We start from the raw sequence: 144,179 nt of genomic DNA, 5'->3' as shown, positions 1-144,179 counted from the left end.
GCCCTATAAAAATAGGCTTTGTGACTTTCAGAGTCCCTCCATCATAAATGAAACAGGATGTATCTGATGATGTGTCACATACCACATTGCCAGATAAGGTTGTAAAATGTTAAAATGACATTTCCCGGTAAATGCACTTGTCTTAAAAAATAACGTATTAAAAAAAAACAAAAAACAGTAGGTTCTTTCTTTAGTATAAAAAACAGAGTCGCCAATGTAACCTCAATGTAATCACATTGTTCAGCTCCTGCACCTCCTCCTCCATCTCTGAAATGACCACATCAGTCACAAGCTGAAAGCACTGCCGCACTGCCTTGGCCAAGCGGCAACAGGCTGTCCTGAAGATAACATGTTTAATGCTTATGTGACAAACCGCCCAGCGCTGCAGAGTTGTTGAAAGCTGTAACACAGCAGCCTGATCTGTGGCTCTCACCGCTGAACATACAGCCAGGCATGGTCGTGTGTGACAATAGGCGGAACCTGGTGACGGAGAAATGACAGCCGGAGTATATACGGTTACTCTCTATGCTAGTCTTTTCACCGAGCTAAAGAATATGCCTGTGGTGAAATACAACTCCCACTGAGAAGCTGTTTCAGATTGAAAAACATTGTGCCCACCAGAGAATTTGATTCTGAGGGCTCACCTTTCTCCCCCCCTCAAGAGCCCCATAGCAGCTGCAAAGTTAGCGCTATCATGAACTCTCCTGATGTAAAAGCCAGGGCACACCAGAGGATTCTCTGGTGGGACCGTCCAACCCTGCCGAAAAGCAGTCCTGGCTAAGAAAAGTGTGTGGGAAGGTTCCCGGACACTCTATGGCTGCTTTTTTACTGAGGTGGAAACCCACGCAAACATGGGGAGAACATACAAAGTCCTTGCAGATGTTGTCCTTGCTGGGATTTGAACCCAGGATCCCAGTGCTGCAAGGATTCAGTGCTAACCACTGATTCAATGTGCTGTCGTTCACCCTCCAATATCTAACAGACTGGAGAAACTTGCACATACTGCCACTCTATCTTCAGCTCCTTTGTGAGAAACTAATGTATTTGGGCAGCCACTCAGTCTACCAAATAAGATTCCTGAGAAGGAAATTGGGGATGGCTTCGCTACTGGTATGGGGGGCAGTGATAATACCCTGGCGTTGTACCATAGTTTACTGGAAATATTCCAGGGTGGTAGGAGGCAAGCAAATTCCCACAGAAAAGTACCAGCAGTAATGTTCAGGGACCCGCGCTTGTAGAAGGCAGAGACAACACCGGGAGAAATAGTGACGGCTGGGGACTGAGTATGGACACGAAGCATGAGGCATGAGGTTGTGAAAAGCTTCCTCCTCCATGAGCCTAAAAGGCCACATTTCAAGCGCAAGCAGCTGCCCAGAAATCTGGCAGTTTAGTATTGCGGCCTGTGTGTGGGTGGGTGGGTGAGTGGCTGGCTGCATACTTACGCTTGCATTCCAAGTAACAGAAAACTAAGCAGATGGTGGCCTCTATCATCATCATGGCCTCACCTCGGCACTATAAACTCTCCTGAAGGAGAAGCCAGGGCCCACCGTACGAGTCTCCGGTTTTCTGGTGGGTCCGTCCAACCCTGCCGAGAAGCAGCCCTGGAAAAGTGTGGGGGAAGGTTCCCGGACACTCTATGGCTGTTTTTTTTAATGTAGATCGGACATGCTTATGCATGTTATTTCTCAAACCGCATTGCAGATCAGGCCATTGCCCAACTCTATAGTCATGAAATTAAATGCGCAAAGAAAGATGTTTGTGTGTCAAAGCCCCACCGACAAGTGTGAGTTGATGTTGGATGGGCTGCCATTGCTTCTGCAACAAGCTGCATTAGAGGACTTCCTGGGAGAAATGACACCCAGAGTAGATACGGTTTTCCCTCTATGCCAGTCCTTTCACCGTGCTAAAGAATATGGCTGTGGTGAAATAAAACTCTCAGCAAAAAAAGCTGTGGACTGGCTCCGTACTGTCCCTGGCCACATTCACCTGTCCACGTGTTTATGGTTAGGCGGTCCTTTTCAGTAATTGCACTGGAGAGGGCACGGGTAATATTGTGGGACCCGTGCTTGTGGAAGGCGGAGGCGATACCAGGAGAAATAGTGTCGGCTGGGGACAGAGTATGGACACCCGGCCGCCGCTGGCATGAGGTTATGAAAAGCTTCAGCCTTCACGAGCCTAAAAGGCCACATTTCAAGTGAAAGCAGCTTTAGAGGACTTCCTGGGAGAAATGACTCATGTCCAATGAACTCAGCTCACTTCATGCACGTCACTGACAGCGTGGGAAAATTCTCCTGCACTCAGCGCTTCAGCGTGAGAATTTTTCCACGCTGTCAGTGACGTGCATGAGGAGAGTTCATGTCCAATGATCTCAGCTCACCTCATGCACGTCACTGACAGCGTGGGAGAATTCTCACGCTGACACGCTGAGCGCAGGAGAATTCTCCCACGCTGTCAGTGACGTGCATGAGGTGAGCCGAGTTCATTGGACATGACCTCGGCTCATCTTTATGCCGTCACAGCGAGACACTGAGGAGCGCAAGCATGCCTGCACTTCTCAGTGTGTGCGGCATGGCAAGCTGGATGGCAGCGTTCTGCTGCGATCCAGCCTTTTATGTGAATGTAGCAGAGCTGAAGCCGTCGTGGGAGCCATGGAAAGGTAAGGATGATGTTGCTTTATTATTTTATTTTTATTGCAGAAGACATTGGCTTCAGCTGGAATGGGCGTGATGGTAGGTATGGTTTAATTTAGAACAATAAAGAATTGTGTCTTTATTTCAATTAAAGGACTTTATTCTGGGTGTTTGTGTTTTTTTTTAACTTTGACTATGGGGTTAGTAATGGGGGTGTCTTATAGACGCCTCTCCATTACTAACCTGGGCTTGATGTCAGCTGGCATTATAAGATGACATCAATCCCAGCCCTATTACCCCACTGCCACCGCTACAGGGCAGTGGGAAGAGCGAGGCTAAGTGCCAGAATTGGTGCATCCTATGGATGCGCCATTTCTGGGGCAGCTGACGGCTGGTGTTTCTAGCCTGGCAGGGGGCCAATATTCATGGCACCCTTCCTGGGCTATTAATATCAGCCCCCAGCTGTCTGCCTAGCCTTTGCTAGCTATTAAAATAGGGGGGACCCCACGTCATTTTTTTGGTGGGGTCCCCCATTTTAATAGCTAGTAAAGGCTAGGTATTCAGCTGGGGGCTGATATTAGTAGCCTGGGAAGCTCCGTGGGTATTACCCCCTTCCCAGGCTTCAAACATCTGCCCCAGCCGTCTGCTTAACCTCCGCTAAAGCCTAAAATTATGGGGAACGCCATGCCAATTTTTTTTTAAATAAATCCTTTATTTTAACACTAAATGACAAGTACAGTAATCAACACTGTCACTGTACTTCTTATATATGTGACTGAAATATTTCTATCTATCTAATCTGTGTGTGATTCTCTATTCCTTCTATTCTAAATTGTCGGGTACCGATGCTGAATTGCCGGCCGGCTTTTTTAAAGAGACGGTGCATGAAAACACTATTATTTTTTTTAATAAATCCTTTACACTAAATGACAAGTACAGTAAGCAACACTGTCACTGTACTTCATATATATGTGACTGACATGTTTCTATCTATCTAATCTATGTGTGATTCTCTATTCTTTCTGTTCTAAATTGTCGGGTACCGGTGTATGCCGCTGCTGAATTGCCGGCTTTCCATGTTTCACTGTGAGCACTGTTCCCATCGATTTGGGCAATCACTGTAATGCCACAACCACCATGGCTGTGGCATTACAGTGAGTGGCAGACAATCCCTGCATGATTGGTGCTCTAAATAGGCCCAGACATGCAGGACACGCTTTTGGTGCACGAACAGTTATCGAGCATAACCTCGAACAGCCGAATTTTTTGCAAATCGTTCGGGTTCGTCGAACAACTCGAACACCGCCCAAAACAGCTCGAATTTGAGATTGGCAAACAGTTCTAGTCGAACACCGCTCATCTCTAATGGGCAGTACTTAATATGGACAATTTTGGTCAAATTCTTATACGGTATTTACTGCTTCTCTCTGTATATTTCCTCCCATTGCCCCCATAAAGTATGATGCCAATAAAAGTGCCCCCCAAACACAATATGATACCCCCATGGTGCATTCCTCCACATTAGCCTCCACATGCACAGTAAAATGACCCTATTGTACCCTACTTCAACTCTCAAGGCAAAGTATGGTGACCCTAACACAGTATGATCCCCCAACTGTGACTCGTAGACAGCCCTCCATATAGTATAATGGGCCTGCATGGCCACCTCAATCGCAATCCTGGTATGAATGGCCCCCTCATCCCCCAATCCTGGTATGTGTTGCCCCCTCATCCCCCAATCCTGGTATATGTGGCCCCCTCATCCCCCAATCCTGGTATGCATGGCCCCCTCATCCCCCAATCCTGGTATGCACAACCCCCTCATCCCCCAATCCTGGTATATGTGGCCCCCTCATCCCCTAATCCTGGTATGCATGGCCCCCTCATCCCCCAATCCTGGTATGCACAACCCCCTCATCCCCCAATCCTGGTATGTGTGGCTCCCCTCCTCCCTCAATCCTGGTATGCATGGCACCCCTCATCCCCAATCCAGGTATGCATAGCCCCCTCATCCCCCAATCCTGGTATGCATGGCCCCCCCTCATCCCAATCCTGGTATGTATGGCCTCCTCATCCCTCAATCATGATATGTATGGCCCCCCATCCCCAGTCCTGGTATGTATGGCCTCCTCATCCCCCAATCCTAGTATGCGTGGCCTCCTTCATCCCCCAATCCTGGTATGCATGGCCCTCTCATCCCCCAATCCTGGTATGTATGGCCTCCTCATCCCCCAATCCTGGTATCTGTGGCCTCCTCATCCCCAAATCCTGGTATGTGTGGCCCCATCATTCCCCAATCCTGGTATGCATTGCCTCCTCATCCCCCAATCCTGGTATGCATGGCACATCTCATCCCCAATCCTGGTATGCATGGCCCCCTCATCCCCTAATCCTGGTATGTGTGGCCTCCTCACCCCCCAATCCTGGTATGTGTGGCCTCCTCACCCCCAATCCTAGTATGTGTGGCCCCCTCATCCAGAAATCCTGGTATGTGTTGCCCCATCACTGCACACACAAAAAATAAACACTTATACTCACCCTCCTTCCTCACCTCTGCTCCAGCGCTGCTGTGTCCTGTCTGCCAGCAGCTCATGTCAGAGTCTGAGCAGCGTGCGCTCTCAGATGCCGAGGTGAGCTGCTGCTGCCGGCATGTTCACTCCTCTCCACGCTGGGACTATGGGTGTGGAGAATAGTGAATATGCATTCTCTTTAGTAACGGGCACTGTCAGCAGGAGCCGCGACTCAGCGCTCCTCCGTGCCCGCCACTAAAGAGAATGAATATTCCCTTTTCTCCACGCCCATGGCAGTGGAGAAGAGGGAATATTCATGTCCCTTTAGCAGCGGGCACACGTGGTAGCTGCAGCAGCGGCTATTGCGTGTGCGCCGCTCCTCCGCCACCGCAACCTCCCTTCCCCCCAATACTCACCTATCCTCATCATTCACCCGCTGCTTCGGGGCCCTCCAGGCTCACGGGCCCCATAGCAGTGGCGTGGCCTGCTGCCATTGCCGTACACCACTGCTCCTTGGATCTCAGTGGGAAAAAGAAACTGATCCTTTTCTAATATCACAAAAATTAAGATGACATACATCAATCTATAAAAAGTGGTTGCAGTAAGCACTTATTGACTAACATAACTTACTCAGTTACTAGCCAATATATATAGAACTTTTGATTGAAGATATGTCATCAACCTCACACTGGTTGAAATAAGAGAATAACGGTTTGCGCAACTCCAAAGGCATATTAATAACAATAAAAAAACAATCTCGGAACCTGTGAAATTCTTAACATTTAGTTGATATATCCCATTTCTATTGATTTTATTAGTTTATCTAGAAATGAACTGGGATTTAAGTTGGTATGCATGCAGTATGTAAGCGCATGTTCATACTGGCCACTAAACAGACAAAACCCAAGATAAAAACACAATAAGCAAATACCCTACATTAAATAAATTAACAGCAATAGTGCATGAAAATAATATAGGATGTGTAGTTAACATAATTTTGATCCAAAAAATTTAAAATCCATCACACCACATAACGGTGACCCTATTTGGGAAAGTCTTAACCTCCAATATTAAAATTTTACCATTTGTCAAGTGATATGCATGTGGAAAAGGGCTGAGAAGGCCTGAACCCGGCTAGTAGACACGCAGACATGGGGAATTATATGAATATAATGACCAGCTCAAAGAAAAGGCAGGCCTCACTTCTATATGTACTGAGTGCATATAGATTGCAGACAATCATTCTCTGTGAGGAACATGGAACATAATGATCATGGATTTTTAGCATACTAATGCTTAGCATTGTTATCGCAATTTGTGGCTAGCTTGTCGCCAGATTAAGAGCTTCATGGGTATAAAAGTACAAGATGGTTTTATATGTATATATATATATATATATATATATATATATATATATATATATATATATATATATAGAAAAAATATAAAGAGGCAGCACTCCAAGAAATTTTTGAAAAAAAAATGGACTTCAATGAACCCAAAGGCGACGTTTCGGTTCACAGAACCTTTCTCAAGGCTTGAGAAAGGTTCTGTGAACCGAAACGTCGCCTTTGGGCTCATTAAAGTCCATTTTTTTTCAAAAATTTCTTGGAGTGCTGCCTCTTTATATTTTTTCTATTGACATGCAGCAGTTTGGACAGACTGTTTGGAGGCTTGGCACCCACTAGTGAGTAATATGAAATGGTGCTGTCTTTAATTTATATAATTTTTTTATATATATGTATATATATATATATATATATATATATATATATATATATATATGTTGTTAGAAACATAGAGAATGGAAATGTCAAACAATTAACAATTGTAAACCTATTTTAGATGCAAAGCCTATATTTCATGTCTTAGCACCCGTGTCTATGTTTTTTTATAGCCTATGAGGATAGGTACATACAGTGTGTATCATGGTACATGTAACAAATCCTTACCCTTAATTTAGTGACCAATGGTTCTTTCTCAACCTTCTTATCATGAGGAAACCTCTCAAAAATATTTTTCCGTTGTTGCGAACTCCTACTATCATTCACGAATTGAACCTAATTGCATGGACAATACACATCTCTCAAACCTCTCATGTACTGCTGTATCATACCATTGGGCTTCATTTACCACAATTAGTCAAAAGCAATGTTGGGGTAAAGAATGCCTTAAATGACTCACTTGTAAAATGTTATGTTCACCAACTTCAATTGCTCATTAAATGAATCAGGAAATCAACTCTATTTTCTCTACATCCAATGTGGACTTCTTCCAGTGAATCCAAGATTTCTACAGAAGTTGTGGTTGTAAAATACTAAAAAAAATTAAGATTGTTAATGTTAGAATAAATAAAGAAGGGTTAACATTACTAAATCATTTAAAAAAAATAGATAATTTGTAGTTTACTAAAAAATACCATAATAAGATACTTGATCAAAAATGACAACTGATTCACAATGACAACTCACCTGTAAACTGAATTCCACTTTTAGAAAATTTCCAGTTCTTCTGTTACATGAAATTGTTCTGTAATCAAAAGAGGAACCTGTTCGACGTCTGGTGCCCAGCTTTGTACTGCTCCTTTCTAAGGCTATTTTTGTCATGTAAACTCACAATCTGATTAACACCTTTAATCCAGAGTAGAAGAACCATGGTGTCCTACCTTTAATCAGCCTAGCCATATCATGTTTCACTGATAGCTAGTTAAAGGAAATTTACAAGACACGTGTGTAGTTTACGAGTTGATTTTAACCTAACACAAAGGAATATTTTCATCTATTCTAGTTCTTTTATGGTACACAGATATGAAACCCAATCATTATTAAATTGATTCAAATACTAGATAAATCCAGTGGTTAATTCACTCTCATGAATATAGAGATATATAAAGATACAGATGTATAATTACAAAGGAATCCACCAGGAACAGTTTAAAATTCATAGAAGTAATACCATTGTCATGCATCAAATGAATAAATTCTGGGATGCCATTCGAAAATGAGGCACAAAATTGATGCAATATATAACTTTTACAATTTTTTTGTGAAAATATTGGTGTACTTGTATGACAGAGGAAGAATGCGATGTGTGTTTAAATGTACTGGAAATTGTCTTTCCTAGGACTATAATGATAAATTTCCCCCAATATGTTGACATACTGTGTTGTAATTCTATTATAGCTAATCCCAAATTCATAGATTTTAGAACCAATTCATGACTTTCTGACACCTGTTATAGATACTGTGTGTCTGTGATATGCACAGTGTACCTTCTTTTTTATCGGGTCCTCTATGTGAAAATGCCGGAAGCTGAAGATGACTTGAAGACTATCGATATATTCACAGTGCTGAATGCTCAGCACTTGTGAAATTACAGTCTATGATTACTGAGAACGTCAGAAATCCGTTAGCAGTGAAGATGCCGTTGAGGTGTATCAAGAAACATGATGTCTACCTCCCAGGGTACTTATACCACAGGTTGAGAATCTAGGTATGAATGATTAATGTTAGACTTGTGGAAGTCCTACTCCATAACCCTCACCAATCACTGGTACAAGGAATTCATTGTCCTAATGGCTAATTACTTGCATGAAGTGGGTTGGCCAGCATTTCATGTATGTCATGTCCCATTAGTTGCCAACCAAATTAGAAAGACAATACATTAGTTACAATGTTTATCAGCAATGTTTGGTACATGTGCCCTACAATGTGCCATCTATTATACTAGTATTTTTTCCTCCAGAATTCCCTTGGGCATGCTTGACACCAGGACCTGGAATGCTACTGCTATCTCTGGATGAAAAACCAAAGCAAAAATATCAAATGAGTAGTGTTGAGCGAGCATGCTCGACACTGCTCGGTACTCGCCCGAGCATCACGCTACTCGGGATGTTCGGCGAGCACCGAGCATTTCCGGGTTATTCGGGCGGGAGCTCGGGTCTCCGCCCTGCATGTTTGGCGCTCTTTACAGAGCCAATGAACATGCTGGGATTGCCAGCCAGTCACTGTAATGCCGCAGCCATGTTGTTTGTGGGCATTACAGTGATTGGCTGGCCATGTTGTTTGTGGGCATTACAGTGATTGGCTGGCCGCACAGCGTCACCTCGAGTATTTAAAACCGGGCGCCGCCATCTTGGACACAGACGCTCCGGATCAGACAGTGTAGGGACAGCGCTGCTGAGCTAGGGAGAGATTTTTGCTGCAAAATAGTTAGTGTAGGGTCTGTAAAGGCTGCCAGAACAAACAAACAGTCCTTCTCAGGACTAATATCCATCCCAGATATCAGGCAGGCAGGCAGGCTGTATAGGAGACGCAGTGGGGTTATACCAGCAAACGCTGCATTACAGTCCTGTGTGCTCCTGTTTCTGAAATTTCTGGACTTAGCTGCAGGTCTCGGGGGCCAGTAAAAATCCTTTTTTTTCATCTAAATCCTCTTTTCTTTTTCCTCCTACACACTGTACAAATACCCGTCTTACTAACCTATTGGTGCCCTCCCCCCCAAAAAAAAGTGTGTCTTTGATTTCTCAGACACAAATATATCTGTTGAAAAGAGTCTGGTATAGGCCACAGAAACAGAAGTGTGGTTTTGCAGTTCAATGGTAAAATCTGTGTAGTATCCAGTTTTGGGCCTTTGGTATCTAAAAAAAAAAACAGTTTGAGTGTGTCGCTCACTGTTCAGCCGCAAATCTATATATTTTAAAAAGTCTGGTATACACCAGTAAATTAAAGCTGTGGTTTTGCTGTTCCACGGTAAAAAATCTCTATTATCCTGCTTTTTGCATTTTTTGCAGTAAAAAAAAACAGTAGTGTCTCCTGAGTGTTCTGACACAAAAATATATCTGTTGAAAATAGTCTGGTGTATGCCTGACAAATCCCAGTGTGGTTTTGCAGTTCAACGGGTAAAATCTGTGTAGTATCCAGTTTTGGGCCTTTGGTATCTAAAAAAAAAAACAGTTTGAGTGTGTCGCTCACTGTTCAGCCGCAAATCTATATATGTTAAAAAGTCTGGTATACACCAGTAAATTTTAAACTGTGGTTTTGCTGTTCCCCGGTAAAAAATCTCTATTATCCTGCTTTTTGCATTTTTTGCAGTAAAAAAACAGTAGTGTCTCCTGAGTGTTCTGACACAAAAATATATCTGTTGAAAATAGTCTGGTGTATGCCTGACAAATCCCAGTGTGGTTTTGCAGTTCAACGGGTAAAATCTGTGTAGTATCCAGTTTTGGGCCTTTGGTATCTAAAAAAAAAAACAGTTTGAGTGTGTCGCTCACTGTTCAGCCGCAAATCTATATATGTTAAAAAGTCTGGTATACACCAGTAAATTTTAAACTGTGGTTTTGCTGTTCCCCGGTAAAAAATCTCTATTATCCTGCTTTTTGCATTTTTTGCAGTAAAAAAACAGTAGTGTCTCCTGAGTGTTCTGACACAAAAATATATCTGTTGAAAATAGTCTGGTGTATGCCTGACAAATCCCAGTGTGGTTTTGCAGTTCAACGGGTAAAATCTGTGTAGTATCCAGTTTTGGACCTTTGGTATCTAAAAAAAAAAACAGTTTGAGTGTGTCGCTCACTGTTCAGCGCAAATCTATATATCTTAAAAAGTCTGGTATACACCAGTAAATTAAAACTGTGGTTTTGCCATTCCACGGTTTTGGTATTTTTTCCGTAAGGAAAAACAGTAATAGTTTCTCCCTGATAGTTCTGATTGTTTAAAAGAGTCGGGTGTAGGCCAGAAAAATAGAACTGTGGTTTTCCTCTTCCACGGTTCTAATCTACTTTTTATTACCCTTTTTCCATTGATAGTGTGAGTGTAAGCTATTTTACTTCCTTTACAATGGGCAAGGCGCGTGGCAAGGGACGTGGAACTGGACGTTCTGGTGATGGTGCGTGCAGAGGACGGGGCCGTGGCCAAGGTGAAAATGTGCCACAACCAACAGCCACATCTTCTCGCTCCCACTTCTTGACTGAATTACTAGGAAGCACAGAACAACACCTGTATTGTGAACTGATCAGTGTGAACAGGTTATTAATTGGATAGCAGATAATACTTCCAGTTACCTGGGCACCACCACCTCCGGTCTGTCTTCCACACGGTCAACTCTTAGTAGCCGTGAATCTCAACCGCATACTCCTCCTCACCCTGTTGCTCCTTCCTCCCACCATGCCGAGTGTCGTCAGACAGCAATTGATCCCACACTTGGACACTCTGAAGAGCTGTTCACTGGTCCATTTCCATATTTGTGCCCCTCGCCTGCTACGCTTGAAGTGGTGGAAGAGGAGATCCCATGTAGCGATGCCCAAATATTTGAACAGCCACGGCCACAGGAAGTCGACACTGGAAATTTGTCACAAGAGGTGGACGATGACGAGACACAATTGCCAGGAAGCGAGGAGGAGCATCGTGGTGCACAAGTGGAAGTGGAGGAGGTGGTGGATGATCTAGTAACTGACCCAACGTGGCAGGAGGACATGCAGAGTGAGGCCAGCAGCACACAGGGGGAGGGAGGCAGAGTACCCCAACAGGCAGGAAGAAGCAGTGTGGTGGCCGCAGACAGAAGGCGGGCAACTGTTCCCTGTAACACCAACACGAGTGACATTGCCAGTACAAGCGGTAGGTCTTCCAGAGTCTGGAATTTTTTTAAAGACTCTGCTGATAACCCCAAAAAGGCCATTTGTACCACCTGCCATGCCAGCATCAGCAGGGGTGACAAAACTACCAGCCTGACCACCACCAGCATGATCAGGCACATGGCAGCAAAGCACCCGACTTTGTGGGGCGAACCCCAGGGTCCACGACCAGTGTCAGCGGGTGTCACCACTGCTTCTTGTGCATGCAATAGAACTGCCTGTTGTGTGTGCAAGGCAATCTTCTGTCCATACTGCATGTAAAGATGCCCCCTCCTCTCAGTCTTCACTTGTTATGGCAGTTTCTCAAGAAACAGCATCAACGTCCACGTCCACGTCTCACCGCAGCGTTCAATTGTCCATATCCCAGACCTTTGAACGAAAGCAGAAATTCGCAGCTAACACCCCACAGGCCACAGTACTAAATTCGCACATTTCACGACTGCTTGCGTTGGAAATGCTGCCTTTTAGGCTGGTGGAGACAGAATCCTTCCGCAACCTTATGGCGGTGGCCATCCCTCGGTACTCGGTCCTCAGCCGACACTATTTTGCCCGGTGTGCCATCCCCGCACTACACAAGCACGTGTCCCAAAACATCTGCCGTGCCCTCAACAACGCAGTTACCAGGAGAGTCCACCTGACAACGGACACGTGGACAAGTGCTTGTGGCCAGGGACGGCACATCTTCCTGATGGCACACTAGGTAAACATAGTGGAAGCCGGGACCCAATCGGACCTTGGGACGGAACACATCCTCCCGACACCGAGGATTGCGGGCCTTATGTCAGTCAGGGTTGCCCCCACAGTGTACAGCTCCTGTGCATCATCCTCCTCCTCCTCCTCCTCATGTTCAGCCACCATCTCAGATATCACCACATCAGTTACAAGCTGGATGCACTGCAGTACTGCCTGCGCCAAGTGGCAACAGGCTGTGCTGAAACTCATAAGCTTAGGTGATAAACCTCACACTGCTTGTGAGTTGTGGACAGCTGTGAAAGAGCAGGCAGATCTGTGGCTGAGACCGCTGAACCTACATCCAGGCATGGTCGTGTGTGACAATGGCCGTAACCTGGTGGCGGCTCTGAGGCGAGGCAAGATCACACACGTACCATGCCTGGCTCATGTGGTTAACCTCGTGGTTCAGCGGTTTCTTAAATCGTACCCCGAGTTGCCAGATCTGCTCGTGAAAGTACGCCGCCTGTCAGCTCATTTTCGCAAGTCGGCTACAGCTTCCGCCGCCCTTGCTGTGTTGCAGCAGCGTTTGCAGCTTCCGGCACACAGACTGGTGTGTTATGTCCCCACACGTTGGAACTCTACCCTCCACATGTTGCAAAGGATTTGTGAGCAGAAGAGAGCAGTTGTGGAGTACCAGCTGCAACAAGGCCGTCGATATTCAGGTCAGACTCCACACATAAGACCTCATGAGTGGACCTGGATGTCTGACATATGTACCATCCTGACAAACTTTGAGGAGGCCACCAAGATGGTGAGCGGCGATGACACCATCATTAGTGTCAGCAGCCCACTTGTATGTCTTTTGCAACGCTCTCTGCAGAGAATTAAAGAGGAGGCTTTGCAGTCAGAGTATGATGAGATGGATCAAGAAGCCGTAGTGGGCAATTATACACAGCCCAGCCTCATCTCATCCCAACGTGCATTGGGGGACAATGAGGGAGAGGAGGAGGAGGAGGAAGAACAGGAGCTGTTATCATGCGCTGTACACGGTAGTACCTGTACAACTGTCATACCGTCGGTTCAGCGTGGGTGGCCTGAGGACAGGGGGGGGGGGGAGGAGGAGAGCACAGTCAGTCGTCATCTTGGTGAGGAGACGGAAATCTTGCCCGTTACCAGTCTAGCACGCATGGCTGACTTTATGTTATGCTGCCTTAACCGTGACCCTCGCGTTGTCAAATGTTGGGTGACAGTCATTACTGGTTGGTGACACTTGTAGACCCCCGCTACAAGGAGAACTTTCACTCTCTTATTCCTGAGGTGGAGAGGTCTACAAAAATGGGCCAGTACCAGAAGGCCCTTGCTGCAGAACTGTTAAAAAATTCCCATCTGAACACGCTAGCGGCAGAGGTCACAGTTCGTTGACCAACCAAAGCATACAAGAAAGAGGGAGGCAACTCCAATCCAGCAGAGGCAGGGGAACACTGTCAACATTCTGGGACAGTTTTCTCAGACCCTCCCTTCGGACAGACCCTGAGACGCGGGGTACTCTCACAAGTAGTGGAAAGTTTCAAAAGATGGTGAGGGAGCACCTTGCCGACCGTACCAGCGTCCTCCGTGATTCCTCTGTGCCTTTTAATTATTGGGTATCCAAGCTGGACACTAGGAATGAACTCGCTCTGTACGCCTTGGAGGTCCTGGCCTGACCTGCCGCTAGCGTGTTATCGGAGCGTGGTTTTAGTGCCGCTGGGGGAATTATAACTGATAAGCGCACTCGCCTGTCAACTGACAATGCTGACAAGCTGACCCTTATCAAAATGAACAAGGGCTGGATTGGGCCAGACTTCTCATCACCACCAAATGACAGCAGAGTAACATAAAGTCAAATCCACTGTGTTATTTCGGGAGGTGTATTCCCATGCACCGCTTCACACCCACACATGGGTATACGCTTCCTCATTTCGGCTGTTTTATGCTCTTCTCATTATCCTCAGCCTCCACCACCACTATACCACCAGGGTGACCGTGGTCCGTGTTGCCATTATTGAAAGTTCCTCCATCCTTATTTTTGTCAGCTTTTGCTTGGAAAGCATAAGCAAAGACTGTGGGAGACCCACTCCCCAATAATGGGAATAATATTTTTAAGATGCTGTACTGTATGGCTCTTGTAAGGGGCATTAAAAGCGTCTTGTTATACCACTCTGACCTCCGCGTCTCTGGTAAGGGGCATTAAAAGCGTAATTTTATACCACTCTGACCTCCACGTCTCTTCTGAGAGGCATTAAATGCGTCTTGTTATACCACTCTGACCTCCACGTCTCTTCTGAGAGGCATTAAAAGCGTCTTGTTATACCACTCTGACCTCCACATCTCTTGTAAGGGGCATTAAAAGCGTCTTGTTATACCACGCAGACCTCCACGTCTCTTCTGAGGGGCATTAAAAGCATCTTGCTATACCTCTCTGACCTCCACGTCTCTTGTAAGGGGCATTAAAACCGTCATGTTAAGCTACTAGGACCTCCACGAGTTTTCGAACGGGCACTGCATTTCCTCTTAATTTTTTGAAGCTTTTGCTTGGAAGGCATAAGCAAAGACTGTGGAAGACCAACTTCCCAATAATGGGAATAATATTTTTAAGATGCTGTACTGTATGGCTCTTGTAAGGGGCATTAATTGCATCTTGTTATACCACTCTGACCTCCACGTCTCTTGTAAGGGGCATTAAAAGCGTCGCTATACCACTCTGACCTCCACGTCTCTTCTGAGGGGCATTAAAAGCATCTTGTTATACCACTCTGACCTCCACGTCTCTTGTAAGGGGCATTAAAAGCGTCTTGTTATACCAATCTGACCTCCACGTCTCTTCTGAGGGGCATTAAAAGCGTCTTGTTATACCACTCTGACCTCCACGTCTCTTCTGAGGGGCATTAAAAGCATCTTGTTATACCACTCTGACCTCCACGTCTCTTGTAAGGGGCATTAAAACCGTCTTGTTAAGCTACTGGGACCTCCACGAGTCTTCGAACGGGCACTGCATTTCCTCCTAATTTTTGAAGCTTTTGCTTGGAAGGCATAACAAAGACTGTCGGAGACCCACTCCCCAATAATGGGAAAAATATTTTAAGATGCTGTACTGTATGGCTTTTGTAAGGGGCATTAAAAGCGTCTTGTTATACCACTCTGACCTCCACGTCTCTTTTGAGGGGCATTAAAAGCGTCTTGTCATACCACTCTGACCTCCATGTCTCTTCTTAGGGGCATTAAAAGCATATTGTTATACCACTCTGACCTCCACGTCTCTTCTGAGGGGCATTAAAAGCGTCTTGCTATACCACTCTGACCTCCACGTCTCTTCTGAGGGGCATTAAAAGCATCTTGCTATACCACTCTGACCTCCACGTCTCTTGTAGGGGGCATTAAAAGCGTCTTGTTATACCACTCTGACCTCCACGTCTCTTCTGAGGGGGATTAAAAGAGTCTTGTTATACCACTTTGACCTCCACGTCTCTTCTGAGGGGCATTAAAACAGTCTTGTTATACCACTCTGACCTCCACGTCTCTTGTAAGGGGCATTAAAAGCATCTTGTTATACAACTCTGACCTCCATGTCTCTTCTGAGGCGCATTAAAAGCGTCTTGTTATACCACTCTGACCTCCACGTCTCTTCTGAGGGGCATTAAAAGTGTCTTGTTATACCACTCTGACCTCCACGTCTCTTGTAAGGGGCATTAAAACCGTCTTGTTAAGCTACTGGGACCTCCACGAGTCTTCGAATGGGCACTGCATTTCCTCCTAATTTTTGGAAGCTTTTGCTTGGCAGGCATAAGCAAATACTATGGGAGACCCACTCCTCAATAATGGGACTTATGTTTGTAATATGCTGTACTTCATGACTCTTGTAAGGGGCATTGCAAGTTGGTCCGTCCTAATTTTTGGAAGCTTTTGCTTGGAAGGCATAAGCAAATATTATGGGAGACCCACTCCCCAATAATGGGACTTATGTTTGTAATATGCTGCACTGCATGGCTCTTGTAAGGGGCATTGCAAGTTCCTCATAATTTTTGGAAAGCCTTCCATTCACTGCTTAGGCTAACAGTGTACAGGAGACCCAGTTGGTATAAATGGAAAAAACGGTTTAGTTAAGGCCCTCTGACCTCCATGTCATTTCCAACGGGCATTGGAGTGCCTCAAAATTTTTGGTAGGCATTGCACTCACTGTATGCCCTATAATTGTGTAGCTGAACCGCTCCTTTTGTTACAGAAACATATCCTACAAGACATATGTGGTTGACTGGCCTGATATTGATGTGAATGGTCCCTGTTCCTCCTGCTCTTTCTCCTTTGCCACTACATCCTCCATCATTTATCACCTGAAGCTTTGTTTTAATGGGAGTCATAGAACTGGGATAGTAGCAGGAAAACATCCAGCAATCCTCGGAGGAGGTAGGATATGCGGCAAAACGCTGACCACCTCAGGCCTAGCCGCTACTACATACATGTGCGTGCATTCCAAGAAAACAAAGCAGATGCTAACTTGTATCATCATCATCATGGTCCTCACCTTGGCACTCTCAACTCCCCTGATGGAGAAGCCAGGGCCTACCAGAGGAGTCTGGTTCTCTGGTGGTCTCATCCAATGCTGCCCTAAAGCAGGCCGGGCTAAGAAAAGTGTGTGGGGGGAACTTGACAGGAGAAATAGGGGCAGCTGGGGACCGTTTATGGACACCCGGCTGCCCCCAGGCGGCTGGGGATCGTGTGTGGACACCCGGCCGTGGGGCGGCTGGGGACCGAGTGTGGACACCCGGCCGCTGGGCGGCTGGAGACTGAGTATGGATTCCAGGCCGCCAACACAGCGATGACGTGGTGGCCAGATTCCGCCTCCAGATGCCTAAAATGCCCAATTTCAAGTGCAAGCAAGCAAGCAAGCAGTATGGTATTGCAGCCTGGGGGTGGGTGGGTGGCAGGCTGCATACTTGCGCTTGCATTGCAAGGAATGGGAGAGGTACAATTGAACACTGCCCTGGGACAAGGACTTGAACGGGGATACTTGCAAGTCTGCAACGACAGGTACAGGGTGGGAGGCATCTTCGCATGTACCATGAACAGGGGTTTGGCATGCACACAATACAGCGGAATAGTCTGTCCTTCCCACTAAATGCACTGGGGATGGCACAGGTAATGTTTTGGTATACGCGCTTAATCTTATGTATAAGGCACACCGGGACAAATAGGGGTGGCTGGGGACTGAGTATGGATACCTCGCTGACGAAGCAGCCATGAGGTAGTGGCCAGCTTCGGCCTCCTCCAAAGTAAAAGGCCCCATTTCAAGTGCAAGCTAGCAGTATGGCATTGCAGCCTGGGGGTGGGTGGGTGGCAGGCTGCACACTTATGCTTGCATTAAAAGAAAACAAAGCAGATGCTAACTTCTATCATCATCATCATGCTCCTCACCCTGGCACTCTCAACTCCCCTGATGGAGAAGCCAGGGCCCACCAGAGGAGTCTGGTTCTCTGGTGGTCTCGTCCAATGCTGCCCTAAAGCACGCCGGGCTAAGAAAAGTGTGTGGGGGGAAGTTGACAGGAGAAATAGGGGCGGCTGGGGACCGTTTATGAATACTCGGCTGCCCCCAGGCGGCTGGGGACCGTGTGTGGACACCCGGCCGCGATGCAGCTGGGGACCGAGTATGGACACCCGGCCGCCCCCTGGCGGCTGGGGCCCGAGTGTGGACACCCGGCCGCCAGGCGGCTGGGGACTGAGAATGGATTCCAGGCCGCCAAAACAGCCATGACGTGGTGGCCAGATTCCGCCTCCACATGCCTAAAAGGCCCAATTTCAAGTGCAAGCTAGCACACAGTATGGTATTGCAGCCTGGGGGTGGGTGGCAGGCTGCATACTTGCACTTGCATTGCAGGGAATGGGGGAGATACAATTGAACAGTTCCCTGGGACAAGAACTTGCATGGGGATAGTTGCAAGTCTGCATCTTCTGATGCGGCAAGGATCACTTCTGATGGGCACACTTTTAGGCAGTGACCTAGGAGTCAGAGATGCTTCCAGGGGTCTTCCCCATGCTGTCCCCATGTCTTTTCAGCACTGTATGCATGTGTCACACAGCACATGGCCAGATAAGGTTGTAAAATGTTAAAATGACATTGCCCGGTGAATGCATTTGTCACGGTTGAAAGCAATACAAAAGTGCAAAAACGCATAAAAAATGCTACTTGTTATCATAGCCCAAGGTGTGGAGGAGTATTTTTTGGGGGGGGTTATTTATTTTACCTTATACACAAGTCTTTACCCTGGAAAGGAAGTTCCTTAACATATTTCACAGGAAAGCAATTTCAGTTTCATTTTTGAACGTTTTATTGTGAGCCCTTAAAAGTGGCTTAATACCTCTGACCACGTTGTTGACAGCAGTGACCTGGGCGCCAGAAATGCTTCCTGGGGCGATCCCCATGCTGTCACCATGTCATTTGAGCACTGTCACTATCGTTTTGGGCACTTGTTAGGATTTTAAAAGACTGCCGGGGTGCCGCGCCAAAAATGCTCGGGTCTCCCATAGACTAACATTGGGCTCGTTGCTCGGGTCGAGCACCCGAGTTTCACGGCGAGCTCGGCCCGAGCTTCGAGCACCTGAGCATTTTAGTGCTCGATCAACACTACAAATGAGGCATCAATCTACTAAAGTACAACCGTAAAGAAAAAGAGAGACCCCTAAAATATAACTTTTAATGATTAAGTTAAAAACACTAAAGCTCCCCAAAACATACTACTCTACTAGGTATGTACCAAAATACACCTTGCAACTGATCATAATATCCAAAATTAATTCATATGTATTAGATCCAGGTACAAGAATTCACAAATACCTGATCATGATATCAAAAATTCATTCATATATGTATTATTAGATCCAGGTACAAGAATTTAGAAAAAGGAATTAGTAATTCACAAAAAAAATCAAAAAATATAAAAGATTGATCACCAAGGGAAACCAATAACTATGTTAAAGTATATTGGAACTGAATCACCCTAGTTTTCTCTAAAAAGTACCTTGCCTGTCAGCGGAGGCTTTAACACCCTAATGTGATCTGGTGCCCCCACCCCTCGGCGGCTATCCCTTGAAACCCTAATTCACCCCTAACATTAAGTGTAGTATGTAGCACAAGTGATATCAAATATATGCCTCCTGGTGCATGGAGCCTACATATATCATAAACAAATTAGCATATAGCTATACGCAATAAAGTCAAAGATCTAGAATTTATATTGAAAATCTCTCTCAAGAAATACGGGTGAAGGCAGTTCATGGACCATCAAACTTTACCAATGAATTTCAGAGAGTGTAGCACCCATAGTACAGGACTATTCTCAAGAGCCCCAATCAGCTCAAAAATATAAGCATATCCCACGTTGGTCCATATCAATCATTGACCATGGTAGTTGATAAAGTACAGCACAGGTAGTTAGTGATGAGCGAACATGCTCACCACTGCTCGGTACTCGCCCGAACATCACTGTGCTGGACAAGCTCGGCGAGTATTTCCGGGTTGCTCAGGCAGGAACTCAGGTCTCCTCCCTGCATGTTTGGTGCTCTTTAGAGAGCCAATGAACATGCAGGTAATGCCGTAGCCATGTTGGTTGTGGGCATTACAGTGATTGGCTGGCCGCACAGCATCATCGGGTCTATATAAGATGTGGCGCCACCATGCTCGTCACAGTCACTCTGGAATCAGGCAGAGTAGGAAGAGCTTTGCTTGTTTAGAGCTAGTATAGGTATTCCACAACATATATCTATATATCCATCTGAACTAACAGTCCTTCTGACGACTAATCAAGCAGCATATATTCAGTGGTGATAGCAGGAGTTAGGCAGGAAGTCCGGGTATGTGGCAGACTGCAGTGCATGATAAAGCATAAGAGGGTCCATAGAACAACCTGTTAGTATAGGTATTCTACAACATATAAATATATATCCATCTGAACTAACAGTCCTTCTGAGGACTAATCCAGCTGTATATCATCAGTGCTATGCAGGCAGGCAGGCAGTGTATGTGGCAGACTGCAGTGTATGATACAGCACAAGAGGGTCCATTGAACGTACTGTCTGCTGCTGTGATAATTACAGATATTTATAGACAAAGCGCCAGATATCAGGGGCCAGGACAATTTTTTTTATCTTAATCCTGGTTATTTGCTTAAAAAGCAATCCAGAGTACACAATTTTTCTGCACCATTTGCTCGTTTTCACTGCAGAATAAAGCCAGATCTGTTCCATATTGCAGCAAAAAAATTCAAAAATTTTAACTGAACGTGGAAAATATTGGCCTCCTTTTCCATTCTGTTACAGTGTGTCAGTCAAGCTATTCACACTAGGTCTCTGTGTAGAATAATATTAGTAAATTACAGGCCTGCTATTTAAAACCGTGGCTCTCTGTCAGACGTATCACATATAACTGTGGTTCAATTCCAGTCATTTGTAGTGAACGTGGAAAATATTGTCCTCCATTTATAGATTGTAGTAGTGTGTCAGTGTACACCATTTTACAGCTCCATTTGCTTGTTTGCAGAATACAGCCAGATTTTTTTAGTTTTATTCATATTACTGTATTGTGGAAGCAGAGGAACTTTTTTCAATGATCAGACGCATGTGATCCATATGACTGCCATAATAATACAGAAATTTTGTGGAGCGTGCCAAATATTCCACTCCTTTTAAAGTCAGCCACCTGTGTTCTGTTGAAGCAATTGACACTTGGTCGCTGACAAATACCATACTATTAGGTGACTGTCTGAAACCGTGGCCATCAGACGTTATCCCATATGACTGCCCTAATAATCCAGCAATTATTGTGAGCGTGTCAAATATTAAAGTATTGCAGTTGAGGGTTCAAACCTATTCTCAGTTGGCTGCTGACAAATAGCATATCTGTGAACTATGTTGTCAGAGTATTACGCCACTTTTGCGGACTGACTAAAAAAAAACATACAAAATACAAGCTAAAATGGAAAAAATGTTAAGAAACATTCTTTCCAGGGTAATGACTTGTATATAAGGCAAAAGAAATAAAAAAAAATAAAGTTATGGACTGTGGAAGACATTTATGTGACCAGAATGAACACTCATCTGTAGCTGGTGATGATACCACCTAGCAGCAGCACCTGTTCCTATTGCAAATGCATCTAACAGCATTTTCAATAGGGAATAGAATAGATTTTACTTTTTTTGGGCAGCACACAGTATAAGGCAATAATAATATCTGGCTGGATCGGTGTAATACGATATCCATACTGCAATACCTCACCCGTAAAATAATTTCAGATAAGACAGTTAATATTCTAGAATATAGAATCTATTTGAATTATCCTTTCCATTATTAAGGAGTGTGTCTCCTATACTGTTATTACATATGCAACAATTTCAAGGGCTGCCAAAAATTAGGACGCACTTCAATACACATTTGAGACATAAAAAAAATAATAAAAACACAGTAGAATCTTTCTTTAGTATAAAAACCAGACTCGCCAATGTAACCTCAATGTAATCACATTGTTCAGCTCCTGCACCTCCTCCTCCAGTTCAACCTCCATCTCCGAAATGACCACATCAGTCACAAGCTGAAAGCACTGCAGCACTGCCTTGGCCAAGCAGCAACAGGCTGTGCTGAAGATAGCATGTTTAATGCTTAGGTGACAAACTGCCCACCGCTGCAGAGTTGTTGAAAGCTGTAACACAGCAGCCTGATCTGTGGCTCTCACCGCTGAACATACAGCCAGGCATGGTCATGTGTGACAATGGGCGGAACCTGGCGGCGGAGGAATGACAGCCGGAGTAGATACGGTTTCCCTCTATGCCAGTCCTTTCACTGAGTTAAAGAATATGGCTGTGGTGAAATACAACTCCCACTGAGAAGCAGTGTCAGACTGAAAAACATTGGGCCCACCAGAGGATTTGATTCTAAGGGACCACCTTTCTTCCCCGCTCAAGAGCCCCATAGCAGCTGCAAAGTTAGCGCTATCATGAACTCTCCTGATGGAGAAGCCAGGTCCCACCCGTCCAACCCTGCCGAGAAGCATCCATTGCTAAGAAAAGTGTGTAGGAAGGTTCCCAGACACTCTATGGCTGTTTTTTTTTTTACTGTGGTCTGGCTTCGTACCTTCCCTGGCCATATTCACTTGTCCACGTGTTTGTGGTTAGGCGGTCCTTCCCAGTAAGTGCACTGGGGAGGGCACGGGTAATGTTCTGGGACCCGCGCTTGTGGAAGGCGGAGACGATAATGGGAGAAATAGTGGTGGCTGAGGACTGAGTATGGACACCCGGCTGCTGCTGGCATGAGGTTGTGAAAAGCTTTCACCTCCACAAGCCTAAAAGGCAACATTTCAAGTACAAGCAGTCCAGAAATGTGGCAGTTTAGTATTGCGGCCTGTGGAGGGGTGGGTGGCTGGCTGTATACTTGCGCTTGCATTCCAAGGACTGTGGTAGGACAACTAAACGCTACTAAGGGACAAGGACGTGGACCATGATGGTTGAAAGTCTGCAATGACATTGGCATGCACGCACAACAGTGGAAGAGGCAGTGAAGTCACCCGCAAACACTTTCTGGACCTTAGTGTTCGGCCCAGCTAGTCAGGTGCTTTGCTGTCATGTGCCTGAGCATGCTGGTGGTGGTCAGGCTGATAGTTTTGGTGCTCATGCTGATGCTGGCCTGGCGGATGTTGCAAATGGCTTTTTTGGGGTTATCTAAACAATCTTTAAAAAAGAACCAGACTCGGGAAGACCTAACAGTTGTACTGACAACTTCTGTTGTGTTGGTGTTCCGGGGAGCACTTGCCCGCCTTGTATCTGTGGCCACCACACTGCTTGTTCCTGCTTGTTGTGGTGCTATGCCTCCCTCCCCCTGTGTGCTGCTGTCCTTGCTCTACATTTCCCCTTGCCAGGTTAAGTTAGTGACTTCATCGTCCACCGCTTCGTTTTCCACCTCCGCACCCTGGTCCTCCTCCTGACTTTCTGTCCATTGTGTCTCATCATTATCTACCTCTTGTGACAGTATTTGCACTTTCCCACCGTCACCTTTGGATGACCATGGCTGCTCAAATCGCTACATGCGATTTTCTGCTGCCCTACTCGAAGCTGACCGTTTGAGAGGCCCAAATTTATCGATGGAAAAGTGAACAGCTCTTGGGGTAACCCTGGACTCTAATCTCTCCTTCAAACCAAATATCCAAGCTCTTTCCACTTCCTAGTGGACCGAGCAAGAGGCCAGAATCTATAAATGGAAAGATGAACAAAACAGCTCTTCGGATTGTCCAAGTGTGGGATCAGTCGTCTCAGGGCACTCGGAATGGTGTGTGTGGGGGGGGGGAGATCAGGGTGAGGAGGATGCCGATGGCAAGGAAAAAAAATCTCCCTGATCTGCACATTCCTCAACCATGAATCTACAAAAACACTAGTGCCCGCACTCATCATCTCCCTTCTCGATGACTGCAACCTCCGACTCTGTGGCCTCCCTTCTAACACTCTCGCATTCCTCCAATCTATCCTAAACTCTGTTGCCCGACTAATCCACCTGTCCCCTCGCTATTTCCTGGCCTCTCCTCTCTGTCAATCCCTTCACTGGCTCCAGTTCAAAACCCTAACCTTGACATGCAAAGCTATCCACAACCTATCTCCTCCATACATCTGTGACCTAGTCTCCCGGTACTTACCTGCACGCAACCTCCGATCCTCACAAGATCTCTTTCTCTACTCCCCTCTTATCTCCTCTTCCCACAATCGCATACAAGATTTCCCCCGTACATCCCCCCTTTTCTGGAACTCTCTACCCCACCATTTCTAACTCTCGCCTACTGTTGAAACCTTTAAAAGGAAGCGGAAGACCCACCTCTTGCGATGTGCATGCAACCTGCAGTAAACCCCGCTCCACCATACCACTGCAAGACCAGCTCTATCCTCACCTACTGTATCCTCACCCATGCCTTGTAGACTGTGAGCCCTCACGAGCAGGGTCCTCTCTTCTCCTGTACCAGTCGCTGTCAAATTTTTGTTCAAGATTATTGTATTTGTTTTTGCGATGTATACCCCTTTTTCACATGTAAAGTGCCATGGAATAAATGGTGATAAAGTAATAATAATAATCTGATCCAGACTCATATCTACGGAGACTGGACCATGTGGAAGACAGGGTGGTGGTGGTTGCAAACTGACTGGAAACTTTATCTGCTTTCCAACCAACCTTTTCACACTGCTCTGGCTTCAATAGTGGTGTTCCGTGGCCCCCTAGAAATTGGAACAGGAAGGTAGTTCGACATGATGTGCGTATTTGTTGTGCTCCCTCAGCAGGCACAGTTTCATCTTGCCAACAGCCTCTGTGTGCACTATCACCATCACCATAACGTCCAATTCCCCATCCCTTGATACACACCTTGCACATTTTAAATGGAGTTTAAGATTTGTCACGTTGCCAAAAATGTCTATTATTACGGCAGTAATATAGGATCACGTCTGATGAGATGACCACAGTTGTAGGCGGTGCCCTGGGAGTCAGAGATGCTTCCAGGGGTCTTTCCCATGCTGTTCCCATGTCACACACCACATAGCCAGATAAGGTTGTAAAGTGTTAAAATCACATTTCCCGGTGAATGAGTTTGTCTTGGTTGAAAGCAATGCAAAAGTGCAAAAAAGCATCAAAAACGTTACGTGTGAACATAGCCCAAGGTGTGGAGGAGCATTTTTGTTTTTGGTTATTTATTTTGCCTTATATAAAAGTCATTACCCTGGAAAGGATGTTAGAATCATAGAATCATAGAATGGTAGAGTTGGAAGGGACCTCCTGGGTCATCTGGTCCAACCCCCTGCTCAAAGCAGGATTCACTAGATCATCTCAGACAGATGTCTGTCCAGCCTCTGTTTGAAGACGTCCATTGAAGGGGAACTCACCACCTCTCGTGGCAGCCTGTTCCACTCATTAATCACCATAACTGTCAAAAAGTTTTTTCTAATATCTAATCTGTGTCTCCTCCCATTTAGTTTCATCCCATTGCTTCTAGTCTTTCCTTGTGCAAATGAGAATAAAGATGATCCTTCTACAATGTGACAGCCCTTGACATATTTGTAGACAGCTATTAAGTCTCCTCTCAGTCTTCTTTTTTGCAAGCTAAACATTCCCAAATCCTGTAACCGTTCCTCATAGGACATGGTTTGCAGACCAGTCACCATTCTGGTCGCTCTTCTCTGAACTTGCTCCAGTTTGTCTATGTCTTTTTTAAAATGTGGTGCCCAAAACTGTACACAGTATTCCAGATGAGGTCTGACCAAAGAGGAGTAAAGACCGATAATGACTTCACGTGATCTAGACTGTATGCTTCTGTTAATACATCCCAGAATTGTATTTGCCTTTTTTGCTGCTGCATCACACTGTTGACTCATGTTCAGTCTATGATCTATTAGTATACCTAAGTCTTTTTCACATGTACTGTTGCTTAGCTCTATTCCTCCCATTCTGTATATGCTTTTTTCATTTTTATTGCCCAGATGTAGTACTTTGCATTTTTCCCTGTTAAAAACCATTCTGTTGGTTGCTGCCCACTGCTCCAGTTTATTTAGGTCTTTTTGAATCCTCTCTCTCTCTTCTCTAGTATTAGCTATCCCTCCTAGCTTTATGTCATCAGCAAATTTAATCAGTTTACCCTCAATTCCTTCATCTAAATCATTGATAAAGATGTTGAACAATACAGGTCCCAGGACGGAGCCCTGTGGTACCCCACTTGAGACATTCATCCAGCTGGATGTGAAGCCATTTACAACCACCCTTTGAGTCCGATCACTAAGCCAGTTATGAATCCACCTAACAGTTGCCTGGTCCATTGCATACTTGGTCATTTTTTCAATAAGGATGGTGTGAGATACTTTGTCAAATGCTTTGCTGAAGTCAAGATATACTATATCTACAGCATTTCCCTGATCCACCCAGTCAGTGATTCTGTCATAGAAGGAAATTAAGTTAGTCTGACATGACTTGTTAGTTACAAACCCATGCTGACTCTGGTTAATCACTTCATTATTATCCATGTACTTACATACATGTTGTTTAATAATTTGTTCAAAGATCTTTCCTGGTATAGAAGTCAGACTCACCGGCCTATAGTTCCCTGGGTCCACCTTCTTCCCCTTTTTGAAGATAGGAACAACATTTGCTCTTCTCCAGTCTTCTGGGACTTCTCCTGTTCTCCAAGAATTTTCAAAGATTATGGTTCTAAAATTTCTTCTACGATCTCCTTCAGTACTCTGGGGTGTAATTCATCTGGACCTGTTTACAGATAACTTGGATTCCTCTATTCCTTTAAAAGGACAGTGAAGATCAGTTGATGTTACATTTTCTTTCTGAGAGAAAACAGATGCAAAATAGGAATTAAAAAGTTCGGCCTTCTCAACATCCTCTCTTACCATTTCTCCATTTTCATCCTGTAAAAATCCTATAGCATCTTTGACTTTTCTTTTACTTTTGACATACCCCCAAAATCCTTTTTTATTGCTTTTGACATCTCTTGCAAGCCTTAATTCATTGTCAGCTTTAGCTAACCTGATACGTGCCCTGCAGGATCTGCAGACTGCATTATAATCTTCTTTAGATATGCCTCCCTCTTTCCATTTAATAAACATTTCTTTCTTTCTTTTTAGCATGTGTTTAAGTTCTGTGTTCATCCATCCTGGTTTCCTTAAATGCTTCCCATTCTTCCTACTTTTCGGGATTGTTAACGATTGTGCTTTGAGAATCTCATTTTTAAAAATTTCCCATCCTTCCTGGACATTTTTGTCCTTAAGGACATCCAGCCATTGGATCCCTCCTATTCTCTTTCTGAGTCTCTTAAAATCTGCCTTTCTAAAATCTAACCTTGAAGTTTGAGTCTTCACATGTCTTCCTCCTCTAGTTATCCAAAATTCTATAATAGCATGATCTCTGCCTCCTAGGGTCCCAGCCACCTTTACCTCCTCAACCATTTCCTCCCTGTTTATAAGGATTAGATCCAAAGTAGCAGATCCCCTTGTTTTCTCCCCTACCGTTTGGAAGATAAAGTTGTCAGCAAGAGAGGATAAGAATTTGCTTGACCTGTTAGTTTTACTTGAGAGAGATTCCCAACAAATGTCTGGATAGTTGAAATCTCCCATGACCACTATGTCATATTTTTTGGAGAACTTGGTCATTTGATACATAAAGAGTTCATCCATATCTTCAGCTTGCCCAGGTGGCCTGTAATAAATGCCTACAATGGTGTCCTTTCCGTTGTTCTCTCCTTGTATTCTTACCCAAACAGTTTCCACAGAACTCCCAGTCTCTTAAGCTTCAATCTCTGTGCAGATATACGCTTTTCTAACATACAATGCAACACCTCCTCCTCGTTTATCAAGTCTGTTTCTTGCAAATAAGTTGTATCCTTTTAGCCTTTTATTCCAATCATGTGTATCGTCCCACCAAGTTTCAGTGATTCCAATGACATCATATTCCCTTTCCTGCATTAGTAGTTCCAATTCTCCTTGTTTGTTGCCCATGCTTTGTGCATTTGTATAAAAACATTTTAGTTTGTGATTGGTTTCTCTTCCTCCCATATTTTTATTATTTAGATTTTTTTGTCTTTGTTCTTCTTTTCCACTTCCAGTAGCAGAGATCTCAATAGTATTTGTCAGCTGTATGGCTTTTTCTGGCCTTTTGCTTCCCTTCCCACATTAGTTACATAGTTAGTAAAGCCGAATAAAGACTTGCGTCCATCAAGTTCGACCTGTTAGTTCTGTAATTGCTAAAGTTGATCCAGAGGAGGGCAAAAACCCCAAATGATTTGGCCAATCTTCACCTGAGGAAAAATTCCCTCCCGACTCTGAAACCAGCAGTCAGAATAAATCCCTGTATCAACCTACTATTTTATTTTATTTTTAAGTATACGCTGAAATCTGCCTGGTATCTAGAAATGCATCCAGTCCCTGCTTGAACTGGTGTAGTGAATCCGACATTACCGTCTCCTCACTCAGTGAATTCCATATTCTCACTGCTCTTACCGTAAAGAACCCCTTCCTATGCTGGTGCTGAAACCTTTTCTCTTCCAGTCTTAGTGAATGCCCTCTTGTTACCGTAATATCCCTCCTTTTGAACAAATCCCGGGCAAGGTCTCTATACTGTCCCCTAACATATTTGTACACATTTATTATGTCCCCCCTCAACCTTCTCTTTTCCAGGCTGAATAGTCCTAGTTTTGCCAACCTCTCTGGGTATTGCAGTCCCTCCATTCCCCTTATTAATTTTGTTGCCCTCCTTTGTACCTTTTCAAGCTCATTTATATCCTTTCTATATATTGGGGCCCATAACTGAGCACAGTATTCCAAGTGTGGTCTGACCAGAGCTTTGTACAGTGGAAGAACAATGTTCTCATCCTTTGCAGCTATACCTCTTCTGATACATCCCATTACCCTGTTGGCCCTTACAGCAGCCGTCTGACTTTGGGCACTCCAATTTTGTTTGCTATCAATCAAGATGCCCAAGTCCTTCTCCATCTCTGAATTCCCCAATGATTTCCCATTCAGTGAGTACTGGTGACTTCCATTTTTCCTTCCCATATGTATGACCTTACATTTCTCCTCGTTAAACCTCATTTGCCATTTAATGCTCCACCTACCCAGCTTATCCAAATCCCTCTGTAGGTCTTCACTGTCCTCTTTTGTATTAATTGTTTTACATAACTTTGTGTCATCTGCAAATATTGATATTTTACTATTTATCCCGTTGACTATGTCGTTAATAAAGATATTAAATAACATTGGGCCTAGTACAGACCCCTGTGGTACCCCACTAGTGACGCTTACCCAATCTGAGTATATTCCATTTATAACCACCCTCTGCCTTCTATCCTTTAGCCAGTTAGCTACCCACTTGCAAACATTTTCCCCCAGCCCCATCATTCTCATTTTGTATACCAACCTATTATGTGGCACGCTATCGAACGCTTTTGAGAAGTCGAGATACACGACATCCACTGGTTCCCCCTGATCTACTCGAGAGCTAACCTCCTCGTAGAAGTCAATCAGGTTAGTTTGGCAGGAGCGATTCCTCATGAATCCATGTTGGTTCGGGGTTAATAGATTATTAGCATCAAGATGCTCCATGATTGCCTCATTAATAAAGCCTTCAAAAATTTTGCCCACAACGGACGTCAGACTCACCGGCCGATAGTTTCCGGCGTCACTTTTTGCTCCCTTTTTGAATATTGGCACTACATTCGCCTGTCGCCAATCAAGTGGCACAGACCCAGTCTCAACAGAGTCCTTAAATATAAGATATAACGGTCTGTCTATTACATTACTTAGTTCCCTTAGTACCCGTGGGTGTATGCCATCAGGTCCTGGTGATTTGTTTATTTTAATGTTACTGAGGCGTTTCTGTACCCCAGCTTGGGTTAGATTAGTCATACTTAGTGGAGGATTAAGCTTGTCACTTCTCATTTCTCCTGTTAGTTCTATTTCCTTTGTGAAAGTTGACGATAAAAATGTATTTAATAGATTAGCTTTATCCTCATCTTTCTCTATGATTTTGCCTTCATCACTTTTTATCGGTCCAATATTATTCGATTTAATCCTTTTACTATTTATATACGTAAAGAACAGTTTGGGATTTGATCTACTTTCCCTAGCAATACGTCTCTCTGTTTCCTCCTTTGCTATTTTTATTTGTTTTTTGCAGGTTCTCGTTTTTTCCTTGTAACACATTAGTGCCTCCTTACTGTTTTCCTGTTTTAATCTCTTGAATGCCTCTTTTTTGCTATTTAACGCCCCTTTTAAGTTCTTATTCAACCATATTGGTTTCCTCTTATTTCTGGCCCTTTTATTCCCATACGGTATATACCTCTCGCACTGAGTATTCAGAATTCTTTTGAAGGTTTCCCATTTACTATTCGTATTTCCTTGATTAAGAACTTTGTCCCAGTCTATAAGTTGAAGGTTTTCTTTCAGCTGATCAAACTTCGCCCTCCTAAAGTTTAATGTTTTAGTTGTTCCCTTATTGATAACCCTACTGAAGGGCATTATGAAATTGATAATATTATGATCGCTATTACCTAGGTGCCCCCCTATCTGTACCTCAGTTATTCTATCAGGCCTATTAGTCAATATTAAGTCCAACACGGCCTTCCCTCTCGTTGGTTCCTGCACTAGTTGGGAGAGATAATTATCCTTGATATTTGTCAAGAACCTTTTTCCTTTCTGCGATCTACAGGTTTCTGTTTCCCAGTCAATATCCGGGTAGTTGAAGTTGTTCTAGTTTAAAGCTCTTCTGATGAGTGTAGCAAGGCGACTTCCAAATACATGTTTTCCAGTCTTCGTAAGGTGCACCCCATCTCTAGCAAGTAGTCCATCGTATAGGTAATTCATTCCGTGATCCAGAAATCCAAATCCTTGTTGACGGCACCATCGACGTAGCCAGTTGTTCACCTGTAGAATCTTATTCCACCTCATTGTTCCATGGCCATCCACTGGGAGGATGGATGAGAAGACCACCTGCGCTCCCAATTCTTTCACTTTCTTGCCTAAGTCTTTAAAGTCACTGCAGATGGTTTCCAGGTCCTTTCCTGCGGTGTCATTTGTCCCCACATGTATTAGCAGGAATGGGTAGTGATCTGTAGGTCTGAAGAGTCTTGATATCCTGTCAGACACATCTTTAATTTTTGCTCCTGGAAGACAGCACATTTCTCTTGAGGTTATGTCTGGTCTGCAGATAGCGGCCTCTGTTCCTCTTAACAGGGAATCCCCCATGACCACCACTCTCCGTTTTTTCTTCACAACATTCTTCTTTCTCCATCCAGGAGGATTCTGAGGGCTTACAAGGTTATTCATTGCTGGCAAAGTCTTATTTTGCTGTATTTCTTCATGGTTCTCCTGCGTGAGAGCCTGGTACTGGTTCCTGAGCAGTATGGGTGCGGACTGCCTCTCGATCCTCCTGCTTCTGTGGGTCACATGCTTCCATTCCTCTGTTTCGTCAGGTGCAGTTCGAATTTCTTCTCTTTCTGAATCATGAAGAGATAATTCTGCTCTGTCTAAGAACTCTTCACCTTCCTTAATGATTTTCAAGGTAGTTAACCTCTCTTCTAGATTTCGCAACTTTTCCTCCAACAGGGACACAAGCTTGCATTTCTGGCATGTGAAGTTTGGCTTTTCCACTGGCAAGTCTGTGAACATGTAGCAGGATATACAGCTCACCAAATGGCTCCTGGATAGAGATGAGCGTTGTTCTACTCGAACTGTTCGCCAATCTCAAATTCGAGCTGTTTTGGGCGGTGTTCGAGCCGTTCGGCGAACACGAACGATTTGGCTGTTCGAGGTTATGTTCGATAACTGTTCGTGCACCAAAATCATAACTGGATTTTTTTCTCAGTAACGATGAAAATTAATGTTAATACACAGTTTGAGTGTACAGCGGGGTGGGGGGAGGGGCAGGGGATGGATCTCTGCAGGAATAATGAAGATCTCCATTTTTTTTTCTCTTTCCCGCATTTACAGTGGGGAGGTGCAATCTGTCAGCCTATCAGCAGCGCACACACGGAGCGAAGTGCTTTTTTCACACAAGCAAGGGCATGTGTCATTGGCAGTGTATGTCACATGTCCTTGCCCTATAAGACCAAGCCATTTTCCCCGTCGCCACCATTTTCTCACTGCTGCAGCTGCGTGTTAGACGGCACCGCTGTTGTTGTGTGCGCTATACCTTGTTAATTTCAAGCCAATTTTCGCACAAATCTACAGATAGCTTGGGAGTAGGGAATAGTTGTGATTGCAGTCCTTTTAAGGACTAGGTTACAGCATTTCCTACGACTTTTATCAGGCAGGTCTGTGCTCTTAAATAGATAGATTGTGGGAGTAAAGACTAATTGTAATTGCAGTCCTTTTCAGGACTAGGTTACATCAGTTCCTATCAGTTTTTGCCAGGCAGGTCTGTGCCAGTGCTGTGCAAGTTTTTTTCACAGCATTTGGCTGAATCTAGCAAAGCTAATCCTTTTTGGCCTATTGCAGAGTGTGTTAGTCAGTGGAGTAGCCTATCTGTGTTGCAAGATATACCACCTGTGTATAGAATACCAATTTTTTTACTGCACCTAGTGAAGTAAAATCTTTTGGGCATAGCATCATTCTATTAGTCCATCTATACTGACCTCCATCAGGTTGCAAATTGAATATAATTTTTTTCTGCATCTAGCTCTGAAAAAATATTTGGGCTTCTAGCAGTGTGTGGGACTTATTCTATTAGTCCATCTATACTGACCTCCATCAGGTTGCAAACTGAATATAATTTTTTTCTGCATCTAGCTCTGAAAAAATATTTGGCCTTCTAGCAGTGTGTGGGACTTTCTCTATTAGTCCATCTATACTGACCTCCATCAGGTTGCAAACTGAATATATTTTTTTTCTGCATCTACCTCTGAAAAAATATTGGGCTTCTAGCTGTGTGTGGGACTTGTTCTATTAATCCATCTATACAGACCTCCATCAGGTTGCAAACTGAATATAATTTTTTTCTGCATCTACCTCTGAAAAAATATTTGGGCTTCTAGCAGTGTGTGGGACTTGTTCTATTAGTCCATCTATACTGACCTCCATCAGGTTGCAAACTGAATATAATTTTTTTCTGCATCTAGCTCTGAAAAAATATTTGGCCTTCTAGCAGTGTGTGGGACATTCTCTATTAGTCCATCTATACTGACCTCCATCAGGTTGCAAACTGAATATATTTTTTTTCTGCATCTACCTCTGAAAAAATATTGGGCTTCTAGCTGTGTGTGGGACTTGTTCTATTAATCCATCTATACAGACCTCCATCAGGTTGCAAACTGAATATAATTTTTTTCTGCATCTACCTCTGAAAAAATATTTGGGCTTCTAGCAGTGTGTGGGACTTGTTCTATTAGTCCATCTATACTGACCTCCATCAGGTTGCAAACTGAATATATTTTTTTTCTGCATCTAGCTCTGAAAAAATATTGGGCTTCTAGCTGTGTGTGGGACTTGTTCTATTAATCCATCTATACAGATCTCCATCAGGTTGCAAACTGAATATAATTTTTTTCTGCATCTACCTCTGAAAAAATATTTGGGCTTCTAGCTGTGTGTGGGACTTGTTCTATTAGTCCATCTATACTGACCTCCATCAGGTTGCAAACTGAAAATAATTTTTTGTCTGCATCTAGCTCTGAAAAAATATTTGGCCTTCTAGCAGTGTGTCGGACTTTCTCTATTAGTCCATCTATACTGACCTCCATCAGGTTGCAAATTAAAAATAATTTTTATCTGCATCTACCTCTGAAAAAATATTTGGGCTTCTAGCTGTGTGTGGGACTTGTTCTATTAGTCCATCTATACTGACCTCCATCAGGTTGCAAACTGAATATAATTTTTTTCTGCATCTAGCTCTGAAAAAATATTTGGCCTTCTAGCAGTGTGTGGGACTTTCTCTATTAGTCCATCTATACTGACCTCCATCAGGTTGCAAATTAAAAATAATTTTTTGTCTGCATCTAGCTCTGAAAAAATATTTGGCCTTCTAGCAGTGTGTGGGACTTTCTCTATTAGTCCATCTATACTGACCTCCATCAGGTTGCAAACTGAATATATTTTTTTTCTGCATCTACCTCTGAAAAATATTGGGCTTCTAGCTGTGTGTGGGACTTGTTCTATTAATCCATCTATACAGACCTCCATCAGGTTGCAAACTGAATATAATTTTTTTCTGCATCTACCTCTGAAAAAATATTTGGGCTTCTAGCTGTGTGTGGTACTTGTTCTATTAGTCCATCTATACTGACCTCCATCAGGTTGCAAACTGAAAATAATTTTTTGTCTGCATGTAGTTCTGAAAAAATATTTGGCATTCTAGCAGTGTGTGGGACTTTCTCTATTAGTCCATCTATACTGACCTCCATCAGGTTGCAAATTAAAAATAATTTTTATCTGCATCCAGCTCTGAAAAAATATTTGGCCTTCTAGCAGTGTGTGGGACTTTCTCTATTAGTCCATCTATACTGACCTCCATCAGGTTGCAAATTAAAAATAATTTTTATCTGCATCCAGCTCTGAAAAAATATTTGGCCTTCTAGCAGTGTGTGGGACTTTCTCTATTAGTCCATCTATACTGACCTCCATCTGTTAGAACCTTGCTCTTAGGTTTTTTCCTTTGCTGGTCACATGACCTCGTTGGCCTATTTAATCCTGCTCCGCCCTTCTGGCTTTGTTGGACTTCATTGTATAACTACTTTCTAGCTAGCCTGTGCTCTGTATCTAACTCTGTTAGTTTGCTTGGTCTACGGACCTCAGTGTTCTATATATTTTGTTTCTTTGTCTGTCTGCTACTATTTCTGTTAGGAGGTGTCCCATTTTCCTCCCAGTCCTTAGTACTTGTAGGGATTCCTTCCCCACATCTATAGGTCTCCGTACAGACTAGCTTAGGACTTTAGCAGGTCTGATCGCAGGATCAGGTTCCCTGTTACATCGTAGGGATTCAGCTGAGTTCTATCGTAGGGACAGATTTCCTCTCTTTCCTTAGCTCTGGTAGCAGAACATAACAGTAAGTCCAGCCTGCAAATTCTCTAAGGAAAGATTTTTCTGTTCCATCATGGTGTCGGTTCAGGATTTGGCTCATCGCCTGCAGGTACTCTCTCTGGAGGTGGCCGAGCTCCGTCAGCACGTGAGTAACTGTCCTGGAGCACATTTCTTGGAGCCTAAGGTATGTTTGCCGGATTTATTTTTTGGTGAACACCGAGAATTTTTTTCATTTAAAAATGCTTGCTTATTGTATTTTCGTTTGAGACCCAAGTCCTCTGGGGATGAATCCCAGCGCATAGGGTTCATAATGTCACTTTTGCGCAAAGAGCCTCAGGAGTGGACCTTTTCTTTGCAACCTAGTGATACATGCTTCAGATCAGTGGATAGTTTTTTTTTCTGCTTTGGGACTATTATATGATGATCCTGACCGTGTCGCATCAGCTGAGACTGAGTTAAGACGTTTGAGACAGGGATCAGGTAATGTGGAAAAATATTGTACTCATTTCCGTCGCTGGTCTACTCAAACAGGGTGGAACGATTCTGCTCTGAAAAGTCTATTTCTTGCTGGGCTCAATGAAAGGGTTAAAGACCTGCTAATTGCTTATCCTACACCTGAAGATTTGCAACAGGCTATGCAATTAGCTTTACGGGTGGATAGGAGACTGCGTGCAAGGGTTAATGAGAGCAAATCCTCTGCTATGTCAGTTTCTGGTTATGAGAATGTGTGTACTAACAGTGGTAAATCGATGGAGATTGGATCGGTGGCACCTCGCTCTCAAGAAAAAGACCGTCGATTTTCTGAAGGCTTGTGTTTCTATTGCGGAAAATCTGGTCATTTGATTAAAGGCTGTGAGCTTCGTATGAAGAAAGAAAAAAAAAAAGGTCAGTCATGCCCGTATTGCCTGTTTAAATTCCAAGGGTGTATTTTTAGCTGCTTCCACGATTGCTCAGGAAAAATTTATGGAATTTCGGGTGTTTGTTGATTGTGGATCTACTCTGAATGTAATTGATGGGGGATTCTTGGAAAGACTCAATTTAAAACCCGAACCTTTATCATCCCCCATTGCTGTGGTTTCTGTGGATGGTTCCCCTTTGAAGAATATTACTCTCAAGGTCTGTGAATTTCCTCTCACTATTAATGGTGTTCACCATGAGAAATTGGATTTGGTAGTTTTAAATAACTTGCCTTCTCCAGTAATATTGGGATTGCCCTGGTTAAAATTTCACAATCCTGTACTGGATTGGTCTACCAATGAAATTAAATCCTGGAGCCATAAATGTTATGACAAGTGTTGTAACGGGCGTATTGCAGCTTTGGATAGGGGAGAATTGCCTGTTCCTATTCAGGATTTTTGGAGAGTTTTTTCTGAGAAGGAATCGCAGGTTTTGCCTCCCCATAGAGACTATGATAGTTCTATTGAATTTGTCCCTGGAGCGACTCTTCCTAAAAGTCGTTTATTTAACCTTACTATTCCTGAGAGGAAGGCTTTGGATGAATATATACAGACAAGTTTGGCCGCCGGTCACATTAGGCCCTCTAAGTCTCCTGTGGCGGTTGGATTTTTTTTTGTAAAAAAAAAGGACGGCGGTTTACGTCCTTGTCTGGATTTTCGTGAGATTAACAAAATTACTGTACGCAATCCTTACCCACTGCCATTGATTCCTGATCTGTTTAACCAGTTAATGGGGGCCAAGTGGTTCTCTAAAATTGACCTTAAGGGGGCATACAATCTGTTGCGCATGAAGGAGGGTGACGAATGGAAGACTGCTTTTAACACTCCTGTGGGTCATTTTGAGAATCTGGTTATGCCTTTTGGTCTTACTAATGCTCCTGCATTTTTTCAGAATCTTATTAATGACATCCTTAGACCTTTGATCGGCAAAAATGTGGTTGTGTATTTGGATGACATTTTGATTTATTCGCCGGATCTGGAGTCTCATTGGCGGAGCGTACGTGAGGTATTACAATTGTTAATGGACAATTCGCATTTTGCTAAGCTGGAGAAATGTGAGTTCGCTGTACAGAGAATTAGTTTTTTGGGTTACATTATCTCCAGCGAAGGTTTTGAGATGGACCCGGTTAAAGTTCAAGCTGTACAGGAATGGCCTAGGCCTATTGGTTTGAAATCGATACAGAGGTTTTTAGGTTTCGCCAATTATTACAGAAAATTCATAAAAAAATTTTCTAGTATTGTCAAACCTCTTATCGATCTCACCAGGAAAGGTGCTGATGCGGTTCAGTGGTCTTCTGAGGCCATTGAAGCTTTTGTGTATCTCAAGGAGAGGTTCACCTCTGCTCCCATCCTTATGCAGCCTGATGTAACTAAGCCGTTTTTGGTTGAGGTTGATGCTTCCTCTGTGGGGGTTGGCGCAGTATTGTCTCAGGATAACGGGGATGGATTACATCCCTGTGCCTTTTTTTCAAAAAAATTTTCGGAGACTGAACTGAATTACGATATTGGTAATCGGGAATTATTGGCTATTAAACTCGCATTTGAACACTGGCGCCACTTCTTGGAAGGTGCGGAATTTCCCGTTCAGGTTCTTACGGATCATAAAAATCTGATATATCTTGATGCTGCCAAGCGCCTGAATGCCCGTCAGGCTAGGTGGGCACTGTTTTTCTCGCGGTTTAATTTCTCCGTTACTTACATCCCTGGTACTAAGAATGTTAAGGCGGATGCCTTGTCACGCAGTTTTTCTCCCATAGTCGGTGCTGAGAAAGAGGAGAACATTTTACAAGAAGGTGTTGTGATAGCTGCTTTGGACTCCGTTTTGGAAGATGAGATTCTTAAAGCACAGGAGAATGCCCCATCTAACACTCCTCATGGGAGGTTGTTTGTGCCTGGGACCTTTAGGAGAGATTTGTTTGTTGAGTGTCACGAGTCTCGGTTGGCAGGTCATCCCGGAATCTCTGAGACCAAGAGACTGGTGGGTCGCAGTTTTTGGTGGCCTGGATGGCAGAAGGAAGTCATTAAGTGGGTGCGTCAATGTACTATATGTGCTAGATCTAAGTCCTCACATACTCCTGCTGCGGGGTTGCTTTGTCCTTTGGAGGTTCCCAGTGCTCCTTGGACACATTTGGCTATGGACTTTATAACTGACCTTCCCCCCTCTGAGGGTTTTACTGTCATCTGGGTGGTCGTGGACCGTTTTAGCAAGATGTGTCACTTGGTTCCCTTCGTCAAACTGCCCTGCGCTAAAACTCTCGCTAAGGCCTTTGTCAAGGAAATTGTCAGACTTCATGGCGTTCCTACTGACATTGTTTCTGATAGGGGTCCTCAGTTCGTGGCTCGTTTTTGGCGTGCCTTTTGTGACAGGTTGGGAGTTCATCTGTCGTTCTCGTCCGGATATCATCCTGAATCTAATGGCCAGACAGAAAGGAAAAACCAGGATGTTGAGCAGTTCTTGCGTTGTTTTGTGGCAGACAATCAAGAGGGGTGGTCTGAGTTTCTGCCACTTGCTGAATTTGCTCTGAACAATCATACATCTTCTTCTGCTGGTTGTTCGCCTTTTTTTTGTTGTTCTGGGAGACATCCGTCGTTTGGGTCGTTCTCCAAGTTAGGATCTGCCATGCCTGAGGAGGAGAATTTTTCCGGTGATTTGGAGAGAGTTTGGACGGATGTGCGTGGTAATCTTCAGGAGGCCAACAGAAAATCTAAAGACTACTTTGATAGGAAACGACAGGAGGTTTTGTTCGCTGTTGGTGACATGGTTTGGTTGTCCTCTAGGAATCTGCGGTTGAGGATTCCTTCTAAGAAATTGGGTCCCAAGTTTGTAGGGCCCTTTAAGGTGCTTCAGGTTGTCAACCAATCTGCTGTTAGGTTGGAGGTTCCTACCTCCTGGAGAATTAATTATTTCATGTCTCTCTGTTAAAAAAAGCTGTTGTGTCGGATGGTGACGCCTCTGCCTCTGTTCCTCCGGTGGTGGAGGACGGGGAATATGAAATTTCTCGCATCCTTAACTCTAGACGGTATAGAGGTAGTTTGCAGTATCTGGTGGCCTGGAAAGGTTTCGGACCCGAGGATAACTCTTGGGTGAGGTCAGATGATGTTTCCGCGTCCAGACTTATCAGAGCGTTTCACAGGAGATTTCCTGATAAGCCTGGTCCTAGGGGATCCGGAGGATCCTCTTAGAAGGGGGGGTACTGTTAGAACCTTGCTCTTAGGTTTTTTCCTTTGCTGGTCACATGACCTTGTTGGCCTATTTAATCCTGCTCCGCCCTTCTGGCTTTGCTGGACTTCATTGTATAACTACTTTCTAGCTAGCCTGTGCTCTGTATCTAACTCTGTTAGTTTGCTTGGTCTACGGACCTCAGTGTTCTATATATTTTGTTTCTTTGTCTGTCTGCTACTATTTCTGTTAGGAGGTGTCCCATTTTCCTCCCAGTCCTTAGTACTTGTAGGGATTCCTTCCCCACATCTATAGGTCTCCGTACAGACTAGCTTAGGACTTTAGCAGGTCTGATCGCAGGATCAGGTTCCCTGTTACATCGTAGGGATTCAGCTGAGTTCTATCGTAGGGACAGATTTCCTCTCTTTCCTTAGCTCTGGTAGCAGAACATAACACCATCAGGTTGCAAATTAAAAATAATTTTTTGTCTGCATCTAGCTCTGAAAAAATATTTGGCCTTCTAGCAGTGTGTGGGACTTTCTCTATTAGTCCATCTATACTGACCTCCATCAGGTTGCAAACTGAATATATTTTTTTTCTGCATCTACCTCTGAAAAAATATTGGGCTTCTAGCTGTGTGTGGGACTTGTTCTATTAATCCATCTATACAGACCTCCATCAGGTTGCAAACTGAATATAATTTTTTTCTGCATCTACCTCTGAAAAAATATTTGGGCTTCTAGCTGTGTGTGGGACTTGTTCTATTAGTCCATATATACTGACCTCCATCAGGTTGCAAACTGAAAATAATTTTTTGTCTGCTTCTAGCTCTGAAAAAATATTTGGCCTTCTAGCAGTGTGTGGGACTTTCTCTATTAGTCCATCTATACTGACCTCCATCAGGTTGCAAATTAAAAATAATTTTTATCTGCATCTACCTCTGAAAAAATATTTGGGCTTCTAGCTGTGTGTGGGACTTGTTCTATTAGTCCATCTATACTGACCTCCATCAGGTTGCAAACTGAATATAATTTTTTTCTGCATCTAGCTCTGAAAAAATATTTGGCCTTCTAGCAGTGTGTGGGACTTTCTCTATTAGTCCATCTATACTGACCTCCATCAGGTTGCAAATTAAAAATAATTTTTATCTGCATCCAGCTCTGAAAAAATATTTGGCCTTCTAGCAGTGTGTGGGACTTTCTCTATTAGTCCATCTATACTGACCTCCATCAGGTTGCAAATTAAAAATAATTTTTTGTCTGCATCTAGCTCTGAAAAAATATTTGGCCTTCTAGCAGTGTGTGGGACTTTCTCTATTAGTCCATCTATACTGACCTCCATCAGGTTGCAAACTGAATATATTTTTTTTCTGCATCTACCTCTGAAAAAAAAATTTGGGCTTCTAGCTGTGTGTGGGACTTTCTCTATTAGTCCATCTATACTGACCTCCATCAGGTTGCAAATTGAATATAATTTTTTTCTGCATCTAACCCAGCCAATAGTTTTGGCCTAATACCACAGTTTGGCCACTCAGCTCTGCTCGGTTCCCATCCATTGTTTTTTTGTGCAAACAACTCCAGAGTTGTGAATTAGTTAACCACCAAAATGAGTGGAAAAAGGCCTGCTGCTGGTGGAAAGGGGAATAGGCGTGTTGGGAAGGGGAAAAAGATTGTGTCCGTGGGGTAGGTGTTAAAGCAACAGTAACATCTGCAGAAGAAAGACCATCTTCCAGCCAAACTAAAATGTCTACTTCTTTTAGCGGACAATGTGATAAGATCCCTTTCTTACGGCCACGCCAATCGCTACAAATTCCAGATGAGGCACAAAAACAGCAGGTGCTTCAACGGATATCAAGTGCTCCTTTAAGTGGGCTCTTCTCCACATCAACTTCAACATCACAAATACTCCAGTCCTCAAAGGTGTCACCCCAATCGCATTGCTTCCTCACAGCTCCCAAATCTCCAGCTGCCCGTCTGAGTATGAGGTAGAACAGATGGTTGAGTCTGCAGAGCTGTTTACTCATACTATAGCCTGGGAATCAGAGGTCGACTCCAGCGCTTCTGTGAATCCAGACGAGGAAATGATCTGCACTGATGCCCAGAATCTTTATGAATCGGATCCAGGACCAGACGCAGAAGGTTCTGACCATAATGTAGACCCTCATTCCCAAACTGTAACTCCTGTTGGTGGAGACAATGAGGAAGACGATGATGAGACTCAAATACCTGATTGGAGCGACAACTTTAGTTTTTTGTCAGGGCAGGAACAGGTTGGCTCTGAGGACGACGGGTGTGTTAACGCACAGGGTGATGATGATGAGGTTGGAGATCCCACTTACTGTCAACCCACAGTCAGCCAAGAGATGAGGTCAGCAGAGGAGGTGGAGGAAGATGCTAGTGACGACGAGGTCAGGTTGCGCCTTCCTGGACAGAGACGTAGTACTGGAAGCACGTCAACAACTGCATCCTCAAACACAACTCTGCCTCTCACCACAAGTCGTGGTGGCTCTTCAGGTCGCATGGGTGCTAAGCCTTGCATAGCCTGGGCATTTTTTCAGATCGATAAAGATGACCCAACTCGTGTTATCTGTAACATTTGTCAGCAAAAGCTAAGTAGAGGCCAAAAAATACATAGTTTGAGTACTTCATGCATGAACCGGCACATGGACATGAAGCATAAGTTGCAGTGGGAAGCTCAGTGTGCTACAATGCGGCCTAGCCGGCCGGGCCAACCACCGTCTGCCATATCTTGTGCATCCGCGGCCTCTTCATCCTCTGTGACTGGGGGGACAGCAGTCACACCTGTTTTGGGGCGCAGACCTGCCACCTCTTTACCCGCAACAGCCAGCGTGATTGGCAGGTCATCATTTTCTTTGGAGGTGGTAACACCAGCTGGTGTTGAGCGCTGTCCGACATCGATAGCACCACCTTTGGATCAAGGCAACCTAACATGTCCGCCTGCATCTTCCTCACAGACCGGCAGTTTGCCGGGGACACCCTTATCAACCCCGTCTAAGCACAATAGCCAGCCCTCGGTCCCTCAGATGTGGACAAGTAAAAGACCATTTCCTCCTAGCCATGAGAAAGCTAAGAGGTTGAATTTCACCATCTGCAAGCTCTTGGCTACAGAAATCCTGCCTTTCCGCCTGGTGGACACAGAGGATTTTCGAGACCTTATGTCCGTCGCAGTGCCCCAGTACCAGATGCCTAGTCGGCACTACTTCTCAAAGAAAGGTGTGCCTGCGCTCCACCAGCATGTCGCACACAACATCACCGCTTCTTTGAGAAACTCTGTGTGTGACAGGGTGCATTTCACCACAGACACTTGGACGAGTAGGCATGGACAGGGGCGTTACATGTCGCTGACTGGGCACTGGGTAACTATGGTGACAGCAGGACAAGGGGCTGCTGTCCAAGTCTTGCCGTCCCCACGAGTTGTGCGTCAATCCTCTTTATGTCAAAGTTCCTCCACTGCTTCTGCCTCCTCAACCTCCTCTCGGTCTTCCACCTGCACCCAAAGCCTGTCTGGTCATGCCACAAGCTTTCTAACTGCGCAGAAGGGATCCTGCACACCTCCTTACTATGCTGGCAGTAGGGCTCAACGTCATCAGGCGTTTTTTACTTTGAAATGTCTGGGAAATGTGAGTCACACAGCTGAGGAGTTGTGGTCAGCTCTGGAGAACCAATTTCATGAATGGTTGTCTCCACTGGACCTGAAACCAGGGAAGGCCGTGTGCGACAATGCTGCAAACCTGGGTGCGGCCCTTCGCCGGGGCAATGTCACACACGTGCCTTGTATGGCTCACGTGTTGAACCTGGTTGTCCAGCAATTTTTAGCCCACTATCCCAGACTAGATGGCCTTCTGCAGAGGGCACGGTCGCTGTGTGCTCACTTCCGCCGTTCGCATCCCGCAGCTCAGCGACTTACATCTCTACAGAAGTCGTTGGGCCTGCCACTTCACCGGCTAAAATGCGATGTGCCTACCCGGGGGAATTCAACTCTGCACATGTTGCAGCGACTGTGGCAGCACCGACAAGCCCTGGTGCAATACGTTCTGACGTATAGCCTGGGCCAACGAGATCCGGAGGTGGGGCAAATCACGCTGGAGGAGTGGTCTCAGATCAGGGACCTATGCACCCTTCTGCACAGTTTTGAAATGGCGACGAAGATGTTTAGTGCTGACGATGCCATTATCAGCATGACTATTCCGGTGATTTACATGCTGGAGCACATGTTAAACAGAATTCGGAGTCAGGTGGTGGCACAAGAGGAGGTGGAGGAAGTAGAGGAGGAGGAGTTGTATGCGGAAGGGCTAACATCTGCAAGGTCCAGACGGTCGGCAGCACCAAGGCGGCAGGCATGTGAGGGTGGGGGAGATGGTTTTACCAGGGCGCATGGTAGCAGCCAAACTAGTGAGGAAGGTGCAGGAGCCCAGGAAGAAGTGGAGGACGAACTGATGGAAGACTCATCAGATGAGGGAGACCTTGATCACATTTCTGTTGTGCGAGGTTGGGGGGAGAGGACAGAGGAAGGAAGCAAGATTGTTACCTCGCCACCAACACAACAGGGACTTGGTGCTCCTGGATGCGCAACACACGAGTGCCTTCTTGCTGCACTACCTGCAACATGACCCTCGAATTGTGAGAATTAGAAATAATCCTGACTACTGGGTTGCCACACTGTTAGATCCCCGGTACAAAAGTCAATTTGCAGAAATTATTCCTGCCATAGAAAGCGATGCATGCATGCAGGAGTATCAGCAGAGACTGTTGCAGAATCTTACATGTGCTTTTCCACAAAACACCAGTGGTGCACGTAGTGAATCTCACAGTTCCAACTTGCCAACCGTGGGACCGTCAAGTGTTCAGCACTCAAACCGTAACAGAACCACAGTATCTGCTGGTAACATCAATTTTGCGGAATCATTTCACCACTTTTTTAGCCCATCCTTTGCAAGGCCACAGGAGACAAGAAGTCTGACACATAGTCAACGCCTAGAGACGATGGTACAGGAGTATCTCCAAGTAAACATTGAAGCCATGACTGTGTCACTGGACCCTTGCTCTTTTTGGGCTTCCAATCTGGATAAATGGCCGGAGCTAGCCACTTACGCCTTGGAGATCTTGTCATGCCCCGCAGCCAGCGTTCTGTCTGAACGTGTGTTCAGCGCTGCTGGTGGTGTGCTGACAGATAAGCGCACGCGGCTCTCCACTGATAATGTAGACAGACTCACGTTCATAAAGATGAACAAATCATGGATCCGAAACGACTTTTCTACCCCTGTGTCATCCTGGGGAGAGTAAAAGCTTGATGATTGGTTAAAATCACCCTACCAACCGTTTTAAGCTTTCAAATTACTAATCATGTTTATCTGTATCTTGACTGGAAAATAATTTGTGCTTTGTAGCAGTGTGCAGCACTGATCCTATTAGCCCATCTATACTAAGCTCCACCAGATTTAAAATTAATAATAATTTTTAGCTGCATCTAGCCCGGAAAATAATTTTGGGGCTCCGAGATGCGCAAGACACATAAGTGCCTTCTTGCTGCACTACCTGCAACATGACCCTCATATTGTCAGAATTCGAAGTAATCATGACTACTGGGTTGCCACACTCTTAGATCCCCCAAACTATTCGATCAACCTTTTCATTTTAATAAAGACCAAAAAAATGGTCATTTTTGAAATTATAAGCATTAGCAGGTTATTAGAAACTGAAATCAAACAGTTTTCAACTCAAAACTTTATTCTAGGTGATGTTACATTTTCACATAGGACCCCTTGTTCGAAAGGAGCTTCTGAACTCTCTCGTCCATTGAATTTGTCAGGTTTTGGATGGTTTCTGCTTCAATTGTTTTGCATGAGGACAGAATACCCTCCCAGAGCTGTTGCTTAGATGTGAACTGCCTCCCGCCATCATAGACACTCCTTTTGATGATGCTCCAGAGGTTCTGAATGGGGTAGAGGTCAGGGGAGCATGGGGGTCACACCATAAGTTTGTCCCCTTTTATGCCCATATCAGCCAGAGATGCAGATGTTTTATGTGCAGCATGAGATGGTGCATTATCATGCAAAAAAATGATCTTGCTGTGAAATTCATGGTTCTTCTTCTTGAACCATGGCAGGAAGTGCTGTTTGAGAAAATCCACATACATTATGGAGTTCATCTTTAGCGCCTTCAGGGATCCTAAAGGGGCCGACAATCTCTCTCCCCATGATTCCAGCCCAAAACATTACTCCACCTCCTCCTTGTTGGCGCTGTAGCCGTGTTTGCGTGGGGTGTCCATCAACCAGCCATCCTCCACTCCATCCATCTTGACCATCGAGCGCTGCACGGCACTCATCCGTGAACAAAACAGTTTTGAAATCAGTCTTCATGTAATGTTTGGCCCACTGGAGCCGTTTCTGCTTGTGTGAAGTGGATAGAGGAGGTCGACAGGATGGCATATGCACAGCTGCAAACCTCTGAAGGACCCTGCATCTTGTTTTTCGGGGGACGTTGGAGGCACCAGCAGCTTCAAAAACTTGTCTGCTGCTATGACAAGGCTTTTTTGCCGCTGCTCTTTTAACCTGACGTAATTGCCTGTAGGAAAGAGTCCTCAATTTGCCCTTATCAGCACGCACACGTGTGTACTGTGAATCAGCTACATACTTCTTGATTGCCAAGACACTTCATCCTGATCATCGCACAATGTTGATTGTAGTCATGCCTTGACCTAAACACTCCACAATTTGTTGCTTCTCAGCAGCCGACACATCCTTTTTCTTTCCCATTTTGGCAGAAAATGTAGGCTGCTTAATAATGTGAGACAGCCTTCTTAAGTAGTCTTGCCTTTCATTGGACACACCTGCCAAACTAATTAGCACAGGTGTCTGCAATTGCTTACAGTGATATAAAGAGCCCTGACACACATCACCATCAATGAGTTTAACTGACAAACAAACAAATTCTTCCCTTATCACTCCTAAACACTTTTTGCATAATAATTTGGAACACAGTGTACATGTGCTTTTCCACAAAACACCAGTGGTTCACGTAGTGAATCTTACAGTTCTAACTTGCCAACCGTGGTCTGTATGGAGTTGTTCAATAAAGGGCCCAAAATTAAGATAGACATAAAACATAGATGGGAGAGGTCTCTATGAATAGGAATTCCTAAGTATTTGATACCCTGTGAGGGCCAGGCAAAGGGAAAGTTGGACTGGATGGAATCCTATATGGATTTGGGGAGGGAGACATCGAGGGCCTCAGACTTCGCTGCATTGATTTTAAAATTTGACCATGTAACAAAGTGATTTATTTCAGCCATAACAGCATGGATGGATATATGTGATTGAGTGATATATACTAGTACATCATCAGCAAAAAGAGAGCACTTGTACTCGGTGCCTCCCACCTCAATCCACCTAATATTGGGGTTATGGCGAATTGATGAGAGCAGGTGCTCCGTCACTAGGATGTATAAGAGAGGGGCCAGAGGACATCCCTGCCTTGTCCCATTGGTGATTGTGAAAGGTGATGAAAATGTTCTGATGCACCCCCTGGGCCTTGGGACACCCGGAGCCGGACCCTTTTTGGTGGATGCTGGTGGTTGTAGTCTTCGTGGCGGCGACCCGGTTCCGTGGCTCAGGGTGGTCAAACCAGTGGCGGAACTATTTATGTGGTTTTGATGTTTAAATGTCCGACTACGCCACCTGTGGATTGCGGTCAGAGTGAACCGCCGCTGCAGGGCAGACCGCTGAGGCTGGTGTTGTGGGTGCAGCAGAGCGTAGCATAACTCCCCACGGGAGGAGTATAGCCTCAGGGCAGTGTATGCGGAGGATGGGGGTGATGGTGCAGGGCAGCAGCAGTGACGACACGGAGTCAGTGATGCAGTCCAGGGCCTTTACTCACAGTTCTTATTATCCAGACCACGTCTGCAGGTAACGGCTGCCCACGTCGTACTGTGCTCACCAGGTGAGGGGCTCAGACAACTCCCAGATAACTTTGGAGCGCTTCACAGGACCCCCTTTGTGTGTCCTTTGTCTGGCCTTTCTTACCAACCCTTCTGTCCGGCTGCCTCGGGCCTCCTCTTGGTAAACTTGGCGCCAGTTTCCCTGACCCTATGTGCTGCCCTCCTAGCGGGTGTAGCGAGGGGCTGCGCCACATAAAATGTCACAACCTCCGGTTTCTAGCTGAGGGTCGTTTCCTGCCTCCACTAGTTTCGGGGACCGGTCTCCCCCTTTGGCCTGACCCCTCCATGCAGGTGGATTCGGGCGTGCGGTGGCGACTCGCCCGTCCGCACCCCTGGGATCACTTCGTTCCTCGTTCCTGGAGCCTTCTCCGCTCCTCTTCCTTCCTTCTCCCTCTTCCAGGCCTGGGCCTCTGTTACTAGGCCCGCCTCCGGAGCAGAGCTCATGCAGAGCCCCTGCTCCCTGCCACTTCTGCTCAGACTTCTCTGCACTGAACTAAGATGGTGCCCACCTTTTATACTCCCTTCTCAATGCACCCAGGAACTGCTTCCTCCCTGCTCCTGCACTACAGGGTTCCCCTTCCTCAGTGTTCCCTCCCCCCACTCCAGTCAGGGACAGGGACTGTCGTGCCCATCTCAGGGGCATATTGGTCGCCCTGCCCCACGGCAATGTGGTGTAATGCATGCAGGTGTCGGGTCCTGATCCACACTCCATCCTTACCTGAGAGTGAGATATCACACCTCTGGGTGAGGTGCAATACCTCTGTAGCAACCGAGCCCTCAGGGTGCTACAGTTCCATTTATCTTCAGCCTAGGTGACGTATTGCGATACAGGGCCGTGATTTTGGCTATAAAAGGGTCCCCTAGACCCCTACCCCAAGCTTTTTAAGAGAATCATATATGGCGTGCCAGGAGACTCTATGGAATGCTTTCTCAGCATCCAACGAGAGTATCTAATTACAAATTTTTAACTGCATCTAGCCCAGGAAATACTTTGTGCCTAGTAGCAGTGTCTGCTAGTCAGCGGATTATCCCGGCTGTTAAGCAAGCTACACCACCTGTAGTTTGGACACTTAATTTTTTCAAAGGAAATGCTTCGGGACCACGGGATACTCAGTGAAGAGCATCAGGAGGCACCCCAAGGCATAGGGGCTGGGACTGGCAGTAGGATGCCTTGCGGTGGACAGCCGAGCTCGATCCTTATAAAAGCTTTTTAACTGCAGCAGCTTTAGTGGACGCTACTGGAGCTGGAATTATGCGGCTGCTGGCATGAGACTTGCCCTCCAATAGATCCTTGTAAATGGATTTTAAGTGTATTCATTCAAATTAGAGAGACAATTTAAATTAAAAAGCTTAGAGCTGCCTCCACCACAGGGGGGCTCGCTCGACCCACCAGCGGACAGGCACCAGTATTGGGAGAGGGGGGCTGGCCGTCAGGGTTCACCGCGGCTCTGGCACAAACCCGGCGACACGGAGGTGGCACGGGCAGGAGCGGACTGAACATGTCGGCTTCTCACTTTTTGGATTTTAGAAGGGCATGACATGCCTATATCTGTGTCTCCCCCTCCTTTTACTCCTCCACCTCTTTTCTTTTCTCATGACTATATGTACTTGTCACTTTTCCATGTGTTAGTTGTGTCTTCTGAGCAGTTTGTCAGCTTTTGGACACCTTTGAAGGTGTTTTCTATGTGTTTTTGTTTGCCTGCCATTGGTTTTAACGGTGTTCGAAGGTGTTCGACGAACAGTTCGGCGAACACACGGGTGTTCGACGAACCGATCTGAACTCGAACACTACGGGGGTGGCTCAACACTACTCCTGGACTCTTCCATGTTCTTATTGTTAATGTTCTGAAAACAGTGAAAAAAGCTTAAAAAAAAAGCTTCAAAATGCGCACGCCGGTAGGCGCGCGGTTTACCGATGTCCTCTTTTCAGCTCCAACAGCCAAAATTCAGTGTTCTTTGAGCTCGCGGAGACTCTTCACTTACCCCAAAATGCAGTGGGAATATGCAAATTATCTCCTCAGGACTCCTCCCCTGGTTTACCGATGTCCTCTTTTCAGCTCCAACAGCCAAAATCCAGTGTTCTTTGAGCTCGCGGAGACTCTTCACTTACCCCAAAATGCAGTGGGAATATGCAAATTATCTCCTCAGGACTCCTCCCCTGGTTTACCGATGTCCTCTTTTCAGCTCCAACAGCCAAAATCCAGTGTTCTTTGAGCTCGCGGAGACTCTTCACTTACCCCAAAATGCAGTGGGAATATGCAAATTATCTCCTCAGGACTCCTCCCCTGGTTTACCGATGTCCTCTTTTCAGCTCCAACAGCCAAAATCCAGTGTTCTTTGAGCTCGCGGAGACTCTTCACTTACCCCAAAATGCAGTGGGAATATGCAAATTATCTCCTCAGGACTCCTCCCCTGGTTAACATTAGTGTTGAGCGAGCACTAAAATGCTCGGGTGCTCGAAGCTCGGGCCGAGCTCGCCGTGATACTCGGGTGCTCGACCCGATCAACGAGCCCAATGTTAGTCTATGGGAGACCCGAGCATTTTTGCAGCGGCAACCCTGGCAGTCTTTTAAAAGCCTAACAAATGCCCAAAACGATAGTGACAGTGCTCAAATGACATGGGGACAGCATGGGGATCGCCTCAGGAAGCATTTCTAACCCCCAGGTCACTGTTGTCAACAACGTGGTCAGAGGTATTAAGCCACTTTTACAGGCTCATAATAAAACGTTCAAAAACTAAAGTGAAACTTTTTTCCTGTAAAATATGTTAAGGAATTTCTTTTCCAGGGTAAAGACTTGTGTATAAGGTAAAATAAATAACCAAAAACAAAAATACTCCTCCACACCTTGGGCTATGTTCACTAGAAGCAATTTTTATGCGTTTTTGCACTTTTGTATTGCTTTCAACTGTGACAAATGCATTCACCGGGAAATGACATTTTAACATTTTACAACCTTATCTGGCCATGTGCTGTGTGACACATGCATACAGTGCTGAAAAGACATGGGAACAGCATGGGGAAGACCCCTGGAAGCATCTCTGACTCCCAGGTCACTGCCTAAAAGTGTGCCCATCAGAAGTGATCCTTGACGCATCAGAAGATGCAGACTTGCAACTATCCCTGTGCAAGTCCTTGCCCCAGGGCAGTGTTCAATTGTACCTCCCCCTTTCCTTGCAATGCAAGCGCAAATATGCAGCCAACCACCCACCCACCCGCAGGCTGCAATACCATACTGCTAGCTTCCACTTGAAATGGTGCCTTTTAGTTTTGAGGAGGCCGAAGCTGGCCACTACCTCATGGCTGCTTCAGCTGCGAGGTATCCTTACTCAGTCCCCAGCCGCCTGGCGGCCGGGTGTCCACGCTTGGTCCCCAGCCGCCCCGCGGCCGGGTGTCCACACACGGTCCCCAGCCGCCCCTATTTCTCCGCGGAACATCCCCACAGACTTTTCTTAGCCCGGCCTACTTTAGGGCAGCATTGGACGAGCCCACCAGAGAACCAGACACCTCCGGTGGGCCCTGGCTTCTCCATCAGGGCAGTTGAGAGTGCCAAAGTGAGGAGCATGATGATGATGATAGAAGTTAGCATCTGCTTTGCTTTGTTGGAATGCAAGCGTAAGTGTGCAACCTGCCACCCACCCACCCCCAGGCTGCAATACCATACTGCTAGCTTGCTTGCACTTGAAATTGGGCCTTTTAGGCATGTGGAGGCAGACGCCGGCCACCATGTCATGGCTGCCTTGGCGGCCCTTTTATCCATACTCAGTCCCAAGCCGCCCCGCGGCCGGGTGTCCACGCTCGGTCCCCAGCCGACAGGGGGCGGCCAGGTGTCCACACACGGTCCCCAGCCGCATGGGGACGGCCGGGTGTCCATAAACGGTCCCCAGCCGCCCCGATTTCTCCTGTTACCGACCCACACACTTTTCTTAGACTGGCCTGCTTTAGGGCAGCATTGGACGAGCCCACCAGAGAACCAGACTCCTCCAGTGGGCCCTGGCTTCTCCCTCAGGGGAGTTGAGAGTGCCAAGGTGAGGAGCATGATGATAATAGAAGTTAGCATCCGCTTTGTTTTCTTGGAATGCAAGCACATGTATGTAGTAGCGGCTAGGCCTTAGGTGGTCAGCGTTTTGGCACACATCCTACCTCCTCCGAGGATTGCTGGATGTTTTCCTGCTACTATCCCAGTTCTATGACTCCTGTTAAAACAAAGCTTCAGGTGATAAATGATGGATGAGGTGGTGGCAAAGGAGAAAGAGCAGGAGGAACAGGGACCATTCACATCAATATCAGGCCAGTCAACCACACATGTCTTGTAGGATATGTTTCTGTAACAAAAGGAGCATTCTGCTGCACAGTTATAGGGCATACAGTGAGTGCAATGCCTACCAAACATGGAAGTGACATGGAGGTCAGAGGGCCTTAACTAAACCGTTTTTTCCATTTATAGCAACTGGGTCCCCTGTACACTGTTGGCCTAAGCCGTGAATGGAAGGCTTTCCAAAAATTATGAGGAACTGCAATGCCCCTTGAAACAGAAGTGGATTACAGCGTACTAAAAACCTTCAACCCATTATTGGGGAGTGGGTCTCCGTTAGTTTTCACCTTTGCATTGAAAAGCAAAAGCTGACTAAAATTAGGAGGAAATGCAATGCCCGTTGGAAGAGTCGTGGAGGCTAGAGGTAATTAAAAACAACATTTTAATGCCCCTTGGGAAGAGACGTGGAGGTCACACTAGCTTAACAAGACGGTTTTAATGCCCCTTGGAAGAGACGTGGAGGTCAGAGTGGTATAACAACACGCTTTTAATGCCCCTCAGAAGAGACATGGAGGTTCCAGTAGCTTAACAAGACTCTTTTAATGGCCCTCAGAAGAGACGTGGAGGTCGCAGTAGCTTAACAAGACGGTTTTAATGCCCCTTACAAGAGCCATACAGTACAGCATATTACAAACATTATTCCCATTATTGGGGAGTGGGTCTCCCATAGTCTTTGCTTATGCCTTCCAAGCAAAAGCTGCCAAAAATTAGGATGGAGGAACTTGCAATGCCTCTTACAAGAGCCATGCAGTACAGCATATTACAAACATTATTCCCATTATTGGGGAGTGGGTCTCCCATAGTCTTTGCTTATGCCTTCCAAGCAAAAGCTGCCAAAAATTAGGATGGAGGAACTTGCAATGCCTCTTACAAGAGCCATGTAGTACAGCATATTACAAACATTATTCCCATGATTGGGGAGTGGGTCTCCCATAGTATTTGCTTATGCCTTCCAAGCAGAAGCTGCCAAAAATTATGAGTAAATGCAATGCCCGTTCGAAGAGTCGTGGAGGTCCCAGTAGCTTAACAAGACCGTTTTAATGCCCCTCGGAAGAGACATGGAGGTCGCAGTAGCTTAACAAGACGCTTTTAATGCCCCTCAGAAGAGACGTGGAGGTCAGAGTGGTATAACAACACGCTTTTAATGCCCCTTAGAAGAGACGTGGAGGTCAGAGTGGTATAACAGCATGCTTTTAATGCCCCTCAGAAGAGACGTGTAGGTCAGAGTGGTATATCAAGACGGTTTTAATGCCCCTCAGAAGAGACATGGAGGTTGCAGTAGCTTAACAAGACGCTTTTAATGCCCCTCAGAAGAGACGTGGATGTCAGAGTGGTATAACAAGACGGTTTTTATGCCCCTCAGAATAGACGTGGAGGTCACAGTAGCTTAACAAGACGCTTTTAATGCCCCTCAGAAGAGACGTGGAGGTCAGAGTGGTATAACAACACGGTTTTAATGCCCCTCAGAAGAGATGTGGAGGTCGCAGTAGCTTAACAAGACGCTTTTAATGCCCCTCAGAAGAGACGTGGAGGTCAGAGTGGTATAACAAGACTGTTTTAATGCCCCTTGGAAGAGACGTGGAGGTCAGAGAGGTATAACAACACGCTTTTAATGCCCCTCAGAAGAGACGTGGAGGTCCCATTAGCTTAACAAGACGCTTTTAATGCCCCTCGGAAAAATGGTGGAGGTCCCAGTAGCTTAACAAGATGCTTTTAATGCCCCTCGGAAGAGACTTGGAGGTCCCAGTAGCTTAACAAGATGCTTTTAATGCCCCTCGGAAAAGTGGTGGAGGTCGCAGTAGCTTAACAAGACCCTTTTAATGCCCCTTACAAGAGCCATACAGTACAGCATCTTAAAAACATTATTCCCATGATTGGGGAGTGGGTCTCCCATAGTATTTGCTTATGCCTTCCAAGCAAAAGCTGCCAAAAATTAGGACAGAGGAACTTGCAATGCCCCATACAAGAGCCAGGCAGTAAAGCATATTACAAACATTATTCCAATTATTGGGGAGTGGGTCTCCCATAGACTTTGCTTATGCCTTCCAAGCAAACGCTGCCAAAAATTGGGACAGAGGAACTTGCAATGCCCCATACAAGAGCCATGCAGTACAGCATATTACAAACATTATTACCATTATTGGGGAGTGGGTCTCCCACAGTCTTTGCTTATGCCTTCCAAGCAAAAGCTGACAAAAATAAGGACGGAGGAACTTTCAATAATGGCAACACGGACCACGGTCAACCTGGTGGTATAGTGATGGTGGAGGCTGAGGATAAGGAGAAGAACATAAAACAGCTGAAATGAGGAAGCGTATACCCATGTGTGGGTGTGAAGCGGTGCATGTGAATACACCTCCCGAAAAAACACAGTGGATTTGACTTTATGTTACTCTGCTGTCATTTTGGGGGTGATGAGAAGTCTGGCCCAATCCAGCCCTTGTTCATTTTGATAAGGGTCAGCTTGTCAGCATTGTCAGTTGACAGGCGAGTGCGCTTATCAGTTATAATTCCCCCAGCGGCACTAAAAACACGCTCCGATAATACGCTAGCGGCAGGGCAGGCCAAGACCTCCAAGTCGTACAGAGCGAGTTCATTCCAAGTGTCCAGCTTGGATACCCAATAATTAAAAGGTACAGAGGAATCACGGAGGACGCTGGTATGGTCGGCAAGGTACTCCCTCACCATCTTTTGAAACTTTCCACTCCATGTGAGAGTACCCCGCGCCTCAGGGCCTGTAAGCTGGGTGGGTCTCAGAAAACTGTCCCAGAATGTTGACAGTGTTCCCCTGCCTCTGCTGGATTGGAGCTGCCTCTCTCTCGCTTGTACGCCTTGGTTGGTCAACGAACTATGACCTCTGCCGCTAGCGTGTTCAGATGGGAACTTTTTTAACAGTTCTGCAGCAAGGGCCTTCTGGTACTGCCCCATTTTTTTAGACCTCTCCACCTCAGGAATAAGAGAGTGAAAGTTCTCCTTGTAGCGGGGGTCTAAAAGTGTCACCAACCAGTAATGACTGTCACCCAACATTTTGACAACGCGAGGGTCACGGTTAAGGCAGCGTAACATAAAGTCAGCCATGCATGCCAGACTGGTAACGGGCAAGACTTCCGTGTCCTCACCAAGATGACGACTGACCATGCTCTCCTCCTCCTCCTCCTCCCCCCTGTCCTCAGGCCACCCACGCTGAACTGACGGTATGACAGTTGTACAGGTACTACCTTCTACAGCGCATGACACAAGCTCCTGTTCTTCTTCCTCCTCCTCCTCTCCCTTATTGTCCCCCAATGCACGTTGGGATGAGATGAGGCTGGGCTGTGTGTAATCGACCGCTACGACATCTTGATCCATCTCATCATACTCTGGCTGCAATGCCTCCTCTTTAATTCTCTGCAGACAGCGTTGCAAAAGACAGACAAGTGGAATGCTGACGCTAATTATGGCATCATCGCCACTCACCGTCTGGGTGGACTCCTCAAAGTTTGTCAAGATGGTACAGATGTCAGACATCCAGGTCCACTCCTGAGGTCTTATGTGTGGAGTCTGACCTGAATATCGACGGTCTTGTTGCAGCTGGTACTCCACAACTGCTCTCTTCTGCTCACAAATCCTTTGCAACATGTGGAGGGTAGAGTTCCAACGTTTGGGGACATCACACACCAGTCGGTGTGACGGAAGCTGCAAATGCTGCTGCAACACAGCAAGGGCGGCGGAAGCTGTAGCCGACTTGCGAAAATGAGCTGACAGGTGGTGTACTTTGACGAGCAGATCTGGCAACTCGGGGTATGATTTAAGAAACCGCTGAACCACGAGGTTAAGCACATGAGCCAGGCATGGTACGTGTGTGATCTTGCCTCGCCTCAGAGCCGCCACCAGGTTACGGCCATTGTCACACACGACCATGCCTGGATGTAGGTTCAGCGGTCTCAGCCACAGATCTGCCTGCTCTTTCACAGCTGTCCACAACTCACAAGCAGTGTGAGGTTTCTCACCTAAGCTTATGAGTTTCAGCACAGCCTGTTGCCGCTTGGCTGAGGCAGTACTGCAGTGCTTTCAGCTTGTAACTGATGTGTTGATATCTGAGATGGAGGCTGAACATGAGGAGGAGGAGGATGATGCGCAGGAGCTGTACACTGTGGGGAAAACTCTGACTGACATAGGGCCCGCAATCCTCGGTGTGGGGAGGATGTGTTCCATCTCAAGGTCCGACTGGGTCCCGGCTTCCACTAAGTTTACCCAGTGTGCCGTCAGGGAGATGTACCGTCCCTGGCAACAAGCACTAGTCCACATGTCTGTTGTCAGGTGGACTCTCCCAGTAACTGCGTTGTTGAGGGCACGGCAGATGTTTTGGGACACGTGCTTGTGTAGTGTGGGGATGGCACACCGGGCAAAATAGTGTCGTCTGGGGATCGAGTACCGAGGGACGTCCACTGCCATAAGGTTGCAGAAGGATTCCGTCTCCACCAGCCTAAAAGGCAGCATTTCCAACGCAAGAAGTCGTGAAATGTGCGAATTTAGGACTGTGGCCTGTGGGGCGTTAGCTGCGAATTTCCGCTTTCGTTCAAAGGTCTGGGATATGGACAATTGAACACTGTGGTGGGACGTGGACATGGACATTGATGCTGTTTCTTGAGAAACTGCCATAACAAGTGAAGACTGAGAGGAGGGGGCATCTTTGCATGCAGTATGGACAGGGGATTGCCTTGCACACACAACAGAGGCTTCTATTGCATGCACAACAGCGGAAGAAGCAGTGGTGACACCCGCTGAAACTGGTCGTGGACCCTGGGGTTCGCCCCACAAAGTTGGGTGCTTTGCTGCCATGTGCCTGATCATGCTGGTGGTGGTCAGGCTGGTAGTTTTGTCACCCCTGCTGATGCTGGCATGGCAGGTGGTGCAAATGGCCTTTTTGGGGTTATCAGCAGAGTCTTTAAAAAAATTCCAGACTCTGGAAGACCTACCGCTTGTACTGGCAACGTCCCTCGTGTTGGTGTTACGGGGAACGGTTGCCTACCTTCTGTCTGCGGCCACCACACTGCTTCTTCCTGCCTGTTGGGGTACTCTGCCTCCCTCCCCCTGTGTGCTGCTGGCCTCACTCTGCATGTCCTCCTGCCACATTGGGTTAGTTAGATCATCCACCACCTCCTCCTCTTCCACTTGCGCACCATGATCCTCCGCCTCACTTCCTGGCAATTGTGTCTCGTCATCGTTCACCTCTTGTGACAAATTGCCAACGTCGACTTCCTGTGGCCGTGGCTATTCAAATATTTGTGCATCGCTACATGGGATCTCCTCTTCCACCACTTCAAGCGTAGCAGGCGAGGGGCACAAATCTGGAAATGAACCAGTGAACAGCTCTTCAGAGTGTCCAAGTGTGGGATCAGTTGCTGTCTGACGACACTCGGCATGGTGGGAGGAAGGAGCATCAGGGTGAGGAGGAGTATGCGGTCCAGACTCACGGCTACTAAGAGTCGACCTTGTGGAAGACAGGCCGGAGGTGGTGGTGCCCAGGTAACTGGAAGTATTATCTGCTATCCAATTAATAACCTGTTCACACTGATCAGTTCGCAATACTGGTGTTGTTCTGTGCTTCCCTAGTAATTCGGTCAAGAAGTGGGAGCGAGAAGATGTGGCTGTTGGTTGTGGCACATTTTCACCTTGGCCACGGCCCCATCCTCTGCACGCACCATCACCAGAACGTCCACTTCCACGTCCCTTGCCACGCGCCTTGCCCATTGTAAAGGAAGTAAAATAGCTTACACTCGCACTATCAATGGAAAAGGGGTAATAAAAAGTAGATTAGAACCGTGGAAGAGGAAAACCACAGTTCTATTTCTCTGGCCTACACCCGACTCTTTTAAACAATCTGAACAATCAGGGAGAAAATATTACTGTTTTTCTTTACGGAAAAAATACCACAAGCTGAATAATAGAGATTTTTTACCGTGGAACAGCAAAACCACAGTTATAATTTACTGGTGTATGTATACCAGACTTTTTTAAATATATAGATTTGCGGCTGAACAGTGAGCGACACACTCAAACTGTTTTTTTTTTAGATACAAATGGCCCAAAAGTGGATAATACAGGAGGTTTTAACCGTGGAACTGCAAAACCACACTTGTATTTCTCGGGCCTACACCAGACTATTTTGAACAGATATATTTGTGTTTGAACCATCAGGAGACCCTATCATTTATTTTTTACCGCCAAAAATTGCGAAAAGCAGGATAATACAGAGATTTGACCCGTGGAACTGCAAAACCACACTTGTATTTCTCGGGCCTACACCAGACTATTTTCAACAGATATGTTTGTGTCTGAACAATCAGGAGAGACTATTATTTATTTTTTACTGCAAAAAATGCCAAAAGCAGGATAATAGAGATTTTTTACCGTGGAACAGCAAAACCACAGTCATAATTTACTAGTGTATACCAGACTATTTTCAACAGATATATTTGTGTCTGAACAATCAGGAGACACTATTATTTATTTTTTACGGCCAAAAATTGCGAAAAGCAGGATAATACAGAGATTTGAGCCGTGGAACTGCAAAACCACACTTGTATTTCTCGGGCCTACACCAGATTATTTTCAACAGATATATTTGTGTCTGAACAATCAGGGAGACAGTATTAATTATTTTTACGGCAAATAATGCCAAATGCAGGATAATAGAGATTTTTTACCATGGAATAGCAAAACCACAGTTAAAATTTACTGGTGCATACCAGACTTTTTAAAATATATATATATATTTGCGGCTGAACAGTGAGCGACACACTCAAACTTTTTTTTTTTTTAGATACAAAAGGCACAGAACTGGATAATACAGAGATGTCACCCGTGGAACTGCAAAACCACACTTCTGTTTCTGTGGCCTATACCAGACTCTTTTCAACAGATATATTTGCGTCTGAAAAATCAGAGGCACAATTTTATTTTTTTTTTTTTTTTGGGGGGGGGGGGGACCAATAGGTTAATATGACGGGTATTTGTACAGTGTGAAGGGGGAAAAAAAGAGGATTTAGATGAAAGAAAAGGATTTTTCCTGGCCTCAGAGACCTGGAGCTATGTCCAACAATTTCAGAAACAGGAGCACACAGGACTGTAATGCCGCGTTTGCTGGTATAACCCCATTGCGTCTCCTATACAGCCCGCCTGTCTGCCTGATATCTGGGATGGATATTAGTCCTGAGAAGGACTGTTTGTTTGATCTGGCAGCCTTTACAGACCCTACACTAACTATTTCGCAGGATAAATCTCTCCCTAGCTCAGCAGCGCTGTCTCTACACTGTCTAATCCGGAGCGACTGTGTCCAAGATGGTGGCGCCCGGTTTTAAATACTCGAGGTGATGCTGTGCGGCCAGCCAATCACTGTAATGCCCACAAACAACATGGCTGCGGCATTACAGTGACTGGCTGGCAATCCCTGCATGTTCATTGGCTCTGTAAAGAGCGCCAAACATTCAGGGCGAAGACCCGAGCTCCCGCCCGAGTAACCCGGAAATGCTCGGTGCTCGCCGAACATCCCGAGTAGTGTGATGCTCGGGCGAGTACCGAGCAGTGTCGAGCATGCTCGCTCAACACTACTTAACATATTTCCCAGGAAAATCCATTTTGGTTTAGTTTTTGCATGTTTTATTGTGAGTCCGTAAAAGTGGCGTAATACCTCTGACAACATTGTTGACAGCAGTGACCTGGGAGTCAGAAATGCTTCCAGGGGTCTTCCCCATGCTGTCCCCATGTCATCTGAGCAGGTTCCCATTGATTTGGGCAAGTTTTAGGCCCTCTGCAGACCTCCGGGGGGGAAAAATGTTTGATTTTCCCATAGACTTACATTGGGCTCGTTACTCGGACCAAGCGCTCAAGCATTCCAATTTGCTCGACTCGAACAATGAGTACCCGAACCTTTTATTGCTCGCTCATCGCTATAGGTAATAAAAAGATATTCTAATGACTATCTCAAAAAGAATGCAGCCTAGATAATGTCAAAATGTTTTCTGAACCTCAATCAGCTCAAAAAAAGAAATAATCCATATAAGTCCATGTGAATGGCCATCCCAGTAGTTATCTCGATAAAGTGCTATACAGATAATTCGAAGGTATATTCAACCATAAACCAGCATCCCCATAAGAGAGTTCCCATACAATTTCTCAAAAAATAGAGATACATTTACATTAATAGGTGTCTTATAAATAATAGATCTATACAGACAACCATCATCAGGTATTGGCATTAATCAATTATCACTTATCTTAATTGTCAATAGAATCCCATATTATCCAGTCCCAGTGCGTTTCCCCCGGATATATTGGGGTTCATCAGGGGATCCAAAAATGTGCTAACAATAGTAACATAGGTTGAATAAAGACCTAGGTCTATCAAGTTCAACCTTCCTCCCCCAATTGTACTCCCTACACTAACACTACACTAACTTACTAACTAACTGGGATTAGGCCTCACCAATGTATTATTATTATTACCATTTTTATTATTGCTGCACTTTTTTAATTAAAAATGAACCCTTTTATAACTTTTTAATTAGTTTTATATTTTGTATTACTCTTGTGATTCTAATAAAGGTATTACTAAAATCCCTATGCCTAAATCTGTTGATCCAGAAGAAGGCAAAAACCCCAGGACACATTCAGCCAATTTGTGTCACAGGGAAAAAAATTCCTTCTTGATCCCGAGAAAAGGCGATCAGTCCTAGAACCCTGGATCAAACCTAATTATGATATTAGTTATATAATTACTATTATCATATTAAATGTACTACTGTAGGTGTAACATTTTGTCTAATTTAACTGTAACCCACAATCTTATGTGTATCGAGGAAATCATCCAGCCCTTTTTTGAAGGCTGTTATAGTGTCGGCCAATACTACCTCTTGTGGTAGGAAATTCCATAGTCTGACTGCTCTGACTGTAAAGAAACCTTTCCTATTTAGGTGCCGGAATCACCTTTCATACACCCGTAATGAGTGCCCCCTGGTCCTTAGTATAGTCTTTGGAAGGAATAAGTCATGTGCCCAGCCCTTTGTACCGACCACACATATATTTATACATGTAAATAAGATCCCATCAGAGGGTTCGTTTTTCTAAGCTAAACAAGCTCAACTTTTTCAACCTCTCATCATATGAGAGGCCTTCCATCCCTTGTAATAATCTAGTTGCCCGTCTTTGAACTGATTCTAACTTCTGAATATCCTTTTTAAAATGTGGAGCCCAAAACTGGATCCCATATTCCAGATGTGGTCTCACCAGTGATTTATAATGGGGTAACTATGTTGGAATCGTGGGATTTTATTTCTCTTTTTATATATCCTAAAATCTTGTTTGCTTTTGCGGCTGCTGCTTGACATTGAGTACTGCTGCTCAGCTTACTTGTAACCAGAATACCCAAATCCTTCTCCTGTTCTGTAGTCCCGAATATACTCCCATTTAATGTAAAAGCAGCAATAGGATTACTCCGTCCTAGGTGCATTACTCTACATTTATCTACATTAAACCTCATCTGCCAAGTGTTTGCCCATTCAGACATCTTATCCAGATCATTCTGCAATACTGTAACGGCAAGATCAGATTTTAATATCCTACATAGTTTGGTATCGTCAGCAAAGACTGACACTTTTTTCTGAATCCCATTCACAAGATAATTAATAAAGAGGTTAAAAAGAATCGGTTCTAGCACAGATCCCTGCGGCACCCCACTGCTGACTATATCCCATTTAGAGAACGTACCATTTATGACCACTCTTTGTTTCCTATCATTTAGCTAATTTCTTACCCATCTGCATATAGTTCCCTCAAGTCCTTGCTTCCGTAGCTTCAGTATAAGGCTGTAATGTGATACAGTATCAAATGCCTTTGCAAAGTCCACATAAATCACATCAGCCACATTATCAACATTCAGATTTGCACTTACCTCCTCATAGAAACCCAACATGTTGGTTAGACACGACTTATTTTTCATGAATCCATGCTGTTTATCATTTATTATATTATTCTCTGTGATATGCATTTTCTGTGGCCGCAGTAAGATGCTACATTATTTCCTTTTGAGCAGATCACTTATGCGTGTTATTAGATAACGTTGTTTATTTTTATGCGCTGTTGGTGTAATATGCGGTGAGCATTTGTGGATGTACAGGTACAGTATAAGCACAAGTTTTAGTTATGTTCGGATTTAACAGGTATCAATGACTCAGTGCTGAACTCACATTAAGTGATGTGTGGATTGAGAATGGTGCTAGTGTGGTTTTTGCAAATTAAAAAAATGCGATTACCATTGGTGCCAGTCTCTCTTGCAAAAGGGTCATCAGGAATAGTCTATTATCAACCCACTCGCATACAGTCTGTGTAGCCATGTGAGCTGCACAGGGGTCCATGAAGGAGAGGCACCTAGCCTGGAAGCTGATCTGTAGTTTCCTCTTGAGGATGCTACTGTGTTCTCTTACCTTGTCTCTGCCAGGACTCAGGTGAAAGTAAAAGTCAGAGATATTTTCTATAAAGATTCAGAAAACAATTACAATAAACTTTTTTTTGCAAAACACTTTTTAAAAAGGGCAGCACGGTGGCTCAGTGATTAGCACTGCAGCCTTGCAGCGCTGGGGTCCTGGGTTCAAATCCCACCAAGGAGAACATCTGCAAGGAGTTTGTATGTTCTCCCTGTGTTTGCGTGGGTTTCCTCAAGGTTCTCCAGTTTCCTCCCACACTCCAAAAGACATACTGATAGGGAACTTAGATTGTGAGCCCCAATGGGGACAGTGCCAATAATGTCTGTAAAGCGCTGTGGAATTAATGGCACTATATAAGTGAGTAAAATAAATAAATAAAAAGAAAACAGACTAGTAAATAGCACACACATGAAGTGAGAAAAATATAGGCATAAATTAAATTTATGGGATCAAATAACTAAAAATTGGCATGTGCATATGTATTCACCCCTTTGGCTATGAAGCCCCTAAAAATTTCTGGTGCAAGCAATTACCTTCATAAGTCACCTGTGTGCAATCTAAGCATCACATGGTCTTTCAGTATATACACACCTTTTCTGAAACGCCACAGAGGCTGCAACACCATTAAGCATTAACTTGTGAAGGTTACACTAATTTAAGATACACTAGGTAACTGCTCTCCTCCAAATTAAAGATGTCTGAGTGCATGCAGAGAAGCTAATTAACCAAATCTGCTAATCTGGTTGAAAAACTTCACTCAGAAACTGAACCACGCAAAATGGCATACTTTATTACGTAGACATGGGGTTAAATAGCATTGTCCTTCTAGGTGGGATTAGTAAAATTTATTGCTCTTTTCTGATAACTCGGCACGCTGTAATTTGTCCATCTATGTATCTCTTGGTTTGAGTAACGCCTTAGGAATTCCGATGGAGGGGGTGAGTTCGCCCCTCAGCGCCATCTTTGCCAACTCGACATGAATCTCTCCGTTATCAGCCGTGCACATGCATACGTCATTCCCAGGAAATCATTTAGTTGTTCGTGTCTACAAATTAGAACAGAAGCTGCTAGTTATATATATTCATTAACTATTAACATAATCCATGTGCATATACACATTTGCATACATACATACACATAGATTATTCCATCATCGCTATACTGATTCACACTGATTAGGTAATCAATTAAAAGACACTAATTGATTTTCTATAATATATATTCTACCTTGACAAACTAACTAAACAACATCATGAAGACCAAGGAGATCTCCAAACAAGTCAAGGACAAAGTTGTTGAGAAGTACAAGTCAGGGTTGGGTTATAAAAAAAATCCCAATCTATGATGATCCCCCGGAGCACCAACAAATCCATTATCATGAAATGGAAAGAACATGGTACCACAACAAACCTGCCAAGAGAGAGTCGCCCACCAAAACTCTCAGTCCAGGTAAGGAGGGCATTAATCAGAGAGGCAGCACAGAGACCCAAGGTTACCCTGAAGGAGCTGCAGAATTCCCAAGCAAAGACTGGAGTATCTGTCCATATGACCATAATAAGTCGTACACTCCATAGAGGTCGATTTTATGGAAGGGTGCTTTTACTTACACACAAAAATTGTAAGGCTTATTTTGAATTTGCCAAGACATGTGGGAGACTCCCCAAATGAATGGAGAAAAGGGCTGTGGTCAGATGAGACCAAAATTTAACTTTTTGGCCACCAAGGTAAACGCTATGTCTGGTACCAAACCAATCCAGCTCATCACTCCAAGAACACCATCACTACAGTGAAACATGGTGGTGGCAGCATTATGCTGTGGGGATGTTTTTCAGCAGGAGGCACAGGGAAAATGGTCTGAGTCAAGGAGAAGATGGATGGTGTGAAATACAGTGATATTCTTGCGCAAAACCTGTTTCAGTCTGTAGTTGATTTGAGACTTGGACGGAGGTTCACCTTCCAACAAGACAATGACCCAAAGCATAAGGCTAAAGCAACACTCGAGTGGTTTAAGGGGAAACATGTAAATGTTATAGATTGGCCTAGTCAAAGCTTAGACCTTAATCTAATTGAGAATCGGTGGTCAGTCTTCAAGATTGATGTTGACCAGAGAAAACCATCTAACTTGAAGGAGCTGGAGCAATTTTGCTTTGAGGAATGGGCAAAAATCCCAGTGGCAAGATGTGGAAAGCTCATAGAGAGATATCTAAAGCGACTTGCAGCTGTAATTGCCGCAAAAGGAGGCTCTACAAAGTACTGACTTTAAGGGAATGAATAGTTATGCACACTGAAGTTTTCAGTTTTGTCCCATTTTTTGTTTGCTTCACAATAAAAAGAAAACCAAATGTTCGCAGTTATAGGCATGTTCTTTACATGAACTGATGCAGACCCTCAAAACAACTGTGAAATTCCAGGTCGTGAGGTAGCAAAACACAAAAAATGCCAAGGGAGTTGAATATTTTTGCAAGCCACAGTACATGAGTATTTTGTGTGTATTTGTATGTCTCTGTATAATGTGTAGAAGTGTAATGTAAACGTGTATGTTCATATTTCATAAATGGAGAAGAGCCACTGACATGTCCTTCGGTCATTTTCTGTTAGTGTCCATTCTTAACTATGTCTTGATTAAATGCTAAGACAAAGTAATTGGAAATAATGCTAATGGGATAACAATTAAACTATTACCTGAGTATTTATATCTTAGATATTTATGGCATATCCACAGAAGGTCCAGGTGAGGTGGCTGGTAGAGACTGCATCCGGCTGTAGAGCAAAGGAAGAGATGGACCCCAAACTCGTTTCTCTTTCCACTATTTTGAAATTTTTTGACTGGGTTCTATCACCTTAGCTCCTTTTCAAGAAACCCATATGTGAAGACACGGGGTCTTCCGTGGGAGTAACGCTACTCAGACAGCTTAGGGTGAGGGTAAACCAGCGAGGCAATACTTAGTTGAACCACAAAGCAGACAAACACAGAACAGTCCCAGCAAATACCCAAGATGGTACAACATTACAAAGTCTCGCCCTTCCGCTGACCCGCCTGGGATAGAATAGCTGGAGACTTCCAGGGCCGACTACCTCAACCAGTAACATAGTAACATAGTTTTTAAGGTTGAAGGAAGACTAAGTCCATCTAGTTCAACCCATAGCCTAACATGTTGATCCAGAGGAAGGCAAAAAAAACCCATGTGGCAACACTAAGCTCCACATTGGGGAAAAAAATTCCTTCCCGACTCCATACGACAATCAGACTAGTTCCCTGGATCAACGCCCTATCAAGGAATCTATTATATATAACCTGTAATATTATACTTTTCAAGAAAGGCATCCAGGCCCTTCTTAAATTTTAATAGTGAATCACTCATTATAACATCATGCGGCAGAGAGTTCCATAGTCTCACTCCTCTTACAGTAAAGAATCCCCGTCTGTGATTACGATTAAACCTTCTTTCCTCCAGACGTAGAAGATGCCCCCTTGTCCCCGTCTCTGGCCTCAGAGTAAAAAGATCAGTAGACAGGTCTTTGTACTGTCCCCTCATATACTTGTACATAGTAATAAGATCACCCCTAAGCCTTCTTTTTTCCACAGTAAATAACCCCAAGTGTAATAACCTGTCTTGGTATTGCAGACCCCCCAGTCCTCTAATAACCTTGGTCGCTCTTCTCTGCACCCGCTCTAGTTCAGCTATGTCTTTCTTATACACCGGAGACCAAAACTGTACACAGTATTCTAAGTGTGGTCGCACTAATGACTTGCATAGAGGTAAAATTATGTTCTCCTCATGAGCATCTATGCCTCTTTTAATGCATCCCATTATTTTATTTGCCTTTGCAGCAGCTGCCTGACACTGGCCACTAAACGTGAGCTTGTCGTCCACGAATACACCCAGGTCTTTTTCAGTTACAGTTTTGCCCAGTGTTTTACAATTAAGCATATAATTATACATTTTATTTCCTCTGCCCAAGTGCATTACCTTAAATTTATCCCCATTAAAGCTCATTTGCCATTTATCAGCCCAAGCTTCTAGTTTACATAGATCCTCCTGTAATATAAAATTGTCCTCCTTTGTATTGATTACCCTGCAGAGTTTAGTGTCATCTGCAAATATTGAAATATTACTCTGTATGCCCCCTACAAGGTCATTAATAAATATGTTAAAAAGAAGGGGGCCCAATACTGACCCCTGTGGTACCCCACTGTTAACTGAGACCCAGTCTGAGTGCTTTCCATTAATAACCACCCTTTGTTTCCTATCACTGAGCCAATTCTTAACCCACATACATATATTTTCCCCTATCCCCATTTTATGTATCAACCTTTTGTGTGGAACCGTATCACAAGCTTTTGAAAAGTCCATATACACAACATCCACTGCATTTCCTTGGTCCAGTCCAGAACTTGCCTCCTCATAAAAACTGATCAGATTAGTTTGACAGGAACGGTCCCTCGTAAACCCATGTTGATATTGGGTCATGAGGTTATTCTTCTTCAGATACTCTAGCATAGCATCTCTTAGGAAACCCTCCAGGATTTTACCCACAGTAGAGGTTAAGCTTACTGGTCTATAATTGCCAAGTTCAGTTTTTGTCCCCTTTTTGAATATTGGCACCACATTTGCTATACGCCAGTCGTGTGGTATAGACCCTGTTATTATTGAATCTTTAAAGATTAAAAATAATGGTCTATCTATGACGTTACTTAATTCCTGCAGTACTCGCGGGTGTATCCCATCCGGGCTCGGGGATTTGTCAACTTTAGTGATTTTTAGACGCCGCCGTACTTCCTGCTGGGTTAAGCAAGTGACATTTAATGGAGAATTTTTGTTATCGCTGATCATGTTTTCTGTCATGCGATTTTCTTGTGTAAATACAGTTGAAAAAAAATCATTACGCATATTGGCTTTTTCCTCATCCTCATCCACCATTTCACCCAGACTATTTTTAAGGGGGCCAACACTATCATTTTTTTTGTTTTTTACTATTTATGTAGTTAAATAATATTTTGGGGTTATTTTTACTTTCTCTGGCAATGATTCTCTCTGCCTCAATCTTTGCTGCCTTGATTTGGTTTTTACAGAATTTAATTTTCTATATTTATTTAATGCCTCATCACTACCTACTTGCTTTAGTTCTCTAAATGCTTTCTTTTTGTAACTTATTGCATCCCTTACAGCTCTATTTAGCCATAGTGGTTTCCTCCTATTTCTAGCATGTTTATTCCCAAAGGGTATATATTGTGCACAGGTCCTATTCAGGATGCTAATAAATGTCTCCCATTTGCTTTGTGTAGCTTTATGTCTCAGGATATCGTCTCAGTTTATTGCACTAAGATCATCTCTCAACCGTTGGAAATTTGCCTTCCTGAAGTTTAGTGTCCTTGTAACCCCTCTACTACACATCTTATTAAAGGTTGCATGAAAACGTATTATTTTGTGATCACTATTACCCAAGTGACCCCCAACTCATATATTTGATATGCAGTCTGGCCTATTGGTTAATATTAGGTCTAGCAGTGCCCCCCTTCTTGTTAGGTCCTGAACCAGTTGTGAAAGGTAATTGTCTCTCATAGTTGTCAAAAACCTATTACCCTTGCTTGAACTACATGTTTCTGTCCCCCAATGTATTTCAGGGTAGTTGAAGTCTCCCATAATAATGACTTCTCCTTGAGTCGCTGCTTCATCTATTTGCTTTACGAGGATATTTTCCGCTACTTCCATTAGTTTTGGAGACTTATAACAAACCCCTATCAGTAATTTATTATTTTTTCCTCCTCCCCTTATCTCCACCCACAGGGACTCTACATTTTCATTATATTCACATATATCCTCCCGCAAGACGGGTTTTAAGGATGATTTTACATATAAACACACACCCCCCCTCGCTTGTTTGTATGGTCATTTCTGAACAGACTATAGCCCTGTAAATTAACTGCCCAGTCATGGCTCTCGTCCAGCCACGTCTCAGATATTCCTACCATGTCATAATTATTTTCCAACAAAATTAATTCTAACTCCTCCATTTTGTTGGTGAGGCTTCTGGCATTAGTGTACATGCATTTTATGTATCTCTCTGTACCTCTATTCCTTCTTACTTTATTGACTGTTCTAACCCCACCCCCCAATTTCTTTAATTGTGCCCAGGTCACTATCTGCACTATCTTCCCCACCTATAAAATGAATACCCTCCCCACCAATCCCTAGTTTAAACACTCCTCCAACCTTCTAGTTATTTTCTCCCCCAGCACAGCTGCACCCTCCCCATTGAGATGCAGCCGGTCCCTAGCGTAGAGTCTGTAGCCAACTGAGAAGTCGGCCCAGTTCTCCAGGAACCCAAATCCCTCCTTCCTACACCAGTTCTTGAGCCACTTATTTATCTCCCTAATCTCCCGTTGCCTCTCTGGCGTGGCACGTGGCACCGGTAGTATTTCAGAGAATACCACCTTGGAGGTCCTTGCTTTCAGCTTGCAGCCTAATTCCCTGAAATCATCTTTAAGGACCTTGCACCTACCTCTAACTTTGTCATTTGTGCCAATGTGCACCATGACCGCTGAGTCCTCACCAGCCCCTCCCAGTAATCTGTCAACCCGATCAGCGATGTGCCGGACTCGAGCGCCAGGTAGGCAGCACACTGTTCGACGATCCCTGTCTTTGTGACAGATTGCCCTATCTGTTCCCCTAATAATTGAGTCCCCCACTACCAGCACCTGCCTGGCCTGCCCTGCTCTCCCATTTCCCTCTTTACTGGAGCTGACACTCCTCCGGCTTTCAGGGGACATGCCTTGCTGCAGCAGTGCTACCCCTGTACCGTCACTCCCCTCATCTGCCAACTTTGCAAACTTATTGGGGTGTGCCAGATCAGGACTAGCCTCCCTGGCACTCTTCCCTCTACCCCCCCTTCTAACTGTCACCCAACTAGCAGCCTCACTGTCCTGCAGCTCCCTACTACCACCCTCCCCCACATCTACCCCAGTGAGCAGCTGCTCAGAGAGTAGCAGACTCCTTTCCATATTGTCAATGGATCTCAGTGTTGCCAGCTGCTCATTTAGATCCAATACCTGGGCTTCCAAACGCACAACGTGCACACATCTCGCGCAGCAGTAAGCAACCCCGACCGGCTGTTCAAGGAATGCATACATGTGGCAAGATGTACACTGGATAGCATTGTCAATAATGGAGCTCATTTCCTAATGGGGATTGCAGTAGACAGAATGTTAAGTAAAAAGAATAGTAAAGAATTAGACAGACAGCAATTCAGTCCAAATTCCTCCCTTCCAAACTCCCTGAAAAACAAGTCACACACTCACTTTTGTTCGCACTTACGCTCCGGTCACACTCCGCTTGTTCACACTCGCAAACTAAGATTTAAAGAGTTTTTTTTCCCCCCCTTTTGCAGCAATGCACCCTACAGCTCAATGCACTTCTGGTGGGCCCCCTCAGAGAGGAGGTAGCGGCAAGTTAGGAAGCTAGCAGTCCATCGAGGTACAAGACAGGGTGACCAGAGGGTCCAAATGTGGCCTCTCCAAGCGTTTCCATGGGGCCAGGTGACTGATGGGTCCCTCCTGGCAACTTCAAATGTCTCCATGGGTTCTAGGCGACCGGTGGGTCCCTCCAAGCAACCCTAAAACAACATATCCAAGGGTGACTTCTTCGTCCTCTCCTGGACTCCCTAAAATGTATCCATGTTTCTCTGGTAGCTAATGGAGCAGATCTGAATCTTTCCAGTCAGGGCTTGTACCCTTAGACTAGAATCATGTAGAATTAAAATTTGTGTCTCTTTAGATGCCATGCAATCCATCTACTTTCCTGAAGGGTGTCTCCCATTCTCCTTCCAAAGTCCTTCTGAATCTCTGCCCCAAGACTCTCTCTGCTTCTCTGGGCTCAGCCCCCTGAATGCCAGAACTGCTCTCACCCTCCTCTCCCAAAGCTTAGTGTGCATATCACATGTCAGAGGTAAAGGTGCAGGGCTCACCTATTATGGACCTAATTTATTTACATAGTTGGTATCACAGGGGCTGGTTTAAATATCTCACTTTTAGTACAATTAGCATATTAGCAAATTTGTCTGTAGTAGGATGAAGTAGGTGCCGGGAAAAAATCCGCGCTCCTCCGTAGTGAAGAAATTTGACGAGAGATTGTTTAATTAAACAATCTTGTAGTTTATTGTGAAAAGCTACGATTACTACGCGTTTCATGGACGTCCCGTCCACTTCCTCAGGTACAAAGCTAGTTTTAAGATTGTTTAATTATACAATCTCTCGTCAAATTTCTTCACTACGGAGGAGCGCGGGTTTTTTCCCGGCACCTACTTCATCCTACTACAGACAACCTTACAAGATCCCTAGGGATTCTGTGCTGGCTGCAGCCCTTCGTTACTAATTCTTACATGAGTTGTACATTACACAACTCATAAAGGTGAGCACATTTTCTTTTTACCTACTTGGTTGTTGTTGGATAACAGCGCTATTGCGCCCCTATCTTTCTACTTATTTTCATATTAGCAAATAACATTTTTTCCAATCCCAATAGGGTTAGACAAATACTAGTCTGACCTTTAGAAACACACAAACATGTACAAGATAATTTAAACACAATAGTGTAATTTAAACACAATAGTGTATTCTCTTGACTTAAATTTAAACGTCTGGCTTATTAAGATTTTACTGTGTATCGTCACGTTGCTCCCTCTATCTTAATAAGCCAGACATGACAGGATCCCAATCATCCTACTCCACTTATAGGAGACAGTCCATCAGCTTGTCTTTAAGCACAGACACAAATGTAAGAGGTCTCATCTTCATGAGAAAAAAAACCTTTGCATTATCCAGTTTCCGCAGAGAATATTCCATACCTTCCTTACAAATAAGCTCCACCTGTCATTGAAGGAAACAGACTGGTATCCATTGTGCCCACACATGGCGTCCTCTGCATCCTGTGGTTCCTGAATTAAATCCGATGAGTGTTGATGGCCTGGTATTCAGTCCGTTGAAGCTGGTACAGCTCCTGTAGTTGCAGTTTCTTGTTGCTGCTGTATATCCTCACCGGTCCTCCTCCCAAGGCTGGGCTGGTGGGGTTGGACACAGTAGCATCCAAAACCCGCTGTGTATGCCTCATCTATGGTCTGCTGGGTCTGTGTACATGCCTCCCTGGTTGTGAAGCCCTTTGAACGGTGTGTGCAAACACCAGTCCCCTGCAGCTCCCCCAGCTCTGCTGCGCTGAGTAGTATCCCACCGCTGCCACCAATATGTGAAGACACGAGGTCTTCCGTGGGCAGAACACTACTCAGACAACACAGGGTGCGGGTAAAACAGTGTGGCAATACTTTATTAAACCACAAAGCGGACAGAAACACATAGAACAGTCCCAGCAATTACCCAAGATGGAACATTACACAGTCCTTACTCTTCCGCTGGCCCGCCGAGAATAGAGTAGCTGCAATTTCAGGGCCTCCAGGGCTGACTACCCCACCAGTGGCACCCCGCTTTTGGCGGGCCCCCAAAGAGAGATGTTAACGACAAGCTTAGGAAACTAGCCGAGAGCAGTGAAGTCTGGGACCAGGTGGCCTGATTGTCCCAACCTGGATTCTTCAAGACGTCTCTGAGGGTTCAGCAATGGTCAATGAAGCCGATCTGTAGTCCTTCAGCTGGTGTCAAAGTCCCCTAAGCTAACATGCTGTAGAATGACCCCGAATAAAGGCAGAGACCCTTTTTTTATACATTACAGTTGACCTTGCAGCCATCATTGACAGGTCAAGGGTCAGGCATAAAGGTGGAAGGGGCCCCTGACTCATTGTTTAAGCATGGTATCAACTTGCATGGTTTGGTATAATACGTAATCAGCATATTATCACAGTATTGCTCCATGTCTCTATCTTGCAAGATTTGCAGAAAATAGGTTGCAGTACATCTCAACTCAAGTGTCAACATTCAGGATTATTCAAACAATAGCCTGTGTTAATCAACCAAAGTAGAACACCAATGCAAAAGTCAATATGAAGATAGAAGCATATGGCTCCTGGCTTACTGAATTTGTCTGGCGTAATTAAGAAGAGAAGCTGTGTCATCACACCATATTCACTATTCACCCAATAAGTGCAGGTTTTAGGGGTAAACCTTCCACTTTGTCAGTGAAGGCAGCGCTCTTACCTTTTCCAAATAGTCGCAAAAAAAGTCATTTTAGGAAAGTAACTTTTTCTAAATTGAAACGTGACTAATTCAGAACCAAAAGGAAAAAAATGTCACTAATGGACTGGGTAAACAGCTTCCTATATTTACCTCTATTCACCATGTCAGCCGTTGTTTTAGCTGCTCCAGTAAGTGCCAACTTCAATTGGCAGCAGAATTAATTAGTAAATGTGGAAGCAGCACTAATTACTCGTAAGATGCTATTGAGTTATCTGTTATAATGCATTACAGCCCCAAGCTCAAATATTCAGTGGCTTCAAGAGAATTAGTCTGGTTCATGAGCTATTAAGACAATGTCTGAATGCGAGTAAATGAAACTTGGAACATTATTATATATTTATACACTGGCATGCCAGCTTTTATCACCACTTACATTATTCACTAATTGGACTTATCGCAGTTATTTGCATTTGCAAGGCGTTTTACACGTTATCAATGCAGTGTGAAAATGAAACAAATGCTTGGTTGAAATGTACTAAATCTTTATTTTTAATTGGGAAAATGATGTACAATTTTAACACAGTGAAGCATTTACAGGCAATTAGAAAGAATAACTATAATAGATAAGCATGTCTTTTTTTTATCTGGAATTTGCACAGTCTAGGGCATGATTTTGCCAAGGTTTAGTGACCAATTAATTAACTTTATTGCACAAAAATCATTATAGGATGTTTGCAGCATGACATCTGTAGGCTGAGAACAAACAAGCAGTAGCTGAAGGATGTGCAGGGTTCTGCCTGGAAAACCTATGCCATCTGTTGTCAGCAGCTGGGTACTACAAGCTGTGCGGCTACATTTCTAGATTCCATTCGATACTGCTTTGCTCTGGCTTCACATTTACAATTCAATTGCTTAAGAGATCAAAGTGCATTGAACAACAGAGTAAGTATATTTCTAAAGCATCTAAAACATTTAAACTATAGAGATAAAAATTGATGATTACAAAAAAACACCAGAAAATACATAAAAGACTCTTTAAACCCATATGAACAAGCAATGTGAATTGTTTTTACATATATACTGGGTTCTGAAAGATTAGGCAGGCAGCAGACCATACACCTTCTGATGTCAAAACCATCAAAGAGTAAAAATTCTTGATAAAGTGGTGCACAATCTTTGCCTTATCTGTTCCAAAGTGTACAGGCGTTCTTGTGTCTAAATACCCTGGAAAATGTAGATCGGCTTTATGGTACACCCTGGCACCCAGTTCCCGATCATATCTACTTTTGAGCTGTACAATAGTCTCAAATACCGTAGTTGTTTCACTGCAAGTCACAGATAGATGGGACAAATATTTGGGTCACACAATTTTTTAAAACTTGATTTTGTGCGACTAAAGCCACCTGGTAGACATAGGAATACAGTAATATCAAGTAGGTGGACCCTGTACAGTCCATTTTTAGCTATTTCTTTTAATGCATTCTTTAATTTCCTGTTTTAATACAAATAAAGACTTTAAGTGAAAGGGATGGAAGAACTTCAGAGGCTGTAACTCTTTGGAGGATTTAAAATAGAAGATAAAAATGTGTTGGTATTTCAGTTTAGGAGAACCATTTTTATGTACCCTAGCAGGGTATTCTGTCTTGTAAAAAAGCACTATGTACTGAGCGGTGACTGATGCTGCATCGGTTGCACCTCTATGACTGAAAGCCTGAGCCGGTCGGAGTAATAAAGTTAATTTCCTCCAGGCAGAGGGGCTCTCAGTACTGCGGCTGGGCAGCGTCATAGCACTATAAATTCGCAGATTAATTCCATATCGGTAGGTTAATAGTGTTTTTTTCACATGGCAGGTTCCCTTTAATTTCACAGAGTTCTAGTTTATTCTCAGTTAGCCTCTTCTGAACAATTGCAGCAAAGTCTGTCTCATTTTCGCTTTAAAAAATGACAAAGTCGGAGGACAATAATAAAATTTATTAAAATTGACAGGCTTTCCAATTTATAGATTAGTTTTAGCAGGAACAATCACAGAGAACAATGCAGTATGTGCCATCAAAGTATCAGGAATGAAAACACAAGGCAATATACAATACAAAGAATTTTTATTTTTACTTTTGAAAACTTCAATAGTTGATTAATATGGTAGTTTGGGACTTTTAAGACCCCCCTCACTTGCTTGTCAGCAATCTTTCCAGTTTCCCCTCATTCACATGAGCAATTAGATGAGTAGTCATGTGTTTTCAAAGAGGAGAGAGGAGCAGGACACTTTTCTTCAGAAGAACAAAAAGTTTGTACTTTAAAATTCAAACTGCCAGAACCTCATCTACTCCACCATAATCTGTCAGGGAAGAGTCGGGAGGCTCCCACTGCACAATAGACTGTTGGCCAAACTTGCCGATTAAGTAGGTTGCCTCAAATTAGTAGGATATTGCTAGAATATGCCACCAGTATCTGCTGGTCTTAATTGGTAGAATAAAAGTGGAAGTGGAGTTAGGTTTGTGTAATGCCACTTCATCTCTTATCGATTTTACTTGATTTTTTTTTTTTTTTAAAGCTGCATTGTTGGCCATTGACTAAAAAAAACCAAAATCGGAGATAGGGAACAGATGAGGGTGCATGACAATTTCCTTCTTCACTACAGCAATAAGCGCCGTCACAATGGTCAGATTCCAGCGGTTTAGATTTTGGTTGTATTTTTAGCAAAATGCCACCTTCTCCCCCTAATTGTGCATAATACACATCCCATATCCTTCGTGCTAGCCAAGCTAAAATCCAACTTTTTCGTCTTCGATTCCACCTATTTCCCAAGACGACATTTTAGCAAGATTTAGTGGTCCTGCTCTAGTGTTAGAACCTTGCTGTTAGTTTTTTTTTCCTTTGCTGGTCACATGACCTTGTTGGCCTATTTAATCCTGCTCCGCCCTTCTGGCTTTGCTGGACTTCATTGTATATCTACTTTCTAGCTAGCCTGTGCTCTGTATCTAACTCTGTTAGTTTGCTTGGTCTACGGACCTCTATGTTCTATCTATTTTGTTTGTTCGTCTGTCTGCTACTATTTCTGTTAGGAGGTGTCCCATATTCCTCCCAGTCCTTAGTACTTGTAGGGATTCCCTCCCCACATCTATAGGTCTCCGTACAGACTAGATTAGGACTTTAGCAGGTCTGATCGCAGGATCAGGTTCCCTGTTACATCGTAGGGATTCAGCTGAGTCCTATAGTAGGGACAGATCTCCTCTCTTTCCTTAGCTTTGGTAGCAGAACATTACATCTAGTTCATCCTCATATATAAAAGACATATGCGACATACTTGTATGTAGTCATAACTTCCTGGACTCTCAAGATCGAAAGAAAACTCAAAACAGGGCTGGTTCTAGACAAAAATAAAGGTTGGGCCCAAGATGGCTAACATATTGAACCATCACACAGAAACATGTGGCATGTGTTTACCGGCCTATCTACACAGGCTGGCAAAAAATTACGGGGACTGAAAGATCACTCATAGATCACTCTGTCTTCATACAGTATCATGTTGTTGGCAGAATATCTCAAGATGACGTGCTGCCGAGAACAATGATTTTTGTTCCAACATAAATCAAATCACCCAATGAATGAGCGCTTTGCTCGTTCACTGGGTGATTGCCGACAGGTTTACACCCATGAAAACTCGTCTGCGCTGCTGGCATTTTTAAATGTGGATGCCATCCTCACCCCCTCAATTCTGGTCATAACTCCAAGCAAAATAGTTTCATTTTTTTGGTCTTGTACAATTCCGAATCGGGGTACTGTTTTGTAATCCTGAGTCTATACTGCCCCCAAAACTTTGCCCTAAGCACACAGTATGTATAGAAATTAAATAAACCATAAATGCAAAAAAAAAGGGTTGGGGACAGAAGGATTTGAAAAAAACCCTGTATTTGATTATAAAAGATACAGCAAAAATAGCGTGATTGTTAATTCTAAGCTAACATTTCCTTTAAAAGAGCTTTATATAAATAAATTCTATACTTCATGGCAGCTACTTATAGCATGATTGTCATAGAACTATGTGCAAGAAATGGTGTCGCCTTTTTAAGCTTTTCACGATTAAGAAAACTGGCAAAGACGGCCAAAGAGATTAACAAAGAGAGGGCTTTGGTTAACCATTCGTAGTCACTTTGCTTCTTCTTTTTTGTCAGCAGAAGCCTAAACTTTTTCACAGATGTTGGCGAGCACAAAAGACCCTTTAGAAGTAATCATTCAAAATGCTACATATTTTTTGTATGCAACAGATTTGGGGAAAAAGTCAGTGGAAAGATAACATTTCCTTTTGAGATATATTAGAGTCTTTGTCCCACTATATACAGAATTTCTGTACATACAAATTTGAGTAAGGCCACAGCCCCACCATCAGTATTTGGTCAGTATTCGGTCAGTATTTTTTCTCAGGAGTAGGAGCCAAAACCAGATGAGGAACAATTAGAGAGAGGGTATAATAAAAACAAGTGCACCAATTTGGCTTTTATCACCCACTCCTGGGAAAAAATACTGACCAAATACAGATAGTGGGGCGGTGGCCTAACTCTGTAAATATTTCACAGGACGCATCTTGCATTCATTCCCTTCTTGTTCAGTGTCTGCACAGATATCACTCTGGGGTTTGCAGCTTTGCAATAGTGTACAGACTTGACCAGGACCTGGCAAATTATTTAGACACAGATATATAAAGCAGCATTACCCAATGTAAAGTATTGAGGTTGAAAGGTAACTGTACTTTAAAGTAACCTTTTCAGAATAATTTGTTGCGTACGTAAGAAAAAACACTATTTCTGGTCATTCTATGTCTTATATCTTGTATTTTCATCTAGCATTCTCCTCTGCAGGCTCTGTCTCTTAATTTGTAATAGAATCTGAACAGGAAGGAGACTTGCTGATATGTTGTCTGTCAGAGAGGACAGCACACAAAGAGTGATTCCTGCTCCTCATCCCTTAGCACAGTGACCAAAGTAGCAGCTGCAAGGAGGAAATTAAAAATCAGTACTGAGCAGTGTAGACGTGAAACCAGCACTGAGGTGAGGAAAGCTTGGTAGAAAGCCAAGCTCAATCTTTCTGTGTCTCCTTCTCCATGTTTTCTCACTCTGTACCTCACTATACCCTCTTAATAGAAAATAATAGGTGTTGTAACCTGACACCTCACTGTGCACAAGATGGAATTAAGCTTTTTTTTCAGATTAGATGACGACTTCAGGAAGCAGTGAGGAGGTGGCTTGTATGTGGAGAAAGAAGCAGGTTTTCTGATACGCTACATCACAAAGTTTTCTATTGATTTATGCAAAGTTTGTGGAACGTACAATTCAAAATTATCATTGAAATATACAATTATATATAGATGTGGTATATATTTAAATATTAGAATGATCATATTTACCAATGACTTCGATTCTGAGCTTATCTGTTTTTATATGAAGCATCACACAATCAAAATCCCGGGAGAAATAGAAAAAAGTCCTATAGGTGATTTGCCAGGGCAGCTTAACGAGAAGGGGTAAAGCAGAGTATTTTATAGTATTTTTTAGAGTAGTTCACAAAATCAGACTGCACTATGTTAGTCTTGCATTTGGGATTTTGAGAAAGCACAACTTATGATTTCTCATTCCAAAGGTCTTATTCTTACACATCATCACTAAGGATGCCTGAGCTCAATTGAAACACGTTGATGTTTTATCTCAGCTGTTACTTAATGATGTGAAATAAAACAAGAAGATTTTATCACACACTCCGAGAGAAGGATCATCTACCTGAAACTTTGATCTGTTGGTATCTGGAAATAACGAGGTCCTGAGCCCCGAGTGAACTATGAACACTGCAGGAAGGGGGAGCTGACCACTGTTCATCTATTGTTCTTAATCTTACACACCTCATTTGGATAAAATCAGGAACTGCTTTTTTCAGCGTTATAAATTGACATGAATTATCATTACATTGTAATTTCTATGAAATAAGAAGCCCCCTTTTTTCAGAACACTACAGGTTAGCATTCATTCCAATCCAGTGCTTTATTAACTGGTGAGCGATGGCATGTCTTGGCGGCACTACTAGGAATTTCTGGTTTCCCTTAATTAAAGCTTCTACAACCTACATGAAAAAAAAAAGGAAAAGTTATAAAAGTTTCCACATATTTTTAATATCCCTTAGTTTATATGTCAAGGAGCGATTCATTGCATTATTATCTGAAAACAGGAGCAATTGTAAAAAGACAAGTTTTTCCCTAGAATCCCTGACAAGCCTGGCAATAAACACCTAAACAATAGCAATAAAAGGGGCTTGTCCAGGTTAGAAAACTCATTTCCTTACATAATATTAAAGGGGTTGAACAATACAGAAAAAAAATTAAGGAATGGATGCAATTAACATTAAAAGCAGTGGCATACTGATCTACAAGCAGCCCCGTGGATCCAGCGGCGGCCGCTCAGGAGGACTGAACCAGCTCCAGAAGCAATGCCTGCGCCATTCGGAAATCACAGCACTACTGAAGCCTGTGACTGGCTACAGTGTGCAGGTGAGTAGAAGAGCAAGTCATCAGAGAAACATCCGATGATGTGCTCTGTTAGCCACCTACCCGCTGCAGCCAATCACTGGATTCAGCACTCCTGTGACTCCTGAATGGAGCAGACATCACTTCTGCAGCTGGTACAGACCTCCAGAGCAGCCTGCACTGGATTCATACGGCTGCTGGTAGGTCTGCATGCCTCCGTTTTTAATTTTAACAGCAACCATGCCTTAAAAATGTTGTTTTTTTAGGATACTCGTCTTTTGGCCAGAATAAAGAGCGGTTAAGAAATAGCATCACTCACTCTGGAGGACATGTCTTGCATTAAACATACATCCCACTGATTTGATTAGGCACTGTATAATTAGTGATTAGCGCAAGTGCTCGTTACTTGAATTTGCTTAGGGTACTCGGCTGACATGTTCGAGTCCCAGCCACAAAACATGCGGGGATTGCCCATGTTTGTCAGGCAATCCTTGCATGTTTTGTGGCTGTATAACAGCAGTCAAACATGTGGCTGCGGGGACACAAACATGTCAGCTGAGTACCCTAAGCAAATTAGAGTAACGAGCTCTTGTGATCATCACTATGTGTAATATTTAGTTCCTCATGTGGTGACGAAGCCAAACAACACTTGCTTAGAGGTTTTCCCACAGATTACAGCTGATCATTGAGAGTCCCAGTAAAAGAACCCAATCTAATGAACTTATTTTTAATGGATCCTTCTAAGAAATAGGAATTGTCCAAAGCAGAGAATCATTTAATAGAACTTATGGGTTGTCCACTTTCTCTTGATCTTGCAGCTTTCCTCACAAACTGATCAGCACTCCTGTCCATAAAATGGCTGCTGGTGAGGAGCATGTGACCTGACCTGCCCACCAGACTCCTCCATTGTAAAACACGTCACATTGGAAAGCTGATTTTCTATTGAAGGAGGTTGATGGGCAGATATGATCACATGTTCCTCCACCAGCCGCCATTGTATGGGCAGAAATGCTGGTCAGTCTGTGAGGAAACTAAACTAACAAGAGGAAATCAACTCATTTAAGATCTCCAAAGATTGCAGAAAAAAAGGGGTGATATGCTATTAATTAATGAGATTGAAATACCCCTTTAAAGAGGACCTATCAATATCAAAATTGGCCAATTTTTACTTTTAATTTATTCTTGCTTCTCCCCTGAGTATTCTATTTTTTTTAAATTCCGCAATACAGCTTCAGAGATATGAGCCTACTTATTTAGTGCTAATTTTTATGGTCTTTTCCAAGGGGGGCGGTGCTCACAGGTTAATAATACAGAGCAGCCCAAAGAGATGTGCCACAGAGAATCCTATGAGTCACGCAACTTTGGTAAAGACCATAAAATTTAGCACTAAATACAAAGCCCCTTATCACTGTAACCGTATGGTGGATTTTGAAAAATAAAAACAATAAAAAAACGACAAAAAACGAATACCCAGGGTAGCTGCTGGAATAAAATAATGTCAATAGTGGCCTGTTTTTTACAGGTCCTCTTTAAGAGTATAATTGGTATCCTAGAACAATTTGGACATCCCACAGTTATACCACGTGTAATTTATTCTCTTGTGAACTCCCTAAAAGTGCATTTAGCTAAATGATGTGCAGTGTCAAAGGAAGAATGACAGCTAGCATGCTTACTGGTTGGCGGCCGTATAATAGCCGGATGACACTAGCCGACCCGGTTGTATAAGCACTGAACGATATGTAATCGATTGTTCAGTGTGCACAGGCTGCCACTGTTCTCAGAAGTGCGAGTCCTGTTTACACCTGACAAAGTGCCGCCGTGAGTGATGATCTTTAGTGCTGCACTCGGTGAACGAGCATTTTACACGATTATCTTGGAACGAGCGTTCCTAAGAGCTCCCATTCATGATTATTGTGTTTTCTACAGTAACTGCATACCGAGGGAGAGCAAAACTGGTGTACATTATACCCTGGGGAGTAGCACAGAAGAAACGTGGAATATATTGACATCCATAATCCAATACTTTGTTTTTAAGTGAGCTATTTATTTAGTAATTTATGAAATCATTGAGAGAATGCCTAAATTGGGAAACAGACCACAGAATACAAAGCTACACATTAGCACGCTTGGAAGAAGTCCCCATATGAACAAAACATTGCCTACAGCAAAGCTTTCATCTAACCACTATAACATCTGCGGCTTTCCAGCCCGGCTCTAATATTTCAGCTCACAAATAAAATAAAAAGGATTGTTTTACACACTCCATCAAGTCTCAGGAGCTTGCATAGGAATGAAAAGATCCTGATGGAATCTGCCTTCCTTTACATTCATACATTTTATCATTACAGTCAAGTCATAGAATCTAAACATTGCCCCTGTGCCTCAGAAACGCTACAATATGTCTTACAAAACCAGAGTAATCAAAAAAGAATCAATACCAGAAGGAAATGAAATTGAACTTTACCTGTTCTCTAGTGAACCAACGAGCTTCTTCTATTTCAGTCTTGTCAACTTTAATTTCTGTGGATAATGCAACACCTAAGCAGCCGATCATAAGTGAGGAGGGCATTGGCCAGGGCTGGCATGAAACATACTGAACATGGCCAACATTAATGCCACTCTCCTCTTTCACTTCTCTACGGACAGCGTCTTCTAACGTTTCCCCTTTGGAAGAGAGAGAATGACAAGGTAAGTAATGTGGCACCATATTATACTGTAAAAAGACAAAAAGCGCAATAAGGTCTCATCAGGGTGTTAAGGTTGGAGATTTGATTGAAAGCTGCTCACCTGTAGGGGCTGTGTGTGACACAACCACTATTATAGCCTAGTTGTCAGCCGCTGCAACGTCCACAGATTTGTACATAATAGAAAGCCAGAGTAGGTGGACTTCAAGTGCGCTGCGGATTCAAGAACGAATCATAGAACAAGTTAATCAAAGGTAGTTTGTCAACGCGTTTCAGTCAAATCCGACTCCTTCCTCAGGACAACCACATGTGACTTTCACATGTGGTTGTCCTGAGAAAGGAGTTGGATTTGACTCTGAAACGCGTTGACAAACTACCTTTGATTAACTTGTTCTATGATTCGTTCTTAAATCAGCAGCGCACTTGAAGTCCACCTACTCTGGCTTTCCATTGTGGCACCATGTTAGTTACAGCCTAGAGCAATGTAGTGAAAGTGACAGAGAACATGAAGGTTATTGTGGCTATTGTTCTTTGTAATCAGCTACTACCAGATGTAGGGAGGCACACTGTACTGTCAATAGGTCACAGACAGAAAGTCCTAAAAATATCTGCAGTTCTGAGATCCTCCAGAAAAATGTACAGAAAAATATGTGAATGATTGTATGAGGCCTTTCCTCAAGGCGGCAAATTCATCACCTTTGTACTGGGTTTAAGCTGGTGCCATCCTCTGGGATATTTATAACATATCTATATGATACCTTGAGGACATGTCATAAATATCTAATGGATGTGGGTCCTAATGGATCTTTATTTGTGGTGCCCCAGTGCGCTTGCTCAGAATTTTTTAATCTCCCATAGAAATCTAAGGAAAGAGGTCTGTATTCGCCTAACTGCTGTGTCAGTCCACAATTGGGAATCATGGAAACCCACGGATTGCATCCACTTGCTTAAAGACCCCGTCTCACATAGCGAGATCGCTAGCGAGATCGCTGCTGTGTCACGGTTTTGGTGACGCAACAGCGACCTCACCAGCGATGTCGCTATGTGTGACACTTTGCAGCGATCAGGCCCCTGCTGTGAGGTCGCTGATCGCTGCAAAGTGTCCTGGACCATTTTTTGGTCGTTGCCCTCCCGCTGGTCAGCACACATCGCTGTGTGTGACCAGCGGGAGCAGCGATCAGGCTGGTAACCATGATAAACATCGGGTTACTAGGGGCACACGCGCACCTAGTAACCTGTTGTTTATCATGGTTACGAGCCTGCTAAAGTGAGCGGTAACCTCCCGCTCACTGTAGCAGAGTGGTAACCATGATAAACAACGGGTTACTAGGTGCGCGTGTGCCCCTAGTAACCCGATGTTTATCATGGTTACCAGCCTGCTCCTGCTTCAACAGGCTGGTAACCAGGAGCAGGACATTGTGGAAAGATTCTTTCCACGATGTCGCTGCTCCCCTGATCGTTGGTGAGCCTGCCTGTTTGACAGCTCACCAGCGACCACATAGCGACGCAGCAACGATCCCTGACAGGTCGTATCGTTGTCGGGATCGTTGCAGCGTCGCTAAGTGTGACGGGGCCTTAAGACGATTTAGGAATCTCTTAGGTTTGCGGTAATAAAATGGTTCACCTGGTCACAGTATTTGTTAACATTTCTCTATATGGTTTAACTGGTGCAAAACCAGATTGTTCATGACCAGACATCATTTTGTTAATTTTTCCATACCTGGGGGTTTGAAGGTTATAAAGTCATTCCTCATTTAGTTAATAGTTTGTGCAATGTTTTTAATTTTGTGAGAGATGGGGCTTTATTTTGAAGCCATTTATATTAGTAATTTTTTTGTAGTAATAGGGAAAGATGTAAAAAAAGGGTCTGTTTTTAACATTTTGTTCTATTTTTTTTTTTAATGAAACAAAAATACTTTATTGAAATTGCATCCCCTTTCCATTATAATCATGTTAACTTAGGGGATATACATTGCTCAAAAAAAATAAAGGGAACACTTAAACAACAGAATATAACTCCAAGTAAATCAAACTTCTGTGAAATCAAACTGTCCACTTAGGAAGCAACACTGATTGACAATCAATTTCACATGCTGTTGTGCAAATGGAATAGACAATAGATGGAAATTATTGGCAATTATCAAGACACACTCAATAAAGGAGTGGTTCTGAAGGTGGGGACCACAGACCACATTTCAGTACCAATGCTTTCTGGCTGATATTTTGGTCACTTTTGAATGTTGGTTGTGCTTTCACACTCGCGGTAGCATGAGACGGACTCTACAACCCACAGAAGTTGCTCAGGTAGTGCAGCTCATCCAGGATGGCACATCAATGCGAGCTGTGGCAAGAAGGTTTGCTGTGTCGGTCAGCGTAGTGTCCAGAGGCTGGAGGCACTACCGGGGGACAGGCCAGTACACCAAGAGACGTGGAGGGGGCCGTAGGAGGGCAACAACCCAGCAGCAGGACCGCTACCTCCGCCTTTTTGCAAGGAGGAACAGGAGGAGCACTGCCAGAGCCCTGCAAAATGACCTCCAGCAGGCCACAAATATGCATGTGTCTGCACAAACGGTTAGAAACCGACTCCATGAGGGTGGTATGAGAGCCAGACGTCCACAGATGGGGGTTGTGCTCACAGCCCAACACCGTGCAGGACACTTGGCATTTGCCACAGAACACCAGGATTGGCAAAGTCGCCACTGGCGACCTGTACTCTTCACAGATGAAAGCAGGTTCACACTGAGCACATGTGACAGACGTGACAGAGTCTGGTGACGCCGTGGAGAGCGATCTGCTGCCTGCAACATCCTTCAGCATGACCGGTTTGGCAGTGGGTCAGTAATGGTGTGGGGTGGCATTTCTTTGGAGGGCCGCACAGCCCTCCTATGTGCTCTCCAGAGGTAGCCTGACTGCCATTAGGTACCGAGATGAGATCCTCAGACCCCTTGTGAGACCATATGTTGGTGTGCTTGGCCCTGGGTTCATCCTAAAGCAGGACAATGCCAGACCTCATGTGGCTGGAGTGTGTCAGCAGTTCCTGCAAGATGAAGGCATTGAAGCTATGGACTGGCCCGCCCGCTCCCCAGACCTGAATCCGATTGAGCACATTTGGGACATCATGTCCAGCTCCATCCACCAACATCACGTTGCACCACAGACTGTCCAGGAGTTGGCGGATGCTTTAGTCCAGGTCTGGGAGGAGATCCCACAGGAGACCATCCGCAACCTTATCCGGAGCATGCCCAGGCGTTGTAGGGAGGTCATACAGGCACGTGGAGGCCACACACAATACTGAGCCTCATTTTGACTTGTTTTAAGGACATTACATCCAAGTTGGATCAGCCTGTAGTGTGTTTTTCCACTTTAATTTTGGGGGTGACTCCAAATCCAGGCCTCCATTGGTTAATAAATTTGATTTCCATTGATGATTTTTGTGTGATTTTGTTGTCAGCACATTCAACTTTGTACAGAACAAAGTATTCAATGAGAATATTTCATTCATTCAGATCTAGGATGTGTTATTTAAGTGTTTCCCTTATTTTTTTGCGCAGTGTATATAGTTTTGCTTTCTTTATTTTGTTTTTACACTTAATATTCTTTATACTGTTATCGAACAACATTTTGTGGACAGGTTGAGAGAAATGTAACTTTTTTTTAAATTACTGATGTATCCTGTTACTTGGGCTGACATATTGGCTCCAGTTACAGTAGAAATGCAACCTCATAACATAAACTCAGCAGAGCTGATTAGCTGATTAGGACACAGCAGCTCCTGCAGCTATTTGCCTAGAACCTGACGATCATGTGATCGCAGGATCGGGAAGCGTTATGACTGCTTCTTGAACTGTATACAGCATTTATTCAGTGCTATGTATACAATGATAAGTAAGTCTGAGACAAGAAACCATCTCTGCCTTCCCTATGTAGAGACTGGTCCCATCTCCTGTAGCTGCATTATTATCAGACTCTGGAAAGATATTCAGAGACATCTTGGCAGAGTCATATGCAGATGTTTTAAGTGCTCTGTTCATCTGTGTGCAGTTAAATATAGGATGCAAAATAAAAACGCTAACAGAATATTTTCTGAAGTTGCATGGAGTACAATGACATCTGTTCCTCTCCCTAGTGGGGCTCATGGTCTAATTCACTTGTCTCCCTAGATATCAGTATGTTTTTGTGTGTGGGAGTAAATTGATGCTGCCAAAACGGTTTCCATGTATATATGTAACTATATATAACATTCACATGTTCACGATATATATTACCTGGTTCAATGAATCCTGCTAAACAAGAGAACATGCCAGGAGGAAATATGTTCTTTCTCCCCAGAAGACAGTGGTTTCCGTCAGGGTGAATGATGAGCATTATCACCACAGGATCTGGATGAGTAAAAGTAGATAAAGCAACAAGTATTTTATGTTCTATTTACTTACTGCAATAACCTCAGCTTTACTATTTATCTGTGCTGTTCACCAATTTTGCCCTTACAAGAACACAGTATAGAACAGTCATAGTCTTATAATACAGGTCTATAATTGTTCTGATATCAAACTAGACACCCTGTAATTGGTGTATGGGTAATGGCAGACAGTATTAAGTAGATGCTGCAGAACCTCATTCTGAAGATGACCTCCATGTTGACATGAAGATGTCTTATGAAATAGTCTCTGCAGCAGCTGTGCTTTGTGATAAAAGGATCCACTAACATGACAATTAAACTATGAAAGTGGCCATGCATGGCTTCTGTCTGGATGGAGGGTCAGCACTCAGCATCATGTCTTGAAAGAACCTCAGTCTGAAAATGGTCTTTGTTAGCTTTGCTGTCATATAAATGGGTCAACTTTGAAAAGTTTATTACCAAATAAAAGATACCAAAGTTTTTGATAGGTGTTCCAATGCTACTGTGGCACCCCTGCGGGGGATTACCACAGGATCCATAGATGCAGGGAGAGATGTATACTTGCGGATACACAACACCTTCCACGCCAGGTCTGAGGGGAGGAGTCAGTTTCCAGGGAGACAGCAAAGCGGCAGTTGGTCTACAGACGGGTGAAGGAAGAGAGAGACTGAGAGCTGTTGGCTGGGACCAGTTAAGCCCTGAACTAGGAAACTGGACTGAGTTGTGAAGCACCCTAGAGAGAGGGACAGAGGCTAGGAGGAGAAAGAAAGAGATAAAACTATTATCCCTTTAGCTCACCCGGACACCGGAGTCCGAGATTGCTATTAATTCAGGAATAGCATAGAAAACCCGGACAGATCAGGAAGATCTACTCCCCCTGAAGAAGAAGGGGAAAGAGTTGCCAAACTTGACCAAGTATAGGAACAGGGGCCCAGAAAGAGAATTGGTAGCCCCAAGGAAAGGTCCTCATTGTCAGTTGTGGAGAAGGACCCCAAAGAAAGTGAAGGTGGCACATTCAGCTTAAGGCAGGACTGATCCCAAACAACGCACACATTGTTAGAGGAGGCCTCACAAATCTCCAGAGTGAATATCTCTACCTGCACAGAAAACCTGGTTACCCTCCTGAACTGTACCTGTTACCGGACATCAGTAAAAGAAAGGTACTGAAACAAAGACTTAATGTGTGTGCCTATTTTGACATTACTGCCTATAGCGTTCGTACAAGCCGTATGCCGATCACCTCAGCAACCATACACAGCGCTGGTAACCGATTTTACCAGTTACCACAGGAGGCGTCAGGATACAATTCTCCCATCATCCTGACCCCCATCCCTTTACTTACGGTCCAGGGCACGGAACCGGGAACCGACCAACCGTGATCCCCACAGAAGTAACCCATCCATTCCGGTATCCGAGTACCCCTACCCCTGTCGACCGACTCAGTTTGGCGTCACGAACAGGATACCGGGCATGGTAGAACCGGGTACTGTGTGCTTAAATTGGACTTTATTGGAAGTTTGTGTACTGTAAAACGGGCCGTCATTACTGCGCCATAGAGAAATTAAACTGCGTCACAGAGCGGAGAGAGTCGCGGGGGCGCGGCTAAAAGAGAGAGAGGATAGCCCTGCCTTTTTTTTTTTTAGTCATCGATGACCAAAGGAGTTAATCGTAGCGGCTGGCAATGGTTAACTAGGGGGGCACCGTCATGAGTGAAGCAAACAATATCCGAGACCTTGAGGGAGGGGATGCCCAAGACGCAGCAGCAGCCGGTTCCTCAGCTGGTGAAGGAGCCGCAGCATCTGGAAAGATGGCCCCGATAATGCCAATTGCCTTGCCGTATGTACCGGGGGCCAAATGGTTACCGACGTATGAAGGTAAACCCGGTACCTTAGCAGTTTTCAAACGTAAAATGTGTGCGGTGCTGGACATGTATGCAATGACAGGAAAGCAGCGAGCCTCCGTTGTGCAGGGACAATTAATAGGTGCAGCGGAGCTAGAAGCTGAGACTTGGAGCGATGCTGATGGAGACTCTATAGAAAATGTGTTTGATAAGCTCAAAGCTGCTTTTGAAAAAGGCACACAGTCTGAACTAAGGATGCTATCCTACCAATGCAAGCAGAGACCGCAAGATACCATCAGAGACTTTGCCCTACGTTTACAAGCAGCACTCCGGTCCATAAAACAGGTAGATCCAGCAAGTGTGCAAGACGAAGATAAATTGCTTGCAGAACAGTTTATGAATGGCTTGAGGTCAGACTTTCACTGTCAGCAGGTGCACATGTGGGTCCTAGATCATCCAGATGTGGATTTTAATACCTTAAAGGACCGTGCTATAACTGTACTACGAGACCCATTACCTGCAAAACCTGCAATCCCATCCTGGCAGGTTAATACCTCTCATATGAACTTAGAGCCTACCCCTAAAAACTCTGTAGAAGCGGTAGGACAAGCTGTCGTACCCGAATCTGCTGATGACCTACGTAATCAGGTGTTACAATTGACCAAAAACATGGACTACGTGTTAAAACTCTTGCAAGCCAGACCGGAGGCACAACCACCAAGCAAAATCCAGTTAGCTGAATCCCCTGAGGATGTTCCGTGGATGAGAAGAAAGCTCATGTCGCCCGTGCAGGGGACCAACGCACCATTCCGACGCAGAGCCATGTCGCCCGTGGAGGAGATCAACAAGTCGCCCGTTCAGGGGACCAACGCACCATTCCGACGCAGAGCCACCGACCACACGGATTCTTCAGGACAACCTGTTTGCCTTCGTTGCAACAAACCGGTTCACTTTGCAAGAGGATGTCATTTAAACCCGAGATTCCTGGGTCCGCGGGCCAATCCCCAGGAATAAAACGGCAGGGCCCATATGACTGGCGTAGTCGGTATGTGGGAGGCCGCCCGTACCTCAACATTACGCTAGAAGGAATCCCCACATCGGCCCTATTGGACACTGGGTCACAAATCACCACCATCCCACATATCCTTTACAAGCAATTTTGGTCTGATGCTGATCTTAGCCCCCCAGACTCTAGTCTTGTCATTTTAGCAGCTAATGGTCAACCACTGAATCAGGTGGGGTTTAGAGAAGTGACAATAAAGCTGGGGAGGGTGGAGTTGAGAGGCCAAGGGTTATGTGTGGTAGAAGATGACCCCAATAACAAAAGTCCTTACATGGTGCTTGGTACTAATGTGATTGAAAACTGCCTTGAAGAAGTGATGTTTTAACTCCAACAGATTACAGAGACTGCTGGCATTGGGCGAGGAGAGTCCTTCAAAGAGAAATCCGTGCCTTAATTCACAAGCAACAGGTAAATCTGTCTGGGGGGGGAGATTGGCAGTGCTCGGGTAACGGACCCGTTTCCCATTGTATTACCACCAAACAGTGAAATGATGATATGGTGTCGAGCAGCTGTGGGTATCAGAAGAAAGGAATACCAGGCAGTTGTAGAACCGGTATATTCAGAGCATAGACCTACACTGCTGACAGCTAGAGGGGTGGTGGATGTACGCAGGGGAAGAGTACCAATCCGTGTGTTGAATTGTGGTGAGGAAGAAGTGAAACTACCCCGGTATGCTACTGTAGCAAAGCTGTACACTGTCAGTAATAACAACATACAGACACTAGAGCCCTTGCCCCCATCAAGTCAGGCAGAGGACAACAACCCCAAGGGACAGCTGGAGGAGTGGTGTCAGCAGTTGCACATAGGGACTGATGCCACTCCCGACCACCAGAAGCAAGGAGTTTACCGGGTAGTACAAGAGTTTAGCTAAGTATTCAGTAAGCATCCATTAGATTTTGGGAGGATAAAAGGGGTACGCCATCACATACCCACAGGAGATCATCCCCCGATTAAAGTGAGACATAGACCCATCCCACCAAACTACTACCAGTGTGCTAAAGAGATGCTGCAGGACATGAAGGAGGCCGGGGTTATGAGAGATAGCTGTAGTCCCTGGGCAGCCCCCTTAGTCTTAGTCAGAAAGAAGGATGGCACTATGAGGATGTGTGTGGATTACAGGGAGGTCAATAAGATTACTCATAAAGATGCTTACCCGTTACCCCGGATAGAGGAGTCTCTTGCTGCATTAAAGACTGCTAAGTATTTCTCCACATTAGATCTCACTAGTGGGTATTGGCAGGTCTCCGTTGCAGAAGAAGACCGGGAGAAAACAGCATTCACAACACTAATGGGCCTATGCGAATTCAATAGCATGCCATTTGGGCTATGCAATGCACCGGGGACGTTTCAGAGACTCATGGAGTGCTGCCTGGGACACCGGAATTTTGAGACGGTACTTTTATATCTGGATGACATCATAGTGTATTCCAAAACCTATGAAGAACATCTGAACACCTGGTGGAGGTATTTACAACTCTAACAAAGTATGGAATGAAACTCAAACCATCTAAATGTTACCTGCTGAAGCCAAAAGTCCAATACCTAGGGCATGTGGTCAGTGCGGATGGCGTAGCACCAGATCCGGATAAAGTGACCGCGATCCAGGACTGGCAGAGGCCAACCACCGTCAGAGAGGTACGTCAGTTCTTAGGTTTGGTTGGGTATTACAGAAGATTTATTAAGGGCTACATGAAGATGGCAGCGCCCCTACAAGATCTTCTAGTAGGCCAAGCTAAGAAGAGAAGGTCTGCAGAGCCGCCGTTGGAATGGGGAAAGAAACAAGAAGACTCCTTCCAACAAATGAAACAGGCCCTGACCGGTGAGGAAATCTTGGCGTACCCAGATTATAACCTACCATTTGTCCTCTACACGGATGCAAGTAATGTAGGCCTGGGAGCAGTACTGTCCCAAATACAAGAAGGCAAGGAAAGAGTAATTGCCTATGCCAGTAGAAGACTTTGACCTACCGAGAGGAACCCAGAAAATTACAGCTCTTTTAAGTTGGAGTTCCTGGCCTTGGTCTGGGCAGTCACGGAGAGGTTCAAGCATTACTTAGCAGCTTCAAAATTTACTATCTTTACGGACAATAATCCGCTAACACACTTGGACACTGCAAAGCTTGGTGCATTGGAGCAGCGCTGGATGGCCCGGCTATCGAACTACGACTTTACCATCAAGTACCGAACAGGCCGTGGAAATGCAAATGCTGATGCCCTCTCCAGAAACCCTCAAGTACATTTGCAAGGGCTTGAAGAAGAAACAGATGACTTGGAGGAAATAGAACTTCCAGCTTTCCATAAAAGTAGAAAATGGAAAATGACAGAAACCCATATCTACCAGAACCGTCAGGATGTTGCACTAAACCTGCTGCCTCATTATGGATGGAAAGAAACCCAAGACAGCGATCCGGCAGTGAGCCTAGTGAAGAGGCTGGTAACCCAACCGGATTCCAAAATTGAGAAGAATGCTCCCCCAGAGGCCCAATACCTGTGGAAAGAAAGAAGCAGGTTATTTATCTATAAAAACCAAATTGTGCAGACGGTATATCAATCCAAGGACACATGAAATGGTATGGCAAGTTGTGGTTCCAAAGAGAGACATCCAAATGGTATTGGAAGCGTACCATAATGGAGCAGGACACTTTGGATGGAGAAAACTGGAAATACTGTTACGTGAGAGGTTTTATTGTATTGGCATGAGGTCTTCCATAGAAAAATGGTGTAAAAATTGTGGCCCATGCTCATTAAGAAGAGGAGATCGTAGCAACCAGAAAGCACCACTCCAGCCTATCATAACCAAACAGCCCTTGGAACTAGTAGCCTTGGATCATGTCAAACTCACACCCAGTAGATCAGGCTATACTTATGCTCTTACCATGGTGGACCACTATTCCAGATTCCTAGTGGTAGCTCCTGTGAAGGATTTGACAGCTCAGACAGCAGCAAGAACCTTTCAAGCTTATTTCTGCAGGCCACATGGATATCCAGAACAGGTATTGACAGATCAGGGTCCTGCGTTTGAAGCGGAAATATTTCAAGAGTTCTGTAGCTTGTACGGATGCAAGAAAATTCGTACCACGCCTTACCATCCCCAAACTAACGGAATGTGCGAAAAAATGAATCACGTGGTAATAGAACTGCTGAAGACTCTACCCTTGGAAGACAGAAACAGATGGCCAGAGAAATTACCAGATCTTATTGACATCTATAACAACATCCCAGTAAGCTCAACTAATTGTACCCCGGCATACTTGATGAGAGCGAGACCAGGAAAATTGCCAGTGGACTTTGAAATGGGCATTGTAGTTCCTGAGGAAGACCACTCAAGTGCAGATTGGGATAGTAGAAGAACAGAACAATACAAGAAAATACAGGAGTGTGTTGAGAAACGTCTAGCAAAATCCAGAGAAAGACAAGAAACCAATTTCAATAAAAAAACACAAGGAATCCCGTTAACCCCCGGAGAATTGGTTTTGAAAAGGAAAAAGAGACTTCATAAGCTAGATAATCAATGGGAAGAAGAACCATACACTGTATTACCATCCAATTTTGACAACCAGAAAACCTGTCTAATCAGCAAGGATAACGGAAAAACAACAGCAACAGGGTCCCGAGACCACTTAAAGAAGTGTCCTCAACCCTTACAACAAAAAGAGTATATCCCTTGTCCCATACCAGAAGAAGAGACGCCAAGGAAAATTAAGACAATCTTAGGAGAGTTACCCGCAGATTGGCCCCAAATAGAAGGAGCATATTTAATTCCCATGTTGACATTCCCACAACCAGTAGAAGGATCAAGAGAAGAAGAACCACCCGCTGTAGCCAAGCCAGGGAATCCTGCAATAGGTGTACCTGCCATTCCCACTAGGGGAGTGGGAAGACACTCCGGCATACCTGTGCTATGTAGACCAACACATGAGTCAGTAAGTAGTGTTCGCTCCACACCAGGCTTACGCACCAGTGGGATACCAGTTTTACGGAGGTCATCACGTATTCATTTTGGACACCCACCACTCAGATACAGGGAGTATACCATAACAAGTGGGAAATGTAAATAGGTTAAAAAATGTAAATATGTAGTTAGTCAGTACATAGAAGGGTGACGAGTAGACCAAAATAGGTTACACAACATATAAAAAAAAAAGGGGGTGAGTAGAGTTGGCGTAAGAAGCTGTCTAGGGAGTGCAAAATCTTGGCCAATAGGTGACCCCAGGGCCAAAGGGCCTACAGTGCTTATGACCGGGAGAGGCCCCTGCAGTACCTAGGACCCTTGCGCCGAGGCCCACGTAGTAAATGTTTTGTTGTGTATTGTGAATTATTAAGTCTATTTGAATCTTTAAGCCTACAGAGACTTTACCTGTTTGGACATATGAAACTTTTTGCAAATTTTTAAAAATGGACCGAAGCCACAGGACTGGTGGTGGCAAAAACACTTTCCCTTTAACAGCCTGCAGCAGATTGACTAGCGTTGTATGGACTGGTTATCCATCTTTCTCATTATCCCTGGTTTTTGTAAATTTTATTTTTGAGACTCTGTTCAAATTACAAATATAAAAGTTAATGTTATGTTATCTTTGTTAAAAAAAAAAAAATGTTTCAGTCCCGGAGGACTGAAGTTAACTAGGGGGGAATGTGGCACCCCTGCGGGGGATTACCACAGGATCCATAGGTGCAGGGAGAGATGTACACTTGCGGACACACAACACCTTCCACCCCAGGTCTGAGGGGAGGAGTCAGTTTCCAGGGAAACAGCAAAGCGGCAGTTGGTCTAAAGACGGGTGAAGGAGGAGAGAGACACAGAGAGCTGTTGGCTGAGGACCAGTTAAGCCCTGAACTAGGAAACAGGTCTGTGTTGTGAAGCCCCCTTGAGAGAGGGACGGTGGCTAGAAGGAGAAAGAAAGAGATAAAACTATTATCCCTTTAGCTCACCCGGACACCGGAGTCCGAGATTGCTATTAATTCAGGAATAGCATAGAAAACCCGGACAGATCAGGAGGATCTACTCCTCCTGAAGAAGAAGGGGAAAGAGTTGCCAAACTTGACCAAGTATAGGACCAGGGGCCCAGAAAGAGAATTGGTAGCCCCAAGGAAAGGTCCTCATTGTCAGTTGTGGAGAAGGACCCCAAAGAAAGTGAAGGTGGCACGTTCAGCTTAAGGCAGGACTGATCCCAAACAACGCACACATTGTTAGAGGAGGCCTCACAAATCTCCAGAGTGAATATCTCTACCTGCACAGAAAACCTGGTTACCCTCCTGAACTGTACCTGTTACCGGACATCAGTAAAAGAAAGATACTGAAACAAAGACAATGTGTGTGTGTGTGTGTGCCTATTTTCACATTACTGCCTAAAGCATTAGTACAAGCCGTATGCCGATCACCTCAGCAACCATACACAGCGCTGGTAACCGATTTTACCAGTTACCACAGGAGGCGTCAGGATACAATTCTCCCATCATCCTGACCCCCATTCCTTTACTGACGGTCCAGTGCACGGAACCGGGAACCGACCAACCGTGATCCCCACAAAAGTAACCCATCCATCCCGGTATCCGAGTACCCCTACCACTGTCGACCGACTCACTACCAAAGGGTGGTCCGGGCATATGATATTGCTAAGCTATCTCTAGGATAGGTTAACAATATCAGATTTATGGAGGTCCAATACCTGGGATCCCTACCGATCAGCTGTAATCAGCTCAGGCGGCAGTCTTGATGTAAAGAATGGATGAAGCAGAACAGCACAGCTCTGTTCAATATGTAGTAGCCACTGAAGAGAACTGCAGATCTCTTTAAAAGAATATAAAACTGCTGCAAATAGAAGCTGATCTGCAATTCTCGGCAGCATCCATCACACATTGGACAGAGATGTGCTATTCTGCTCTGTCCATTATTTACATCTGGCTGCTGCTGGAGCTGATGACAGACGATCTATGGGTGTACTGGGTGTCGGACCATCACCAATTTGAATAGCAGCTAATCTGCAGTTCACGGCAGTGGCCACTACACATTGAACAGAGGTCAAAGCTAAGATCTTGAAGAGGAGCTGATCTGCAGTTCTCTGTCCTAGAGGCCATTACACATTAAACAGAGCCTCACTGGACATCAGGCCGCCACTGGAGCTGATGACAGGTACTGTAATCGGCGGGGCTTCGGGGTATTGGAACCTAACAATTCTCTTAAATATGAGCTAGTCTGCAGTACTCAATAGTTTCCACTACATATTATATTAATTGGAGGCTAAAACAAAGAGAAAGCCATGGAGGAAGGAATCACTATAATATTTACCATTGTCAAGGTATGGTTGAACTGAGCTCAGAATTCTACATTTATCACATCACATATGGTGTAATAGTCATCTTTTATTCAATATAAAAAATCAACTGCCTGACAAATACTAAGAATCTGCTTTGACAGCACAACTAAAGCTCAGCAAGCTTCTTGGTCTTACATACCAAGCTGTACAGCTGTATGTAGCAGATCTCACATCTGGGACTATTACATCATAATGAGAGAGACTATTTTGAATGCATGTAAAAGCGATCAAAAAGCACCAGTTTCTCTAGTTTAGAGACACTTTTCAGATCTGATCCAAGAACATATACAAGACTTCATTATGAAGCACTACTGTATATTCTTCTCCTGTTTAACCTTTTCCCGACCGCCAACGGTAAATAAATGTCTGCGCTTGCTGGGCTTTGTGCAAAGCCGACGTTTGATTACAGTCTGCGGTCTTGCAGTGATCGGGACCCCCACACAACTCCAGGAGCCGGTGCCGAATGCTAGCTCTGCACCGGTGACATCATCAGGGCCTGATTGGTTCAGGTCCTGATGATGTTAACCCTGTATTATCTTCTAGATGCCGCAATCAATAGCGATCACGGCATTTAGAAGATTGTGAGAGGGAGTGGGTTCCCTTCCTCACCCCCACGACGTGATCACGGGGAGCCGATGGTTGTCATGGCAGCCGGAGGTCAAATGATGACCTCCGGGTCTGCCAGCTACGGTGGCCTGTTAGACCCAGCCAGAAACAGGGTCTAACAGGCGATTTGCGAGTGTAAAGCTGACAGGTTTCATGCATTGCAGTACATGTGTATTTCAATGCATGAGACCAGTTATCAGAGAAATAAAAGTTGAAGTCCCATAGAGGGACAAAGTAAAAAGGTAAAAAAAAAGTTCGATTTTTAAAAAAAAAAAAAATAAAAAAAAGAATTCACTAAATAAAAAAATATGAAAAAATATTATACCAGTAAATATGTATATTTATGTAAAAACAAAACTAAACAAAAATAGTACACAGATTTAACCCCTTCCCGACCCGTGTCACACCGTTTGTGACACGGAAAACAGTTCGTTCCCGACCCACGTCACAGCGCGCGTGACATGGAGGGATCGCGCCCCTGCAGCGCCTGCGAGCGGGGTCACTCAGGTGTCACAGTTGCTGATGCAACTAGACAACCTGAAGTTGACCCCAGGGGGGGTGGATTAACCCCCCCGTGCCTGGGACCCCTCCGATTGGTAGTTTCACTTTGACTTTTAGTGAAACTGCCAATCGGAATGAATGAAACATTTCACCAATGAAAATTGGTGAAATATTTCAATCTGGGCATGGCCTGATGCTTATAGCATCAGCCATTGGCTGGGGGGGGGGTGGGGGAGTGTCACCTCTGCCCCCCCCAGATCTGATTGGGGCTAGTGTCCATGTGACGCTAGCCCTCCAATCAGATGTGGAGGAGGAAATTTAAATGGCTAACCAAATTCCTCGCCGACGTCGACCCCAGACCCGCCAGCGACCCCCGCCGCCTGCGATCCACCGCTGCCTGCGATCCGCTGCCGCCCCACATTGCTGCCGCCGGTAATTGTTTCTCCCCTTGTCTCACTCCAGCCCCCACTTAGCCCCCGACCCCCCCCTCCATCCCCTACCACCCCCCCTCATCCCCTACCACCCCCCCTCCACCCCAGCCCAATTTCCTACCGCTCCCTCCGCTCTCTCTCCCGCATCTTCATCCACCGGCTGCTGCTCTCCTTCTGACAGCCGGTGGACTGTGATCACAGGCAGCAGCAGGCTCAGTGTAAATCTCCTGCGCCTGTGATCACACCACCATCCCCCAGTCCCAGGGATCACACCACCATCCCCCAGTCCTTGTGATCTCACCCACCATCCCCCTGTCCTAGTGATCTCACCCCCCCAGTGATCACCCCCCCCCCCAGTGATCACCAGCCCCCCCCGTCCGAGTGATCACCCCCCCCCCCCTGCTGCTGCCAGCTACTGCCTGCCGGCTCCTACCCCCCTTGCTGCTGCCGGCTCCTGCCCCAGTGATCACCCCCCTGCTGCTGCTGCTTGCTCTTCCATCTCCTCAACCCCCTCCTGCACCCCGTGCGCCTGAGCGTGCCCCCTCCTGCGCCCTGTGCGCCTGAGCGTGCCCCCTCCTGCACCCCGTGCGCCTGACCGAGCCCCCTCCTGCGCCCCGTACGCCTGACCGTGCCCCCTCCTGCGCCCCGTACGCCTGACCGTGCCCCGGCGCCTGACCGTGCCCCCTCCTGCGCCCCGTATGCCTGACCGTGCCCCCTCCTGCGCCCCGTACGCCTGACCGTGCCCCCTCCTGTGCCCCGTACGCCTGACCGTGCCCCCTCCTGCGCCCCGTACGCCTGATCTTGCCCCCTCCTGCGCCCCGTACGCCTGACCGTGCCCCCTCCTGCGCCCCGTACGCCTGACCGCCCCCACACGTGATTTACACCAAGCACTCACACTAATAATAAAGTTTAGATTTTTTTTTTTTTACCCACAGCACACAAAATGTCCCGCCCGTCCCGCCCTAGGGCGTACTCAGCTGAGGAGGCATATTCATTTATTGCCTCCGAAGCTGATAGTGAGGGAGAGGACCCCACGTTCCTCTATTCCTCTCATTCTTCCTCCTCAAGTGACACCGAGCCGACACCAAGACGACGTCAGAGGTCAAGGCATCGTCCGGAGGCCGTGGAAGAAGACCCACAGCCATCTGTAAGTAACCCTCAACCTGGTGCTAGTCACGCCCAACCTAGCACCAGTTCCCCCGTGTGGACCCCCGTCCCTGAAAATTACGCTCCACGGATTCCTGATTTCCTTCCCCAATCAGGAATCCAGTTTGAGACAGCAAACCTCAGGGAAATAGACTTTTTCAAAGTCTATTTCTCTGAGGCCATTGTCAGTCTCATGGTGGAGCAGACTAACATTTACGCCCAACAATTTTTGTCTGCAAACCCAAATTCAATGTTTTCTACTTGGAGTCCCGTTGACTCAGTAGAAATGTTAAAATATTGGGGACTGGTACTTCACATGGGGATTGTGAAGAAACCAGAAATCCGTCAATACTGGAGTACCGATATTTTATATCAAACTCCAGTGTTCGGAATGGTGATGACCCGCAAAAGATTTGAGGTCATTCACAAATTTTTACATTTCAGGGATAACGTGGACAGCCTTCCCCGCGATGACCCGAATTTTGACAGACTGTTCAAAATTCGTCCGGTCATAGAACACTTCAGCAACAAGTTTGCTGAAGTGTACGTTCCCCAAAGGGAAATTTCTGTGGATGAATCCCTCATCCACTTCAAAGGGAGGCTTCAATTCCGACAATACCTGCCCAGTAAGAGGGCCAGGTACGGAATAAAGCTCTACAAGCTGTGCGAGAGTTCCTCAGGGTACACTCACAGCTTTAGAGTTTACGAAGGAAAGGATTCGAGGATTCAGCCGCCAGAATGTCCACCTGCTCTGAAGGTAAGTGGGAAAATAGTGTGGGATTTGATCCGCCCACTGCTTGATACAGGTTACCATCTATACGTTGATAACTTTTATACAAGCATTCCCCTATTTCAGTCCCTCTCTGCCAGAGCTACCGCCGCTTGCGGTACTGTGCGCAGAACCCAGAGGGGTCTCCCTTTGACGCTAATTGAGCAGGTTTTCCCAAAGGGTGAGAGCCGAGCTCAATGTAGCGGCAACATGGTTGTGGTGAAGTACAAAGACAAAAGGGACGTCTTTTTCTTGACCACAATCCATGGTCCCGGCACCACGGCCACCAACGTTAGAGGTACCCCAGCACCGGTCCGCAAACCGGACTGTGCCCTGGGGTACAACAAGCACATGGGGGGAGTTGATCTTTCTGATCAAGTCCTCCAGCCCTACAGTGCGATGAGGAAGGCGAAAGTCTGGTATAAAAAACTGGCCGTGCACATCGTTCAAATGGCACTGTATAACGCATACGTGCTGTCACGATGTGCAGGCCAGACCACCAACACCTTCCTCAACTTCCAGGAGGCGGTGATAAAGGCCCTGATTTTTAGAAGCGAAGAAGAAGCGGGCCTCAGCACCCCTGGAACTCGAGTCTCCCGTGTGGTACCAGGGCAACATTTTCCTGGTGAGGTCACGGTAAGAAAAAGGTGCCGGGTCTGCCATAAAAGGGGGATAAGAAAGGTCACCCGTTTCCAATGTGAAACGTGTCCTGATAAACCGGGACTGTGTTTGAATGAATGCTTCAAAATTCATCACATGTCCCCGGACTAAACACATCCTGACCTTCCCTACAGAACTCACCCACACTAGCATGACATACAAAACATCACACACACACACACACACACACAACAACCTCACGTACACTACAACACACACACCAACCTATGTCAGGTTGGTGTGTGTGTTGTAGTGTATGTGAGGTTGTTTGTGTGTGTGTGTGTGGTGTATACACCGCACCGCACACCAAACTCACATACACTACATCTAGATAAGTTCCCTGGGGGGTCTAGTTTCCAAAATGGGGTCACTTATGGGGGAGCTCCAATGTTTGGACACACAGGGGCTCACCAAACGCAACATGGTTCCAATTTGTTAGCCGACACCATGTCGTGTTTGGAGAGCCCCTGTGTGCCGAAACATTGGAGCTCCCCCACAAGTGACCCCATTTTGGAAACTAGACCCCCCAAGGCACCTATCTAGATGCATAGTGAGCACTTGGAACCCCCAAGTGCTTCACAAATTGATTCGTAAAATGAAAAAGTATTTTTTTTTCCTCTTTTTCATTTTTACGGATCAATTTGTGAAGCACTTGGGGGTTCCAAGTGCTCACTATGCATCTAGATAGGTGCCTTGGGGGGTCTAGTTTCCAAAATGGGGTCACTTATGGGGGAGCTCCAATGTTTAGGCACACAGGAGCTCTCCAAACGCAACATGGTGTCCGCTAACAATTTGAGCCGAAAAATACCAAAAAGTCAAATGTAAAAAAAAATTATAACTGAAAACTTCATTTTGTCCTGCAAAAATAAGTCGCCATACAGCTCCGTCATTGGAGAAATAAAAATGATATACCTGTCAGAATACAGTGATGCAAAACAATTCTTTTTTTCTATAAAATAGTTTTTATTGTGGGAAAAGTGGCAAAACATAAAAAAATGTTAGAAATGTGGTATTGCTGTAATTGTACTGAACTGAAGAATAAAGCTGCCTTTTCCTGAATTGTTTTTTCTTCATTCTGCCTCCCAAAAATCAGAATAGAAAGCAATCAAAAAATGTAATGTGACCGAAAATAGTACCAATAAAAACATCAACTCAAAAAACAAGCTCTCACATGACTCTGTTGACAGAAATTTAGAAAATTATAGCTCTCAAAATATGGCGATGCAAAAACTTTTTTATTTTGTATAAAAAGCGTTTTAGTGTGTGATAGCAGCCAAACATAAAAATCCGATCTAAATCTGGTATTGCTGAAATCATGCTGACCCGAAAAATAAAGCCGTCTAATCACTTATATCGCATGGTGAATGGCGTAAAAAAAAAAATAAAATTAATCCTTCACCTACTGTTGATTTGTTCATTTTGCCTCCCGAAGATCGCAGTAAGGCTCGGCGCATGTTTATCCTGCCTATAAGCTGCGCACTTACCCCGCACTTACCTTTAGTTGGCAACATCCATTGTTACTTGTTTCTGGAAAACACCTATGGAGTCAAAATCGTCACTACACCTGCAGATAAATTCCCAGAGGGATTTATCTAGATGTGTTGTTAGCACTTACAACCCTGCAGGTGCTTCACAGAATTTTATAACATTGAGCCGTGAAAATAAAAAAATCACATTTTTCCCACAAGTGAAACCATTTTGGAAACTATATCTCTCGAATTCATCTAGGTGAGTAGTGAGCATTTTTAACCCTCAGGCAATTCACAGAATCGTATAACATTGGGCTGAGTAAATGAAAAAATTATCATTTTTTCACTAAAATGTTGGTTTGGCCCTAAGTTTTTAATTTTCAAAAGGGGTAAGAGAATAAATTGCATAACATATTGTACACTTCATTTTCTCCCGAGTTCGCTAATACCCCATAAGTGGTTGAAAACTTTTGAGGCATAGTGCAAAACTCAGATGGGATGGAGCGCCATATTGGAGTGCAGATTTTGCTGTTATGGTTTGCGGGTCTCATGTCACACTGGCAAAGCCCCTGAGGTTCCAGAACAGCAGAAACTCACATGTGAGTGACCCCATTTTACAAACTACACCTCTCAATAAATTCATCTAAGGGTGCAGTGATCATAGGTGTGTCACAGAATTTTATTATTGGGCAGTGAAGAAAAAATAATTACACTTTCACCACAAAAAATTTGTTTTAGCCCCAGATTTTACACTTTTACAAGGGAAAATGGGTAAAAATGATGCCATAATTTGTCACACAATTTCTGCCGAACGTTGCAATACTCCATATGTGGCTGTGCAGTACTAATTAGCCACACGGCAAGACTCGGGAGGGTCGGAGAGCTATTTGACTCTTGGAGAGCAAATTTCGTAGAATAGTTTGAGGACTGCATATACAGAGCCCCTAAGTGCCAGAAGAGCAGAATTCTCCTTCCAGTAACCCCATTTTGGAAATTACACCCCTTGAGGGGTATAGTTTCCAAAATGGCGTCACTTGGGGGTTTCCACTGTTTAGGTACATCAAGGGCTCTGCAAACGCAATATGGCGTCCACTATCTATTCCAACCAATTTTACTTTCCAAAAGTCAAACGGTGCTCCTTCCCTTTTGAGCCCTGCCGTGATCCTAAACAGTAGTTTTCTACCACATATGGGGTATCGGCATACTCAGGAGAAATTGCACAACAATTATATGGTCCATTTTCTCCTGTTACTCTTGAGAAAATGTAAAATTTAAAGTAACATTTTTGTGGGAAAGTTAATTTATTTTTTTTTCCTTTCATCTTGCTTTAATTCCTGTGAAGCACATGAAGGGTTAATAAACCTCTTTAATGTGGTTTTGAGTACTTTGAGGGGTGCAGTTTTTAAAATGGTGTCACTTTTGGGTATTTTCTGACATATAGGCCCCTCAAAGTCACTTCAAATGTGATGTGGTCCCTAAAAAAATTGGTTTTGTAATTTTTGTTGGAAAAATGAGAAATTGCTGATAAACTTTTAACCCTCCTAACTTCCTAACAAAAAATATTGTGTTTCAAAAATGATGCTGAAGTAAATTAGACGTTTGGTAAATGTTATTTATTAACTATTTTGTGTGATATACAGTATCTTACAAAAGTGAGTACACTCCTCACATTTTTGTAAATATTTTATTATATCTGTTCATGGGACAACACTGAACATATGACACGTTGACACAATATTAAGTAGACAGTGTACAGCTTGTATAACAGTGTAAATTTGGTGTGCCCTCTAAATAACTAAACACACAGCCATTACTGTCTAAATCGCAGGCAACAAAAGTGAATACATCCCTATGTGAAAATGGCCAAATTGCGCCCAATTAGCCATTTTTCCTCTCTGGTGTCATGTGACTCATTAGTGTTACAAGGTCTGAGGTGTGAATGGGGAGCAGGTGTGTTACATTTGGTGTTATCGCTCTCACACTCTCTCAGGCACCACCTCATGGCAAAAAACTCTCTGAGGATCTGAAAAAAATATTTATTGGTTTACATAATGTTGGCTTAGGCTATAAGACGAGTGACAACACCCAGAAACTAAACTGCAGCACAGTGGGCAAGACCATACAGTGGTTTAACAAGACATGTTCCACTCAGAACTGGCCTCGTCATGGTCAACCAAAGGAGTTGAGTGCATGTGCTCAGCGTCATATCCAGAGTTTGTCTTTTCAAAGTAGACGAATGAGTGCTGCCAGCATTGCTGCAGAGGATAAAGAGGTGGGGAGGTCAGCATGTCAGTGCTCAGACTATACACCACATACTGCATCAAATTGGTCTGCATGGCTGTCGTCCCAGAAGGAAGCCTCTTATAAAGACAATGCAGAATGAAACTCGCAAACAGTTTGCTGTAGACAAGCAGACTAAGGACATGGATTACTGGAACCAAGTCCTGTGATCTAATGAGACCAAGATAAACTTATTTGTTTCAGATGGTGTCAAGCATGTGTGGCGGGAACCAGGTGAGAAGTACAAAGACAATTGTGTCTTGCCTACAGTCAAGCATGGTGGTGAGAGTGTCATAGTTTCGGGTTGCATGAGTGTTGCCGGCTGTGGGGAGCTACAGTTCATTGAGGGAACCTTGAATGCCAACATGTCATGTGACATACTGAAGCACAGCATGATCCCCTCCGTTCGGAAACTGGGCAACGGGGCAGTATTCCAACATGATAACGACCCCAAACACACCTCCAAGACGACCACGGACTTGCTAAAGAAACTGAGGGGTAAAGGTGCTGGACTGGCCAAGCATATCTTTAGAGCTAAACCCTACTGAGCATCTGTGAGGCATCCTCAAACAGAAGGTGGAGGAATGCAAGGTCTCTAATATCCTCCTGCTCCGTGATGTCGTCATGGAGGAGTGGAAGAGGATTCTAGTGGCAACCTGTAAAGATCTAGTGAACTCTATGCCCAAGAGACTTAAGGCAGTGCTTGAAAATAATGGTGGCCAAGTATTGTCACTTTGGGTACAATTTGGCCATTTTCACGTAGGGACATACTCACTTTTATTGACAGTGGTTTAGACATTAATGGCTGTGTGTTGAGTTATTTACAGGGCACACTAAATTTACACTGTTATACAAGCTGTACACTGACTACTTTACATTGTATCAAAGTGTCACATTTTCAATGTTGTCCCATGAAAAGATATACCGTATATTCCGGCGTATAAGACGACCTGGTGTATAAGACGACCCCCCTACTTTCCTGTTAAAATATAGAGTTTAGGATATATTCACCGTATAAGACTACCCCTTTTCCAACGCATACCAAACACCGGTAAAAATTAAAAAAAAACAGATTTGAATTTAACATGGTCCTTTTTTTAATTGAAATTCTTATGACATGCAGGTATATAGCAGGAAAACTGTCACTCATAAACATAAGGCATACAACAACAACATTACTATCATCCATTTTCATCAGCGGCATACACCGGTACCCGACAATTTACAACAGAAAGAATAGAGCTTCACACATAGATTAGATAGATAGAAATATGTCAGTCACATATATATGAAGTACAGTGACATTGTTGCTTACTGTACTTGTCATTTAGTGTAAAGGATTTATTAAAAAATATAATAGTGTTTTCGTGCACCGTCTCTTTAAAAAAGCCGGCCGGCAATTCAGCATCTGTACCCGACAATTTAGAATAGAAGGAATAGAGAATCATACATAGATTAGATAGATAGAAACATGTCAGTCACATATATATGAAGTACAGTGACAGTGTTGCTTACTGTACTTGTCATTTAGTGTAAAGGATTTATTTAAAAAAATAATAGTGTTTTCATGCACCGTCTCTTTAAAAAAGCCGGCCGGCAATTCAGCATCTGTACCCGACAATTTAGAATAGAAGGAATAGAGAATCATACATAGATTAGATAGATAGAAACATGTCAGTCACATATATATGAAGTACAGTGACAGTGTTGATTACTGTACTTGTCATTTAGTGTTAAAATAAAGGATTTATTTAAAAAAAAATTGGTGTTCCCCTTAATTTTAGTCTCTAGCGGAGGTTAAGCAGACAGCTGGGGCAGATGTTTGAAGCCTGGGAAGGGGGTAATACCCACGGAGCTTCCCAGACTACTAATATCAGCCCCCAGCTGAATACATAGCCTTTACTAGCTATTAAAATGGGGGACCCCCCCAAAAAAATGACGTGGGGTCCCCCCTATTTTAATAGCTAGCAAAGGCTAGGCAGACAGCTGGGGGCTGATATTAATAGCCCAGGAAGGGTGCCATGAATATTGGCCCCCTCCCAGGCTAGAAACACCAGCCATCAGCCGCCCCAGAAATGGCGCATCCATAGGATGCGCCAATTCTGGCACTTAGCCTCGCTCTTCCACGCTGCCCTGGTGCGGTGGCAGGGGGTAATAGGGCTGGGGTTCATGTCAGCGCCAGCTGCCATGAAGCCCAGGTTAGTAATGATGGGCGTCTATAAGACACCCCCATTACTAACCTACAAAGTGTTAAAAAGAAAAAACACACACTACACCAAGAAAAAAATAATTTATTTGAAATAAACCACACCATTTTATTTAATTCTTAGTTTACTAAAAAAAAATAGTTACCTGTCCACGTTCCTGCGCTGATCTCCCATGCACAGCTGTCACATCTGGAGATGGTGACAGCTGTGCATGGCTGCTGTAAGCTCACGCTGCCGGGAACACGTCCGCTCCCGGCAGCGGGAGCCACTGACTGAGGTCACCGGAGTGCATTCAGTCAGCGCAGCTCCGGAGACCTCCTTTACGGCACTGCTGTACCGTGGGAATTTCTCACGATACAGCAGGGCCGTAAAGCAGCTAACCGGAGCAGCGCTGCCTGAACTCCGGTGAACCCGCTTATGCAATGACGGGGCTGCTTTACGGCCCCATCATTCTAGCGGCGGCAGTGGTTCAGAGCGGTCACATTCTATGTGGCTGCTCTGAACTGGAGATCTTCGTGGGACACTCGTGGACTACTACGGAGGGGTAAGGATAAGGTTGTGGTTTATTATTTTATATTTTATTACAGGAGATCGATGGCTTCGGGGAATTAGGTGTCTAGGTGAGTATAGGTGTAGTTTTTTATTTTTACTTTATTTTAGGTGGCAATCGGCGGGGACAGGTAATGTATGAACTAATTTATTGTAGGTAACCACTGGCCACCAATGACATGTATTTAACATTTATTGGGGACACAGTAGGGCAATTTATATAGCAGGATCAGGCTGATGGGAACTACTGCTCCCATCGAGCTGATCCTGCTGGCAGGAGTGGACGGGGGACAGACATAGGCCGATGGGAGTGTAGTGTCACATCGGCCTATGTCTGCCTGCACGCACACACCCGCACACATCGCACAGACACCGCGCACACCCGCAGACATCGCACAGACACCGCACACACCCCCAGACATTGCACAGACACCGCGCACACCCGCACACACTCGCAGACATCGCACAGACACATCGCACAGACACCGCGCACACATCTCACAGACACCGCCCACACCCGCAGACATCGCACAGACACCCCACACACACTCGCAGACACACGCACAGACACCCGCACACACCAATCATGACGGGTCTGGGAGGTGAGGCTGACCTGTGAGACCGTGGGAAAGTTCATGTGAGTTCATGCAATGCAGTCAAGCATGAACTCACATGAACCCTCTGAGGGCACCGCGGCGACTTCAAATGAACAGCTGATCGGCATCACCTGATACCTCAGCTGTTCATTTGAAATAACCGGCGGGAAAGCGCAGCACAGAACGGGAAAGCCGGCGGTGAAGTCTTTTCACTGCCGGCTTCCCCGCCCGGGTCCTTCGCTCCCCGCTCCTTTGTGCTGCACTCCCCGCCCGGTCCTAATTTACGATCGGGATGGGAGGTGGCGAGGGGAGCGGAGGATCGGGGTGGGAGGCTGCGGGGAAGCAGTATGGGGCTGTATGATTGTTTAAAAGCCGGCGGCTTTTTACCGCCCGCCGGCTTTTAAACAATCAGGAGAATTCTCCCACGCTGGGATGGCATTCTGATGACAGGCTGGATCTCAGCTGAGCTCTGCCATCCAGCTTGTCATCCTTCAGAGACACTGCAGAGCGCAGGCATTATGGGAACTTCCGATTCCGGTATTCGATATTGTAAAAGTATCGGAATTAAGTATCGGAATTCCGATACCGCGAATATCGGCCGATACCCGATATTACAGTATCGGAATGCTCAACACTACTTGTCACAGAAGCGATGCGAACTTCCCAGCTCCGGACACAGCGCAGCGCTTCTGTGACAAGTGAAAGCTGTCGGCACAGAAGCCCTGCGCTGTGTCCGGAGCTGGGAAGACACTGCGATGTGTCAGAAAAGTTCGCTAGGTTCTGTCTGTCTCCGCTGCTGGGAATATGCTGCGCTGTGTCCCAGGCCTGAGAAGACACAGCGCAGCGATGTGTCAGTTTCAGCACAGAAGCGCTGACTGTCTGGACCTACCGCCGCCGTATTTTAACTCCCTCCACCTTATATTAACTCCCACATGGCAGGGATACGGCCACGGCAGCTTATTAACACCCCCAGAGTATCCCCGCATGTCAATTTCTGAAAGTTCAAAAACATTACCGGCGTATAAGACGACCCCAGACTAGACAGAAGATTTTTCAGTCTTCAAAAGTCGTCTTATACGCCGGAATATACGGTAATAAAATATTTACAAAGATATGAAGGGTGTGCTCACTTTTGTGAGATACTGTAGCTCTCTGGTTTAAGGGCATAAAAAATGTAAATTTTTTACAAATAAATGCAAAAATTATTGACCTAAATTTACCTCTATCATGAAGTACAATATGTCACGAAAAAACAATCTCAGAATCACAGGGATAGGTTGAAGCGTTCCAGAGTTATTACCTCATAAAATTACACTGGTCAGAATTGAAATAATTGGCCTGGTCGGGAGGTTGAAAACAGGCTCTGGCGCAAAAGGGTTAAGCACTCACCCACTCTTGGGTATGACGTATTGTGGATTCCTTTTAGACTGGGGCAACCTTTTGTTACACATGTCCGTTTATATCCGCCGTCCTCAATTATTGTCTTACCACCACAGGTCGGACAGAATTTGTATCGATTGTGCCAGGCAAGGACAGATCGAGCTTGTGCCAGAATCCCTAAAAAAAAAGAAAGCAGATAATGGGGAAACATTAAAGTACAACATTACACACTTCTATTAAAAATAATACATACCGTATGTTTTATTAACCAACAACACAAGACCTTTTATATGTCAAAATGTACTAATAACTGAGGGTCCCACCCAAACTTGCCTGGCAGCTGCCGTGGCCTCAGTACTCGGTAGGCATCAATGGAGAGTACTGCAGACATGGGCAATCAACTCCATTTAGTCTGTGTCCAGATTATTATTATTATTTATTTATATAGCGCCATCGATTCCATGGTGCTGTACATAAGAAGGGGCTACATACCAAATACATATATCACTTACAGTAAACAAACTAACAATGATAGACTGGTACAGAGGGAAGAGGATCCTGCCCTTGCGGGCTTACATTCTACAGGAATGGGGAAGGAGACAGTAGGTTGGGGGGGGGTTGCAGTAGCTCTGGTGTTGTTGAGGTGGCAGCAAGCAAGGTCATGGCAGGCTGTAAGCTTGTTTGAAGAGATGGGTTTTCAGGTTCGGTCTGAAGGATCCAAGTGTGGCAGATAATCAGACGTGTTGAGGCAGAGAATTCCATAAGATGGGGGATATTCGGGAGAAATCTTGGAGGCGATTGGGCGAAGAATGAATAAGTGTGGAGGAGAGAAGGAGGTCTTGGGAGGACCTGAGATTAAATAAGGGAATGTATCGGGAGATTAGTTCAGAGATGTACGGAGGAGAGAGGTTATGGATGGCTTTGCAGGTCAGTGTTAGTAGTTTGAACTGGATACGCTGGGCAAATGGGAGTCAATGAAGGGATTTGCAAAGCGGGGTAGCAGAGGAGTAGCGAGGCGACAGATGAACCAGTCGCACACCAAAGTTAAGGATGGACTGGAGCGGTGCGAGAGTGTTAGCAGGTAGGCCACAGAGGAGGGTGTTGCAGTAGTCGATGTGGGAGATGAGGGCATGCACAAGCAGTTTAGTAGATTGAGGGTTGAGGAAAGGATAGATTCTGGAAATATTTTTGGATGTGGGGTTTGAAGGACAGAGTAGAGTCAAGGGTTACTCCGAGGCAGTGGATTGCCGGTACAGGGGAAAGTGTGATATCAATTATTGTGATAGAAAGATCAGGTGGGGAAGATATGCGATCTGTAGTAGGAGGCAGTGGTCAACTGTATCGAAAGCAGAGCACAGGTCAAGAAGAAGGAGTACAGAGAATTGTCTGTTAGCTTTGGCTATAAGTAAGTCATTGGTGCTTTTGGTAAGGGCAGTTTCGGTGGAATGGTGGGAGTGGAAACCGGATTGTCGTTTGTCGAACAGAGAGTTAGATGAGAAGTGGGAGGAAAGTTCAGCGTGAACGTGTTGCTCAAGTAGTTTGGAGACAAATGGGAGCAGCGATATGGGGCGGTAGCTGGACAAGGTTGTTGGGTCTAGGGATGGTTTTTGAGAATGGGCGTGATTGTGGCATGTTTGAAGGCAGCGGGGAAGGTACCAGAAGTTAGTGATAGGTTGAAGAGATGGGTTAGGGATGGGATGGGGTCGAGTGCACAAGTGGTGAGGTGTGATTTGGAGAGGAGACGAGTAAGGTCGTGAAGTTAGGAAGGGAGGTTATGGGGAAGGGCAATAGTGGGGAAAACAAAGGGGTTGTGGTGGTCGGACAGTAAAGACTTGCCATTTTTTGTCAACCTTGTTTTTGAAGTGTGTGGCAAACTCCGCAGTAGAGATGATGGAGGTTGGATGGGGCAGTGGAGGGCAGAGACCCCAATTCTCCCACAGTATATATTTTTCTATATCACTTTCTGGCCCCATCCATATACCACTAGGGGAGCTTACTGTATAGTGCTATACATTGAACGCGATAACACACGTAGACAGAAATCATTTCTCTTTTTAAGTGAATGTGTAAATGAATTTCTCAATGCAAACTACATATTATTACCTTAGACATGATGAAAGGGCTCCCATTCATTCCCTTTAGCTCAGTATGGAAGTTATAGTTAAATCGCAGGCAAAGGTGGAGCAATTTTAGTAATGAACTGAAAGGACTACCATGAAAAGGTCTACTGACAAATGGCTAACTCCAACACATAATGGAACGTCCCACAAGACCCTACCCTTCATATTAGGAATAGAATTAATCACGTTCTGGAAACTCATGTGCACAAGGGTACCATCAATAAAGCACCCAAATATCTAACAAATCCACATTCTGTCACACCCATGTTTTACATGATCAGTTCCATAAATGTATTGATAAACCTCCTGAACTTCCTATTGTGGCACGCATTTCTTTATATAGACTGGATCTAAGACTCAATTAAATGTTTTGCTCGTTTTTTAAACACTAGACCTGAGCAATAGTCATGAGCGAACGTGCTTGGATAAGGGGAATTCGAGCACGCTCGGGTGCTAACAGACTATCTTCGGTGTGCTCGCAAAATAGGTTTGAGTTGTCGCGGCTGCATGTCTCACGGCTATTCGACAGCAGCAACTCATGCAGGGATTGCCTAACAAAGAGGCAATCTCTGTATGTGTTATGGCTGTCAAACAGCTGCGAGACATGCATCCAATACGGCTCAAGCCTATTTTTCGAGCATGCTGAAGATACTCTGTTAGCACCCAAGTGTGCTTGAATTCCTCTTATCCGAACACGTTCACGCATCACTACTGGGCAACAATCTAACTGAAAACATTACATGTTTCCTAGACACGCTGGTCACTAAGAAAGGACTGAGACAACTCAGCACTGTCCTGTAACCTGCACTCTAAACCCACAGATAGGAATAGTCTTCTACACCATTCAAGCTGCCACCCTAAATCCACTAAATACTCCCTGAAATGTTCCCAATTCCAACATATTTCAAGATAGTCTCAGATGAAACTCAAAAATCTTTAAGATTGAATTAGCTGACCACTGAATTCCTACAAAGCATATACCCAACACAACTTCTGAACAAAGACAAAGCTCAAATACTAATCATGACACCAGCACAATATCACACCATATCTTACTATACTCCAAAGCCACCCAGGGCTCCCTTCATTCAGACACCTGATCGTGCCAAGTATACAGAATGTTATACTCAAACATTGGCCACTACTTGGGAGCGCTTACCCCGCACCACAGATTACAAGAATTTTGCTACTATGTACCTGAAAAGACCACATAATATCAGGGATCATCTGGTGAGGGCTGACACTGGAAGCCTACATAAACCGAAACAACAGCTTTGAGGTAACAAATGGACTGCCACTTTATTTTTCAAGCCACAAATCAAACATCAGATTTGGAAAACCTGTCTCCCTATTCCCCATCACTTCCACAAGACAAACACTATGTTTAGCAACTAAAATACCAAGTGATCGAATGAGTCTCCAGACCAAGGACGGAGTGTAAAGGACCATATGACGCTACCCAAACAGAGAGAATAGAGAATCCTAATTGGATTTATTCATTACAAAACCTCACCCCTAAGAGTTTGATTTACCAATATGAATATGTTTTCATAACTCTATATATGCATTGTCATTTCCATTTTTTTCCTCAGATATGGTGAATTCTTCAAGAGAGGTTGAGGGGATAAGTACAGTAGCATATCTCATACACATTCCCACTAATAATGCAAATGCAGAAATGTGCCATCCCTTGACAGTTTCTCCACATTGTCTTACTTGTATCTCCCCCCCACATACTATCAGCATATAACATGCTACCCCTAGTCTGTGCCAGTCTCATTGATGCATTGCTACATGGCCAAGTCTGGTGAACTCCCTCCCACAGGTACTAACTGGACAGCTCCTCTTTGATACACCAGTGCCCCTCCTGCCGGCGTGAGTCGCCTGTAACTCATGTGATGTGTGGGGGTTCTACTTACTCAGGTGCATGTTCCCTTAAATGTCCATGTTGGTTTATTTAGTCATAAACCCGGCAAAAGCAAAAAGAAACACAAACAGCCTATAGTTCAGGCAAAGACAAAGTAAAGAGTCCTTAAGGCAAAGTCTCTGGTTAACCAGTCCTGTGGGCACACAGGCTGAGTAGCTTCCAGTCCACTGGCTCAGTCGGGAAACCACAACACATAGGAGGCCTTCTCCCTCCAAACACACAGGCCATGTGCCAAACAACGGCCTCCGTTTTATATACTAACCACACCAAATGGTGAGGTATGTGGGTAGCTAGACCCGCCCATCTCTCAAACTACCCGTAACCCGGTCCCAGGTGCACCAAACAGTCCTCTTAATGCTTATGTGCACTAGAGAAACACTCCGGGTTACATCACAGTGACCAGCCATCTCTGTGATACATACCTCCCATCAACTAGGTGTCCATTAGCCACCTTACAGATGATACACTTCAGTTTCAGTACACCTCACAGAACTCCCTTCCCCTATGTCATGCGCCACACTGGGCATCAAAAACAGCTCCATTCCGTAGTTCATCTCACTTTTGCCCCAAACTGGAGGAAAACCACATCTATTAGCATAACAAACACCACCCCCATACTTTTTATGCTGTCTTTTGCAGATTTACACTAACCTAGTATTATTTTACATGAAACTTATAGAACGGTCATAAAAAGTATACTTTTTTTCTGGGGTATTCATGTGTATTCCTTATTATAGTGGCAAAATTATACTTTAAATATCATCAAGCCTACTGGAGTAATTCTTCACCCATACCATGATATATATTTGATGGTTTATTGCTTAATATATTAAATATGATGCTGCTGTAAATAGAATTGTACAGTTATGCATACATTGTATTTATAGATTATATTTAATATTTCATGTCTCAATTTTCACACCATCATACTGTAATTCCTTTTTTTTATTATTTTAATTTTAGCTACATTGGGATAAAAACCTTGGGGGTGTTTTTTTTTATCAATTGTGGAGTGTGCAGCGTACTTCTATATACTGTTCCTGGATTAATTCTGACCTCTGCGGGCCAGAGGATTACACGGCTTCCTGCTCAACTATTGCCTCTGACTACATTTTCTTTTTTCCAGGTGTATAAATATGAATAAAAAAGTTGGTATAAGTAATAAATATCAAATTACACTTTTTTTTGGTCTATGGAGGTATTCATTGTAATACATCGAAATGGCTGCTGTCTAGTTACACTGACTGGAAACTGTCCTAAAATATTAATATTACAGGTGCCTGTGAGCATGTGCAGTAGGAAACTTTGCAGCTGTGACCTGGAGATAACCTGTTTCATGTACTTAAAGCTATTTCCAGGTCGACAGGGTGGACAGTAGTGTGAGCAGTCTCTTCTTACATCAGCACTCCGGATATCTCCAGTATTAGACCAGAAAGACATGTGTGACGCTGAATCACTTCTCCGGGGCAAGCCGTGAGCCAGGGAAGTCAAGGATTTTGAGGTCAAGAGCCAGAAGGGTATGTCATAAATAGAGGGAAGAGACAAAGGCGTAGTTAGGTCACAGTCCGGGGTCAGAATTTCAAGGCCAGAGTGCGTCAAGGCTTAATGGGTCAAACATACAGGTAGTCAAAAGGCAAATCCAAGGTCCGGCAACAAAGATCAGAATATCAGAGTTCAGAGCAAACACACCAATGAGCTGAAAGCTACGACTAGCAATAGTCCCAGCATAGCCAGCCAGCTAAATAGCCAAGCAATCACCCAGAAAGAGGGACACCTGGAGGATTTCCAGAAGGACCGGAGTAATTGGGCTGCAAGGTACACAAAACTGACAGCCCAGCACGCCTCCGCATACTATAGGATGGACGAGCTGTCACTCATAATGCTGACAGCCTGGCATGCCCCTGCAATCCATAGGACAGTTGAGCTGTCACTCACTGTATCCCTTGGACACAGTAAGCGGCGGGATTGTGCAACATGGAGGACAGAAGTGTGAGCCTCTTCTTTCCTATACACATCTGGTATCTTCATTATTAAATCAGATAGACAAGAGTTGACAGCGGTGTGAGCAGCTTCTTCTTACCTTAGTACTTTTGGTATCACCAATATTAGATCAAAATTTCCATTGCCTGCATATCGTCCTGCACATGAAGGGATGGGGTGAAGTTTCCTAACGCATATGATCACAGGTCCTATTACCACTCTAGGACAGGTTTCTATTAGTGTAACAAGGCAGTGGTCATTTTGTATTACTGTGATTACCTCTCTAGACAAAACTATGTATGGTAAAGATATTTAGGAATTTATTTACATGAACATTTTCTTTTTTTAAGTCTAGAATCTCTGATAATCCAACTCCCATTGATACCAGAATAATGAAATATCACAGCCCATACTGTTTTGCTATGTAGAAAATGTAAAATTTATAGTTATTAACCCCCTTATACCTGCTTCTGTGCTGATCAGCTGCAGCAGGGCCGGCATTGGCGGCTGAAGAAAATAGCAGCCTTCAAATTTTCTCTCAAAATGATCTGTAGATAAATTTTCCACATTGAGGGCAAACCAGGCCACCAGTCTGTCCTCCTGTTCTGCTGAAAATGGATTATTTAATTGGGTTTCCACTCCAAGAAATATTAATGAGACCTCATCGGGCCTTGACAAGAATTCCTTCACATCATCATGCTGAAGTCTGCAGAGCTTGATTTCTGGCTCTTGTGCACTATCTTTTGTACCAATTAGCGATACGAGAGGACATAGGTTGGAGAAAATGATGTACACTGAACTGGCATGTGTGTGCTTGGCTTTTAACCAGTTAGTGTCTGTCCGTTTATCACTGCTTCTGTCCAGAAATGTGTTGCTGAAATAATTCTCATGCTCCTCTTTAGCGTCTGACAAGAAATGAGGCTTCGCTCCACCTTTTGCATTCGAGAGCAAGTTGACAATGTGCTTGTGACCCCAAAACCTGGCTATATCTAAAGCAGTCTGTCGGGACTTGTTCACTAATGTCTTGTCACACCTAAAAATAAACAAATGATGAGATGCAGATACATTTTTAATAGCTTCTTATGATGAGGATAAGACAGTAAGACAGCAAACCTTAGCTAATATCACATATGTTAGCAGTGAAGAGCATCTGTCCCTGTTTTTCATAGGCAATCAATCATATATTATGATATAGTTTAATAAGAGATTTAAAAAGTGTCAGAAAGCCATTTTTCTGGAAAAGAAAAAGAAGCAAAACCTATAAAAGCTACAATCATACTGTCCCGCTGAATCCGGGACTAGTGCCCTAAACTCCAAATGTACTAATAGTGAGAATGTGCGACCACCGCTCCCATAGACAGTGAATAGGGCAGTGCTCACTACTGCTTCATTTACAGAGTGGACTTTAGAACCTTTATTCCAGTGATCCCAATGGTCAACCACCCAGCAATCGTACATTATCACCTATCCTGGGGGTATATATGTTATTTATAGAACAACCCCTTTTAGAGAAAAAAAGTTTTAAAGCTTTGACTTTTCTTGAATGAATGAATCAATAGCAGAGCTGGAGACAGGCAGCTGAGGCCATCTGAGCAAAAACTGTATATGTGACCCATGCATGAAATCTATTACACAATAGAAAACTGGTAACAGCTTGCCTACTAGTAGGAGAGCCTACAACTAAATGGTCTTTAATGTGCCTGGGACATAGCGAGGTGAAATACTAGAGTTAAGGACCATCCTGATTGGGTACACTTTGTCGTGGTGGGGTGGCTTTTACTCTTTTTGATCAAAATAGTGTCAACTAAGTACCCTATGTTATTTACACCTTCTATTACTATTTACTTACTGTTTGCTCAATGGTTTTATCCTAGTGTTAATGTGCACCTACACCAACATACCCATTGTTTGGTTTTGCTGTAGTTCCTTGTGCTTTGTACATATATCTGTAGAATGTAAGCTTGCCAGCAGGGACCTCACTCCTAATATAACTGTTTAAACTGTCTTACCATGTATTGAATTTATTGTCTGTACATGTCCCTGCTTAATTGTAAAGTGCAGAGGAATATGTTGGCACTATATAAATGAAAATTATTATTATTATAGTCCCCCCCCCTTTTTTTGGCAGGTGTCTGAACAGTCAGGTCTGGGTCTTGCTCTGCCCCTGTCCATTTTGAGGCCTGCTGGCACATAGCGAGTTGACATACTAGAGCTTAGGGACCATCCTGATTGGGTACACCTTGGTTTTTATGGTTTATTTTTATCAGAAAAATGTCAACAAAAGTATCTAATGTTATTTATATGTAATATTGCTATTTCTTTTATTTACGGTCAGGGAATTTTCTCATTGTTTTTATCCTTGGTTTTGTCAATTGAAGTCTTGCAGTTCCCTATACAGTGGGTGGCTGGAAGTGCTGCTGTGCCAAAAAATTCAAACCTCAAGCAATTAAGAATCGTGGTGGTGTATCCTAGCATTATGCCATCACTTTCGGAAATGAAAAACGTATGAATTGAATAGCATGTTCCAGGCTTACACGCCTATGAAGGGATTGTGGTACATAAAACACATATACAGTAATTCTATAGGATTTTAGAGACTTTACACTAGCCATATATAATTTCATGCAAGTAGGGGGCAAACTGGTGAAAAGTCATGCCTTCATACACCAACTAGGGGAGGGGGCAGGTCCGCGCTCTTCTGTGAGTGCTTCTAAGTTACTAAGGAAGGACAAGGGAATAAAGTGTAATTACTTGGAAATTGGGGTAACTCCCTGTCGAAGGAATGAGGTGCGCATGTACTGATTCTTGTAGAATGCTGAGGAAAAGCGAGTGGCAGGAGAATAAGCTACACAATTTTACAGTTACAGTGTATGTGTGTATAAATTATATATGATGTGTAATGTCAGGTTCACAGATCTCCATGTGCAGTGCATTGGCGGACAGCTCTGGCCTGATGGACAATGTATTGGGACTTTTATTAGAATGGACGGCTGCAACATTTCACTGTAAGACCAGATGTCTTTTTGTAGTGAACAGTATATTAAAAAAATCTTCACACAATATAACTGAATGCCCAGCCTCCGTTTTTTCTCTCCCTACGACACGCTTTACCCTCTTCTCTTCTCCATACTGGAGCATTCACGCTTTACACATGGTACCTCTGTGTACTTTCCTATAGCATCAGTTTAGAGAACATTTTCTCTAGAATCTTTACTTAATTTTCAATATTCGCTTTACTGTCTCTTCCATTACAGAGCGGCAGATAACAATTTCAACTACGTCTCAAGACTCTAAATTGCCTACATTTGTGTAAAGGACACAGATAAGTAAGGCTTAGTCATTTTAGCTGTGAAATTCAAACTCTGATATAATTGAAATATGTCACACTTGGTGTCCTGGAGCACCGATGCTGAGATCTTCTAATGTAAACTATTCAGTGTAAATTAAGGCTGTGGAGCTGCAAGTTGAAAAGTAGAATAGACTGATTTTCTTCTATAATTGTATTAAGAAGCCGGCATGAAGCAAATATAAAAGAAAGATATGTGTAATTACCCTTTCTCCAAAAGCATCTTCACTACATCAAAGTGGCCATTCCTGGCTGCGTACATAAGAGCACTCCATCCATTTTCAGTGGTTTCATTAATGATGGAGGATGAATGACTTAGAAGAGCAAACAGCTTAGTAGTATCGCCCAGAGCACAGAAGTTGTGCAGCTGAGAAACCATTTCTTTCCTGGGATTTTGCATTTCTGAAAGGCAGTGAAATAGAGGCATTAAAACGGAGCACAATTTATCCCTTAGGTTTACAGTACAGATCACCCTATACAATGTAAGAGAAGTCACATACGGTAATATTGTCAGATGGGATATCACAATTCAAGTGACAGCAATATGAATGAATAAGCAATATTAATTACTGTGTGACAAAACCTTCCTACTGTTGTACATGCGGCTCCTGTAAATTGCTGCTTCTGTATTTCTCATTCGGTGTGTGACTTCTTGATCTTGGAAAGAAGGGCAGCAAAAAGGAAAAACATCAAGGACATAGTGACATTCTGCTGGAAGTACAGGAATTGGACTGCAGGGGACCGGGGCAAAGTTATTGTCTCTGATGAAGCCCCCTTCTGATGGTTTGGAACATCTGTAAGTATGATTGACCAGAGAAGAAAAGGTGTGCCATGCCAACAGTATAGCATTATACCATTCACGTGTGGGAGCTTTTCATCCAACGGAATGGGCTCACTCAGAATTTTGCCTAAAAACACTGCCATGATCAAAAAATGGTATCAAAATATCCTCCAAGAGTAACATCTCCCAACAATCCAGGAGCAATTTGGTGATAAACAATGCTTTTTTCCAGCATGATAAAGCACCATGTCACTGGGCAAAACTGATAACTAAGTAGATCGGTGAACAAAATACTGAAATTTTGGGTCCAAGGCAAGGAAACTTCCCAGATCTCAATCCCATAGACAACCTGTGGTCAATCCTCAAAATGTGGGTGGCCAAATAAAAAGTCGAAAATTGTGATAAACTCCAAGTACTGAGTAGGTGAGAATGGATTACCGTCAGTCTGGATTTGTCCCATAGCCTACATCCCATATCAGTATTCGGTCAGTACTTTTTCTCAGGAGTGGGAGCCAAAACCAGATGAGGAACAAGAGGAAAGGTATAATAGAAACAAGTCACCAATTCTGCACTTATCTCCCACTCCTGGTTTTGGCTTACAAATACTGATGAAAAACACCGACCAAATATTGATAGTGGAGCTGTAGCCAGAAGCTTATATCCAGATGAAGAGGAAATTGCAGAAGTCTTGAAAAATAAGGGACAACGTTGTAAACATTGAGTATTTATATACATTTGTTGTATTTGTCCAAGAAAGTTTTATAATTGTATTTCTGTAACTATAGAAACATCTGACTAAAAGTAATCTACAAACACTGAAGTAGCAAACTTTGTGAAAACCAAAATTTGCGTTAATCTCTAAACGTTTGGCCAGGACTGTACATACAGTATTTGATGAGGCATGGAAGCCCTCCATGTGTTATGAGTACAGCCTTATCCACCGTTACGACCTCAGTGGATGCCATGTGCCTCAAAATAAATTATTGCTCTGCAGCTCATTGGGGAATTTTTATCAATGTATCACTTATCATACTTTTACGGTAAAATTACAGTGAAAAGGATTATTCAGGATAAATACGATATGTATCAAGGCTTTTATCATTTTTTTTCTGACACCTTTGATGTGTCAAAATAGAAAAGGCATGAAAGGCAGCACTTTTCCACATGGTAAAAGACATATGTACTCTATGGATGAAACTGCTGCAAGCCACATTAACAGACCTGAATAGGATTGATTATAGGGCCAATATAAACCCATGTTATAATCAGAATATTTCAAAAAGCAATTTCAAAAAGTTGATGAAATTCCAGCACCTGCAGTAAAAATGTCATTCTTCTTTATTCAATCATGGTTAAAAAGATACATGTACAGCGGTCACAAGCAACACCACAAAAGCACCGCAACTTCTATAGTGGGAGTGACCGGGTACTGGAAATCCACCCCCTATTCTAATATATAGGGGTGGAGCTGAAGTAACCGGTCACGGCCACTATGGATTTGACGGAGCTGCTGTTTTCGGCCACCACATAGCTGGTGCCACATTCCAACAAGGAGGTAATGATGGCCTATCCCGAGGATAGGCCATCAATGAAAAAGCACTGGCCAACATTTTTAAGGGTGGACACACCCGAAAAGCATAGGTTTTGCTTATGACCATGGCATATGGCTAAATGTGTTTTTAACCATGATTGAATAAACGAATGGCCAATGTGTTCCTTTTGTCACTTCATGCATTCATGCATAGTTGAATGGGAAGATAAGGTACATTTATGTGTATCTACAGCTTTTCTGCAGCAACGTCTGCATGTAACAAGCAGATTAAGCTGTGGATTGTGTTTCGTATTTGCCTCAGATTTTACCTTTTCCATTGTAAAGGGTGAAATCCATGCAGGATTCTGCAAAAGGAATTTACATGTTTTAAAATCCGCAATGCAGGTCAATTTCTGTGCAGATAATTTCAGCAAGGTATAGATGAGATTTGTTGAAATCTCATTTATTTAGCTAGTAGTGTATTGCTCTGGGGATTTTCTGCACCAGATAGGCAACATGTGAACTTACGTTAAAGTTCCCAATGACTTCTGCGTAGAACCACTTTGGTGCAATTTGATCAATCAGGCATGATGTCACCCAATTGTTTTTCAGATTTCAAGAACTTATGAGAAACATGAGGCGGTCAAACTAACAGTACAAGTGAGGACGTGATATCAATCTCCTTCTCCACCATTCATTTACCAATGATTATTCAATGACTTTGTATGAAGTATCCTGTTTACTAAGAATACCAGAATTAATGTATATTTAAAGGGAACCTGCATCAGGATTAACCCCTAGAAAGTAGTGACCCATCACATGACTCAATGACGTCACCGCAGGTCCTTCACAACAGCGCGAGCATTGCAAGAGAACGGAAGCAGCAGAGATGACACCGGGAAGACACCGGAAGGTGAGTATAATCTTTTTTTTTTATTTTTTACCATTCTTATTCTTTTTTTTTTAACTATTACTTGGTCACACTATATAAATCCCTGCCGGTTGCATGGATTTATATAGTGTGACCAAGTTGTCAAGCACTTTTCCAAGTGATGCTAAAATCGCTTGGAAAAGAACTTGATAACCCAGATGCAGAAATGCATGCAAAAACGCTTGACAAACGCTTCTACCTGGCGGGAAAAACGCATGTAAAATCCGCATGTGTTTTTCCTGCCAAGGAGAAGCGTAAAAAATATGCAGCATTTCTGCATCGTGGGCACTTAGCCTAAGGCAGTGTGCCCACGATGCGCTTTTGGTGCGTATTTGCAGCGCGTAAACGCTCCAGAAACGCATTGCATACCTTATCCCATGATTTCCTATTACATTCTGCAAGTTCTGTGCACATGGTCCGTATTTTTTCTGCGCAGATTTTACTCGCAGAAAAAATACGGACATGACCAATTCTTGTGCGTTTCTGCATGCGTATTTGCCTATACAATGCATTGGAAAAACGCATGGCAAATACGCGTCAAAAACGCATGTAAAAACAGCATGCGTTTTTCTGCCAAGGAGATGCAGAAATGCTCAGGAAAATTTCTGCTTCATTTCTGCATCGTGGGCACTAAGCCTTAGGCCACATTCACTATTTGGTCAGTATTTTACATCAGGAGTAGAACAATCAGAGGAAAAGTATAATAGAAACACGTCACCACTTCTGTATTTTTCACCCACTCCTGGTTTTGGCTTACATATACTGATGTAAAATACTCATCAAATTCTCAACATGTGTAAGTGGCCTAAACTGACATACCAGAGTGTGCGGAGAGAGCAGGGATGAGGTAAAGAGGGACGGTTTTGTCTCCTCCTCCATGCTATTCTCACACATGCCAGGATATGGGTTACACTGCTGTGAGCGTGCTCCCCACACACAGTGCAAATGATTGACAGTGGATTAGTCCGGTGATCGCAGGTTAGTCGTGCAGGAACAATTAAACAATTTTTTTACCCTTCTACGCTTCGGGCGAATACATGCATCATTAAGGACTATATTAGAAGGCTGGTAGAGAGCTCCTAACACCATCTAGTGGTGGAGCGCGGTCATGTAATTCATTCTTCCCAAACCCCGGGCATCATGGATCAGAGCCTGGCCGTATGATTGCAGCCAGATGTATTTTTCGCTGGGCATTTCAAAAACATAGGCAGACAATAGGAGACCCCAGAAATAGATGAGGCTAATCCGGCACGGCCCTAGGAAGCTTTCCCAGCACTGCTCCAGGTGACTGACAGATCTCTCCTGTGTGTGTACATCAGGAGAGAACTGGCAATCACTTAGAGGTGTGCTCGGAAAAGCTGGCTTGGGGGGGCACTTTACTAGTCTTGTCTGTGGCTATGGTCCTTGTTTACACAATGGGTCAATTCATGCAGGTGTCTATGACAGTTTTCTGGAGTGAAACACTTTCATTTGTCACAATTTTTTGTACTAAGTGACAGTTACGCAAAAATGTTGTGACGTTTTCAAGTCAGCCCCGGCCAGTTTCTCCAAAATGGGTGGAACATGGACACCTGAGTCATTCAAATTTAAGTTACTTTAGTGATATAAATTTCACCAGTCATGTACCCTAGTCCCTGATTAGACCACATTTTTGTCAGAGGTGCACGCCAGCTAAGAGATGCACCTCATTAAGAGGCGTGTGCCTCTTAATGAATTAGGTGCATTGTACTCCAGTGAGCCCGTTCCTTAGAATGGCATGCGAGACACTGGTCTTAATAAATCATCCCCTCAATGCCCTGGCGTTTCAGAAAAAAATGTACCTGGCTGCAGTTGTACAGTCAGGCCTATGGCTTGGGCAGCAAGAACAGGTTCCCTTTAATCCTTCAAAAACAAGATAATCACTTCAATAATTCAATCCAAATGTGTTACTATTAACATTAGAATTACTTTTCTACAATATGTAGGACTACAGAAAATGTCTCATCACTTTCCAGCAAACTGAATGCTCTCTACAGACACAGGCTGTTATCAAACTGTCTATATGTTCTGTCCTAAAAAATCCATGGGGTAAGTTAGGAAATGTTATGCAGCTACAGTGCCTTGAAAAAGTATTCATACCCCATGATTTTTTCCCACATTTTCTCATGTTACACCCATAAACGTAAATGTATTTTGTTGGGATTTTATGTGATCTTCCAACACAAAGTAGCAAATATTTGTGAAGTGTAAAGGAAATGATACATGGTTTTCTAAATATTTTAAGAATATAAATCGGAAAATTGTGATGTGCATTTGTATTCAGCCTCCTGTAAGTCTGATACTCTAAAATAAAATGCTGATAGACCAATTGCCTCCAGACATCATATAATTAGTAAATTGAGTTCACCTGTGTGTAAATTATTCTCAGTATAACTACAGCTGTTTTGTGAAGGCCTCAGAGGTTTGTTGGAGAACATTAGGCATCAAACAGCATCATGAAAACCAAGGAACACACCAGACAGGTCAGGGATAAAGTTGTAGAAAAAAGTAAAGCAGGGTTAGGTCATAAAAAAATAGCCCAAGCTCTGAATACCTCACAGAGCATTCTTCAATCCATCATTAGAAAATGGAAGGAGTATGGCGCAACTGCAAACCTACCAAGACATGGCCGTCCACCTAACCTGACATCCCAAGCAACGAGAGCACTAATTAGAGAAGCAGCAAAGAGGTCCACTGTCAACCCGGAGGAGCAGAGATCCACAGCTCAGGTGGGAGAATCTGTCTGCAAAACAACTATTTGTCTTATACTCCACAAATCTGGCCTCTATGGAAGAGTGGCAAGAAGAAAGACATTTTGAAAACAAGCCATAAGAAGTCCGATCTGCAGTTTGCAAAAGCCATGTAAGGGACACAGCTAGTGTATGGAAGAAGATGCTCTGATCAGATGAGACCAAAGTAGAACGTTTCGGGCTAAATGAAAAACTGTATGTGTGGTGGAAAGCTAACACTGCACATCACCCTGAAGAGACAAACCCCACTGTCAATCATGGTAGTGGCAGCATCATGCTGTTGGGATGCTTTTCTTCAGCAGGGACATGGATCCTGGTCAGATTTGATGGAAAGATGGATGGAGAAAAATAAAAGGCAATCCTGGAGGAAAATCTGTAACAGATTGCAAAAGACTGGAGCATAGGTTAAACTCGAGAGGACAATGACCCTAAACATACTGTCAGAGCTATAATGGAATGATTTAGAGCAAAGTATATTCATGTGTGTGAACAGCCCAGTCAAAGTCCAGACCTAAACCCCAATGAGAATCTGTGCTGAAACTTGAAAATTGCTGTTCAGACATTCACTGAGCTACAGCTAGTTTACAAAGAAGAACGGGCAGAAATTTTAGCCTCTAGATGTGCAAAGCTGGTAGAGACATACCCCAAAAGACCTGCAGCAGTAATTGCAGAGAAAGGTGGTCCTACGAAGCATTGACTCAGGGGGGCTATAATAATAATAATTTTTATTTCTATAGTACCAACATATTCCACAGCACTTTATAAATGCACGTCACAATTTTCAGATTTTTATTTTTAAATATTTTGAAAACCATGTATCATTTCCTTTACACTTCAAAAATATTTGCTACTTTGTGTTAGCTTATCACATAAAAGCCTAATAAAATACATTTAAAGGGCATGTCCACTACTATTGAAAATAGGCCAATGTATTTTTATGATGAAAATAAGTTTCTTTGTAAATACCTTGAGCTGGTGTTACTGCCTTTGCGCGGCAGCATCACTGGCCGCTCACAGGCATCACGTGACCCCCGTCTGCAGCCGGCTCTGACATCAGCTGATGTCACGACAAGTTCCAGATGCAGCCAGGGGTTTCTCTCTTCTGCGTTTCCCGCGGTGGCTGCTGGGCTGAGTAACCCCGCGTGTCAGACCCGGCATCCACCACGTCACTGATGTCACGCCTCAATTGAGGTGACATCAGAGGGGGGTCAAGTGATGCTTGTGAGCGGCCAGTGATAGCGCCGCCGCTCACAGGCAGTAACACCAGCGCCAGGTATTTACAAAGACACTTATTTTCATCATAAAAATGCATTGGCTTATTTCCAATAGTGGAGGACAACCCCTTTAAGTTTGTGGGGCAATGATGTGAAAACGTTCACAGGGTATGAATACAGTAAGGTGACCACTTGTGATAATAGCATTATATTAGTGAATTATAAGGGAATTCTTTAATATAGCTTTAAAGGGCATCTGTCAGGAGGATTAAGCTCTTAAGTTGTTTACATGGGCATGCAGGTCAGATACCTTGATATCAGCGATGCAATGTGTTGTTGTGAAGGAATCTATATATTTCTTATATGTAAATGAGCTGTTAAGATCTATGGGCCAGACACAGATCTCCCTGAGAATCTGCCTCCAGAGCTTAAGTTAAATCAAAGGGGAGCTACCAGGGAGACATGTAATGGCTGACAGTCTGCTCTCATAATCATGCACAGATCTACAGCTAGATCTAACACAGTTCCACAGAAGTGAACTTTGTCTCATTACAATTATATTTGCGGCTGCCGTCTTCTCAGAGTTTCAGCTTTCATATCACAGGCAGCCAGTGTGGGGGAGGGGCAGTCCAGCAGAGATGACAGCACTGGGAGAAGATAACTGCAAATGTACATGTGGTTGTAATAAGACAAACACATAAGAAGGTGCAACTCTGTTGTGCAGGTTATAATCAGGCACAGCTCTGCAGCACAGCTGACAGCCTTATGGGAGAACAGCTGCTACAAATGTTTGCAATGATGGAAACTTTAATTCTGCTGTACTGTGAGCTCTGTTCTCACTGCAGAGCTGTGTGTGATTATGAAAGCAAAGTGGCAGTCCTATATGTTTCACACTGGTGACACCCCCTTTTAGGCCAAGTGCCCAGGATGCAGAAATGCTGCAGATTTTTTCCGCATCTCCCTGGCAGGAAAAACTCACGAGGATTTTACATGTGTTTTTCCTGCCAGGTAGAAGCGTCTGTCAAGCGTTTTCGCATGCGGGTTGTAAAGCGCTTTTCCAAGCGATTTTAGCATCACTTGGAAAGTGCTTGACAACTTGGTCACACTATATAAATCCATGCAAGCAAGTAATAGTTAAAAAAAAGAATAAAAATGGTAAAAAATAAAAAAAACCCATTATATTCACCTTCCGATGTCCCACGGTCTTTTCTCCGATGCGTCTGGTCTCTTGTACGGCTCTTGGTGATGTAAAAGGACCTTTCATGACGTCATTTAGTCATGTGACAGGTCACGCGACCGCCAACATCAGCGGTCGCGTGACCTGTCACATGAGTAAATGACGTCATGAAAGGTCCTTTTACACCATCGCAAGCCGCCGGGGAGCCAGGACGCATCATACAGGAGACCAGGGAACATTGGAAGGTGAGTATAATGTTTATTTTTTATTTTAAATTCTTTTTTTTTTTTTACAGGTACTATGGTACCCGGGTCTGGAGGAGAGTCTCCTCTTCTCCAGACCCGGGTACCATCCGCACATTGAATTGCTTAATATCCACATGTGCACATGTAGTCATGCGAATATTAAGCGATTCAATGCAAGTCAATGGCGGCAATTACGCTGCGTGTCCGCAAAATTAATAGACATGCTGCGTATTTTTCTGCAATGATAATCCACAGCGGAAATTTCCGCAGCATGTGCACAGCATCTTGGGGCCCGTATTACCAAGTGTTTTTTAAGCGTTTTCGCTGCAGAAATTCCGCGGCAAAACCGCTTGAAAAACGCATAGTGGGCACGCAGCCTCATTCAACATAAGCTCTGGGAGCCGATTCTCATGCAGATCAGTGTATGGCCCATAGCACCAAACATTACATATAAAAAAAACGTGGATTTCTGTGGAATAAGATATCGGATCGCAGATATGAAGGTGTCATATTATTCAGCTTCCTATGAGCTACATGTCCATATAGATGACTTAGGAGGGTTGATCGTACTGACAGATTCCCTTTAAAGATTGCTTTATAGATAGGTTGCATGGCTTATTTCTAGCACAGGACTGATATTTACCTGTGCAGCAATGTATTACTGATTACATGCATCGCATGTGCTGCTTTGTATAACACAATCTATAATATAACGGGAGATGCGTGTCTCTGTCTGAAGCCTTTATAGACTGCACAAGAGCAACACGCCTGCACAGTCTGGCTCCAGACAGAAGCACGCATGGAGCCGTTACAGGTAAGAGGAGTGTATGGCGCCAGAGATCAAGGTATGCGTAGACACTGAACGCATACCACGATCTTCGGCGCTATACTTACATACTTACTTGACCGGGAGGAGCGTTGCCGCGGTGCGTCTCTTCTCGCCGGAGACCGGGGGCGGAGTGAAGGCGTCGAAATCGGCGCCACACTTCTCCGGCAGAACAGGACACAGCAGGGCTGGAGCACAGGGAAGAAAGGTGAGTATAAGTGTTTATTTTTTTTTGTATGTGTGCAGCGTGAAAGGGATGAGGGGCCCACACATACCAGGATTGGGGGATGAGGGGGCCACACATACCAGGATTAGGGGATGAGGGGGCCACACATACCAGGATTGCGGGATGAGGGGTACCACGCATACCAGGATTGGGGGATGAGGGGTACCACGCATACCAGGATTGGGGGATGAGGGGTACCACGCATACCAGGATTGGGGGATGAGGGGTACCACGCATACCAGGATTGGGGGATGAGGGGTACCACGCATACCAGGATTGGGGGATGAGGGGTACCACACATACAAGGATTGGCGGATGAGGGGTACCACGCATACCAGGACTGGGGGATGAGGGGTACCACGTATACCAGGATTGGGGGATGAGGGGTACCACGTATACAAGGATTGGGGGATGAGGGGTACCACGCATACAAGGATTGCGGGATGAGGGGTACCACGCATACCAAGATTGCGGGATGAGGGGGTACCACGCATACCAGGATTGCGGGATGAGGGGGTACCACGCATACCAGGATTGCGGGATGAGGGGGTACCACGCATACCAGGATAGGGATGAGGGCAGCACAAATACCAGGATGGGGGCAGCACAAATACCAGCATGGGAGACCATATACCAATAAAAATGCTCGCCACCCGGGCGTAGAACGGGCTCAATAGCTAGTACATATATATGCTACATTGCATTACATGTTTACATATCTATACTATAATCAGCCAAGCGTCCCTCTGTCTGAAGCCTCTATAGACTGGGCATGCGCGATGCGCAGTCTGGCTCCAGACAGAAGAACGCATGAAGCCGTTACAGGTAAGAGGAGTGTATGGCGCCGGAGATCGCGGTATGCGTAGACACTGAACGCCTACTGCGATCTCCGGCGCCATACTTACCTGACCGGGAGGAGCGTTGCCGCAACGCCTCTCTTCTGGTCGGAGACCGGGGGCGGAGTGAAGGCGTCGGAATCGGCGCTATCTGGCGCCATTTTACTCAAGACACATTTACATTGTGTCTTCACCAAATTGGCGCCTGACAGCGCGGTGCTCCGGCGCCGCACTCCTCCCCCGGCCTCCGGCAGAAGAGGACACAGCAGCACTGGAGCACAGGGAAGAAAGGTGAGTATAAGTGTTTATTTTTTTGTATGTGTGCAGCGTGAAAGGGATGAGGGGTGCCATACATACCAGGATTTGGGGGATGAGGGGGCCACACATACCAGGATTGGGGGATGAGGGGTACAATACATACCAGGATTGGGGGATGAGGGGTACCATACATACCAGGATTGGGGGATGAGGGGTACCATACATACCAGGATTAGTGGGTGAAGGGACCATGCATACCAGGATTGAGGGATGAGGGGGCCACGTATACCAGGATTGGTGGATGAGGGGTACCATACATACCAGGATTGGGGGATCAGGAGGGGCTATGCATACCAGCATTGGGGGTGAGGAGACCACACATATCAGGATTGGGGGATGAGGGGTGCCACGCATACCAGGATTGGGGGTGAGGAGACCACACATACCAGGATTGGGGGATGAGGGATGCCATGCATAGCTGGATTGAGGGAAAAGGGGTGCCATGCATACCAGGATTGAGGGAAGAGGGGTGCCATGCATACCAGGATTGAGGGGTAACATGCATACCAGGATTAGGGTTGGTGGGGTGCCATGCATACCAAGATTGGGGATGAGGGGTGCCATGCATACCAGGATTGGGGGAAGAGGGGTGCCATGCATACCAGGATTGGGGGATGAGGGGTACCACGCATACCAGGATTAGGGGGTGAGGGGTACCATGCATACCAGGATTGGGGGGTACCACGCATACCAGGATTGGGGGGTGGGGGGTACCACGCATACCAGGATTGGGGTATGAGGTGTGCCACGCATACCAGGATTGGGGGATGAGGGGTACCACGCATACCAGGATTGGGGGATGAGGGGTACCACACATACCAGGATTGGGGATGGGGGGTACCACGCATATGAGGATTGGGGATGGGGGGTACCACGCATACCAGGATTGGGGGTTGAGGGGTACCACGCATACCAGGATTGGGGGATGAGGGGTACCACGCATACCAGGATTGGGGGATGATGGGCTACCACGCATACGAGGATTGGGGATGGGGGGTACCACGCATACCAGGATTGGGGGATGAGGGGTACCACGCATACCAGGATTGGGGGATGAGGGGTACCACGCATACCAGGATTGGGGGATGAGGGGTACCACGCATACCAGGATTGGGGGATGATGGGCTACCACGCATACCAGGATTGGGGGATGAGGGGTACCACACATACCAGGATTGGGGGATGATGGGCTACCACGCATACCAGGACTGGGGGATGATGGGCTACCACGCATACCAGGATTGGGGGATGAGGGGTACCACGCATACCAGGATTGGGGGATGAGGGGTACCACGCATACCAGGATTGGGGGATGAGGGGTACCACGCATACCAGGATTGAGGGAAGAGGGGTTCCATGCATACCAGGATTGGGGTTGGTGGAGTGCCATGCATACCAAGATTGGGGATGAGGGGTGCCATGCATACCAGGATTGGGGGAAGAGGGGTGCCATGCATACCAGGATTGGGGGAAGAGGGGTGCCATGCATACCAGGATTGGGGGAAGAGGGGTACCATGCATACCAGGATTGAGGGGTGAGGGGTGCCATGCATACCAGGATTGAGGGGTGAGGGGTGCCATGCATACCAGGATTGAGGGGTGAGGGGTACCATGCATACCAGGATTGAGGGGTGAGGGGTACCATGCATACCAGGATAGGGATCTGGGGGGCCCATGCATACCAGGTTTTGGATGAGGGGCCATGCATACCAGGATGAGGGGTACCATGTATACCAGGATAGGGATGAGGGGTACCATGCACACCAGGATTGAGGGTGAGTGGTGCCATGCGTACCAGGACTGGGGGTGAGGGGTGCCATGCGTACCAGGATTAAGGGTGAGGGGGTGCTGCATTATGTTACATATAGCGCTGTATTGTACCACATGTACTATATGTTATTTGGGTTCTATTGCATTACTGTGTGTGTTACTTGTGCTATATTGTGCTCCATGCCCTACATGTTATACTGCTACAATGTAATCTGTTTACATTATCATGTTAGCCTACTGGGTAGAACCACAACTCCCAGAAAAGACTGAAAGGCTTGTCCGGCCTTCTCCCTTCCTGGGTCCGTACATATAGGCGGGCAGGCAGTGGTGCCAGGCTCCGGAGGCGGCAGATACCTGAGTGTTGGAGGCAGCGGGCACTGCAGGGCAGAGGGCACTCACAGGCTGCAGGAGGATCACTGGGAAATCCTTTACTTCCTGCTACCGTCCATCTCCTAATAGCAGCGCACTATGAGCAGAGCTGTGCTTACTGCCGTATGAGGACTCATTTGTAAGGTGGCCACTGTTATTTGTAAGGTTGTCACTGTTAGGGCCCTAGGACTTTTTTTCTGGCTCACTGGGTCACCTGAATCTTTCATTGTTCTGTCAATGTAATCAAGTTAAATAGAATTGGGAGAAGAGAATCTCAGGACCCTGTGGTTTAGCAGCCACGTCTTTGGCCCTAGCCCGTGGTTGCTGGACTAGAGAAGCCCCTTCTACCTGTGACATCCTCTCTTCTGATCAAGGCGACACCGACACCATAGGTACATATGATAACACGGGGGGCAGGACTTTTTAATATATAATTTAGCATATAATTTATCACAAGCGCATGTTGTAAGCGGACACTAACAGTTCTTTTTTACATTTTTGAACATATTAACTTATTTTTGTACACTGTTCTTTAATCCCGCTAGGAAATTTAATCACAACTGATAATATGCTGAATACTTCTGTAAAAAACCTGACAGGCGTCCTATTAGGCACCGCCCCAGGGGTACAAGATGGCAGCCATAGGGGCCTTTGTATAGCAAGCACCATACGATTGCATGGCAGCGGGTCTGATGGGTGGCAGTCTAATTTTGCCTGGAATCTTTCAAAAAAATTGGAACATTACTGGAGACAGTTTGCATATTTCCCAGAGGAGCATTGCGGTTTAAGTCTCCTCACCTTAGTATGTCAGGCGTGTCAAGTCACTCTCCACAAGGAGAAACGTTACCCCTTGGATCCCGGAACATTACTGGCAAACTTTTAGCAATAAAGCAACCAGACCTCACAAGGGATGCTGGCATTAAATGTTTCAGTACATGACACCACCAATGATTTTGGCATTGACCCCAATCACTCTGTAGAACTTCAGGCCTTCTGCTATTATCCTTCTCACCAGAGTAATTAAAATGAAAGGGTTTTCACAGCATTTAAAAATAATTTGACAGCAACATATGCAGTAAAATAACAAAAAACTATACTCACTTTAACAGTCAGAAGGTCCGTGTGAGAAAACTAGCCAGTTCATTCAGAAAACTAGCGCAGCTCCGGAGAATTCCTGGAGACGTGTTTTTAGGAAACACTTGAAACTGTGAATACCCCGGGATTAACTGGATTGTGAGGGATTGAGCATCCTAGAAAACAGCACAAGAAAAGTGTTACAGATGGGAGTGTGAGGTTCGGATTATAGGAGATGTCAGTATTAGGTCATTAGTAGAACGGAGAGCACGAGTAGAATTGCAAATCTGGAGATATCATTTTAGCATGGAAATACACCTTGACATCTAACGGCATGACACCATGTATTTCTATGCAGCTGTCATGCTCGGGTCAGGAGAGCTGTCGGCCAGTCCGAGCATTTCGATGCAATCGTCGCCCATGTTATATGGCCGTCTGACTGCTCCCTAAAAGGAGCCAAAGAATCTTTTTGTTCAGGAAGTGAGCTATGGAGACAATTGTTACAAACCTTTAGTGTGACTAGATGTTAGCTGTGGACGAACAACGTGTCACCTGGAGTCATTGTGTAAAGAAAGTGCACTAGATGTCCCAGCTTGAGGACAGTAATCTGCATCAAAAGACCAGGAGGAAAGCAAGGTTACGAAGCCCAGGAGTGACGAGGAAGATAGCAGTGCTGACCGTAGTAGTTAGTAACCGTGATGGCAGACATTTCACTGCATCAGTCTACATCCCTACTACTGCTACTGTAAGCCGTGGGCCCGGGTGGGCTCTCCAGAATACACTAAAGCCGTGGACTAGGAAAGCAGTAAACACTAAACTTGTCAAATGAACTTTTACTGTTAAACTCAGACTGAGTGCTCTTCCACCAACCAACAAAATGTAACAGGTAATTCACAAACACCCGGTCAGAACTGACCGAGACCACTGTGCTGCGTCACTCAGTAGGCATGGAAATGTTGACAATGTTACTGTAATTTACCTAGCTGTGCACCTGCTTAGTGTGGCTACCGGGAATTTACCTGGAAAACAGGAACAATCAAATGAATGCCAGGGGTGGCTTATTGGTGATGCAGCACTGAAGCTTCCAAACTTAACGAAATGACTCTAAACTAATTAGGTAGAACCCAGTTATTGAATTATACACCGTCGTGTTCACTTTAAGGACCATGTGAGTACAATTATTATTATTATTATTTATTATTATAGCGCCATTTATTCCATGGCACTTTACATGTGAAGAAGGGGTATACATACAAGAACAATTACAATAATCTTGAACACAATGTGACGGCGACTGGTACAGGAGGAGCGAGGACCCTGCCCGCGAGGGCTCACTGTCTACAAGGGGTGGGTGTGGATACAGTAGGTGAGGGTAGAGCTGGTCGTGCAGCATTATTTGTGGAGTGGTGGTTACTGCAGGTTGTAGGCTTGTCAGAAGAGGTGGGTCTTCAGGCTCTTTTTGAAGGTTTCCACGGTTGACGAGAGTCTGATGTGTTGGGGTAGAGAGTTCGAGAGTAGAGGGGAAGCACAGAAGAAATCTTGTATGCGATTGTGGGAGGAGGAGATTAGATGGGAGTAGAGAAGGAGATCTTGTGAGGATCGGAGGTTGCGTGCGGGTATGTAGCGGGAGACTAGGTCAGAGATATATGGAGGAGACAGGTTGTGAATGGCTTTGTATGTCATGGTTAGGGTTTTGAACTGGAGTCTCTGGGCAATGGGGAGCCAGTGAAGAGATTGACAGAGAGGAGAGGCCGGGGAATAGCGGGGGGACAGGTGGATTAGTCGGGCAGCAGAATTTAGGATGGATTGGAGGGGTGCAAGAGTGTTGGAAGGGAGGCCACAGAGCAGGAGGTTGCAGTAGTCAAGGCAGGAGATGATGAGGGCGTGCACTAGTGTTTTTGCAGATTCATGGTTGAGGAATGTGCGGATCCGGGAGATATTTTTGAGTTGGAGTCGGCAGGAAGTGGAAAGGGCTTGGATATGTGGTTTGAAGGAGAGTTCAGAGTCCAGGGTTACCCCAAGGCAGCAAGCTTGATGGACTGGGGAGAGTGGGCAGCCATTGACTATGATGGATAGATCAGTTGGGGGGGTTGAATGAGATGGCCGGAAAGATGATGAATTCTGTTTTGTCCATGTTAAGTTTTAGAAATCTAGCAGAGAAGAAGGATGAAATAGCAGACAGACATTGTGGGATTTTGGTTAGTAAGGAGGTGATATCAGGTCCAGAGAAGTAGATTTGTGTGTCGTCAGCATAGAGGTGATACTGAAAGCTGTGAGACTCTATGAGCTGTCCCAGGCCTAAGGTGTAGATGGAGAAGAGCAGGGGTCCTAGAACTGAACCTTGGGGGACACCGACAGATAGGGGGCGAGATGAGGAGGTGGTGTGTGAGTGGGAGACACTGAATGTCCGGTCTGTTAGGTATGAGGAGATCCAGGATAGGGCCAAGTCTGTGATGCCGAGAGATGAGAGAGTTTTTAGTAAGAGGGAATGGTCCACTGTGTTGAAGGCAGATGACAGGTCTAGGAGGAGGAGGACAGAATACTGTCGCTTAGATTTAGTGGTTGGTAGGTCATTGGTAACTTTGGTCAGTGCAGTTTCAGTAGAATGGTGCGGTCGGAAACCAGATTGTAGGCGGTCGAAGAGGGAGCAGGAGGAGAGGTGGGAGGACAGCTCAGAATGGACGTGTTGTTCCAGTAGTTTTGAGGCATAGGGGAGAAGTGATATGGGGCGATAGCTAGACAGAGAGGATGGGTCAAGGGAGGGCTTTTTGAGGATGGGTGTGGTTGAGGCATGTTTGAAGCATGAGGGGAAGACACCAGTTGTTAATGACAGGTTGAAGAGGTGGGCTAGGGCTGCGATGAAGATAGTGGTAAGGTTTGGGATGAGGTGGGACGGGATTGGGTCAAGTTTACAGGTGGTGAGGTGTGATTTGGAGAGTAAAGAGGAAAGTTGATCATCCGTAATGGTGGAGAATGTGGTTTTGGAGGAGGAGGGTTGAGTAGGTGTGGGGAGGGGCTGTGGGGGCTTTAGGTAAAAGCTTTGTCTGATGGTGTCAATCTTCTATTTGAAGAATGAGGCAAAGTCTTCCGTTGAAATAAGAGGAGAGAATTAAAGGTGTTGAATAGTTGTACAATGAATACAATAGTTGTACAATGAATCGCTCCTCGGAACACCGCTGTATACTTTGGTAGATTCCTTTTTAATGCTCTGTAAGTCACTTGTGGTTCAGCAAGCTGAGTCTGATGGGCACTGATGCATTCATGTGCCTGTATCTGCCTGTCAGAATTTGGTGCCAAACTAACTAACTTACGCTCCTACAGTAATCCTTGCAGTGGGCCTGAACTCAGAACTTACCGACCTGTGTCTGGTCGCTGTGTCGTTGCAGAGATGAGCCCGTCTGGACGATGGCTGTTTAACCAAAGGATGCTAAGTCTCTAACCGGTGCGTTGCACCACAGCTGACTTGCTGGAGGGCCCTCAGGATGCGTCACGGATGTTGGATCCTGGGTATTTCGGCTCCATTACTTCCTGTGGACGTCGTCACTCCAAACTTTTTCCCTGCCAGTGAAACTGGAACAGGACGGTATCCTCTGCTACCCGGTGCGGTCTTTAACCCCCCTGGAACACGGATGGCGCTCGATGGAGATGTCACTCGTCCTCCTCCTTCCAGCTCTCCCAAGATGGCCACCGAACCAACCCCTTCCTGTCACTTCCTCCAAATTTCACTCCCTCTCTGGCCTGGGGCTCCGTCTGGCTCTGTCTAAATTCCAGTTCAACCCAGCAGAACAAAGTCCATTTAACATAGCTATTCTGTTGCCAGAGACTTGTGTTGTTTCTATTAGTGATGTGTCGGTCGCGAACGATCAGATACAAAGAGCCGGCTCCCTGCTGTGACTGATGGGAACTGGCACCCCAGTGAGAAACACTAACTTCTCTAAATCGATCTCACTGGGCGTAAAATCACAATGTTCGGCAGTCGTAACTCCAATCCCCGCCCACTCTTTGATTTAATTGTCTAATTGTGAGTGGGCAGAGTTTCATCATCTTAAATATGTGTTCACCTATAGTGAACACATATTTAATAGGGATCCATTTAGGATCCAAAAGAGCTGGCTCTTTTTGGTGAGTGGAGCCAGATCACCAAAAAGAGCCGGACTGCCCTTCACTAGTTTTTATGTCTCTTCATAGAATCTGTCACCCCCTGGGACCTATCAGACCTCTAATATGGGCATACAGGTGATAGAAATGTAAATCTATACTTACCTGTATGGCCCATAGTAGAGGTTTGGTTGCTTTGAAATGACTTTTTGGTCGTGGCCCGGGGGACAGGAAGAAATCCCCACCTACTTAATGAATTTCAATATCCCCCCCCCCCGTGCATGTCACAGTGCCCTGTGGTGTGCAGTCTTCTCTTCCAGATCCCACACCTACGCAAAGCACCTATAACGCAAGGCGCGCTTTTTTTTCCTCACGGCTATATTTTTTCCAGTAGTGATCTTTTACACAGGCGCCGGGGAGTCACTGTGACTTCCGCTCTAGTGACCTCCAGCGTGCGCAACAATAAGGTGCTGTACCCACTTCCTCCCGGCATCGTGATAGTTAGGAACCATATTGTATATGTGTGCGTGTATATATATATATATATATATATATATATATACATATATATGTGTATGTAGTCTGAGTGCAATCAGTTTTTCTTGTATGTGGAAAAGCGGGTGCGGCCCGATTTTTTTTTTTAAGGGATCCGCAGACTTGCATTGCAGATTTTATCCAATTCTCAGATCAAAATCGGATATATTTTAGATATTCCATAGGATATCAAAAGGTACGAGTGCTATCTGTGAGAATTATACCAGAAAATTGGCCGATTGAACAAGCCCGAAGAGTAAGAAACAAATAATAAACAAAATAATCTATACTTAACTCCCTAACCGGTGATGTTCCTCTCTACTCTTCACTGTGTCGTTGCCGGTTTCCTGGAATCAATATGTGACTTCTGCGGACAATCAGTAGCAGCAGTTTGGAAATGGAAAGGCTGCAGCCGATCAGCAGCCATCCCCTTGTTGGATGCCAAGAGACTGGCAGGGCACACAGTACAGACAAGCAGCGCCAGTCCGAGAGTTGAGTATTGTTTTTTTTTTTTTTTAAATCTCCTTGGGTCCATTAAAATGATTTGTTTTTAATAGTGGAGATCCCTTTTAACATGCATATAACATGTCTCTCAATGGGACATCCAAGCACAAAGGGCATTGGTATTTGGTGATCCGCTTAGATCTCTTGCCATAAAGTCATATTAAACTGTGTATCATGGCCTAGAGGCTATCAGGAACACAAGCACATCGCATAAAACTCTGTGTCTCATAAAGATGTGACTTTTCCAAACAGTGTTGCTTCAGTGCTCAGTAATAAAAGTCTTTCTTTCAAGTGATTGATTCCTTGAGAACACAACTTTTGGACAAGTCTATATAACTTTTTAAACACTCCAATGGGAGATTGTTTATCTCTGGTTCTGATACAATATAATACAGTATAACGCTGACAGAGATAAATAGAAAGAGAAATGTTCTTTCTATCAGAGTATCACAGTGCATTGTTGAAGGGCATTTCTTGGGTCCCTGCTGTATAAATGACAGTTTTGTGTCAGCCCTTTATTCTTGTGTGCCCCCGAGGCAATGGCAATGACAGGCCCTGCTGTCTCCCCATATGTCCTGATACATAAATAATGGCACATATCTTTACATATTGCACACTTAGCATAATATATGCCCCAAAAGTGCTGTTTAGTAACAATTCCATTATTATCATTTCTGCACAAAAAAAACTATTCCCATTTAGTATATATATATATATATTTCCACCGCAGTGGGAGAGTGGTGAAGACCTTACTCTGTCGATTTCACACTTATGACTAGTGTTGAGCGATACCTTCCGATATCAGGAAATATCGTATCGGATTGGATCGGGCCGATACCCAAAAAGTATCGGATATCGCCGATTCCGATACCGGAAACCAATGCAAGTCAATGGGACACAAATATCGGAATGAAAATAAACCCTTTCTTTCCTTGTAGGTTAATTCTACATGAAGGAAAACAACTAAGAATAATGTAGAATGACATGAAAAGCCGGCAATTCATCAGCGGCATTCACCGGTACCCGACAATTTACAACAGAAAGAATAGAGCTTCACACATAGATTAGATAGATAGAAACATGTCAGTCACATATATATGAAGTACAGTGACAGTGTTGCTTACTGTACTTGTCATTTAGTGTAAAGGATTTATTAAAAAAAATATTAGTGTTTTCGTGCACCGTCTCTTTAAAAAAGCCGGCCGGCAATTCAGCATCTGTACCCGACAATTTATAACAGACAGAATAGAGCTTCACACATAGATTAGATAGATAGAAACATGTCAGTCACATATATAAGAAGTACAGTGACAGTGTTGCTTACAGAACTTGTCATTTAGTGTAAAGGATTTATTTAAAAAAATAATAGTGTTTTCATGCACCGTCTCTTTAAGAAAGCCGGCCGGCATTTCAGCATCTGTACCCGACAATTTAGAATAGAAGGAATAGAGAATCACACATAGATTAGATAGATAGAAACATGTCAGTCACATATATATGAAGTACAGTGACAGTGTTGATTACTGTACTTGTCATTTAGTGTTAAAATAAAGGATTTATTTAAAAAAAAATTGGCGTGGGGTTCCCCTTAATTTTAGGCTCTAGCGGAGGTTAAGCAGACAGCTGGGGCAAATGTTTGAAGCCTGGGAAGGGGGTAATACCCACGGAGCTTCCCAGGCTACTAATATCAGCCCCCAGCTGAATACCTAGCCTTTACTAGCTATTAAAATGGGGGACCCCCCCAAAAAAATGACGTGGGGTCCCCCCTAATTTAATAGCTAGCAAAGGCTAGGCAGACAGCTGGGGGCTGATATTAATAGCCCAGGAAGGGAGCCATGAATATTGGCCCCCTCCCAGGCTAGAAACACCAGCCGTCAGCCGCCCCAGAAATGGCGCATCCATAGGATGCGCCAATTCTGGCACTTAGCCTCGCTCTTCCACGCTGCCCTGGTGCGGTGGCAGGGGGTAATAGGGTTGGGGTTGATGTCAGCTTATAATGCCAGCTGACATCAAGCCCAGGTTAGTAATGGAGAGGCGTCTATAAGACACCCCCATTACTAACCCCATAGTCAAAGTTAAAAGAAAACACAAACACCCAGAATAAAGTCCTTTAATTGAAATAAAGACACAATTCTTTATTGTTCTAAATTAAACCATACTTACCATCACGCCCATTCCAGCTGAAGCCAACGATCTCCTGCAATAAAAGAAAAATAATAAAGCAACCTCATCCTTACCTTTCGATGGTTCCCAGGACAGCTCCAGCTCTGCTACATCGAGATGACAGGCTGGACCGCAGCAGAAAGCTGCCATCCAGCCTGTCATCCCGCAGACACTGAGAAGGCAGGCATGCTTGCGCTCCTCAGTGTCTCTCTGTGACGTCATCCAGATGAGCCGAGTTCATGTCCAATGAACTCAGCTCACCTCATGCACGTCACTGACAGCGTGGGAAAATTCTCACGCTGAAGTGCTGAGTGCAGGAGAATTTTCCCACGCTGTCAGTGACGTACATGAAGTGAGCGGAGTTCATTGGACATGACCTCGGCTCATCTGGATGCCGTCACAGCCAGACACTGAGGAGTGGAAGTATGCCTGCGCTTCTCAGTGTCTGCGGGATGACAGGATGGATGGCAGCGTTCTGCTGCGGTCCAGCCTGTCATCTCGATGTAGCAGAGCTGAAGCTGTCGTGGGAGCCATGGAAAGGTAAGGATGAGGTTGCTTTATTATTTTACTTTTATTGCAGGAGATCGTTGGCTTCAGCTGGAATGGGCGTGGTGGTAAGTATGGTTTAATTTAGAACAATAAAGAATTGTGTGTTTATTTCAATTAAAGGACTTTTTTCTGGGTGTTGTGTTTTTTTAAATACTTTACTAGAAATTCATGGTGGTCATGTCTAATATTGGCATGACCCCATGAATTTTGGGCTTAGGGCCAGCTGATAATGCCAAGCTGGCCTTAACCCCTTTATTACCCAGTGAGCCACCGCACCAGGGCCCTGGATGAGTTGGGTACAGCGCCAGAAGATGGCGCTTCTATGAACGCGCCATTTTCTGGGGCGGCTGCGGACTGCAATTTGCAGCGGGGGTGGCCCAGAAAGCTTGGGTCTCCCTGCGCTGCGGATTCCAGCCCCCAGCTGCCTAGTTGTATCTGGCTGGGCACAAAAATAGGGCGAAGCCCCACGCATTTTTTTTTAAAATTATTTCATGAAATTCATGGAATAATTAAGAAAAAAAGGGCTTCCCTATATTGTTGTGTCCAACCAGGTACAAATAGGCAGCTGGTGGTTGGGGGCAGCCCATTCCTGCCTGCTGTACCTGGCTGGACACAAATATAGTGCGAAGCCCCACGTCAATTTTTTTTTAATTATTTCATGAAATAATTTTTTTAAAAAAGGGCTTCCCTATATTGTTGTGTCCGGCCAGGTACAAATAGGCAGCTGGTGGTTGGGGGCAGCCTGTTCCTGCCTGCTGTACCTGGCTGGACACAAATATAGGGCGAAGCCCCACGTCAATTTTTTTTAAAATAAGTCCTTTATTTTAACACTAAATGACATTTGAGGAGTTAATAAAGATGCAGTCCCTAAATTATTATTTATTTTTTAATTAATTTTTCCCAAAACTTTTGACGTGGGCTTCGCCATATTTTTGTATGCCAGCCAGGTACAGCATCCAGCTTCTATGAACGCGCCATTTTCCGGGGTGGCTGCGCACTGCAATTTTCAGCGGGGGGAGGGGGGGGGGCAGAAAGCTTGGGCCTCCCTGCGCTGCAGATTCCATCCCCCAGCTGCCTAGTTGTACCTGGCTGGACACAAAAATAGGGAGAAGCTTCACGTATTTTTTTTTTTTAATTATTTCATGAAATTCATGAAATAATTAAGAAAAAAAGGGCTTCCCTATATTGTTGTGTCCAACCAGGTACAAATAGGCAGCTGGTGGTTGGGGGCAGCCCGTTCCTGCCTGCTGTACCTGGCTGGACACAAATATAGTGCGAAGCCCCACGTCAATTTTTTTTAAATCATTTCAGGAAATTCATGAAATAATTTAAAAAAATTGATGTGGGGCTTCGCCCTATATTTGTGTCCAGTCAGGTACAGCAGGCAGGAACGGGCTGCCCCCAACCACCAGCAGCCTATTTGTACCTAGCCGGACACAACAATATAGGGAAGCCCTTTTTTTCTGAATTATTCCATGAATTTCATGAATTTAAAAAAAAAAAAACGTGGAGCTTCGCCCTATTTTTGTGTCCAGCCAGGTACAACTAGGCAGCTGGGGGCTGGAATCTGCAGCGCAGGGAGGCCCAAGCTTTCTGGGCCCCACCCGCTGCAAATTGCAGTCCGCAGCCGCCCCGGAAAATGGCGCGTTCATAGAAGCGCCATCTTCTGGCGCTGTACCCAACTCATCCAGGGCCCTGATGCGGTGGCTCACTGGGTAATAAAGGGGTTAAGGCCAGCTTGGCATTATCAGCTGGCCCTAAGCCCGAAATTCATGGGGTCACGCCAATATTAGACATGACCACCATGAATTTCTAGTAAAGTATTTAAAAAAAACACAAACACCCAGAAAAAAGTCCTTTAATTGAAATAAACACACAATTCTTTATTGTTCTAAATTAAACCATACTTACCATCACGCCCATTCCAGCTGAAGCCAACGATCTCCTGCAATAAAAGAAAAATAATAAAGCAACCTCATCCTTACCTTTCCATGGCTCCCACGACGGCTCCAGCTCTGCTACATCGAGATGACAGGCTGGACCGCAGCAGAACGCTGCCATCCAGCCTGTCATCCCGCAGACACTGAGAAGCGCAGGCATACTTCCACTCCTCAGTGTCTGGCTGTGACGGCATCCAGATGAGCCGACAATGAACTCGGCTCACCTCATGTACGTCACTGACAGCGTGGGAGAATTCTCCTGCACTCAGCGCTTCAGCGTGAGAATTTTCCCACGCTGTCAGTGACGTGCATGAGGTGAGGTCATGTCCCATGAACTCGGCGCACCTCATGCACGTCACTGACAGCGTGGGAGAATTCTCACGCTGAAGCGCTGAGTGCAGGAGAATTTTCCCACGCTGTCAGTGACGTGCATGAGGTGAGCTGAGTTCATTGGACATGACCTCGGCTCATCTGGATGACGTCACAGAAAGACACTGAGGAGCGCAAGCATGCCTGCGCTTCTCAGTGTCCGCGGGATGACAGGCTGGATGGCAGCGTTCTGCTGCGGTCCAGCCTGTCATCTCGATGTAGCAGAGCTGAAGCTGTCCTGGGAACCATGGAAAGGTAAGGATGAGGTTGCTTTATTATTTTACTTTTATTGCAGGAGATCGTTGGCTTCAGCTGGAATGGGTGTGGCGGTAAGTATGGTTTAATTTAGAACAATAAAGAATTGTGTCTTTATTTCAATTAAAGGACTTTTTTCTGGGTGTTTGTGTTTTTTTTAAATACTTTACTAGAAATTCATGGCGGTCATGTCTAATATTGGCGTGACCCCATGAATTTCGGGCTTAGGGCCAGCTGATAATGCCAAGCTGGCCTTAACCCCTTTATTACCCAGTGAGCCACCGCACCAGGGCCCTGGATGAGTTGGGTACAGCGCCAGAAGATGGCGCTTCTATGAACGCGCCATTTTCCGGGGCGGCTGCGGACTGCAATTTGCAGCGGGTGGGACCCAGAAAGCTTGGGTCTCCCTGCGCTGCAGATTCCAGCCCCCAGCTGCCTAGTTGTACCTGGCTGGACACAAAAATAGGGCGAAGCGCCACACATTTTTTTTTTTAATTATTTCATGAAATTCATGGAATAATTAAGAAAAAAAGGGCTTCCCTATATTGTTGTGTCCGGCTAGGTACAAATAGGCAGCTGGTGGTTGGGGGCAGCCCGTTCCTGCCTGCTGTACCTGGCTGGACACAATTATAGGGCGAAGCCCCACATAATTTTTTTTTAATTATTTCATGAATTTCCTGAAATAATTAAAAAAAAATTGACGTGGGGCTTCACACTATATTTGTGTCCAGCCAGGTACAGCAGGCAGGAACGGGCTGCCCCCAACCACCAGCTGCCTATTTGTACCTAGCCGGACACAACAATATAGGGAAGCCCTTTTTTTCTTAATTATTCCATGAATTTCATGAAATAATTAAAAAAAAAAAAACGTGGAGCTTCTCCCTATTTTTGTGTCCAGCCAGGTACAACTAGGCAGCTGGGGGATGGAATCTGCAGCGCAGGGAGGCCCAAGCTTTTTGCCCTCCCCCCCCGCGCTGAAAATTGCAGTCCGCGGCCGCCCCGGAAAATGGCGCGTTCATAGAAGCTGGATGCTGTACCTGGCTGGCATACAAAAATATGGCGAAGCCCACGTCAAAAGTTTTGGGAAAAATTTATTAAAAAATAAATAATAATTTAGGGACTGCATCTTTATTAAGTCCTCAAATGTCATTTAGTGTTAAAATAAAGGATTTATTTAAAAAAAAAATGGCGTGGGATCCCCCATAATTTTAGTCTCTAGCGGAGGTTAAGCAGACGGCTGGGGCAGATGTTTGAAGCCTGGGAAGGGGGTAAAACCCACGGAGCTTCCCAGGCTACTAATATCAGCCCCCAGCTGAATACCTAGCCTTTACTAGCTATTAAAATGGGGGACCCCCCAAAAAAAAATGACGTGGGGTCCCCTCTATTTTAATAGCTAGCAAAGGCTAGGCAGACAGCTGGGGGCTGATATTAATAGCTCAGGAAGGGTGCCATGAATATTGGCCCCCTCCCAGGCTAGAAACACCAGCCGTCAGCCGCCCCAGAAATGGCGCATCCATAGGATGCGCCAATTCTGGCACTTAGCCTCGCTCTTCCACGCTGCCCTGGTGCGGTGGCAGGGGGTAATAGTGGTGGGGTTCATGTCAGCGCCAGCTGCCATGAAGCCCAGGTTAGTAATGATGGCCGTCTATATGACACCCCCATTACTAACCTACAAAGTGTTAAAAAGAAAAAACACACTACACCCAGAAAAAAATAATTTATTTGAAATAAAACACACCATTTTATTTAATTCTTAGTTTACTAAAAAAAAATAGTTACCTGTCCACGTTCCTGCGCTGATCTCCCATGCACAGCTGTCACATCTGGAGATGGTGACAGCTGTGCATGGCTGCTGTAAGCTCACGCTGCCGGGAACACGTCCGCTCCCGGCAGCGGGAGCCACTGACTGAGGTCACCGGAGTGCATTCAGGCAGCGCAGCTCCGGAGACCTCCTTTACGGCAGTGCTGTACCGTGGGAATTTCTCACGATACAGCAGTGCCGTAAAGGAGCTAACCGGAGCAGCGCTGCCTGAACTCCGGTGAACCCTTACGGCCCCGTCATTCTAGCGGCGGCAGCGGTTCAGAGCGGTCACATTCTATGTGGCTGCTCTGAACTGGAGATCTTCGTGGGACACTCGTGAACTACTACGGAGGGGTAAGGATAAGGTTGTGGTTTATTATTTTATATTTTATTACAGGAGATCGATGGCTTCGGGGAATTAGGTGTCTTGGTGAGTATAGGTGTAGTTTTTTATTTTTTACTTTATTTTAGGTGGCGATCGGCGGGGACAGGTAATGTATGAACTAATTTCTTTTAGGTAACCACTGGCCACCAATGACATGTATCTAACATTTATTGGGGCACAGTAGGGCAATTTATATAGCAGGATCAGGCTGATGGGAACTACTGCTCCCATCGAGCTGATCCTGCTGGCAGGAGTGGACGGGGGACAGACATAGGCCGATGGGAGTAGTAGTGTCACATCGGCCTATGTCTGCCTGCACGCACACACCCGCACACACACCCGCACACACACACCCCGCACACACACACACCCCGCGCACACACACACCCCGCACACACACACACACCCCGCACACACACACACACCCCGCACACACACACACCCCGCGCACACACACACCCCGCACACACACACACACCCCGCACACACACACACACCCCGCACACACACACACCCCGCACACACACACACACCCCGCGCACACACACACCCCGCACACACACACACACCCCGCACACACACACACCCCGCACACACTAATCATGACGGGTCGGGAGGTGAGGCTGACCTGTGCGGCCGTGGGAAAGTTGATGTGAGTTCATGCAGTCAAGCATGAACTCACATGAACCCTCTGAGGGCACCGCGGCTAATTCAAATGAACAGCTGATCGGCATCACCTGATACCTCAGCTGTTCATTTGAAATAACCGGCGGGAAAGCGC

The 144,179-nt window shown here is 44.7% G+C and overlaps 1 protein-coding gene across 6 annotated transcripts; it reads right to left on the bottom strand.

Moving 5' to 3' along the window:
• Positions 1 to 72,485: 72,485 nt before the first annotated feature.
• Positions 72,486 to 129,821, bottom strand: NUDT12 (nudix hydrolase 12). Of its 6 annotated transcripts, none has more exons than XR_012320045.1 (8): positions 119,376 to 119,411; positions 116,941 to 117,136; positions 113,853 to 114,421; positions 107,371 to 107,538; positions 85,418 to 85,531; positions 80,933 to 81,132; positions 75,224 to 78,068; positions 72,486 to 74,796 (listed from the first exon to the last, which is right to left on the bottom strand). XR_012320045.1 is itself a non-coding variant. In XM_073677657.1 (8 exons), the coding sequence occupies exons 3-8, from the start codon at positions 117,132 to 117,134 to the stop codon at positions 77,958 to 77,960; spliced, it is 1,356 nt and encodes a 451-aa protein (XP_073533758.1). In that variant the 5' UTR covers positions 117,135 to 117,136; positions 121,798 to 121,858; positions 129,712 to 129,801; the 3' UTR covers positions 72,486 to 77,957. The 6 variants fall into 6 exon arrangements, 5 of the variants coding, with proteins under 5 accessions (XP_073533758.1, XP_073533750.1, XP_073533769.1 ...); XM_073677657.1 differs by lacking the exon at positions 119,376 to 119,411 and adding exons at positions 121,798 to 121,858; positions 129,712 to 129,801 and having other exon boundaries at positions 72,486 to 78,068; XM_073677649.1 differs by lacking the exon at positions 119,376 to 119,411 and adding an exon at positions 129,712 to 129,821 and having other exon boundaries at positions 72,486 to 78,068.
• Between the last annotated feature and the right edge of the window lie 14,358 nt (positions 129,822 to 144,179).

The sequence above is a fragment of the Phyllobates terribilis genome, unplaced genomic scaffold (assembly GCF_046119375.1).
Source record: "Phyllobates terribilis strain yellow unplaced genomic scaffold, ASM4611937v1 Scaffold_1__5_contigs__length_1240528914, whole genome shotgun sequence".
Taxonomy (NCBI): domain Eukaryota; kingdom Metazoa; phylum Chordata; class Amphibia; order Anura; family Dendrobatidae; genus Phyllobates; species Phyllobates terribilis.
This window is presented reverse-complemented; position numbering and strand designations above follow the sequence as displayed.

Coding starts and splice junctions, on each gene's coding strand:
- NUDT12 (XM_073677637.1), bottom strand. CDS start 119,403: ATGGATTTCACCCTTTACAATGGAAAAG. Junction 81,133..85,417: donor AGCAGGATTCATTGAACCAG/GTAATATATATC, acceptor TCTCTTCCAAAG/GGGAAACGTTAGAAGACGCT. Junction 78,069..80,932: donor GTTGGTTCACTAGAGAACAG/GTAAAGTTCAAT, acceptor TTTTTCATGTAG/GTTGTAGAAGCTTTAATTAA.